General features: G+C 36.2%; 1 protein-coding gene across 1 annotated transcript; it reads left to right on the top strand.

The window, feature by feature from the left end:
* The first annotated feature begins 25,581 nt into the window (after positions 1-25,581).
* HHIP (hedgehog interacting protein) lies at positions 25,582-107,368 on the top strand. The gene is made up of 13 exons (XM_034442743.3): positions 25,582-26,582; positions 42,279-42,471; positions 52,983-53,139; positions 55,690-55,891; positions 84,976-85,127; positions 86,574-86,747; positions 87,824-87,967; positions 90,259-90,380; positions 91,688-91,811; positions 94,034-94,164; positions 96,461-96,542; positions 104,528-104,676; positions 105,657-107,368. The coding sequence occupies exons 1-13, from the start codon at positions 26,310-26,312 to the stop codon at positions 105,848-105,850; spliced, it is 2,097 nt and encodes a 698-aa protein (XP_034298634.2). The 5' UTR covers positions 25,582-26,309; the 3' UTR covers positions 105,851-107,368.
* Positions 107,369-144,179: the final 36,811 nt, after the last annotated feature.

Raw genomic sequence — 144,179 nt, 5'->3', positions numbered from 1 at the left:
ACACAGTTATGACCCCTTTTCTTTCATGTCTACTCCCTTTGCAGTATTACCTTTCAGTGAAGAATTTACCAATACCTCTTTCAGTTCTGTGCCAGGAGTTCATTCACCACACTGTGATTGCAATGAGATGGTGGTCTTGCCACAACATTAATAATATATAACATATGCCACTCAGAGCAATCCCAAAGTGCTTGACAGTTGAAGGATAAATTTTATAACTAGGGAATACTCCACCCATAAATGAAATGCGACCACCTCTGGGGTGAAATGTGGCAAATGCTTTCAATAATCATCTGCTTGAGTAGCATGGTTTTTTAATGGCAGGAAATAAGCAGTGCCAGATCCATCTGAGAATGGAAAAGGAGATACGTTGAAAATGGAGATTTCTATTCCTGTTGGCTGCTACAAGAATCTGTTGCAAAGCCAGTCCTGGGAAACATATTTCACTATTCAAGCCACACTCCATTCTAAAAAACCCTTTTGTTACAGGCTGCCATTCTCTTATAATAAACTGTGACATCAAATTGAATAATTGGTCTGTCTAGTTCAGTATTGTCCATTAAGTGGCATTTGCTCTTTAGGCTTTTAGGCAAACACCCAGACATAGACAGAAGAAAGCAAAACCAAGGGGAAAATAGGCAAGGTTTCATATGCTGTAATACGTTTACTTAATAACCCCAGTGATTTTCAGCCAGAGAATCACGACCTTAGGGACTATAAAAATCTCTGAAAGAGTACATTCCTGTCCTTTTTTTTTTTCCATGCTTCGGTAATGTTTTGGAGATTTTATGGTCCTGTTACAAACTTGTGTTTTGTGAACTTGAAACTTTAAAACAGGAATATTTCAGCCAACTCTGGAAGAACTATATGCAAAGCAAGTGCTGCCAAACTAAAGCACTTTATCTTATATAGAGGAATGAAGTAACTAATCAGAAATACACATGATGACTGATAGGGGTGTGTATTGTCTGCCTAGCTATAGGAAAGCAGTGCAATCATGTTTGTTATACAAAAGCATGTCTTATTTCCCCAGCAGTGCAATCATGTTTGTAAAATAAAAATATGTGTGGTTTCCCCAGCACAGGATGCTAATGGGAGTTTTGAAGCAGAATATAAAATAGCCATTATTGACACTCTCCTGATTTTCACTCCTGAAACTCCTATTTCTATCCAATTCATATTAAATGGTAGAACTGTATAATTTGCTCTCCCTGGTCTCTTGCTTAGTGTTTACTACAGTAACTGGCGACTAATATGAAAGTGGAAAGCTTCTTTCATTCCCATTTGAATGTATCTATATTCATATAAAATATATGAAACATTTGGATATATAGTAAATTCCTCTAGCTCCTCTAGCTACAGGTCCTTTTTGTTCATGGATGAAAGCACCTATACCAAAGGTGGGTTGCCCCCGGTTCAGACCGGTTCTATAGAACCGGTAGTAAAACCGGTGGGAGGCTCTGCCCACTGACCTAAACTTCATCAGAAGCGATTGTGAAGAGCGTGTGCGCGCGGGCATGATGCGAACCCGTAGTAAAGGTAAGTAGAACCAGGGGTGGGTTCTACTTACCTTTACTACTGATTCGCAATGGGGCCGCGCACATGCGCAGAAGCATTTTGATGATGTCGGGGTCAGTGGGCGGAGCCTCCCGCTGGTTTTACTACCGGTTCTATAGAACCGGTGCGAACCGGGGACAACCCACCACTGAGTAGGACCCATCCCTGACCTATACCCTTCCCACAGCTTTCAGCATTTCAGCAACAGTTGAAAGCTACATGTTACTAACCATATGCTCCAGTTGTAAATTGCCCCTAGCACCTGAGAGTAGCCTTCTAGACATTCAGGTAAAAGTTTTTCTTATCCTGTCCTTTGGATCAATCCCTCTGCATGTGTCTACTTTTGAGCACTGTCCTTTTACACTTTTGATGTAATGACCTGGGAAGACTTGACATATGAAACTATTGCTGCGATTTCTTAGGTGCTCTTGTGAGGTCTTGTGCTCACATACTTAACTGACAGAACTTATGAAGATGGGATATTCTTTCCTTTCTTGGAATGTGCAGTGGGTTGGCAATTGGAAAAAAGGTCCCGGAGGCAGCTGCTTATAGTACATCATAAATACAGCTGCAAATGCTAACCACTGTTTTATGGAAAATATGTTGAGGAAATTTTCTTTGCTCTATTCCTCTGAAGCAATTTGTTCTTGTACTCAGTGTTCTACAAACTTAATTTCTTCATCACTCACTTAGGAAGGTGATACTAGAGATTCTGCAGTTTGTGATCTCCCAAATCATCATGTTTCTTAACTCTTATAAATCCTTCCAAATAACTTGCATTTTTAATGTATACATTTATTTTTTTCCACATTTTTAGTGATAACATAAAACACTATTAAATAAAAAATGTAAAAAAAATAATAATTCAACCTAGCAACAAGTCCATTAACATATGATAACTGCTCAAGTTCATTCTTCAAAACCGATCACATTGCAGAATGACTGTCTGAAATGACATAATGTTGTATATTTTCTTGGATTAAATTCCACATTCAATTTATGGAAATACATAAGGAAACATAAAAATGGCCACATTTTGGTCAATTTTCTTCCCTCATAATTTCTTAGAGGATTTAAAATTAAAATAATGAAATATGACCAGGCATGGTTTAAGATCAGTGAGGAAGGCTCTCACAGATTCCTTACTCTGGCCCTTCTTGCTTCCTGCCTCTTCTTATGGAACAAATTCAACCCTCACTTACCATATTAGAGCAACTGCAACCATTTCAGAATTAGCAAGGCTGTTAAGCAGTGGCTCTTCCTGGAAGCCTTGAGGACTGAACTGGATATATCTCCCTGTGGTTTGTTGAGAGAATAAACATTCTCTGTGCAGTTTAGATTATTTTAACTCTTGTTCCAGTTATGCAATGTATACTCAGTGGAAGAAGTTCAGTTAACTTCACATGTGTTTTGTGGTAATAATCCACAGCCATTTGAACTGGATGCATTTTTAATGTGGACAGAATCACTAGACATTATACCTGACAAGATCTAATTGAGGTAAATATTTAAAGCAGCTCTTCAACTTTTTGTGCTGTTTGGCACATTCAAAACTTTGGGATCCCTGTGGGTCATCTTAAAAAAAAGCTACTACAGGTCCACTGTTATTAACAAGATGCTTAGTTGTAAACACTGGTGCCATAGTAAATAATAGATTTACAAAAACCTAAATAGCTCAAGTCAACTGAGAAGGGTTTTTTCTCCCTTTCATTCCATTTAGGTTTCAGGATCTTTCCTATCACTGTTCCAATTGAGCATTTGTCTTTTTTCTGGGGAATTAGTAGACTTCCACTTTTGTTTAGTAACGATAGCTGAATGTTTTGCTCTGAAGTATACTAGTTTAAGGATAATTTAAAAATCTTAGAAATCTAGAGAGCTGGGAAGCTTGATGGCATCTGAGAGTATAGTGGTGCCTATGACATTATGCTAAGATCCAGGATCTAAACAGACTCATAATTAAAGTAAACAGTGGTATTATGTGGTAAAAGAATAACAATGCAGTATACACGTGTACAGTAAAAACAATAGAACAACAAGAAAAATCCAAATTACCAAGATAGAGCAGACCAGGGACCAAGGTTCAGTCCCAAGTTATAGGACTAAAAATACTCTGCCTGAAACAGAAGAGGACTGAGGACAAGTACAGCAGACGAACTAATGGACCAACAGTCTAATTTGCTGTAATGTAGATCACAGTTTCCCCAAAACAACAACAAAATCTTTTTTTCTTTTTAAGTGTTTGGAGGATGTATTTGAGACATGCAATTGATGTACATTTTTCAGATATATCCAAACATTCTTAAGAGAATAGCATTTTTTGACTTTGTAGTAATACTTCTTTTACTTAATTGCTGTTTTTATATCTTCTAATTCATATCTTCTATTTCAAAGCAGATGGCAAATGGATTTTCCAACAGTAGAATATGGTGAAATTAAAATCAATAGCATGTTATAAACAAACTGAATTGCTTTATAATTAGAATTTTCTAAGATTGTAGCTCACTAGCATTAATCAAAGATTTGTATGTCTATTCATTGCCTAGATTTGAGTAATTTAAAGTAGACTACACAGTCCATTGAGACAAATATAAATATTTGTAATTGTTTTGGTATATCATTTTTAATTTATTAATTTGTCCTGTATATCATTTTTAATTTATTTAATTTATTGTCAACAAGGCCCTAGTACAACCATGCCATTTTATCAGAATTACAAGGGTACCGGTTTCCTCTTATTTCTGTCTAGACCCCAAAAAGTAAAATTACTACTAAGCCTGAACTACAGAGCTTCAGTTCAATGAATCTAAAGCAGTCTTTATTGTTAATAAAATTATCATAATGTGGTTTGCTGTTTAAATATCTTGCCATTAACTTAAAACAAGGCACATTATTATAACATATACGGTGGCTGCTTCTCCCAAAGCAGATGGCAAATGGATTTTCCAACAGTAGAATACGGTGGAATTAAAATCAAAAGCATGTTATAAACAAACTGAATTGCTTTATAATTAGAATTTTCCAAGATTGTAGCTTCCAGGGAAAGCAGTATATTAAAGACATTGAAATAATTAATTTGGGGTTTTTCCGTTTATTTACTGTCCAGCAAGATAACAAGAAACAGAATGTTTAAAAAAAAAGATGCAGCTGAAAAATATTACTCTTTTATACTTTCTAAAACCAAGATTCTAATTAAGTATTTTATTTTACTTTTTTGTTGTTAAAAAACAATGGAAAATGAAAATTGGTGCATTAGCAATATGAAAGCTGATCTTTTGCTCAGTCATGGTGGTAGTGGAAACTGCTCTTGCTGCAACTAATGTTCTTGTGTTGTTGTTTTTTCCTATGCAAGTTCAAACATACACCCTAGTGTCTCCTTGAAAAGAATGTCAACTTCTTTCTTAACAGGAAGCTATATCATCCAATTAAGAAGTGAGATGGAGACCTTTTTTGTCATGATACTAGAATACATTCCCTAAAGAAGTCCTGCCAGTTGATGCCAACATGATAATATTTTTGGCTCCAGGTCAAGATGCTTTTATTTTTCCAGGCATTTTAATGGATTTTCTTTTGCTTGGGCTTTGCTTTATTGCTTGTTGTGTCTCCATTTTATTTTTTGCATTGATTATTTGGTTTGGTTTGAAAAGAATTCTATTTGTACTTTTTGAACATTTTATGTTCAGTGCCTTGGGATCTATTCAGGGGTGAAATGCAATCACGCAGCCCAGCTGATTGTCATAGCTGATCGTTGGAATCTTTTTGTTACTTTTTGTTAGCATTTTTTGACTACCTATTACCCGAACCGGTAGTAAAAAAAATGCTTTAAAAAGTAAAAAAAAAAGTTCTGACAATTGCGCGGCACAGCCGATCATTGGAACTTTTTTTTAAGCATTTTTTTATTACCGGTTCGGGCAATAGGTAAAAAATGCTTTTAAAAAGTTTTTTAAAAGGTTCCGATGATCAGCTGAGATAATCAGCTGTGCCACGCGACCGTCAGAACCTTTTTTTACTTTTTAAAGCATTTTTTTACTACCTATTGCCCGAAACGGTATTTTTGTGTAAAGTGTGATAGTTTGTTTTTGAGCTCTCTGTGACTCTGTGAGGTTCCTTCTTGTTGCAGGGGCCATTTTGTGTGAAGTCCAGCTGCTTTTGCATTGTGTATGAGTCAGTTGTTAGCTTTTGTGTTATTTTTGTGTAAAGTGTGATAGTTTGTTTTCCCGGTCACATGACCACCAAGCCAGTCATATGATCATTGAGCCATGCCCACCAAGCCATGCCCACAAGCCATGCCCACAGAACCGGTAGGGAACATTTTTGAATTTCACCACTGGATCTATTTAGTGCAGACATCTCAAAAATTAAATATATACTTTAAAATATGCTGAGCTTTTAATGAGCATTGATCTTCTTAATCATGAAAAATACACGATCAACAGGATCTATGGCACATTTTTGGAAACAAAAACTAGCAGTCTGATCTACAATCCTTGGCTGTTGATTGAATTGCAGAGCAGAACATTAAGCAGGAATCTGCATAGCAGTAGGTACAATATTATCCCTAAGATCACCAGTGTGCCTGGAGTTCCCAAAGTGCCCATGGACACCTCCCTACGGTAGATACCTTTATACGCCTTGCTCATTTGACTTCTTATATTTTGAAAAATAATAAAAATATGCTCTACTTGAACACCATTGGAGTTGATAGAATCACTCAATTGAAAAAGGCAGCTTTATTTGAAACAGCTTTTATCCTGAGGCAATACCTTTAACACCTTTAACACAATAACATCTGCATATCCCAGGTATTAGGTAAGATCTCAATAGATGGATAAAAATGTCAAATCCAGTGTAAACATCTGGCTGACTGTGCAGCCAACTATAGTAATAAATTAATTAAAACGCAGCTCCAAAAATGCCTGTGATATTCCTATTCAATGGAAGTCATGTGTTTTCTATAAATGGAAAAGGGTAGATGGTATTGTTTGGAGATGTGCCAACTTACCAGAAAAAAAAAATCAACAAAAATCAACAAAAATAGTGATGGAAGGGAGAAAATAAGAATATTCTGCAGGAAGGTAGATGGTTAGCAGTCGATAGAACCATTGTCTGAGAATGCCCACTGGATATTCTCAGGTAAAAAAAGTAATTATCATTAATATCAGTGGCTTACTTCCATCTTTCTAAAAGTACTGTGCAATGACAGTAAGTATATATAAATGTACACTCCTATTGCTTTTTTATCTTCCACACATCATGAACTTTAATTGCCTCTTTTTCCATGAAGAGATCAAGTATAACAAATGCGGTTATATGGTTCTATCTTAGTATTTATTACCAGGATTCTGATGAAGTCATCATCAGTGAGAAACAACAATGTCAAAAACCCCAATATCTTTCTAGACATTTTGTGTTCATCTTCAGTTAACCAATGAAGTGTGTGTGTAGTGCAGTTATGCCAGTTGTATATATTACAACTAAGAAGCAATGCTCTTTATGACTTGCCCTGACATAGCTGTGATGCTATACAGTTCTACATTCTAAGATCTACAATTTTATAAACCACCTTATTTGCATTATGCTGGCTGCATTGACATTTCTGACACCAGCTAAACTGTTTTGATAAGACAAAACCATTAAATAGTTGCAGCCAAGATTCTACGAGGCAAATCTATCTGGATTGCACAAACATTTTAGGACAAACCTAGAGGTAATTAAGAATGCTGGAGAAGTGGGGAAAGTGCAGAAGGGAATGCAGTAGATGTAATGGACTTAAAAAGATGCATTTGCCAGGAAATAGATGAAAAAGGAGATTCAAGTAAGAGTAGACAATATTCTTTCAGATTTTGGCAGAATTCTACCAAATACATTTCTTATTTTGAGGTTTTTCTACTTTTATAGACTATTTTCCCTTCAATAAATAATAGCAATCTGAAACAATTGGCATAGGAAGAAAGGTAGAACATAATAATAAACATACCTCTGTATTCTGAAGTTCCTGAGACATTGTTTACCTGTAGTTTTAAGTTATTTGTCCCTTTTATTACTAACCTTTTCCTTCTTTCCTTTCCTTTCCTTTCCTTTCCTTTCCTTTCCTTTCCTTTCCTTTCCTTTCCTTTCCTTTCCTTTCCTTTCCTTTCCTTTCTTCTCCCTCCCCCTTCCCTTTCCCCTTTTCCTTCCCCTTCCTTAGTCTCACTCATATCTCTGGGTTACCAAATCTTCGTTAATTCATTTTTTCTTAGTTATTTTTCATGTCTTTAAAGCAATGTGTCTTTATCTTTCTATAATTTTTGTACAGCTACTGTATAGTTATGGCCATAGCAATAAACTGTTATGTTTATAAACTGTGCATTAACATGAGATAGTAGTGTGATGCCCTCAAATTTTCTGTATTTGATAATTGTCAATATATCATTAGATAAAAGACTACATTAATTCAAGAAAGCAGAAGAAAAATTGGAAAACTGAACAATTTCATTGTTTCTGTTCTACTCTGTACATTTAAGTCTCTCATCAACTATTTCACTAAACAGAATCAGCAATCATTTCAGGCCATATATGGATGCAGATAACAACTTTTCATCTATTATGTAGAATTATTTCCTCTTATTCCCTATAGATTTGTTATTGCTAGATTTAAAACACTTATTCTGTGGTCAAGTAATGTGTTTTGGTACAATGATCAGTCCTAATTTAATTTGCATATTTTGTTATGTCTAGTTAGCTACTAACTTATAAACTAAATGATAAATATAGAGTCTTCGGGATGTGATTCAATTAAGTTATTCTTCAGGGTGGTCTTGATATTAGACAAAAGTGGAAAAATAATGCTATTCTTGATTCCAAGAACACTTAATCTGAATGTAAGTAATTTATTCCACAACACTCTGAGTTTTATTACTATGTATCCATAATATGCTTCAGTTTTTATTAGATGTTTACATATTTTATGCATAGAATTATCAGTCATCATTGGTAATAGCTGTGAGATTTAAATAAATGGGACAATGTATTTAATTAGTAGTTAAATTAGAAAGACTCCCGTCCTAATTTTGCCCACAATGTACTCTCCAGAAGCATCTGACTTCAAATGCCATAATGGCAATATTTGCTAGAGAATTATAGCCATTTGTCCAATACATGAAACTGGGTAATGTTCCAATAAATCAGAGTTATCTAACTTTCTGCTGACATTTTCATTAATAAGTATAAATGAAACCAATCATACATTAAAACATTGCTAGTTATGATTGAAATAACATTCTTTTCATTCCTATTTTTATAACCATTTCAAAATTAATTCCACATTCTGATTAATTTTAATTTTGAGTAGCCATAGGCTATTGCATGTAGCGTTATCAGTGGCAAGATACACAAATACAAAGCATGAAGGAGTTGGTTATGACTAAATAATGTATAAGCCATCTTCTGTCTAGGGTAATGGTTGTATGACTGAGTTTATCCAATAAAGGTTCAAGGTAGAATATAGGGTGTTCTTTTGTTTGCTGCTAGTCCCAGGCCCAACCTGAGCTGAAGGACAAGTTAACAGCTCATCCTTCTTACTTCCTTCAAACTACTGAAGCTGATGGAACTGAAATTTTATTTCAGTCCTAGCATGTGATGGCATCCTTAATCATATCTTAATGCAAGAGTGCCAGCAAGTATTATGAGAGCAGAACAATGCATGTGCTAACCGCCTAATCTAATCTTAGAATAACTTTATTGTCACTTTGAATGAACATTAATTGGCATACATTAAAATGAAATTTTGTTTCATACAGCTCAAAGGGTCTCCACATCTAATATACACTACATAAACATGACTAAATAAATAAATATATATATATTATGAATATGCCCACTTATATTATATGACGCAGAGAAACAACATAGTCTAGTTCGGAAGTATAGATGTATATGGCAAGATAAACGAATCTTGTGAGTTTCTCTCACCAATAGCTCACCTGCAAGAACAGGTGGCTCAAGATGCCTGTTGCATTTGTCTTGATCAGGAATATTTCCCAGCAGTGTGTTCTATGAAGTATTACAGAAGGCAGCTATGTGTTTAAATGCAGCAGTAAGAAACATTTCTAAAATTGAATTAATCAGTTTTTCTTGCTTCATTTTCAGTTTGAATATACGTCAATGACTAATTTAAATCATATGTTTATCTTTATTTACAGCTAGCAATACGTTTTTGATAATTGTGGTGTAATGTTAAGATATTGAACAAGGACTAAAACTGGGGACTCACTGAGTGATTCTTAGCTGTTGGTTTACTCTATTGTAAGGATTGTTATTGTAGAGAACAGATGGGAGATATCTCAACACTCAAACTGAGTGATGTTGCTATCAGCATGCATTTTTATCAATATGGATCAAAGAAGTTATTAACTAAATTCATAAAATAAGTGAAATGGAAATTTGGCCAATAAGATACTTAAGGCATAGGTTGGTTTTGATTTTTGTGTGTGTTTGTTTTGCCTTCAAGTCAATTTATGACTCCTGATGATTGTCTGGACAAGTCCCTGATGTTTTTTTGGCAAGGTTTTTTAAAAGTGGTTTCGCATAGCTTGCTTCCCAGGGCTGATAGAGCAAGATTGACCCCAAGTCACCCACCTGATTTCTTGCCTAAGGCAGGAGTAGAATTTCCTGCTTTGTAGCCTGATGCCTTAATCACTACACCAAATTGGCTCTTATAAGACCTATGTACTTACACCATAATATATTTAATTAAAACTATGCTTCCTGGAATAGATACCCTTTAAATATAACTAGGAACAAATACATTATTCCAACTGGTTTCTCTTTATGCATATAAACCTTTGATCCTAAAATATTACCTAAACAGAATTTGGAACATAGGCCTGGTGTGAGTGACTTAGAGAAAGTCTGGTTTTGAAGAATGAGATACAAATGTTAAAAATAAATCATTAAAAAAGTTTAACAGATACTTTATTCTAAAAAGAAAAAGCAGATACAATGTTTAACAAAGACTTTAATACAAATATAATGAATAGTGTATCCAGAAAATATTATAGAACAAAGATATAGATTAGTATTTTTCAGTATTTTTCTTAATGCCCAGTCCCTACAGTACTTACAGAAATTATTTTATTGCTTTAAATCCAAATATCTATTTTTAAATCTTCATCTTAGAATAGTAGGTTTAATAAGCCTGGAAAATTTCCTATAGAATATGACCTGCTGCAATTAATAGCCCCCAAGGGGGCCTTGACTCAATTTCTCTTAAACAACCATTGATCTCAAAGAAATACCTCTCCATTTCAATTGTTATTGCAGATCTCCATAGGAAAAGTAAAGATTTTTACAATCAAAATTTAAATGCCGTTGTGAATTTCTCTATTCTATTAGCTTCTATTAGCAGAAACGTATCTACCACAATAAATTAAATAGTTGACAAAGTCATTTGCTTCAATCTTTTTATGATCATTTGTACAAATCTATGGGAGTGGCATTTGAATCTTATTCTCCCAGTTCTACCCTGATTTTGTTTCAATCTGAAGAATGGACAGATAATTATGCTCTAGTCTATAACATTCCATCTTATCTATTTCATATCCTGTTTTCTGTCATTTTCTAAGGAATTATTTGACTGATTTTATAACTGTCAAAGCTGTGATTTACAAGCTTAATATATTCTCGGAAGAACTTTCATTTAAAACTTTGATATCATACAGAAGATAAGGAGACAATCCTTTATCTATCTTCAGTCAAAGTCATGAAAGTCATTGGAAATGAGCCATGGAAATTAAGTGTAAGACATCAGTTCATGATGAATGAACATATTCAGCCTCAAAGCTATATTTTAGGGGGAAACTGCAATTTTTCAACTATCCATAATATACAACGTTTTAAGTAGTTTGATATAAAAGTTGCTATGGATCACTAAGGTCAAACTATCTCATTACAGGCAGTCACAAAGAAGTGCTAGTGATATTCATATTTCTTCATGGGCTGCTTAACTGTTGTTCATATATATATATTATATTCATCCATTTACATTAAATGAAAGAGCTAATTTGAGGGAAGGAGCATGTATAAAACTTAACAAAGTCAACTTTGAAGCTGTGGTGAAGTGGTTAGAAGGCAGTATTGCAGGTCAATTCTGCTCATTGCCAGGAGTTCGATACTGACTGGGTCAAGGTTGACTCAGCCTTCCATCCTTCAGAAGTTGGTAAAATAAGGACCCAGATTATTGGGGGCAACATGCTGATGGTAAATCGCTTAGGAAGTGCGGTAAAACACTATGAAATGGTATATAAGTCTAAGTGCTATTGCTATTGCTATTATCTTTTTTTAATGAAACATTATCTGAGCCCACAAGATTTAAGAAATTACAAACCAGTGTAAGAATTTTTTCTATTGTTACAAATTTAAAATTATTTTAGCTGATTTTTACATTTACTAATTTTTGCTATTCCTGAGTAAGAAATTAAATATTTACAACAGGAGTTCAAAATCTGAAATTTGTCAATAGAATCTGGCTTTGGTTTTATCAAACACGTAACTATGTAAGGTAGTATAAACTAAATGCTATAAAACATCCTTCCTCTGGTCTAAAATTCTCCAGATATTTGGCTTCACTTCTAACTATGGACTGGGAGGTCCAAAATATCCAAAATATATGTAATTCAGTATATGTTACAATAGTAAGAAATTTGTTAATGTATATACAAATTAATGTGTTGCAGATTCTTTAAAAACTATACACTCTATCCATAGACTTGCCTCTTGATATCTAATAATAATGCAGTTTAGGAAAACCAGCTGAACTATTTTTTAAAAAAATAGAGAATGACATATTCAAAGGATCTTCTATGTCAAAAACTTCCTACATTTGCACAGCTCTATTTGGAGAAAGGAGTCCATGATTCTAACATTTTTCATATCAAATTAGTATTGTACGACCAGAAAGCCATCTGTTATCCTTAAGGATTTTTTTGGTTTAAGTGTATCCACATATCTCATATTACTGAGATAAATGCTAACCACATAATAAACCTGTTTAGAATAGGCATACATATTTCCAACTACTTCAGATTGTGTAGTAGGGATGCTTAACATTATTTTTGTTCCATGAACCATTCAAAGTGAATTGACCTAAACTAGATTTTCAAGATTAATGAACAAATTGGAACAAAGCTACTCCAGTTTCTTATTTTAAAAAATAACCAAAGTGAACCTAAACCTGCATACTTGAGGTTAAGGGCTGTATGGATATGCTGGTTTGAGGAGAAAATGCATTCAGATATATTATTTATGAAGAAATCAAAATGGGGGGGGGGAGGTGTTTCTGAAATGCAGCTAAATATACTATTTGTGATTTCTAGTCAAGATGGCTCTGTTTTTATTACTCAAAAACTACTTAATTTATTTTATTGGAACCAGAAACAAGTGATTATCTTTTATTTTGTTATTGGAGGGGGTCTGGGTTATTTTAATTATTTTGATGGCTTCCAAGGAAGCTTGCCATTAACTACTCATGTACTACCCCCTCTCCCACCTCGGGTAATAACCATAAAAATTGAGAAAAGATTCCCACAAAAGTTGAGAAATGTTAGCAATCAGAGACATACAAAATATATTAAGAGTATACTACTCTGAAAATTGTAGAGATTGGAAGGGGCTGAGAAGTATATATCTTAACTGAAAGAAGGAAATAGTCACTCCAGTATTCTGCCAAAAAAACCAAATAGATAAACACAATCAGGAGTCTATTAACAAGATAAACCCTTCATATTGGAAAAGAGTCAATGTGCTACTTGGAAAGACCAGAGTCAAGCACAAGTAGCATTAGTGTTTATGGTATGGCTAGATCAAAGACAAAGGGATATGCAGCTGTTCCTGCACTCATAGGCAAAATGTGCATTAATGGCAGAACATGAAGCAGAAAAATGATTCAAAGCTTGGAAAGGAATGGGTCAAGGCTGTATCCTGGCACCTTGCTCGTTAATCTATATGCAGAAAATATTATAAGAAATGCAGGGACCAGAAGAAATAGAAATTGGAATTAAAATGTATGTAATACTGATGACATCATTGCGATATCTAGAAACAAGGAAGGCTTAATAAACTTTTCTTGAAGTTGAAAGCCAGGAGTGCAAAAGCCAAACTGTTGCTCAACTTTTAAATAAATTAAGACTATGTCAACAGATAATACTAACCAAATGCTTAAAGGCAGATAAATTTAAGTAGTTACAAACATTATCTTCCTACGCTCAGCATTTCCATGAAATAAAGATGTCTGCCATGTGAGGAAACGATTATGACAGATCTAGGCAAAATATTGAAAGCACAGAAACATCTCAATGACAACAAAGGGATATATTATCAAGGTTGTGGTTTTCTGAATTACAAGATAAGGCTATGAAAGCTGGAACATCAGAATGAAAAGGAATGAATTAAAAATGGATGTGAGTGAGAGACTAAATTGTAAATAATAATTTGGGACTACAAGAAAAACCAGTAATTCAATACTAGATGAAGTAAAATCAGACTATGTACTGAAACATTAATAATGACACTTTGTAAAATGATATTCGTGAGTTCATAACGAATCAGAAGTCACTGAATGATTGAACAACAATGGCAACTACTCTTGCAATGCTATATGAACCCTGCTGAAGAATAACAACTTGATATTGAGAAGACAAGTCATATTGTGGCCTCTTTTTTCAGACAGTTAATAAAGTCCTTTTAATGATGAACTTTTTCATACTTGATGAGAGAGTTGAAATCTTAAGATACAACTACTATGTTGGTATCATTCAACAGACAAGAATACATTTCATATTATATTCCTCCCAGATTATAAAGAGGACCAACAGTGCAGGAAGGTATTTAGTCTAGATCTATTGCTCATGATAGGAATTTTCAATTTTTAGTATATGTCTAGCCTTTTTTTTGCAGATAATTGGATGAAGATCGGGCTTTTGCAATTTCTTCGAAATGTCTTTAGTAGTCTAAATGCTTTCTATGCTTTAATTCCCCTATTTTTAACTTCAGGCTACTAAACTATTTATTTTTAGCTTGTATGTAGGTTTTCACTTTTAAATTTTATCTTGGATGGAAACAATGTTATGACAAACCACAATCCTTTTTTAGCTATAAAATGTCCCAATAGTTGTCTAATAGCATAAAAGTGAAAGTGGGCCTTCTTGTCTAGTTCCTCTAAATAAAAGGAAAGTAGCAGAAAACAAACCATTAATCTTTACTTTAGATGTAGAGAACTCATATAATATCTTGATCCATTTGATGAATTTCAAAGGAAATCCAAACCTGGTTAATGCAACAACAAACAATGTACTGTTTATATATTTTGTCTATGTATTTTACATCTATATAGAAAAGGGCTGCCTACAATAGCACTTTTGTTGAGTATACCAGTACTCCTTGATTTACAACCACAATTTCTGTTGTTAAGTGAGATATTTGTTAAGTGTATTTTACCCAATTTTATTACCTTTCTTGCCCAGTTAAGTGAATCACTGCAATTGTTAAGTTAGTGGTACAGCTGTTAAATGAATCTGGTTTCCCCATTGACTTTGCTTATCAAAAAGTTGCAAAAGGTGATCACATGACCCCAGGACACTGCAACCTCATAAATATAACCTCATATAAGGCTATAAAATATAGCCTGAAATTTGATCACATGACCTCAGGGATTCTACAATGGTCGTAAGTGTGAAAAATGGTCATAAGCCAGTTTTCAATGCTTTGAGCGGTCACTAAATGAACTGTTGTAAGTCGAAAACCACCTGTAGTTTTCCTTTTACTAACTGGATCTGTGTGATTAAGATGAATTTTATTCCAAACTAGATTTATTTTAAGAGGTTTTCCTATTTTTATTCCTTCACGCTATTTCAAGCAAATTTATAGGATATTAAATGATTTCTCTGGCAAGAACATGCTGGGAAGATTTCACTGTGCAAATTAAAATTACCTAAATTTGAATGACCTTCCAGGATGTTTTTCAACTTCCCAGTCTACCCTTCAGACCTGGGATTCCCTGGCAGCCTTGTCTGCTTAGCTTTTTAAGAACAGCCAAGGTTGACCACGTTAGTTGGAACTCAACAGAAGCATTTTCCATTTTCATTTAATTAGTCTATGACTGATTAAATGAAGGTTTCTGTATGTTTTGGCTTACCTCATAGTTGAAGTTACTTCTTATATTTAACCTAACATACCCACATTAAGATTATACTTTGAATTGTATTATTTGTCAATCTGAAAGAGCCATAGATCTCACAAGAAAGGCAATGAGAACTTAAAATATCTATCTGTGAATGTCTTGTGTAATAATGCATTACTTATCCGCGACTAACTTCAGAGAAAGTGTTGCAGACTGTAATCCTCACTCTTAAGTGCATACCAAATGTCCAAATGTCTACCCACAAAATATGTCTCTCCATTAATCCTGTAAAGCAATTCCACCATTTATATGCAACCACACGCATTCAGGTTTGAGGAAAATTCTAGTCTCACAAAAATGTTGGTATTTGTCAAATTGGTCTTGTTGTTCCTCCCCTCCCCCGCCTCCCATCATTTTTACTGCAATCCAAATGTCTCAAGACTAGGAAAATCTATTTCACATGCTCCACATCAATTCCAAGCTTCGTCTGCAAGAAACCTTACTGAATTGAGGAAAGGTCAATGCTGCATTCCTTTTTTAAATGGCTCAAAAAAGATGCCACACAGGAGAATGGGTGTAGCCAACATAAACCATTTTCTAAACACAGGGCATAAGGGTTTAATTATAATAAAATTACACCAATAACTTTTCTTGCTAATGAACAAAATGCTTCCATAACCTCAAGAGAGACACATAAACTCCATATACATATTATTAGTCAAATAATTGTGTAATTTAGTAAAATTTATGTAATGTAAAGAGGGAAGTAATTTACACGTTTATATGCATTTGTGTGGGATGTGGTGGCTCAGTGGCTAAGACACTGAGCTTGTCGATCAGAAAGGTTGGAAGTTCGGCGGTTCGAATCCCTAATGCCACGTAATGGGGTGAGCTCCCGATACTTGTCCCAGCTTCTGCCAACCTAGCAGTTCGAAAGCATGTAAAAATGCAAGTAGAAAAATAGGGACCACCTTTGGTGGGAAGGTAACAGCGTTCCGTGCGCTTTCAGCGTTTAATCATGCCGGCCACATGACCACAGTGACATCTTCGGACAGTGCTGGCTCTTTGGCTTTGAATCGGAGATGAGCATTGCCCCCTAGAGTCGGGAATGACTAGCACATACGTGCAAGAGGAACCTTTACCTTACCTTATGCATTTGTGGCACACTCCAGAAATGGTTTTTAATTGGGATTTTAAATTTTATGGATTTGGGGTTTTAAATTGGGTAGCCAGTGATTTAATTCTTTTAATTATCTTAACTTTTGCATTTGTATGTTTTTTTAATTTTGGCTATTCACCGCCCTGAGTCCCTTCTGGGAGAAGGGCGGTATACAAATTAAAAAAAAAAAAAAGTTAGGTGACTGAATTCATCTTGTTTTTTATTTTTAACCATGTTTTATACATGCCTATGTCAATATATAACACTAGTTTTCTTTGATTTTGCTGGAGTGTCAATCTTGCTTTTTTCCCTCTTTTTCTTTCCAACCTTTATTATTTTGTATTGTGTGTATGTTCTTTGCTTGATAGCGAGAGCTTTCAGTGACACATGAAAGCATTTCTGGGAGACCATTTGACAAAGGCATGTAGTAAAAAGTAATAGGCAATAAATAATATTTTTTTAGCCAATTAACTACTAAAAGTTTCTCAACTAAAGGTGAAATTAAGAAACATTAATTTCTAAGTGTATTTCTTGCACTCCAGCTAATCTTCATATCAACATTCTGTATTGCATTTTGAAGGCCTTCCATTTGTATGTAGAAGAAAAAGGTTGAATAAGTTATAAAATATCTGATTCCTAAATCATTAATAATAAAGATAGAAGGTAATCATTCTTATCATTGTACTACATTTTCAAGGTTGAAAGGTGGGAATTTTTAATTCTCTCAGTCCACCAAAGATAGCATGGCTTGTAGGTCACAAGCTAACCAAATTCAGCACAGCATAAACTTTAGCTGGTTCTCAACTTGGGCATTCATGGTTCCCACAGATGGAAAAGAATAGATGGAAATTATGGCTAGGAAGACTTTCATGCAGTTTTTGCTGGTTCATTAGTCATGGCCTTTCTGGAATAGAACTCTGGTAAGAGTCACTCATGACTTTGCCATGACATGGTCAGAGTATACTCTACCTTGATTTATATGGGCTGTCCTCGGAAATTACCCAACCAACTGGTGCAAAATGCAGCCCACTTGTTAATGGAAAATAGGAGGAGGAAGGTGTTTTGGATATGTTTGCTGCCTTGAGTTATTTGTATAAATAATAAAGGTGGGATACAAACAAACAAACAAACAAACAAATAAATGAGAACAATCAATATTGTCAAAGTACATTTGTGCTAATGGAAAAGAATAGTTTAGGATCTGAGAGGCCATCTCAACTAGAGTTTGCCTGCTCAGGGCATCTTGACAGAGAATGAATGTTGAATGTTAAAAAAATATATTAAAAAAAAGAAAATTCCCATTCCCTGTGAAGCATGGCATTCATTCTCTGCTGGAATAATTCACCCTGTGTAAATAATATCAGCACTCGCAATTTAGATGGTCAAGAATCTAGTTAGGATCTGGCTTTTCCAGACAGCATTTAACAGCATTTCAATTTGAGAATTGAATAGACAGATGTATCTGGTATCTGGCATTGTAATAGTAACGTTTGTTTTTGCAAACTTAGATTTAAGTGACTGAAATGGCATAGACACCACTGTAATAAATAAATAAAATAAATTTCAGTTGCAAACAGTCTCAAGTGTGTTAGGCAGTGCTGTGGATTCAGGAATGGTACAGATCTCAATCAGGATGTGCACAAATCTGTTATAAAGAAATTTTTATCTGTCACCTTTTTATACAGTTTTCCTTTTTTGCCTTCTGACTTAGTCTCTTTCTAGGAACAAAGCATATCACTACTGAATTTTCTGTTTCAGGAAACTTACCATATTTGAACTTCAACACTCACTTGACCATTGCCTCTTTTCCCATGTTAGGGTAGATCTGCTGCAGCTATGTTCCTCTGGAATTTTCTCCACTCCACTTTAAATATCCTTCTCTCCTTTCATTTTTCTGCAGAGCAATTGTTTAGCAGGCATGCATACATTTTCTTACACCTGCTATAAAGCTACAGATCCTTTGGCTTTCTTTCTTCCTTTCCTAGTATTTAGTTTCACTCAGTCATTCCACACTGCTTGTTTCTGTTCTGCTGGGTTATGTTTCTTAAGCCAGGTTTAGAAATATCAGTTCAGATTGCAATGGGTTAGTAATGGAACTGGGCTGGGGCTTACTCTGGACTATGGCCACTGTAAGATCTGACTAATCATTCCTCTCCCCTTTCTATCCATTCTTGGAAGGCAAGTTTATTGCCTACAGTAGATACTGTGAGGATCACTCTACATTTGTTTTAGGGATTCTTCCATTCTCACTTGTTCTTGTGACTTTCCTTTGCTTTCCTAGATGTTTGTACATATGGTCTATAGGGCCATGGAAACGTTGTAGCCGGGAAGAACTGATGCTTTAGCTTCATAAAAGCTAAATGAATGTACCCATGTACATGTGATGTACCCATGATTTTACCTTGCAACTTAAAAGATATTAAAAACACACAGGGAAGGGAAGGAAATGGGAGGGGATGGGAGGGAAGGGAATATATCTATGAGAGAAGGAAAAAGAAATTGCATGTTGCATTTCAAGTCAGATGAGTTTAACTTGATTTAAATTCAGATGTCCTCGTTCTGCAATTCTTTGGGAATCTGATGCATGTTAATTAGCCATTGTGTTTTCACTATGATTTGCTGGGATATTCGTAAATAAATATTTTTAAATAAATATTTAAATATAAATATTTGTAAATAAAACAATTGCCAAGTAGAATTCCCCTGTAAAACTGGCCCCGTTACAGTGCCCTCCACATTCAAGGAAGCAGAAATGCTTTTTTCTTCCATTTCCTTTTAAAGGTGAAGCTTCCTGTGAATCAAATTACTTTCTGTGAACAGTTATCCAGAAGCAGGAAATGGAAAATGGAATAGTGATTACAATTAAGGCTGTATCGAATATTTTTTTGCCAATATTCCTTCTAAAAATACTGTACTGCATATGTGAGAAGTGATGAGTATACACTATATTGTGTATGTGAGTTAAACAAACACAATATATTAGCAATATTTTATTATTTGTTTAAAATATTGATCTGCTGCATTATTTTTTTAAAAAATTCAAAGCAGTTTGAACTAATTTAAATACTCATAATAAACAGGCATAGTGGCATCGCCAATAACATCAATACCATTATCCTTTAAAAAAAATATTGACACCATTTTGTTTCACTGGGCTGCTACTGCTTTTTCCCCTTGTTTTTAGCCCTCTAATTTATGGACCATATTTATTTCATGCCTTGTTATTTAATCTGTCTGTGCAAACTCAAAATATTTTGTTTTCATGTGCCTTTGATGTTACCATATGAAACTGGATGGCTAATCTTTCAATGTTTTGAGACATATTTGTATTATTGGTGGGAGAACCAGCCAACAGCTGCAATAAGTGGAGTAATCCACTCATGGAAGTGACAGTATATGTTTTGGGAGAATTCAGTTTTCCATGTGAGTATGTGTCAGTGTGTGCATGCATGCATACATATTTTGAAATAGTTGGGTTTTTTGTCACTTTGATGTGAAGCCTAAAAAAAGACTGATGCGTCTTATTTTTCTTTCCACCATAAAATGGCAGGAAATCATGTTTGTCTTTCTTGGTATTTGGCCATTTAATTTTTACTGTGCAAGGACTTTGGCACCTGCAAGCAACCAACGTGACACGTATTGCTCATATACCAAATGTAATGCATAACAGTGTATTATCATCTATGAAATAATGACTGGAAATTGAATAATCAGTGAAGGAAGAAGAGGTATCATAAATGGGAAACTCCCATGATCTAAATTGTCTTTTACTCTCCAAAGTGGGAACACCACTTAGGAGAAACAAGTCCAAATTAACTCTAAGCTTAAATTACTTTTCCAAAATGGAATAGTATGCTGAGGGATGTGTGAAAAATAACAATTCCGATTATTACTAGTATTGTAGTCTTGTGTGGAAAACAAGGACTGTGGGTATTTTTTTATCCTCACATATTAAAACACTACTGTATAGATGCAGTGGTTCCAGTTCATCACTATTTAAATTTTTAGAAGTCTAAAACTCAATAGATGAGCCGATAAAATATGACATATACTGTATATTAAACTTTGTATTCAATAATTTGGAAAGAGTTGTTTGATGGATCTGTCATGATATAAATTGTATATTTTGAATTCAATGACAAGGTATAAAAGATCCTGAGGATAATTATGCTGACTATTAAAAACGAACTACAGGTAGGAATACAGCCTAGAAAAGGCCTATTAACAAATGGTGACATTAATGATATATATTTATTTATTTATTTTATTTTTCATATTTGTATACCGCCCTACTCCCGAAGGACTCAGGGCGGTGAACAGCCATAATAAATACAAATACATATAGAAGTTAAAAACTATTAAGAAACAGATTAAGTAATTTAGGCTCAAAGATTAAAAACATCCAAATTTATCTAAAGAGGTTTAAAACCCAATTTAAAAGCCAGTTTAAAAGCCAATTAAAAAGAGAGAGTTAGGCCAGACCAGCTTGTTGGAATAGAAATGTTTTCAGGGCACGGCGGAATATGCGTAAGTCTTGGATGTTTCGTAACTCCGGGGGAAGCCCGTTCCAGATGGTAGGTGCCCCCACAGAAAAGGCTCTCCCCCTGGGGGCCGTCAGTCAACATTGTTTGGCCGACGGCACCCTGAGGAGTCCCTCTCTATGGGAGTGAACTGGTCGGTGAGAGGCTATTGGTGGCAGGAGGCGGTCTCGTAAGTACCCTGGTCCTGAGCCATGGAGCGCTTTAAAGATAGTAACCAAAACCTTGAAGCGCACCCGGAAGACCACTGGGAGCCAGTGAAGCTCGCGCAGGAGGGGGGTTACATGAGAGCGCCACATTGCTCCCATCACCACCCGCGCGGCCGCATTCTGGACCAGTTGGAGCCTTCGGGTGCTTCTCAAGGGGAGCCCCATGTAGAGAGCATTACAATAATCCAGGCGTGAGGTGACAAGGGCGTGAGTGACCGTGCGTAACGAGTCCCGATCCAGAAAGAGATGCAACTGGCGAATCAGGCGAACCTGATAAAAAGTCCTCCTGGCTACGGCCGTCATATGCTCTTCAAAAGACAGCCGTGAGTCCAGGAGGATGCCCAAGTTGCGAACCCCATCTGTGGGGGCCAACGACTCGCCCCCAATAGTCAGAGATGGCTTGGATGGGTTGAGTCTGAGTTTGTTCCTCCCCATCCAGATCCGTACGGCCTCCAGGCACCGGGACGTCACCTCGAGGGCATCATTGGGGTGGTCTGGGGTGGAGATGTACAGCTGGGTGTCATCAACGTACTGATGGTACTTCACCCCAAAACCACGGATGATCTCACCCAGCGGCTTCACATAAATGTTGAATAGAAGGGGCAAGAGGACCGATCCTTGTGGCACCCCACATATAAGGGGCCTCGGGGTCGACCTCTGCCCCCCTGTCAACACAGACTGCGACCGGTCAGAGAGAAAGGAGGAGAACCACTGTAGAACAGTGCCCCCCACCCCCAACCCTTCCAACCGGTGCAGCATGATATCATGATCGATGGTATCAAAAGCCGCTGAGAGGTCTAGTAGGACCAGGACAGAGGAAATATATACTAAATATATTTCTATATATATATTTCTATGATGTATTCATATTAAAAAGAAACATATAAGGATTCTGCTTTTTTAAAATCAGCAATTAATCTTTGGGAAGGGAGGGAGGGAGGACTGTATTTTTATATTTCATAAATTAGTCTGTCAATCACTATTAACCAATGGTTGTAATAGTAAATACAAGAAATTGTGGATTAGAGAAGAGGGTGAAAATTATTGCTCCAGTTAAGTATAAAATTGATCTCCATACTAAAGTAAATGAGATGCATCATACATAGGTGTAGTATTACATTACATTAGGGAGCTAAATTTAATGTCTTTGGTCATTGTTAAGCTTATTCAATGTATCTAGTGTCTCATTCAAAAGGGCAAATTGCATTATGTTGCGCATAAGCTTATTATAATGAATTTTATGTACATGTGTTTTAGTAAAATTTGTAAAAAAAAACAGTCACTGGCTCCCCAGTGCTACTTCCTGTTTTCATCCTGCAATAATTTGATTCTGGTGATTAACAATGATTCATTATTTTTATGCTGAAAAATAGAAGCCAGACATTTTTGGTTTAATTTTTTAAACTTTACCCAACTTTCAACCTTTCAACATATTTTAGAAGCATTTTATTTCTGACTAATATCCTGTCCCTTCATTATTTCTGCCATGTTTTAGTGGGCTTTATTTCTCTTGTACATGTCCATTTTTAAGTGAGCAATAAAATATATTTTTTTAATATCCCACTGACCTTGGAGTCAGCGGCATGATTTATTTGTTAAAAGACTCTGTAATTTCATTTTTCTCTATGACTTATTATCTTCTACAGAAACGCTAATATCAAACATCACTCTGTGGTCAATTACTAATGTTCAAATTGCCTGACAGAGGTACTGTATCTGAGTGGCCATCAAAAACTCGACCGTGACTTAAATTATACATACATACATGCATGCATGCACGCACATGCACATATGGCTGAGGTGGGAGTTGTGCAAGTGATGACTATAAGAATTGCTAGTTCTACAGTGTTGATTGTAGCATATAATGGACTGAAAAACATTAGCTTTTTTTATTTCCTGTATTGGAAACCAGTACTAAAGAGATTTGTGGCAACCGTGGTCTGTCTATCTGTTTATATCTGTTTTTGGTCTTTGACCAAAAGTAAATAGATTAAATATTTCCATTTAAGTTCATTTTTTAAAAAAAACTTTATTTGAATGCACATCCACGTGTATGAATTAAGCTTATTGATTTAGATAATAAACTCTGATGCAATTACAGTATTTTCAGCTCAATGGTGCAAATACTATAATGATTTAAACAAGTACTTATATGAGTGGCAATAACTCCAGTCTGTTCATTACGCCTGCAGGGGGAATAGGGATTGAGGCAAAACTCCAAGGAACTACTTAAATATGTATGGATTTGTGTTTTTTTCTATCTATTTTTTCCTTTTCCAATACATTCACCTGAGTTTATAGACTATATTAAAGCATGTCTTCTCCAAATATTTTAACTGAAATGGATGTAATACCTTAATTGTATCATTTCACATGATAATTTTAAAAATAATTAATTTGAATGCCAAAGGATGAATAACTTGGCAAAACCTGATAAACCTTAACACTTCATGATACAACTTTTCTCTTCCTCTGTCTCCACTACAACAAACTATGTATTACTTGCTAACTATCTCAAGACTAAGAAATCAGAAAATGCTTGAAATTAAATGTATTTGTCAAGTCAATCCCTGAGCCTATAAAAAAAACCCACAATTATAAGTCAGACAGAAATAATGTCAAGGACTGTTTTGCATATAACTAAAATGCATTTTCTTAAAAAGAATATGCCACATGTCATCTTTAATGTGGATTAACATATGATTTATATTTTTATTGAGGTTTTTTCCAAGAAATTCAATGCAGTGCACATAGTATGTCATACTTTCTCTGCCCCCAATTTTTCCTTCACAAAAGTAGATTAGGCAGAGATGATCACTGATCATATCTGAGCAGGGACTTGACCTTGATCTCTTTAATCTTAGTCTTCTAAGAAAACACTCTCCATCATGTTTGGAAGCTTTTCTCACAGTTCTCCAAACATCTAAGACACAACCCTTCACATTTTTGGAGTGATTCCCAGATTTCCCAGTTCAGGGGAAATAACTGATATAACTGGGAAGTAACCAAAGACAGGACTTTTTTAGTGGTGGCTTTCTTTTAAAAAAAATCCAATATTTCAGAATTCTAGTTTTCATTTTGCCTTATACAGAAAAACAAAAAATATCTTTAAAAGACACACAGAAAAGAAAGCAAATGTCTATTTTTAAAAAATCTCATTTTTTAAACAAAATATTAAACCTTGATCCCACAGAAAAAATAGTGATCAATCTTTCCACGATTTGTACTATAAATCCAAGACTGTAAATATAGTGGATAATGCATTGTAGTACAGGTAGTCCTCGACTTACGACCACAACCGAGCCCAAAATTTCTGTTAAGTGAAACCTTTATTGAGTTTTGCCCCATTTTACAATCTTCCTTGCCACAGTTGTTAAGTGAATCACTGCAGTTGGTAAATTAGCAAGCTGGTTGTTAAGTGAATCTGGCTTTCCCATTGACTTTGCTTGTGAGGTTGCAAAAGGTGACATGTCATAAATGACTATTTATGACAGCAACGGTCATAAATATGAACCAGCTGCGGAGCAACTGAATTTTGATCACACCATCATGGAGATCACACAATCATGGGGATGCTGCAAAGGTCGTAACTGTGAAAAATGGCCATAAACAATAAAGGAGAACTCTTTGTTGCTCAGGGTTGAAATGAGGGGTCCTTGGTGCTCTCTGAGCTTGCTTGTTTTCTTGCAGGCATTTCATTACCTCATCAGCGCTGATGAGGTTACCTAGTTTGGGTAATGAAATGCCTGCAAGAAAACAAGCAAGCTCAGAGAGCAACAAATGGTCACATTTTTCAGTTGTAACTTTGAACGGCCGTGGTGACTTTGAACGGTCACTAGACGAACTTTTTAAAGTCGAAGACTACCCGCACTCTGGCAAGTCAGGCCGAACCTACCCTCTCCCTCCCAAACCCCGACCCCCAAGTCCCCCTCTCTCTTTCGGCTCTCTTCAGCTCGCTCGCGCACGCGCTGTCTTTTCCCGCGGCGGCGGTTGGCGGCGGCGGCGGCGGCGACTCCATGCAGCGCCTTCGCCTTCTTCGCGCCCTCTCGCGCCCGCCGCGCGTGCTCGAACGCCCCTCTCCGTCCTCATCCCCGCGAATCGCTTCCTCGGTGACGTGTAGGGGCGCGCGGTGGCAGCACCTCCCCGCGCGCTGCTTAAAAAGAAGAAGAAAAGAGGGAGCGAAACATGAGAGCCCTAGTGAGCTCCAGCTCCCGCCGGCAGCAGCAGAGGAGGCATCACGCCCGGCAGCCGGTCCCCCTTAGAACGGCAGCGTCGTTTATATGGAACACCGCAAAGGGACTTGCGGCTGCCATCTCTACCGTCGCCTCCTTCGCTTCGGCCGCCAGCGCAGAGAACCTTCAGCCCGGGGAAGTTTACGCTGCGCGCTTGGGCACCTCGGCAGCGCCTGTTAAACCTGCGGCCGCTCTTGTCAAGTGGCGCAAACGTCCCGCGCCGAAGCTCAGCATCTTCTTCCCTTGGCTCAGCTGGGGCGTGCGCCTGTCTGTCTGGTGGCCCGCCGGGTTTTGTTCGCTGCCCGTCCCTCAGCTGTCGCGCCTCTCTCCTTCGTTCGCCTTGGAAAGCGACCTCCCGTATAAAAACACAAACTCCGAGAGGTTTCCAAAAGGGAAGCCTTGCATCATTGGATTGCCTTGGGATTTGCTCACCTCAGCCGGCGCTTGGAAGTGTTCCCAAGCGGCATGGTGGGGCTAAAGATGCTTCCATTGAAGCTGCTCTTGGTGGCCCTGGTCCTCTGCTTCTTTGAAGGGGAAACCAAGTTTGGAGAGACCACTGCCAAGAGGAGAAGGTGCATGAATGGCAGCCCCCCCAGACGCCTCAAAAAGCGAGATAGGAAGCTGATGGTCCTGGAGCCCCCCAACAGAGGGGAGCTGCTGTGCCAGGGATTCTACCCTCGCCTGTCCTGCTGCTCCAGGGCTGAGAGGCAAGGATTGCTCCAGATAGAGAGCAACAAGGTAGGCTCCAGTTGGGTTGGATAAGGTTGGGTGAGAGACTGAAGGGGCATGCAAAAGTTTATCGGAAACGAGTCTCTAAATCTAGGGTTCTAGTGATTTGGGAGAGGAAGGACAATCAGCAAGAGGTGGAACTCACAAGCATCACTTAAAGGTGCTTGGAGAGGTGTTTCGGGGGATAGAAGAAGGTAATAAATCATCTTTGCTAGGTCCTGAGTTTTGCTGGATTCGAAGGCCACTTCATTGGCTGTAGGAAGTTGTGGGTTGAGAAGTGTTCCTTGTGGTCCCTCCTTGGATTACAGTGGCACTATTTCTAAATACCCTTGTCATGCTGACTGAGAATTGTTGGAGCTATTATCTACTACCTATGAAAGATTGAGGAAAAGCTGACTGAACAATGGACTTCCTTGAACATAGTGAAACAGTATGGGGAAATGCTGTTCTTTCTAGATGCTGAACTTTTGGCATTGGTTTAGTCCAAATGGGGTTAATTTTAAATGTTTCTTTGTGTTGAATCTAACTGCAGCATCCTGTATCTTTGTTCTATCTGGGAAAACTATTTCAAGTGGGTGAGGAGGAGGAGGAGGAGGAGTTATTACTGACCTTCAAAATTAGAAGGAGGATGCATTCTAAATGCTGAAGAATGATTAGGCAACAGAATAAATCCTGCATACAGGAAACAGTCTATTTCACCTCTGCCATTACTAGCCAGGTGCTCAGGGAATTCAAAACATCCATGGAAGAGGAGGAGGAAAGCAATATGTTATGAAGAGAGCAGGGTTTATGTATTTATTTTAGAAGACAGATTTTAAGATAAGGAACTAGCAAAGGAAAGGAATAGAAACTTCCTCCTTCTAAGAATTCCAGTTATCAAATAGGAACAAATGCAAAAATTAGTTCATGAATAAAGTAGAAACAAATAGAATCTGGACTATAGCTGAAAAGGAGATGATGCTGATAGAGGAATCTGCCAAGAAGGATTAGTGGATTTTCTTGGACTCGTTTGGCATGCCATGATAGTGATGAATTGTAAATTAAGGTGGTGGTGATAGTTATTTTTTTTCCTGACGCGAGAAAAGTGTGCACAGTTTGTCCACATGTTTGGGCAGGAAACTTCAGATAGCAGATGGTGACTGGGAGAGCAGATGATGCCAGGATACTGCAAAACTTTTATGATGTCTTCAGGTCTTCCAGCAATTAACTCAGGCTCCTCTGGAGAGAAGCTGAGAGGACAGGATGAGTGAATTCCATGAATTTGTTCACAGCAAATTGATATAGGATAACATCATATGTGCTGACATTAGTTTCATAAAGAGAGAATGCCTAGTACATTGTCTCTTATACTTCAGAACCTTCTATCTATAAACATTTCACTGACTTGAGAAAAGAGCATTAATATGTACCAGTAAAATGTGGTGAGAAATGACAATCTAGCTATTTTAGAATAGTAAAGCTGTTGATGGGGCTGCAATTCACTGCCTTCCAGCCATGTGGATGTTATAAGTTTTGCAGCCTATTGTTTTGATCAGGAGTGCAACGTGCAAAACTGAAGCTAGGGAGGGAAATGGGATGAATAAATGTCATTGAGAATCACTGCACGTGAAACAAACAATCAGGTGTCTTTCTCATTGCCCTCCCACTCTTCCCCCCCCCCACTCCAGCATTTAGTTTAATTAAGAATTCCTCTGTTACAACACTCCAGTTGTCAAGGTCTGAGAGTGGCTTGGAAAACTTGTGCTTCAGTCTTTCTGGCCCAGGCACAATTAAAAAAAAAATACCCAGGCTGAATCGAATTTTTATGCTCAGTTCACGGTAGATTTCACCCCATTCTCATGTAAACAGCTTCTACGAATCAACATATGTGTCTGGGTGGTATCTCTCACTTTGTTTTGTAACAAAAAGCCATATTGCATCATTTAATTTGCTCAAGTCATGCAAATAGGGAAAAAAATCAATAGGACAAAAAGGGGTCGACTTATCCTCCTCCCCACTAAACTGCTGCCCACACACAGAGTCCTGTTGCTTATGGCAAAAGAATAACAACAACACCATTGTGTTTGTTGGTTGGTTCACTAATGGGTGAAACTGGAGAACATCATTCTCCTTCAGTCCCCAGCTCTGTCCAAATGTTCATGCCTTTTGAGGGAGCATTTGTCCTATTGCCTCCTCTCCCAGATGGGTGAGAGCTGCCTTTGCTGCAGGGTTTCAGCGAATCAAACTCTATTCTTACCAGATGCAACGGGAGCTTGGATGGATATTTTCTCCTCATGTTTGGCCAGAGGTAGTGTCAGCAAGCTCCTGTGTGGTAATCACATTAACTGCACACTAACTGCATTCAGATAATTTTCTAAAGGTTCTAACTGAAACCCACAAATGCCCAAGCCAAGCTGGGAAGGAAAAATGTCCTTAATGTGTCCAGTTAGCATCATCGACAGTTAGCCACTGCAGCAGTAGCATAGCATCTGCTATATGAACTCACTGGAGAAATTTGTAATAATAAGTTGTATTTATGTGATGAATTAAGAATGATTTTAAATAATTCCTGAGTTTCTAGGAGTTATTATTAATTTGTGACAGTTATGAAACTTGATCTCTAAGTCTTATTTGTATTCAGCATTTTTCACATTTGTGTCATTTTAACGATGTACTTAATTGGAAGACATAAACTTTGTCATAGAGGAGAGAGAGAATGCACCAAATAATTTCAATTGTATTTTTCTTAAAAAACTGCTTATTTTCACAAACAGAAAAAAAGTACATACTTTACATTTCAGTGATAGTAAGCACACATACAATGCAATCCTGTTCATACTTAATTCATACTTAATTCATTCTGATAGCAATAGGGTTTAAGATTAGTTAGGTATGCAGAGGGTTAGGGTTAGGGTTTGGAGTTCGATAGAAGTAGCTCCCAGATAAAGTTTTGTAATAGATGCATGTGGGATTTGTTTGGATTTTATATCTTGTGCATTAGACATCTGAGGCACGACTTTTCAATCAAAATGCATCTAATACATTTAAAGACAGCAAACCCTATCTGTAATCTGGAAGGAATCCAAAAACTACATTAACATGTTGTGAAGTAACACAGCATATATGTGTTTGGTATATTGGTGAAGGTACTAGGATGGACAGTGGAAGATGATGAGTTCCAGTGCCCCTTTAACAATGAAAGCCAGCTGAGTGACTTGGGGCCAGTCACTCTTTCTCAGCCCAACCCACCTCACAGGGTTGTTGTGGGAAAAAGAGAAGGAAATGTGTTGGATATGTTTGTCACCTTGAGTTATTTGCAAAAATAATAAAGATGAGATACAAACAAATAAACAAGCAAATAAATGTTCTAGGGAAGAGGTGTTTCGGCAGAGTTAAAGTAAGACAACATGTTCAGCAGTTGCTTTAATTACAAAGAACCTCCAAAATTAAGATTACATTGGTCAGCCCTTTGGTAATTTTATGATCAAAATTAATGATTGTTAAGAGAAACATAGCCAGTCTCTTAAGAATCACAAAGTTGAAACAGAGATAAAATGACAACCTTCTCTTGTGTAATTGTATCATTGACATTTTATTCTTTGATTAATTCATTAATCTCATCAGCAAATAATACGTTCTAATATTTTGTGTGTGATTTAAAGGTTTGCTTGCAAACTGTCAAGCATAGTGGTTTTTCTCTACCTTAGATGGTTTCACAACTGAGGTTCTTGTGGAATGAATGAAAAGTAATTTTTTTTAAGTGTGCCCTTTTAAGATCATTTGTTTTGTCTAATTCTTTTTTAAACAAAAGCTATTGTTGAACACATCAAACTAAACAAATAACCCTTTAACAGCTGCCTTGGTAAAATGATCTATTTATTATTGTCCTAAAAATGAAACTGAAGTTCTTAATGACATAATCTAACACTATAGTCCTGATAAAGTTTATGTTCAAACTGGCAGATGAATAAGCTTGCAGTTAAAAGAAATTAGTTTCAAGTTTCAAATACTGATTAATGTTAAAGCTTGAAGTAAAAGATTTGAACTTTTCTCTTCCCCCAATCTCAAACATCACTTCCCTACTGCATATGAAACCCAGGTTTCATATGCAGAAATTACATCAATCTGTGTTCATTGTGTTTTTTGTTATTAACTTATTGCCAGGACAAATCTTTCAATAACTGCCATTTCTTTATCTGAATTGTGTAAAAGTTAATAAATAAATAAAGAGATGTCATAAATTAGTCAGCAGTAGACAGAATAATTAGAATAGATGTTGCAAAAGTGTAATTCAATATGATTTTATGGTTTTACATATTAGTTTTGAAAACAGAAAACAATTAGCACAATTTTTTAGCTTCAAGACATGCTTACTATTAAAATAAATTTGAATTTATTGGTACTTTTGAAGCAATTAATCCATTTATTCGTGTCCAGTACATTTTTTTTTGCCAGTTAGTAAAGCCAAGAACTGAATGTTATGTACTGCATATGAGCAAACATTTTCCAAAGCTCAGGTTGAGTAACTGTCATCTTCATTTTAAAATAGCTCAGTTAACATATCCATATTGTAAGAATAATCGAGAATAGACCTTTGTGTGCAAAATTGCTAGGTTCGGTACCTGATATGTTCTATCATCATCCCTGAAGAACTCAACACCATTATTTAAAAATTAGGTTAAGACTGGATATGCTGTGTCCGAAGATGACTGATCAGACCAATTTGGGCACTGAATGTTCTTACACATGTTAGACAGACATGTGTAGCCACTGCAGTTGTTGGCTTATGTGGTGTTTCAGCAGTGTGCATTACTCCTTAAGCTTGACAGCCCTAATTGATAAGGCCACACCAGGTAGTGAGGTTTTTTTTTACAGCATTTCATAGTAACCTCAGGGAAGCCTTTAATGGCTCTTTGTACCATTTCTTTTATTCTCCATATAAGCATCTTCCAGCAGAAGGAACTTTTTGGGTATGTGCTTTTCCAACATATGGATGACATGTCCTGCCCATAGATTTCTACTCTCATCAGCCCTGTTTGGACTGATCGTAGACCTGATGGTAGTAAAGTATGTTTGAAAAGTCATTGGAAAATTTACTTCTTTCAGCTACAGTAGATAATGGTGAGTTGGCTAGTCTGATGTCTTGGAAGGTAGCCATATGAGCACCTGAGCTCACATAAATAATTCTGTAATGTGACCATAATGTTCATATGACACCTAGATTTAAAATATAGAATAGAATTAGAATAGAATAGAATAGAATAGAACAGAACAGAACAGAACAGAACAGAACAGAACAGAATTCTTTATTAGCCAAATGTGATTGGACACAAGGAATTTTTCTTGGTGCATACGTTCTCAGTGTACATAAAAGAAAAGATACATTCGTCAAGAATCATAAAGTACAACACTTAATGTTAATCTAGCAGAAATGTTTCCAAATTTCAGGAAGACATACCTAGCACACATTTGATTTTCCTTTCTCAAAGTATTCAGAGCCTCGGGCAGCCTGTAGAATCTCACATTTGTTTGACTATGCAGCAGGGCACAATATGGGAGATTTTGTGGAATTTCTAAGGATGCAGTTTTATTGGGGGTAGTACAGTAGTCTGCCCAGATGAGAAATATTTCCCTGTGTCTGTTCTTAAAATGTTTTCTCATGACCAGCCCAACTATATAGGTCAGTGTTTCACAACTGTGGCACTTTAAAGAAGTGTGGACCTATTCCCAGAATTCCTCAGACAGCATGCTGACTGAGGAATTCTGTGAGTTGAAATTCACACATCTTAAAGTTGCCAAGGTTGAGAAACGTTGTTATAGGCCAGGGGTGGGCAACTGTGACCCTTTTACAACCTGTGGACTTCAACTCACAGAATTCCTGATACAGTCACAGGTTGTAAAAGGGCCACCTCTGCTGTAGGCGAACAAGGCAAATCTAGGATGCCAGAAATAGTTGCCTCTGATATTTAGATAAGAACATAAAAAAGTGAATAAACCAAATAATCATGTAGCCACCTCTGTCTTTGGGAAGTCCTTAAGGGAACCCAAAGGCAACAATAGAATTTCTTGGCCCCAGTGTCAAGAACAAATGTTTCTTGTGTTAAAAATAAAATGGAATTGCCATCACCAGTAGCTACTGTAAGACCAATCTACCTAAGTCCTGTTGAAATTTTCAAAGTTAATAGGCATAATTACATGCTGTATGAACAAATATCATAGTTTCCAGACAGGTCAAACAACCCCAAATATTGAAGTTTGGAGGTTTCTCCAAACTTCAATATTTCAACTTAATTGCTTTTATAAAAACACCTTCTTTACCTAGAAGATTTCTGAATCTTCTATTATTTAGCATTTTTTTGATTATGACCCTCAATGATAATTTTCTGAGAGAGTGAGAAAAACTTATCTCTTTTCACTTGCACTAATTGGATGTAATTTTATAAATATGCTGTACGTTCTATTTGCTCACTCTTTTTTCTAAGCTAGAAATATATCAAACAGTGTAAATTCATCATAGGGAGGTACCACAATAATTTTGATTGCCCTATTGCCCCTCTTCTTTGTGTCAGCCCCTCAAATATTGAAATACTGCTATCATATCATCCCTAGTTCTTCTTTTCTCTAGACTAGCCAAACCTAAATCCTGCAACCATTCTTCACAACCGTTTTAGTTTCCAGGCCTTTGATCATCTTAGCTGCTCTTCTCTGAACATTTTTCAAGATCTCAACAACATCTTTTTTGTAGTGTGGTGACCAAAACTGGTTGCAGTATTCCAGGTGTGGTCTTACTAAGACTGAACAACAACTTGCTTGCGATATTCTGCATGGAGAAGAACATTAGAATAAATGGACTAAACTTTCCTTACAATTTCAAGACAGGAATAAGGAAATAATTGTGTATTCCTAAAATAGAATCTCTTTCTAAGAAAGCCAGCAAAATTATCCCTAAGTGCTCTCTTCCAATACATACCTATTCAGAGGACAGTAAACCAAATTGGATGTCTGGCTTTGCATCATAACAGTCCAATCAGAAGCTATCATCAGGAGTACTTTGTGTTAAGGAAGAAGACAAAAACTTCATATTTCTTTTCTACCTTGGATCATTTCTGTGTTTATTCTTCATTTATCTTTTCTGTCTATTCTAATGTGGACTTGGCAAACTCTGGTTAGGACACTCTTACACTTTGTAAGACTTTAAAGGTAAAACTCATCACATCTGCTAGAAAAAGATTTCCATTATTAAAGCAATGCAGCCTTGCCAATGCTAAAATCAGACACTACAATGTCTTCTCAAGAGAGTGTGTGATATTTTGCTTAAAATAGAAATACTTGATCATTCCTAAAGTAAATTAACTTGGCTCTAAAATATGTCAAAAACAAAGGCTGGTAGATAACATTAACTGCTATTCAAGATATGTGATATTAATGCCTATTCAATGCTTGGATAAAAGCCATTTCAGAAGGGATGTAGGAGGTGGGCTAGTTTTTAGGGCAGAATTCCTTGGCCACCCTTTAAGCTATATGAGCTTATCATATGATTCTGTCAGTTTTCACATGCTTCGTATTCAGGGCTGAAAATTGTAGCAAAGATTGTAGCAAAACCACTCATTTTCAGACTTGCAGTTTCAGTCTATGATGCTGAAGCAAAAGTTCAGAAAGCAGCCCATCGTGTGTGTGTGTGTGTGTGTGTGTGTGTGTGTGTGTGTGTGCCATTTTAAAGTGTAAAATGACTTTAATGATGACCCATTATACCAAAGCTTGTTTACAGATTACCAATCTAGGTGATATTCCTATTGCCACAGTTGAAATTAAATCTGCTAAATTTTCAATACTTTAAGCACTATTCTGTTTATTTTACCCATTATTTTTGAACTTGTTACTCGAGTTGCTCAGTATTAGTTCGGCTACAGAAAACATGTGATGCAGTCAAAGAAAAATGTGATATAATTGTTTGAAGGTATAGTAGTTTACAAGTATGGAATATAAAGAGGAATGCCTAATAATTAAATTGATATTCCAATGTCAAGGCAGTCATAATACCTTCAATACCGTGATGGCGAACCTATGGCACGCGTGCCACAGATGGCACGCAGCGCCCTCTCTGTGGGCACACGAGCCGTCGCCCAGTTCAGCTCTGCCGTGCATGCGCACGTGCCTCCTGCTGGCCAACTGGTCATTGGATCTCTGCCACACATGTGCAGGGTGCATGCGTGGGGGACACATATGCATTGCATTTTGGGGGTTTGGGCACATACTTTGGGCACTCGGTCCAGAAAAGGTTAGCCATCACTGCCATTTCATTAGCTTAAATGTATTAAAATCACAAATTAATTACATAATACAATTAAATCACCCTCTGATCTACTTTGATGATAAGTTTTATATGATTACCATCAAACCAATAAAACATGATGGTCAATATATGTTGTAGAATTGCAGTATCTCAGAAGATGCAGGAAACTGTACATATAAATTACAAAAGAAATAACTGAATTAACAATGAATTTGCCAAACTGAATTGGCAAAGAAAGCAATTGATTGAGCAGAATGAGTGGAGTATATAGCAAAAAAAAAGTATACTTTTGCCAGAACTATTCATTAATAATTACAAATCTAAGTCATAACACATATTCCATGGTCTCAGTAAAGTTAATAGGTGTTGAATATCAAATTAATTCTTGGTTACAACATTTATTAGAAGGCAGAAAACAGCTGGAATGCTATCCATTATTTTTTGGAAGGAAAAGTATAATTAGTATAAGTATGCATGCATAAATCAATTATTGTGAAACATCTTGTGCAAATTCCCAAATGAAGTTTATAACATAAAAAATAAGGAGCTGTTTCCTTTTTTACTAGAAGACTACTATACTCCTTTAGTGTTGCGTAAAGCTCGTTAAAACTAGTCAATGAACAGTTTTAAGTTTTCAAAAACTCTCCTCTAATAGAAAAATGGACATTTCATCCTGTTTTAAATAATACAAAATCCAAAATATGTTGTAAGTATACAGATAGGATAAATAAATAAAATATCAATAAAGGAGAATACTTGTAGTTCAAGGTTGAAATGAGGTGTCCTTGGTATTCTGATATTGGTTGTTTTCTTGCTCAGAGACCAAGTTCAGAGAGCAGTGCCAAGGACCCTTCAAATGATATATACATATATATTGAATTACACTGTATATTATTCAGATATTGAATAAAATATAATGTATATGCAAAGTAATTTTTTTTAAAGAAACTCAGTTTTAAAACTGATGCTTTAGTAGGGTTTCTAATTTTTTTCAGAAGCTATATTACCTTTCAAGAAAATGTGGTTGTTTTTAGCAGTAAGTGTTTCACAATTATGGAATACATCAAAATTCAAAGTGAGTTAATTTACTTTTTCACTTTAACTCAATTGTTTTTCTTTCTGTCTCTACCTCTCTCAGACTCAAACTATTACACATATATTTTAGAGAAATATATTGGGTGCAAGTCTTTCAAAAATCACAAGACAATAATTAAATAATGAAAATAAATAAAATATTTCAAACAAGTGACTGGTTGGCTAATAATTAGAAACCAGCACAAACCACCTCGACTTATGATCACAGTTGAATCCCAAATTTCTGTTGCTAGGGATGAAGTTGTACCCCAATATGACCTTTATTGCCACAAATGTTAAATGAATCAGTACAGTTGTTAAGCGATTCATAAGGCTTTACACGAATCTTGCTTCCCCCATTGGCTTTTCTTATTGGAAATCAGCGGGGAAGGTTACAAAAGATGATCACATGACTCCAGGACACTGCAACCGTCATAAATACATGCCAATTGTCAAGCATCTGAATTTTGATCATGTGACCATGGGATGCTGTAGTGGTTTTAAATGTGAAAACTGTTCACTGTTTTCAGTGCCATTGTAACTTTTAAAGGTCACTAAACAAATGGTTGTAAGTCGATGACTATCTGTATACAGTTATCAGTGAGGTAAAAATAGCAACAACTGCCAATGTAAGCACCTCACAGATTCCCAGTGACACTCCAACCCTACACAATTTTATGTCACATCCAGCTTGTCTGAAAAAGTCACATACAGAAAGAAAAAGTATGTAGCCAACAATCAATAGAAACCTGGAGGAATACTTACATTTTCATTCATTCAAGTTGTCTTAGCTAGATCAAGGCTCATGGCCCAACTATTAAGGTAACTACTATAGAGGCAGTCCTTGACTTACAACCATTTGTTTTGCAACTGTCTGAAGTTACGATAGTGTTGAAGAAAGTGACTTGCTTAAAGATCTTCACACTTACAACTATTGCAGCTTCCGTATGGTCACATGATTGCAGTCAACTAGCCCATACTTACAACAGTTGCATGCAATCATGTGATTATCATTTGCAATTTTCCCAGCTGGCTTTTGACAAACAAAGTCAATGGGGCAACAGGGCAAGGAATGTCACAAGTGACGATTATTTGATATCTTGCTTTAAAAAAGCATTTTAAAAAATGTGTGCAATCACATGATGCTTTGCTCACCTTTTAATGAGAAATTTTCTGATCCCTATTATAATCATAGTTTGTGAATTACCTGTAACTTATTGGTTCAGCATAGAAGTACTTGACTCAAGTATCTGGTGATGGATATCTGTCAACTTAGCTATACAGAGATCAAACAGAAAGTTCCAGATGTCTTCTCAATCTTTAATCCACAGAGCCCATGATGACAGGCTCAATCATTAACATTGCAGAGTCAGTGTTTTCTGAACAAAAGAGAGGTTGTAGCAAAAATTACAGTAGTTATCTAGTTTTGACAGTAGTTTTCTTTGAAAAGCAACATGAAAACTGGGAAAAAATCTATATCTTCATGTACAAAACGATTGTTTAAAGTAGGATTGGGGTGAAAGAAAACAATTCCATTTACTTGCTTAACAGTGATGTGATGTTCTCTAATCAGGTTGGTTTCTAAGAACACCATCCAATTGGAGATGAATAGAGCAAGCCCTAAATATGTTTCAGCTGCAATCCTTTTGTTGTAGGCAATGGCTGCTAACATAATTTCCACCTCTATTTTGATTGCTGCTGTGTCAGATCTCAATTTTCTCCTCCTCCTCCCCCCCTTTTTTTTTCTTATAGTAAACATCACTGTTGAATGGGAATGGGCTTCTCTGTGGTGGGTGGCAGTGCCGGTTACTCCTGTTCTTTCTCCCACAGCCTTTTTCAAATGTTGATACCATCCAAAGTTCCAGCTGCCACTGTCAGCTCTTTATGTCACAGCTGCCTTTTTCCTTTGGGCAGCCCAGCCATGCAGCTGTAGGAAGCACAAAAACTATTGCAGCTACTGCTGTCCAGTTTCCACTACATTCTCCATCAGGGAAGTATTGTGGCATACACACGTCTTCTAGCTCAGCTCAGGCACTTTGGAAACACTGAGTCAGGAATCAAGCCAGCTGTTGCTTAATTTACATAACACCTATGCTGCAGCGGGAAATTAATACTGAGATAAAGTTTTAGTCGCTAATACTTTGTAAGGCTAATAATTTCTTTTCCACTTTGTGGTTCTTTAAACTGCAAGAGATGTTCTATCTTACTTTAAAGAATGGAGATTGGAGATTGTATGCCCAGCCCATCTTCTCCCACCCATTTAGGGCCCACTTACTATACAGGTAGTCCTTGACTTACAACAGTTCATTTAATGACTGTTCAAAGTAATGTCACTGAAAAAAGTAACTTATGATCGTTTTTCACACTTATGGCCATTGCAGCATTCCCATGGTCACATGGTCAAAATTCCGATGTTTGGCAATTGACTCATTTATGACGGTTGCAGTATCCCGGAGTCATGTAACCAACTTTTGCAACCATCTCACAAGCAAAGTCAATGGGGAAACCAGTTTCACTTAACAGCTGTGTTAATAATTTATCAACTGCAGTGATTCACTTAACAACTGTGGCAAGAAGAATCATAAAATGGGGCAAAACTCACTCAACAAATGTTTCACTTAGCAACAGAAAGTTTGGGCTCAATTGTCATCATAAATTGAGGACTACCTGTATTTCAGAATAATGTCTATGCTTATTAATTGAATATGTAATGGCCTAGTTTATGTATCATTTTTGCTTGCCAGTTATCAAAAGTAGGATACTCCATTGATTTGAATTGATGGTAAGACAGATGTGTACAAAACCAGATTATTATTAAATATCTACACCAGTGTTTCTTAAAGTGTAGTCCTAGGACTTCTAGGGATCCATCAAGGTCCTGCCAGAGGTCTGTGAAATCAAAATTATTTCCCAGCGATGTTGAAAAATAATGCAATATTAAAATAATATCAAACAGTTGTGTGAAATAATGGTTGGCAGCAAATGAATCAATTTTAATTTTTAATACAATAAATATTGATTTAAAAATGCTTCTTTGTGGTCTTCTTTAATTTTTAAAAGTGGGAAAGGGTCCTGAGAGAATAAAGTTTAAGAAAAACTGATGTAGACTATTTTATACTTTAGGTGTCTTCCCTCTATGCAAAGAGCACAATGGTTTGACTGTCTGAATTTCTTTGTGGACATTGTGCTTATTAATAAGGAGAAGTTAGTTAATTATGTGCTATCAGATTGTTATCAATTCCTATGGACACATGGATAGATTTCCTCCATGATAATCCCTGACCTGCTTTTTCAAATCTTCCAACAGTGCACTCATCGCCACTGTGATTGAGTCAATCCATCTGGCTGCTGATTGTGCTCTTCTTTTCTTTCTTTCCAACATTTTTAGCACTGGAGCCTTCATTTTTAGCTCTGTTGAGAAATCTGGGTTGATTTGTTTGATGATCTGTTTGTGTTCTTGGCTATCCACAATATTCTCAGGAAACATCTCCAATACCAAAGTTCCAAAACATCAATGCTCTTTTCATTCTATTTGTTCAAAACCAACTTTTGCTTTTAAAAGATGATTTACTTAACAATTGTATTACTTAGCAACCAAAATTCAAGTACCAATCATGGTCCTAAGTGGCACCTGTATTACAAGATCCATAAATATTCTTTGCTACCTTCATCCTCAGTTACCTTTTCAAAAATGTTCTGCAGATATACTGTAAATCAGTTAAATGTTTTGATGGATCTTGTTGCTCATGACCCTCAACATACTTTTAAATTAGTTTTTCAAACTAATATTAGTTATACACAAACTTTCAATCATTTATGGTCAATGAACCACATAATAAATACATTATTTAACATTCCAGTTTATAATGTAAAGTCAGTGGGAGGAATAGAAATATGAACAATTTGTGATATTTGCCAGTTTGGATAAAAATCCAAGCTGGACGAATTTACAGGTAGTCCTCAATTTACAGCCCTATTTGAGCCCCAAATTTCTGTGTTGTTAAGTGAAACATTTGTTAAGTGAATTTTGCCCCATTTCATGATCTTTCTTGCCACAGTTGTTAAGTGAATCACTGCAGTTGATAAGTTAGTAACCCAGTTGTTAAGTGAATCTGACTTCCCCATTGACTTTGCTTGTGAGAAGGTTGCAAAAGGTGATTACATGACCTTAGGACACAGCCACGGTCATAAATATGAATCAAGTGTCAAGTATCTGAATTTTGATCACATGATCATGGGGATGCTAGAAAGGTTGTAACTGTGAAAAATGGTCATAATAATTTTTCAGTGCCATTGTAACTTTGAACTGTCACTAAACGAACTATTGTAAGTTAAGGACTACCTGTATAGATATGGGGTCATAACGGTAACACCATATTTGAAATGCAGTTTTCTTCCAGGATAAAAAATGCAAGTTTTCTGACATCATAAAAAGAAACAGTTTAACATATAATCTGTTTTGTATGCCTAAGAGCTCATAATTATTGTAGTAGTTTCCACTTCCAATATATTTTCAGGATGGTTTTCTACTGCAGCTTCAACTTACCGTTATTCTAAACTTCACACCACCTAGAACTGATATCAGATTAGTTTTCCGTTAACTTGATCTTTTTCAGAATGTTATTTTTCTCTACTGAATATTGGCTGCATAGCTGAGGATTTTTTGTTGTTGTTAAATCAATTTCCATATTTGTACTCTAAAGTTAATATGCACATAAACAAGTTCATAAAGCATGTTCTCCTTATATTCTGTGTATATGATGGTGTATATAAACTCAATATAATTTGCTTCCACCCATACAAAATGCTATATCATATCTATTGGTTGCTATTTCATGTGTCTCTAGTATGTGCTTGTGTCAGACCTAAGGAAGGCAAGACGACATCCAAATAGAGTAAATGGCTAGATAAGTGGGCTTTTTATTTTTTCTTGATTAAAGAAATATCTTAGAGAAGCTTTGATTTCATATATACTTTAGCAACTCTAATAAACAATTATTAGAACCACAAAATAACATAAAGTTAAACAAAATAAACTGTCCATAAATTTACACATTATAATATAGTTATATGATCTTACAAGTATATCAGAACTTGCCTTGTATAGACGTTAATTTCACCATCTCTACATATGACTACTTTTATCCATTGTGTAACTTGACCTTGTGAACTTTAAATTGATTAATTATATAAGTGTAATAATGGTATACTGTTTATTGTAGTTCTATTAGAATAATGCAGTAAATTTGCATTATCTTTAAAAGAGATATATTTCCATTAATACAAAAAAATATAAAGGAAAATTATATGACTATATATATTGTGTGTCTGTCAGTCTACAGTATCTTTAAAAAGATAAGAAAAGTATTTTTGTCAAGATCTAGGTGTAAAATAATAGCTAAATTTTAGCTTACAGTTAAAAATACTGTCTTGGAATGTATTTGGGCATGCATAATACAGTATACTACATTATTATATTAAATGTAATTACTTTTCGGTATTACAGTAATTAGTAGCATAAATGGGAATTATCCTTTTATTGTTTGTGGTGTTTTCTTCAATTAACTTGAATTGGTAGGATGTAATTTTCACACATTTACAGTACCTTTATTTCAGTGAAAACAACACATACATTATGGAATTATAACCCAACAATTTAGTCAGACATAAACAGTGACAGCACTTTTTGTTGTATTGCTAAATGCTAGTAGAAAAAGATATGCACACCGCAGCTTCAATATTGCGTTCTGTTTACACACAAAGAATTAAGAGAAGGGAAGCCAGAGCTTTGTTACTTATTACATGAATAATTTAGCTTCATTATTCTGGGTATTCCTTTGTACTAATGCTAGAGTTGCATCAGCACCTTTTCACAACCTGGTCTTCATCTACTAAAGCTCTCTAGTTCTTATGTTAACAGTTTCACTCTGTCATGGGAGTGAGTGAAACCATGTGTAACAGGTATGCATATCAAATAGCCATGCTCAGGAAGAGGCAACCTATGTAATATGGGGTAGATCAACTTGGAATCATATGCAAACTATTATGCTTCAAATCGAGTTTCACAGAACCAAATATGAGCTAGACGAGAGAAATTACTTGCATAGGATATTATTGAATGTTTAAACATAATCTATATTTTAAGCTATATTTTAATACCTGTGTGATAACATGTATGATTATATTTTTATTATTTGAGCACCAGAATTGCAATAATTACTATTTTTTTTACATATAATAGGTATAATAGGTTTAACCAATAACAATCTTGGTTAAATTGGCATAGCTTTTTATATTAGATTGCAGTGTGCTTTGCAGGAAACAAAAAAGCTTATATGTTTCTGGTTTGTGGCTTACAGATCTTTTCTGTTACCAACAACACAGAATGTGTGAAGCTGCTGCAGGAAATCAGATGCGCTCACTGTTCACCGAATGCTCAGAATCTGTTCCACTCAACTGTGAAGGAAGCATTGGAAAGAGAACTAGCCCTTCCTTTCCTGTGCAAGGATTATTGCAAAGAATTCTATTACACTTGCAGAGGTCACATCCCAGGTAAAATATTGCAAAGAATAATAAATTGAGGTGATATATACCTACGTGACCACATGTCCTTTATTATAAAGGACAGTCTTTTACTTCAGAAAGTTCTACTTTAAATGTATTTATTTTTCTAAAACTATTTTTTTCCTTTATTTTGATATTTAACTTTCACTGTACAAACGGTACCACTTAATGCAGTCTTTCACATTCATGTGAAAAATATGGTAATTGGATTATTTTAAAATGAACTGTTTGATTTTAGATATTTTTATTAGAATATGTGAATCTGTAGTTTTTCTTAATTCTGCTGTTTATAAAGCCAAGTTATCAACATAACCCTTTTTTTTTCATTTTTACAAGGCTCTTGAAGATTTGCCCCTTTTTCAGATTTGTCCTTTATATTTTCCAAGAAAAAATGGTCACTTATGTTTACTTAAATTTCTTACACGTTGTAAAAAACTATTGATGTAATACTCATTTTCTCTATCAGGAAAGTACTGATTGTGATTATAGAATGTTACCTAGATATGTGCTTTTGAACCAAGGATGCATATACTTTGGTTGGTACAAAAGCAGTTTAATGAAACATAAAGCATTAGACCAGTTTATTTGAGAGAGTATCTATTTCCCATGGTTTCTGCCTAACTGGTATTGGGTGGGCCAAGAGAATTGGCATGGTTGCTTTAAATAGTGTCACCTCTGAGGACCCATGAAATGTGCCATCTCTGTCAAGGCAGCTGTCCTTAGAAAGTGAACCCTCCTGAGAGCCATGTAGCTTATTTATGGCATTCTAGAGGATCTTAAAAGACTTGGTTGTTCTCTCAGGTCTTGTGGGTGGGTGGGTGGAGCCACTTCTGGATGGATTTTGTAGATGTTTTCCTGTTTGAAGTTCCCTGCTTACATTCTTATGGGCCAGTATTTCTACTGAAATAATTAATATCTTGGTCATTAGTCCACCACTAAGATTTGTTATGTTATCAGTCTGATGATATTTCTTCTGGATGATTCCAGATGGCTGCCTTCAATTATTATTATTTTTTTAACTTAAACATTTTGGAGAGTTTCTAACCGACATAATTTTGTTATATAAGCAATTTTTAATCTGAGTATTGCATTTATATTTTAAGGTTGGTTTTGACTTGGCCTTTATACTCATTTTCAGATTTGTTTAGAAATGATGTGTCACCACTGATTTTTTTATACTGAAATTAAAATATTGCTTAAGAGAAAGTTTAGATCTTAGATAATGTTTTGAAAGAAGAAATAGAAGAACTGAGGTAGCAGAAAAAAAAAGAGAAGTGAACATGAAACAGAAGGGGAAAAAGATTGTTTAGTTCAAACATTGATCAGAGGAACAATAAGCAAAGTCTATTCCAAAAGATTAAATTATAATGTTACAAGAACCTGGATGCAACAACCTGGAACTTTTAGTATTATGAATCATAATACTAAATGGCTTGTAAACTTATTTCAGAAGTTTATCCCTATAAAAGAGATGATTTGGTAGTGATGCAAGAAGGCTAAATCAAACTTTCAACTGATTTATAGTTCTTGGAGAAATTCCATGGTATTGTTAAACACATCAGGTAAACAGAGGCTTTCGATAAATACAAAAGACCACAACATTGTAAATGAGATTCTTCATGCGCTATAAAACAGAAACATCCAAATCTATGTTGATCACACAGGACCATAATCCAGGGGAATTTAGGACAGTTAATTTTTCCAACCTCAGTGGATTTTAGGCGGGGTAGGTTCTACTTACCTTTACAACCGGTTCACAACGGAATCACGCATGTGCGCTTGCTTTGCTCTTGCGCGTGCCTTGCTTCTGCGCATGCGCAGATTGCTTCTGATAACGTCAGGGTCAGTGGGCAGAGCCTCCTGCCGGTTTAACTACCGGCTCTATAGAACCGGTCCGAACGTGGGGCAACCCACCACTGGTTTTAGGAGTACTCTATCCCTTTCTGTTGGCTGAGAATTCTAGGAACTATTGTTTAGGATATTGAAAGCTGGAAGATGAAACTACAAAAATTAATAATTTGCTAATAATGTTTGGAAGGAATTGAGGAACCCATAATTAAGACTGTGATGATTGTATGGGTCCTAGGGTATCCTGTGATACACATCAGCCTATTTCCAAAGCTCTGCAATTGAAACAATACTATTATTGAGCCTGCATGCAACAGAGCACTATGATTTTCAATAAACAGGAAATCCTCCTCAATTTTATGCAAACAATTCTATCTTTGATTTACTATTACATCTGACCATAGTCTACACAGCATGAATAGTGACTGTTGTATTGTTTTATCACATTTTAAACTAAACAGTAACCATTTATGAAATAAATGCAGCCTTTTAAAAAAAACAAAAAAGTTTAAAAGGGGAGCAGTCTAGTAAGAAATAAATTAAGAAACGCTTTTAAGAAACACTCTATACTTTTATTTCTTAGAAGTCCCATGGATGCATAACTTTGACCTGGGGGGTAGTCTTCTCTGATTAACATAAGGAAACATTTTGAAAAAGATGCCTTTAGTGTGGTTTAGCATGTATCTAAACTCATTAAAATATGAAAATATTATTATTGTCTTTCTAAACTACAGAGAAATTTCTTAGGCTTTCTCAAACCAGCTGTTCCTTACTCTTTATTGCATTCTCCAGGGCAAAGCAGAATACATCACAGTTGCCAAGACTGCCTGTTGAGCAGCGATAACAGATTAGATTAAATATTTGGCTCATGCTGCAGGCCTCCAAGAGAGGTTATTATTAATAATAATAACAATCCCCTGCATAAGTATAATATTAATTAGCATATATATATATATATATATATAGAGAGAGAGAGAGAGAGAGAGAGAGAGAGAGAGAGAGAGAGAGAGAGAGAGAGAGAGAGAGAGAGAGATCTGCTAAATTGCAATATACAAAAGTCATTATTCTTAGGGAAAATTTGCTTTTGCAGAATAAAAGAATAAAATACTGAAACAACGGGGAGAGAGGCATCTGAGCTGCACAGGAGCTGGAGTCGAAAGCGCCTCACTCCCCAGATCAACATATGTGGTGACAAATGACAAATTTATTTTCCTACAGAGTTTGTGTATATGTAAAACTGCTGAAGTGCATCAAGATGTCAAGTGGTTTTTGTGACCACCCAGGTTGCCTTGAAAGGGAACCAGATGAAAATATCGCTTTAAGCACTGGACAGAGCACTGAACTTTGCATGCTACACTATCAACCAGAATTGGGTTTTCCATATCAATAAGACCTCAATAACAATTCTATCTATTCTAAGAGTGGATAAGAGAATTATCTACCATAAACGGAATCCCCCAAATCATCATACCCATGACCAATCAAATTAAGTGTTCTCTTTGGTAGAGTGATATGTTTATTAATCAAAGTACTATTCTGAGATTTGATTACTATTTCTGGAACTAAAAATGGCTGGATTGTAAAATATAATCACTTTAAAAATATTTGTCTTAAGAGTAGAACTTCGCTCTAAGAAAGCATATATAGTGTTACAGTTTATTTCACTTCTATCGTGTTTTAAAGATTTAGCCATTTACAGAAGTGTAGACAGGTCTGTTTGTTGTAGTAAGCTTGTTCAAAACTAACAATTATTTTATAGCACAATCTTATGGATGAGGATCTCAAATCCATAAGAAACTCCCTAATGCCCGGTATACATATTCATCATTAAAATAGCAGGGCCCTTGTTGTTTTTTTCTAAGAGCTGAATACTCATTTTGATGGAATTAGCAACTTTCATAATTTTCATTACTGAGAAAGAAGCTTCAATAGCTGGCTTATTCAACAGAGAGATTGACTGTCTTTCTGAGAAGTTAACACAAATGTGTAGTATAACTATTTAATTATACTAATCAGAAAATAAAGGCATCTTAAGTTGAGCTTGACAGATATGTTTGTGCAGTATTCTTGGCAAAAGAGTAGAAGTGATTTGCCACCGGCTTGGTTTTGTTTTTTTCTAGTCTAACTTAACAGCCATGGAATTTCCTGGTGGTCTCCTTTATAAGACCTAAAGCAGCCATGATCTTGCTTGGCTTCATTTCAATAGCTGTGCCCAACTTCCAATATCTACTTAGTGGAATAGTTTTGTCGGCTGATGTATTTGTTTTTATTATGGTGTGGAATTGATAGCATGCATTTTAGTGTAATGAATAAAATATTCCATTTCCTGACATTACTATTAGAATAACTTATATGACATGAGTATCACGTTTCACCTCTCTAAATATTTGGATAGCCATATGAATAAGCCAAACCTATGTATTTATAATATATTGGTGATAGTTGAAGTTGTTAATGAATTCTTGGTGAACTCTCAATTGATCTGCATTCTATATAGCCTCCATAGTGCTTTAGAGCACTCTCTGAAGGGTTTATAGAATCACCATATTTCCCCCAAAAATCTGGCTCCTCATTTTACTGGCCTTTGAAGGATGAAAGGCTGAATCAACCTTGAGCCAGTCAGGATCTAACTCCTGGCTGTGAGCAGAGTTAGCCTGCAATACTGCATTCTAACCACTGTGCCACCACGACTCAGTAACAATGTAACTGAGGGTTCAAGAAATAAAATTTGATGTAGTGCAAGGGCAACTTACATTTTCTGTTCAAATTCATGGGACACAAAGCCCAATTTCAAAAGCTTTCCATAATCAATGAGATCAGTCCTTCGGCAAGAATAGTTTTACCTTCTTCTAAAAGGAGGGGCAGGGGAAAAAAGAATAGGAATAACAGAATGAGACAGAGAAAACCAGGAAGGGACAAATGGGTTGCAGGCATATGTATTTTTGTCATAAATGCTATATGGCTGGAAGACAAATGTTCCTTCAGCCTATGTATTTGTAGTTATTTGATATTATTAAGTGGCTTTCACACTATTTATTTTACAAAGACATTTTTTGTTTTATTTTATTTCAGATTCTCCCATTAATTCATTATGTAGAATTATCCATGAATATTGTTTATTGGTAAATAAATAATTGCATTATTTATCTAAAATTATAGTTCCTCATACATTCATTTGGGCAATGTAGAGTTGATTGAATATATTAGATAGATTGATAGACATGTTGTATACTGTGAAATTTTACTGAGTATTCAAAGCATAAGACTGAGGACCTCCATGAATGATTTAGTTTTAGGCTGATTATTTTTCTGTGGACAAAAGATAAATCATTTGATCACATACTGTATTTTAGAGAAATATGTATGTAATTTGTATCAATATAATTCACAGAAACACAACAATTTTTCATACAGATTGTCTAAAGTATAATATGCTTGTATGAAAAATATATTTGTTACTTTTACAAATCAGAGAATCAGTTCCCAAATCATTTTTATGGAAATTGATGGTCTTCAGAATACATTTGTAAAACTAATGCAATTACAACTTTGGAACATGTTTAAAAATAAACTCCAGCATAAACGTAGTTAAAGAATTTTCAGAATGTAGCTTAATTTTCAAGGCCATTTTGTCCTTATTTTTGATTTTGATAACCTAAATACATTGTGATGTAAGAAAGTTGTAAATTCAGCAAAGTGGAAAGATAGATGGCTTCATTCCATCTGGTCAGTTGTTCTTCAGGACCACACGGACTGCGTCTTTATGAATATTTCTGTTGATGGTTGTCTGGAAAACATGTATAAATAATAAGAACTGTAGAATGTTTGATTGCTGCTCCTAAATCTGAGAGTTTGGCATGATTTCTAATCAGTTTTATTATTGATCTATGACGTGATCTTTATATAATATTATTAAATTCATCCAGAATAAAAAACAATGTGTAACAAATAATATATCTAAATATTTGGCAGGCTTTTATTTTTTAATTAAAGGTACCTATTTTTGCTTCGAAACATTTTAGAATTTTTAGGGTGACATGCATGCTGTGAATTAAGTAAAAACAACTAAACAAAAGTTGGAACTATATCTATGTCCAACATGTTATACCACAACTTTTTCTCTACATGCCTAAATTTTTTACTTTGTGTTCTGAAAAACACATATACTCACATTAGGCTCATTCTAGAATTTATAGAAGAGTCAGTGAAATAGGACAAATGTAATTTTTTATTTTATTTATACTTCAGATTTCAAGGCTATCCAACTTCAGAGACACTGAGTGACTAATATATAAAAAGGATAGAACAGTAAAAGTAAAATTTTAAAATATAATCATTTGAAGGAAATAATTGATTCTTCTCACAAGTGATAGACAAATGGCTACACCAATCACCCTAACACAAGACTGGGAAACAGCCATGTTTTTAATGCCCTGTTAAAGACCAGTAAGGTGATCTGCAATTAATTTAATTTAATTTAATTTAATTTAATTTATCGCATTTCTATGCCGCCCAACTCCCGAGGGACTCTGGGCGGCTTACAGCAAAAATAATGCGAACATAGAAAAATTGTTTAAAAACATTGTAAAAACATTTTAAAACATTAAAAGCCCATGCACACCATTCATGGCCGGATCTCACAAGATTGCAACAGCGAGATCAATGGCCCCAGGCCCCAGGCCTGCTGGAATTACTGTAAAAGATCCTAAGATCCTAAGAAATAAATATTCTTCCAATAGAATAACTTAAGAGACCCGATGGAGAAGATTTATGTTGTTACTTAGTCTTTACAGATGTTTGGGTTTATGAGTTATTTTCGGCGTTCATGCATCATGAAGATTTGAATGCTATTTCTAGGCTCTGTGTATAGGTAGACTGGAATTCCAGTCACTAAACATGGTAGTCATTAAACATGTAGTTGTTAAGTGAATAACATGCTCATTAAGTGAAAGACACAATTGTTAAGTAAATCTGGTTTCCCCAATTGACTTTGCCTGTCAGAAGCTGGCTGGGAAGATCACAAATCATATTTCTGACACCATTCCAACCATCGTGAAGGCAAGCCAGTTGCCAGATACCCAAATTGCAGTCACATGACCATTAGGGTGGTACTGTAACGCTCTCTACATGGGGCTCCCCTTGACGAACACCCGGAGGCTCCAACTGGTCCAGAATGCGGCCGCACGGGTGATTATGGGAGCGACTTGGCGCTCCCATGTAACACCTCTCCTGTGCGAGCTGCACTGGCTCCCAGTGGTCTTCCGGGTGCGCTTCAAGGTATTGATTCTCACCTTTAAAGTGCTCCATGGCTTAGGGCCAGGGTATTTACGAGACTGCCTTCTGCAACCGATAACCTCCCACCGGCCAACACGCTCTCACAGAGAGGGCCTCCTCAGGGTGCCGTCGGTCAAGCAATGTTGGCTGGCGGCCCCCAGGGGGAGAGCTTTCTCTGTGGGGGTACTCGCCCTCTGGAATGAGCTCCCTCCCGGAATACGAATGATCCCGGACCTCCGTACTTTCCGTAAGGCCCTGAAGACTTTTTTATTCCACCATGCCAGCCTAGCCTAAAAGGTCTTATGGGTTAGTTTTTTAAATTGTATAGATGTGGGGTTTTAAATTGGGAGGCCGATCGATTTAATTTATTTTAGTTATTTTTAACTTTTTAACTTTTTATATTATATGTTTAGGTTTAGGTTTTATTTGATTTGTATACCGCCCTACTCCCGAAGGACTCAGGGCGGTGAACAGCCAACAATAAAATACATAAATACACAAAATTTAAAAACCCGATAAAATCAAATTAAACTTTTTGGCCCAGACAAATTAAAATACCCCAATAATTTAAAAACAGATTAAAATTTACGTATTTTAAAAAGGGAAGAGATCAGGCCAAGCCCGCTTGATGGAATAAAAAGGTCTTCACAGCACGGCGGAAGGAATGCAGATCCGGGATCCTCCGTATCTCCGGGGGGAGCTCATTCCAGATGGTAGGTGCCCCCACAGAGAAGGCTCTCCCCCTAGGGGCCGCCAGTTGACACTGTTTGGCTGACGGCACCCGGAGGAGTCCCTCTCTATGAGAGCGTACTGGCCGGTGGGAGGCTATTGGTGGTAGTAGGCGGTCCCGTAAATAACCAGGCCCTAAGCCATGGAGCGCTTTAAAGGTGGTAACCAAAACCTTGAAGCGCACCCGGAAGACCACCGGGAGCCAGTGCAGCTCGCGCAGGAGAGGTGTTACATGGGAGCGCCATGTCGCTCCCATTACCACCCGCGCGGCTGCACTCTGCGCCAGTTGGAGCCTCCGGGTGCTCCTCAAGGGGAGCCCCATGTAGAGAGCATTACAATAGTCCAGGCGGGAGGTGACGAGGGCATGAGTGACCGTGCGTAACGAGTCCCGATCCAGAAAGGGACGCAACTGGCGAATCAGGCGGACCTGATAAAAAATCCTCCCGGTCACGGCCGTCAAGTGCTCTTCTAAAGACAGCCGTGAATCCAGGAGGACGCCCAAGTTGCGAGCCCTCTCCGTGGGGGCCAATGATTCGCCCCCAATAGTCAGTGATGGCGTCAACTGGCTATATCGGGACGTCGGAAACCACAGCCACTCGGTCTTGGATGGGTTGAGCCTGAGCCTGTTCCTCCCCATCCAGATCCGTACGGCCTCCAGGCACCGGGACATCACTTCAAGGGCATCGTTGGGGTGATCCGGGGTGGAGATGTACAGCTGGGTGTCATCAGTGTACTGATGGTACTCCACCCCGAAACCACGGATGAACAGGAGAGGTGAGAGGACCGACCCTTGCGGCACCCCACATATGAGGGGCCTCAGGGTCGACCTCTGTCCCCCTGTCAACACGGACTGCGACTGGTCAGAGAGAAAGGAGGAGAACCACCGCAACACGGTGCCTCCCACCCCTAACTCTTCCAACCGGTGCAGCATGATACCATGGTCGATGGTATCAAAAGCCGCTGAGAGATCTAACAGGACCAGGACAGAGGAGCACCCCCTGTCCCGAGCCCTCCAGAGATCATCAACCAACGCGACCAATGCCGTTTCCGTGCTGTACCCGGGCCTGAAGCCCGACTGGAACGGATCCAGATACGTCGTTTCATCCAGGTGCTGGGGAAGCTGTTGCGCAACCACACTCTCAACAACCTTTGCCACAAAACGAAGGTTGGAGACCGGACGATAATTTACCAACATTGCCGGGTCCAGGGAAGGCTTCTTGAGGAGAGGCCTCACCACCGCCTCTTTCAAGGCGGCAGGAAAGACACCCTCACCCAGCGAAGCATTTATAATCCCCTGGAACCAGCCTCGTGTCACCTCCCGAGAAGCCAGCACTAACCAGGAGGGACACGGGTCCAATAAACAAGTGGTCGCGTTCAGTCTACCCAGAATCCTGTCCACGTCCTCAGGGGTCACAGGATCAAACTCATCCCAGATAACATTCTCAAGACCTGCCCCAGTCCCTCCCCCTGAGACTATCCAGTCGGAGTCCAGATCTTCCCGAATCTGAGCGATTTTGTCATACAGATACTGAACAAAATCCTCGGCTCTACCCTCCAAGGGGTCCTCCCGCGCTTCCTGGTGGAGCAGGGAGCGGGTCACCCTAAACAGGGCTTAGTATCTTAATTCCAGCTGTCCACTGCACTGCACTGCACTGAGTCCTTTGGGAGAAGGGCAGTATATAACTTAAATAAATAAATAAATAAATAAATAAATAAATAAATAAATAAATAAATGAATGAATGAATGAATGAATGAATGAATGAATGAATGAATGAATGAATGATGATGATGGTTGTAACTTCAATGATGGGTTATAATTCTGAGATTACTGTAATTTTAAATCATTGTTAAACAAACACTCATAAAATGAAGACTACCTGTATATTGATGAAAAATATTCATGAAAAATTCCTTTATGAAACAATTGTAGGATACAAAAATGAACAGAAATCTGTATTAGTTAATGTAGCAGTTATAAATATGATGTATATATTCAATATTGTTTAAAGCTTCTGGTCCATGGATTCTGATATTAATGGTACTTGTCAGACAGGAACTTTTTGATAATTGCTATTTCTCAAGACTTCTTTTATATATATATATAAATTCTGCTGCAGAGATTCAAATGCTAATAAACCTTTTCTTGGTCTTATTTGCCTATATTGTTTTTCTTCTATAATATAAAGAGTTTGCCTATGTACATTCTTGGGAAGAACATTTGTATTTTAAGAAATAACCTTCTCTAAATTAATCAGTGGCCTAATTCATACATAATATACCTATTGAAGAGAATATATGTAACTCAGGGTTGAACTGTGGAGTCCTTGGTTATCTCTAAGCTTGGTTGTTTTCTGCAATGTCTTCAAGAAAACAACTAAGCTCAGAGAGCACCAAAGACTTCACACATAATGCTAAATTACAATTCCTTTTAACTTGTGCAAGTAGGGTTCCATTCTGCCACACATAATGTATGGATTTTCATATCATATTAACTTATCATACTGATTTGGTTAACATTATGGTTCAGCAGTATGTGTGAACCAGAATGGTATCTAGTAAAATGTTTCAATGCATTCCTTTGTAGAAAAGTCTAAATAGAAAATAACACAAACTAAGTTGCTAAGCATTTCCTCTTTCCTTTTCAAAGGTTTGCTCCAAATTACTGCTGATGACTTTTGTTTCTACTATGCAAGAAAAGATGATGGTTTCTGCTTTCCAGATTTTCCAAGAAAACAAGTTCGAGGACCATCTTCTAACTATTTGGATCAAATAGAAGAATATGGCAAAGGAGAAGATTTAAGCAGGTTTCTAAAGATAAATATTTTTTAATTCACAAAGCCTGACATTATAGCTTGATAATGTGTTGAGTCAGTTTCTGCTTATGGTCCCTAGCTATGTCATCCAGATGTTGATTATTCCAGCTTTGGCTAAGAAACTGGTCTTTAAAGTACTGAATTCTTGCGTAATGCATACTTTACTAATCAGTCATAAAATTGTTAGATCAAATATATTGCAGATGTCTTATCTGAAATCTTATCAAAGTTACACGTTAATATAGCTCTTGCTTTCCTACTTATTCTTTTTACTCAATATTTTTATATTTTTAATTTCCATATTTTATTTACATAATTTATAATCTTCCTGATTTCACAAATTCCAAAAGGCAGTACAATCATTTATTATTAAAAATGGAATTATAGCATTTAAATGTAGTGCAATTAAAAAAAGATGTTTCTTAAATGTTTGATAATCATTGGAAATTAATGAGAAATTCAAGCATTGTTTTTAGCAATGAGAGTTTATGCTTATCATGAGAATGAGGTTACAAAATATCCAACAGTGGTGCAGTTAAAATGTCTGACTGTGAATGAAAGTAATTTCATTCAATTCAAATTTTAAAAAAAGAGGTTTTGCCAGGACCAATTCCTGCTTTTTAAGGGAGCCTAGGTCAGAAGACCTGTGTGAATTTTAATTTGGATCTTGCACTTCTTATAAACTGTATAAAGTGATGGTTAGTGACATAAGAAAGATCCTATAACAACCCTAGGAGATAGGTTGGGTTGAGACCACTGGGCAAAGTCACCCCATGAACGTCTGTGATGATTGTTTCCAACACCTTAACCACTTCCTATGTAATAAACAAGGTTTCCGTGTAAATAAATGTCAGTCGAGAAAGAGAGCTAGTGTGATATAGTGAGTAAGGTGATGGATTAGAATCATGGACACCTACTTGGATCAGTGATCATATGTAGTTAGTCTAATTTATCAGGATTATTCTTTATGACGGAAGGATTTCTGTGTATGTACCGACCAAAGCCCTTAAAGAAAATTAGGAATGCATAGAAACAAGTAAATAAATTAGTAGTTTTTGCCACAATCTGTTTTTTTTAAATATTTCTGTAAAGTTTTTTATATTTTGTAACATTTTTCTAATCATTGCACATCTTTTCATGTCCCTTAACATGAATTTCAAATAAACTATATGATAATCCAAATAACTAATTTGGATTCTAAAATCAGTTAGAGTACTTATGCAAACTATTGCTCATTTCTTTTTGGAGGGTTAGCAAATATTCTTGAACAATGTGGGATGAGACATATGGAGAATAGGGAATTAACATTCCACACTATTCATCCCAACCTTTCTGAGTGACTTTTGCTGGAGTGCATCTAGTTCCAGAAGAGAAGAGCAGACAGGAAACCATATTTATTCTTTAAGTAAAATTATCATAGGAACAAACTCTTTTTATGCAGAATAAATATGTTCATTTTTTCCTAATTTATAGTAATGTGTTTCTAACTTCTGTACTATCAGAAAATTTCTGGACAGAAAGTTTAGGAAGTAAATACACAAACAAAAGTCAATGGAAGCAAAGACACTTTTTTTAAGCAGATAGTATATTCTCGTGGTAGAGTCATATTGCCACTTTCTCAAGTCATTATCTCCAGGTCCACCTAATTTTTCTCCAAACTCTCAATATTATGTCCCCTTTTTATCTATGTTAAGTGCTCTCTCTTTCTACCTCCTCTTCTGTAGTCTTGTTCATTGTTTCTTTATGTGGAAAAAACAGGCTCTGAAAGTAACTAGTTAATCTCCAAACAATTAATATTTATTATTAATTTGTCAAATTTATAAGGCCACCCAACATCATCAAAATTCTGGGAAACATATGACAGAGCAAGAAACAATATAACAAAGAAAATAACAATGCATGTCTAGAAAATAAAAAAACATATTCAGATGAATATGTCCAAGCATGCAAAAGGCTTGCATCTCACTCCAACTCAATTGTTGGGGAAAACCCAAGTTTTAAAGACCTTTTTAATATAGTCACAGTACGGGCTGTACGATTCTTTGGGTTGATGATGTTCCAGGAGCAGGCACCATGACAGAGAAGGTCTACTTCCTGAATCCAATCAGATGATATTATTTCCATGTCTCGGTGTAAATTCCCATGGATAAAACATCAATGAATATTGTACACCAGCGGTCTCCCAACTTTTCTGGCTTGGTGGCCCAGTTGAGGAGTGGGCAGAGGTGAAGGTTCTGTGTGAGTGGAAGTTTCATTTGTGAGCACCCACCACTCACACAGCCCGGTTCTGAATGAGCCAAGGGCCAGTAGTGGACCGCAGCCTAGGGATTGGGGACTCCTGTTATAGACAGTTAACAAAAAACCTAGCTTATAAAAGAATGGCCAATCATCAGTTTAAAAAGCCATTTTTTAAAAGTGAAAGTTACTTTATCTTCAAATTGAAATATATCATGCTAAATAAATGCCAGCAATATATCACATTTTGTATTTTTTGCTATTAAAGATGAAAATTAAAATAATGTTCTTATTTGTTTCTTTTAGGAAACATAAACACAATTGCTTTTGCCTCCATGAAGTTGTAAGTGGTTTCAGACAACCTGTTGGAGCAGTACATTCTGGGGATGGATCACACCGTCTTTTCATCCTTGAAAAGGAAGGATACGTGAAAATATTAACACCCGAAGGAGATATAGTCAAAGAACCATTTCTGGACATACACAAAGTTGTTCAAAGTGGAATAAAGGTTGGAATTCCTTTTATTTACCATTGGGGACTTCCTTTCTTTTAAGTGTTACATTTTGCGTTACATTTTGTACTATTTCCAAATTTGCTTAATTTTAACTTTAGAAAGTAAATAATAAAACAGAAGTATTTTAAAATGACTTAAGTTAGTAGAAAGATAAAAGGCTTCAGTCTAATGTGCATTAATCATGATTAACATCCAACCACGTTTTGAACTCAGCTACTCAATCAGTCAACAGTTACTGTGCAAACTTTCCAAGTAAAGTATTCAATTTTCTTTGAGCATACAGCTATAAATAGTTGTATATAGTTATGCAGTTTAGAATTAAATAATTGTCCATCTCAATTAAAATGGCAGCTCTTTAGAAATTATTTCTATGATATAGATTCACCCTGTTTGTTATCAAATGCTGTTATATACAGAAGGGGGAGCTCTCACTGCATCAGCTATTTAAAAGGATAAGTCTTTTGCTTATATTAAAATCAAATTCTCCACTATAATTTACTTATTGAAAAAGTCATTTTCCTCCTTCATTTTGATTGTATGTGTCACAACATATTCCTTTTGAAAAACTATTTTGTTTGCAAAATTAAGTTAAACCTATGAAATTGGAAACTTTCATTAAAATAAATGGAATGGTTTTTATTAAATGATATTAACTGAAAACAGAATAGCTAAATGAAGCTGTTATACTTTAGTAAATGTATTAACAACTGAATAGTTTAGTGACTAAAGAAAATTCATGAAAAGGCATGTGCTATGTTAGGATTATCATAAAGCAATAGTATATTTTCTAATTCTAGGATTATTTTACATGATTGCATCAAAAAGGTATTTACCTGAAAGTACTATCACATATATTAGTGGTTTAAACTCTAGATCTATTTACAATAGCATGACGTTTAAATATTGAGATTAAAATTTAGATAAAAATCTATATTCAAATTAGTAACTGCAGTCTGATCTTATTTATATTCCTCTTTATTAATCTGAGTCAAGAGCTGGCATTTTAGTATATTATAAACTGTATGTTCCTTAAACTTGATTTCCTGACTTTTTAAAATAAGTTTTATGTTTTATGAATGGGGTTGTTTTGAATGATCATCATTAGGTTTTTGTGATTAAACCTGATATGTCATTTCATTGTAGGCTGCTTTGCTAAAAGTAATTATGAAAGAATATAGAAGTTGATAAGATGTGTGAAAACAATTTGCTGTAAGACTAGTTAACCTTTCCTCCTTAGGAAGTTTGAATAGTCAGATACTGAAGAAAACACATGCCATGGAAACTGACAAAGTGATTGTATAAAAATTATATTGTCACATGACCCAATAAATTATCCTCCAGATGCATTGGATTACAACTCTCCTAATTTCCAGGTAGTATTGCTACTGACAAGCCATGCTACTTAGAAATTATGGGGAAATAATCATAACTTTCTCCCACATGGTTGGAGGAAGCTATGATATTGTATTGAAATCAACCATTTAAAAATGATAATAGCATTTTAATCATAAATCATATAGAAACATAATGAAAGCATAAATCATCCAAGGAGAATGAGAGAACCTCCATGAAAGGGAAAACATATGTCAGGGAAGTGAGTGATACTGGAGAGAGACTGTTAAGAATATATGGGCTAGACTCCTTGACCTCAGCCACCTTATGCACCCCTCCAAGCTATGAATTGTTTTTACATGTCACAATGGCTTAAATTTTAATAGAAAGTTTCCCTAAATCTTGAACTACATCTGCTTCTTTGTTTCTTTCTACAACTGAATGCCACAGTGAAGTCAGTTACACAAAGTGACTTCTACCTTTTTTAACAAGCCAGTACAATATTTCTGTATAACTCCTTGTGTAATCTGAATAGTTTGCCACAATTTATTTATTGTAATTTATTGATAAAAGCAAAGATTATATATATATATATATATGTATATATATATATATATATATATATATATGTGTGTGTGTGTGTGTGTGTGTGTGTGTGTGTGTGTGTGTGTGTGTGTGTGTATATGTATATGTATATGTATATGTATATGTATATGTATATGTATATGTATATGAAAGTTTTTTCTCATTGTCCTTCTAAATTACATATACCTATACATTGGGTATATGTACTTTTCCAGATCATGTCAATAAAATATGTTTATTAAAATGCCAATACTGCACTTCAATAAATATATTTTATAAAGGAAATGTAAATATTATTTTTATTTTCATTTATTCACATTTCATATATACAACTCTCTCTCATTTTTATTGCTGCCTAAATGAATATAGTAATAATTAGACAAGATACTAGCTATGTAATCTCTCAAACATCCCATATAATGGGCTTCTCTCAGGTATCATTGTTAGGTCCTCTCATGTGTGCACATTCTATTACAAGTTTAAAAGGTGCATCTGCCCTTCAACTATCTATGTATTTGTCACATGGTCATGCACTAAGTATTTATGAATGGATCCCAAAAAAAAACAATTATCATGCCTGAAATGGAAATATGCAATAAAAAATGAATAGAAAGTCAATCCTTTCTTCCTTTCTAGGTCATAATGAAAGCCCTTTCTCCTTTCCAGTGATGGCTTTCAATAATGTAATAACATAGCTACTTATTATCTCCAATAGAAACTTCCTACATGCTTCTTGAATGGAAGATCATGTATGCAGAGACCATGGTTAATTTGTGTCATATCTCTGCTTCTCTCTTAAGATTTTGGTATCAGATCATTCGAAGATAATCAAAACTTCCTAAGAACAACTCCATAGCTATCATTTAGTACAATGCTAAGTGTGATTCACCTTATTGAAACAGAAGACATTGAATACACAAGTGACTTTCTAAAGTCACATTTCCTATAAATTCTAAAAGTAATTAAAATTGTTTATGGAACCAACGGCAGTTAAAAATATGAAACTTCACAATGTTATAAGTATTTTAGTTTATTATTTTAAAGGCGCCCCTTGAAATACTTGAATTATTCATTTTTAACAATGTAGGAATTTGTGACTCTTTTATATTTTAAAATAAAGGGATGCATTGCCATCTTCTCTAATTGATTGTCTAGGATCTTGAGACAACAGGCTTAAGCACTGGTGAATATTTGTAACTTACATGGTATGCATTAAAAAAAATTATGGAAAAATCGAATCCCAGACAGGACAAACTATTGTGTCAGTAGTTTTCTTTTCACTAACGCAGAGTTTACTGCATTTCCATACTATACACATAATCCAAAACTGATCTATTCAGAGAACAATGCAAAATATAGCCTAGATTCTAATGTTTTTAAGATTCATAAATAGTCTCATCTAAACTATAATTCAAATAGCAATTACAAAAAAATAGAATTGCAGGTATACTTTAAGCTACTTACTTGTTGAGCATTTCATCCCTTAAATTTGATAAAATTCATATTCTGTTCAAAAATACTATGATTGCTGAAAGAACGTGCATATGCAAAATAAGATGTAACATCTATCAAGTTATGTCTATTCTCTGAGTTCAGTTATCAGTATGACATATATATATTGCATTGTTCCTTTCTTATCAACTTTTAGAAAATAACTGAATATTTTAATCACCCATTTTCTTAAAGATCAGAAATAAGTTTTTATTTATTTATTTTATTTATTTATTTATTAATAAATTTATATATTCACCTATCTAACCAACAGCTACAATGGGCTGCACAAGAATCGCGTAAAAAAACCAGCAAATGTAAAAACAACAGATGTAAAATATAAAAAGACATATAAAAAGTACATGTCATAAAGTTCATAAACTAGATTTGAATAAGCTAAAGACATAATACTTTTAGCTGTCAATAATACATCTTGAGATTTATAGACATCTATAAATCTGAACAAGATCACTCTAATGAATGCTACTGTATGTAGAACACTTTGATGACATGTGGGCAGTATGTTTATGCTAAAGATTATAGAATGTTGATTTTGGGCCCAGTGTCTTAGACTAGAAGAATGTCCAGGAAGAATGATGATAATTCTTTATCATTTTACATGCACATGTGTAGGTTTAATGTCCTGTGTTTCCTCAAGGAGAATCCCCTGGTGCCAATGAACTGAGCTTAGTCCAAAACAAGTCTCTGTTTGGAAAGTGTAGTTTTCATTGTGGGTGTTCTTGAAATTGTATGCTTTATAACCTGTTATTATGGAGATGTGTGTAGTATGATCAAGACTGCCAGTTTCTTTTCTGTGCACTGTATGAATTAGAGCTGCATCCCACACACAGTGTTAGATAATCTATGTTTCTGTTTTGTTATATGTACAACTCAATTTTGACATTCAGCTATTTAAGAACTGTTCAGAATATCTTCTTATGATATGTAATTTGTTGTAGGCAGAGGAATTTTTTAGTCAGAAAAACCAGGTAAATGACATGTCATTTAAAATATGTATAATTAAAGAAAGAGTAAGAAAGTGGGAAAGAGGACAGAAGACAAATCTAATAGCCATATCATGGCATCCACTAGCAGGAGTAACCACCAACAATTTAAATCCAAAATATTGGGATTATGAGTCTTAACCACAGCATTTCCTCAATGTATTTAACAACTTCCTCTTTAAAAAATGTGACTCTCATCCAACCCACTGGAGATCCTGCACAATACTAGTAGACACAAATTGCTATAAGATATCTAAAATACCTTATGGTCTCTTTTACTATAATCTTTTCTTTCTTCATTTTGAACATATACTATAGAAAGTAGAAATATGTAGCTTTATTTCATATGATACTTTTATTGTTTTTATTTATATAATCATCATGGCAATTTTAAGAACACTTACTAGGGAGTATGAATTATTGACTTCAACTAGTTTTATTCTTAAGTAAACAGTGAAATTACAGTAAATCAGTATTTTTCAAACATATTTTTATTTTAATATGTCTTTGGCCCTTTTAAATCTGGACGTGCTCATCCTACTTATTAACCCTATGCTAATTTCTTTCACTTTAGAACAATTAAAAGACTTCCGTAGAAAAGGAGAGACAGAATTTTCCATTTTTCTTGTCAAGATGGTAAAGAGTACTCTATTTCCCCAAAAATAAGACATCCCCTGATAATAAGCCAAATCGGGCTTTTGAGCGCATGGCCAAGTGCTTATTTCAGGGTTCAAAAAAATATAAGACAGGGTCTTATATTCGGGAAAACACGGTAGTAAAGAGTGTATTGTGGTACTTAGTATCCTATTTGTGTGATTCTTTGCTTGTATGAATCCTGGAAAAAGCTGGATGTGGCTAACAGTATGTGGGGTTATTTCCACTAGTCATCATTTAGATGGGATATGGGTCAGCAGCTGCTATGGATACACAAGAAGATGAATAGACAAACATAAAGATATAGGCTCATCATAGTGAAGTACAACTTCTGATGATAAGATGAGAATCCATATAGTTTTCACAGAAATAGTATAGGTTTTTTTCTCTATTGCTTTATTCTTGTTACTTTTTGGTTTAGTTTACCTTCAGGCTTACAATGAAAAAAATAGGGAAAAAATAGAAAAATGTACCGTGTTTTCCTGAAAATAAGACCCTGTCTTATATTTTTTTGAACCCCAAAATAAGTGCTTGGTCTTATTTTCAGGAATGTCTTATTACTTTGGGGCACGTGGAGCAAGACGGGGCTCCTCTTGCCGTCTTACCTGATTTCCAGCTCTGTCTCCTTCACCCTAACCAGAGGAAATGGCAGGGACCGGCTGCTCATGCGTTTAAGTATTTTCGGGGAAGGCTTATTTTCTGGGAGGACTTATTTTCAGGGGGGGCTTATTTTAGCACATGCGCTCAAAAGCCTGCTTGGGCTTATTATCAGGGGATGTCTTATTTTAGGGGAAACGGTATGAGAAAACAAACCAATAAATTCAGACATTTCTAGTGATATAAAATGCAGATGCCAACATCATCCTTCATTTGGTAGAAGGAGGTAATATCTCAAGCAGCAGATCTTAAGGCACATTGGGGCAGTGAGGTATGAAGAAAACAGTACTTTGTCTGCTGTATGGTTTGCTTTTTCACTTCTCTGACTATTCAGCAGCCTGTCCTATCAGCTTTGGAACATGATTTGAAGGATGGCTATCAACTCTGACTCAGGAAGCAAAATGTTTTGGAGTACTTCAGGCTGTAACTCTGCAGTCATTTTTTTTTTTAATTTCTTTTTAGAACAGGTAGGAGGAATGGAAATACCTCCCCTTGAAGAGTCCAAAATTTCTGTCCCACATAGCTAACAGAATAGCCTGGCTTCTTGTTTTTTATTCTATTAGAGCCTGGTAGCACAGCTCTAATGGAAGGTTATGATGAAGCGAATGGTGTTTCTGCTTCTAATGTTTATGCGGATTGCTTAACTTGACAGGATAAATAATAGAAAGTTGATAAAGTCAGAAACAGCAGACTTTTTCTATTCTTCAAACCAAACACAAACTTTCAGTGATTAAATTAATACAGACATTTTGTAGTTCTAACACCAGGGAGGTCTGTTATGACATTGCAGAGGTTTATCTAATCTAGGAAGATCAGGTCTCTGAATTTACTTTCTTAAGGTATTTATAACGTGCTAGCCATCATAGTGCTTAGCACAGATGTGTTTGCTTTTCCTTGTATGGCTGTTCATACTTGATATAATCATAGGGAAATCTTTCTCCTTCATGAACATGATGTGCATTCTGGCATATTTTCAATTGGCGGAGTTTCAGCTAAGACCCACAATAGCTTTCCAAAACAAATAACTTTGGCCCAAATTTGCAACTTCTGACCAAAATGCAGTGCAGCTAGAATATTTCCCTGTTGTTTTATTTGTGCAAAGAATGCAAAAGCCACTATACGACCAAAAGTTTGCATATAGATAATCATGACAAATCTGGAAGCAAAGAGAGTTTAAAAAATAGTTTAAAAAAATATTTTTAAGATATTAAAAATCTGTCTTCAAAAAAAATGTTTTACTCCATATGGCAGGCTAATTACGTTCCCCAAATCTGATATTGTTAGGTTAGGAGTTTCCAGAATTCTTAACTATCATGGCCACAGATTAGGAAAAGCTGTAGTGCATCCCTATTCAGACAAATTTAAAACAACCCTTACCCATTGGCTTTAGCTAAATCAGCAATTTCGGTGAGGTAGATTTTTCACAGACTGTAAAGAACTTTAGAATTAGTCCCAGTGCATAGTCTGAGCATATATTATGTTGCCATATTACTAGAGCTAAGTAGATTTGAATCGACCTATATTTGGAGGAGAGGCAACTTATAAATCTAATGAATACAATCTTGCTTTCCATAATGAAGGGGCAATTGTATGAAAAGAAATGCAAACTGGGATCTAGGGCTCCTCTAAGAGTCTTACTCTAAAGGTAGTGTGGTTGACAGCTCAAGGTCATGGAAATTGTGTGCTGTCATATTGTGAGCTCATGTACGAAAGAGTAATTGATAACAAGTGAGCTCCATCCTCAACAAGTGCTACAAGAGAATGGCATTGCTGGCAGTCAGTTTCCATGGCCAGCATCTCCTGGAAGAAGCCTGTGAAATAGGCAAGTTGGCAGAGTAATAGGCAAAATGGTGCTGCCACTTCACCAAAGTAACAACTTCAGTAAGAATTGCAGCCGTGGAAAACTTTATCAATAGAAGCAGCAGAAAACCTGTAATGTGCTCATTGATGACAGAATTGGCAACACACAGTTGACATAACCTGGCTATTTTTCTGAGCTTCCCTTCAGCCTTTAAAAACAGCACTAAATTCTTATTTGAAAACTGGCAGTGCCATTTTAAAACATGCTAAACTTCTCTACATAAGAAATATTTATGGAAGCCAAGTATCTCTTTCTGCTGCAATCTACACCAATATAGCCCTGAAAGTATAGCCAGTAGGATGTGGCTGATATCAATTATTGACCATTATCAACCATATTAAGTATATTGTGTTCATCACAAAGATTGTGTCAGCAGACAAAGGAAAGCATTATTTTAAAACTGAAATAGCTGAAGACAACTTTAACCCCTTTCAGCTGACATGAAATGAATGCAACCATGAAGACGTGGCATCAAAATCTTGTTACCAGGGCATGTTTGTATTATGATTAGGGAACCATGAGACTGAGCCATATTGACAGCTGATAGTCAATTTTATTAACAATAACTTGCCATAGAGAAAATTAATAATCTTGTATTCAGTACACTATCTGTCTTCTTGTGACAAAGTACATCTATTCATAGAAAACCTCCCAAATTTAAACCCTGTCATCTTCATACCCATCTCTGAAACCCTGGAAGTCTGTCTACTTCTAAAACGGATCTGCAATAGGCATTCAGAGAAGCAATTACTGTAACTTCAGTTTTTAGCAGCTGTTTTACCATAAACTTAAGCTGTTTTCTAAAGTGTGTGTAAACAAGTTTTAAACTTCAAATGCGAACCACCCAAGAGATTATACAAAGCATAAAAGACTGTTAACAAGTTGCTGTGAAAATACACTAAATTAGGCCCAACAGAAAAACATATTTAAGGACTTTTTCATAGTCTGGAAAAAGGGACAGAAGGACTGGTGTTTGAAGTAAAAACACTCTATTAGAACGTTCAGCATTGCACCAGTTTAATTTCATTTGGTCTTATATAAATGTTGATTATATTTTATGTAGCCAATTTTTTTATGCCAAACCAAATTTCCAGATGGTTATCATATTATTTCCATCTTATTTGCCCATCAACTATCCTCACTGGCTCTGATGATCAGAAACCACAACAGAACTGAATGCATTCTTAAGTAATATGGAGTAAATATTAAGTATTAAGTAAATATTAAGTAATATTTTCAAGTTACAGACAATTGTGCAGCACTTTCTGTCTGCATATAGTTGAAGGCTGCAAAATTTCTGGACTGATCAAAGCTAATGATATAATTTGAAAGTTCACACCATCTTATATATGATTGTATAGAGATTTCATTGGAATTAGCTTGGAAGCTGCAGCTATTCAGAACATACTGTTAATACTTGAGAGGAAAGTGGACAGAAACATATAAAATGAAATTTAACATGGGGAAATGTAACATCATGCATCTAGGTAAGAAAACAAACATTTACAGGATGGGGAAACTCTGGCTAGGTGGCTCAGTGGCTAAGACACTGAGCTTGTCTATCAGAAAGGTCAGCAGTTCAGTGGTTCGAATCCCTAGTATAGGTCTCCTGTGTTAGCAAGGGGTTGGACTAGATGACCTCCAAGGTCCCTTCCAACTCTGTTACTGTTACCTTGGCTCAAGAACAGCACATGTGAGAAGGACATATGTGTACTAGTGGATCACAGTCTCAACATATCCCAACAGTGTCATTGAGCTGCAAAGGCCAATTACATATTGAAGAGCAAATCAAGAGAATGATAGAATCCAAATCACAGGAAATAATTATACCACTCTACTCTACTTTAGTAGGCTGCAAAGGAGTGTTACATTCAGGTATGTGCACCCCAGTTTAAAAATACACTGATAGACAAGCAAGCCTAGACAAGCAAATCTAAACAAAGCTACCAAAATGGTGAAAGCATTAGAAACCATGTCCTACAAGGAATAGTTAAAAGAGTTAGGTTTGTTTAGCTTGGAGAAGGTTGAGGGGAGATATGATAGCTGGGGTGTAGATACAGGTCACAACTTGGAATTTATAATCTCTCAGGTCCCTTTCGACACCATGATTTTCTGATTTCTATAGAGATAAATCAATTGGAAACATTACTCTTTATTTCTATTACTCTACATATTACTTTATTATGTTTCTATTCTGAAGAAGCTGCACTGACTGCCAGCTTTTCAGGTTTATCTTGAAATATAAGGCACTATATATTTTAAGATATATCTGACAAAGTCCATTCTTACAGATTTTTCTGGGCATAAAGATCCAATGAGGGAAATCTTGATAAAAATGACCCAATTCTGGAATTCCCTATGAAAAGTCACAAATAGTGTTGAAGCTTTATCTATTAATCTAGGCACTTTGTTGAATATGTGCTGTTGTTCTGTTAGGCTACTGATGGCCGGTGTTAAGTGTGTTTCATGATCCTTACACTGAATACTATTTATGTTCTATTTATAATTCAATTAAAATATGAAAAATATATTTTATTGATACAATATAATTTGTTATATTCTTGGAAAAAATAAAATATAGCTAGTTATTATGCTAGAATGAAAGAGATTTACCTTTTAATGTTGGCCATCTTGTATAAAACTTTAGCAATCCATAAAGAATCTCCTTGTAATCCAGATTTACTATCTGACTTTCCAGCTTTAGGTCATATAAATATAATTCTATATAAATAACAGCCTTATAAAATGAAATGAAATGCCTTTTTAATGTGAGTTATTTGAACATATACAGATGCATTAAGCTAAATGAACTTGCGGTGTGGAACCTAAACATATAGTAATAGTATTCTGATATATATAGCATTTCTAGTAATCTAATAAAAATGACCATCTATATTGTGATCCTATCTTTATCTTTTAATTGTGAACTATGAAAAAATATAATTTATTTTAATATATTGAAAGTGATTTTATACAATATGGCTAATTTGATTAACAACTGGAAGCTACTATATAGACAGAATAACTCTAGTTCCCATCAAATGAAAATTATGTTGCATGCCACAATTAACTCTACACCATTCTCCTTAAAGAAAATTCATATTCGAAGAAAAAGATAAAATGATAGGCTTATTTCCTATACTAAAGTATTGCAATACTTTAAAAAATAATCAGATCAGGGGACCTTGTGTTTTCCACAAAGAAAATATGATTGATACTTCAACATGTTTCTACCACTACTTATCACTACAGTTCCTTTCCTCATGGATATTCAGCAATCTGATATTCCATCTTGTATGAAAACTGTATTTAAGAGTAAAATATTTATGTAGATGAGTTCATGGACATGGAAGCCAAAACACGGATATGAAGAATTTTGTGCCTCTTGGCTATCTGCCATTCTGGTCACTCAGATCAATATCCCATGACTTACTTTTATAGCAATTAAGGTAGATATCTTTTAAACATATGAAACTATACTCTCAATTCATAGTGTATTGTGTAGCTGAATGTATATAGTTCGGGTGGAATATAATTGGGGTGCAAAATTTTAAGTCAAAGTATTGATTTTTTCAAATTCTTTGCTATGTATTTACTTGCTTTCTATTAGTATCATTATCATTACGTTATGTGCAGAACACATTGAGTAGCGAATGTTTTCCACTGGTTTTGATCATTTGCAGCATCTTTGGCATCATCCCAAGGAACATTAATAATCTTAAGGTCTTCCATACGTGATTGGCACCAAGTTTTCCAAGATTGATTTCGTTTTCTCTTTCCTCTAGAAAGTATCCAATATATTGCAATTCTTGGATGCTGGTGTTTAGGCATATATAAGATATGGCCAACAAGCCACATTCGATGTTCATTCACATCTATTAGTATAGTTGCCTTCAAATGCTGTTTACTAGTTTATATGTACTATGCAATAGCAATAATTATATAGAGAAAGGTTTATACAGTATCTTTTCAGGAATATTTCCTGGATATTCAAAATACAGTAATTTATCGTGCTGTATTAATTATTAGTATCAATATATGTTAAAGGATTATATGGTTCTGTAATGTAGAATAGGTAAGCATTGGCAAACACTGCTTTGGATATATACATTGCCTGTTTTAGGTGCTTTCACAAAATGTCTATTCATAAAATAGCTGTCTCAGTTGTGGACAATCAAAAAACATTTTCTAGAAAGCAAATTAGCAGTGTTGCTTTCCATCAAATCCTCAACCATCTTCCCTGAACACTTTTTACCAATCCAGATTGTCTTAGTACTTTGGAAGGCAGGCAATTTCACTTCCAAATAAAACTCTGGGTTGTAACCACCTAGCATTTTATTCTCTAAGAATATAAAGCCTATATTCGTTCCAAGGACCAAGGGTATGTGTAGGTAGACATCTCATAGTATATGTTTGGATTTGTTAGATGCTCAAATTATCTTTGCTCACAGCTTAGCTGGAAACAGATCCTTCTATAGCCCATTATAAAGTCCCATCTTTCTCTTCTGGAGAAAACAAGCAGCAACACTTTGCAGGAACACATGTTTCCCACTTATTTTTCTTCTGCCTCCAACAACTATTCTTTTTCTTTCCCAAGAATGCCAATAATTATTTTAAAATTGACTTCTTATTTTCTCACTTTGTGTACAACTGGTTGGGGCAGAGTAGGGTCATGGATATTTGCTACATTTTCTGACAATCACTGCTAATATCTGGCTCTACGCACAGGGGGGGAAACACACTGGACCTGGTTTTTGTCTCTGGACAGTGGTTGAGTGATCTTGAGATAGGGGACATAGTCACTGAGCCCTTGTCATGGTCGGATCACTCTCTCCTTCGCCTTGACCTTCGAACCGCGGTACCCCGCCGCAGGGAGGCGGAACCGGTAAGATGGTACCGCCCCAGGCGCCTGATGGAACCTGATAGGTTCCAAAGGGAGCTTGGGCCAATCCCCGAGGATCTTGCACACGCCTCGACTGGAGACCTAGTGGCCGCTTGGGATAGAGCGGCCGCTGGAGCTCTGGATCGAGTCGTGCCTTTGCGGCCTCTGACCTGGCACCGTACTCACCTGGCTCCTTGGTTTACTGAGGAGCTGAGGGAGATGAAGCACCGGAAAAGACGCCTAGAGAGTAGTTGGAGGGCTAGTCTTTCTGAATCGGACCGGACACTGGTAAGATCTCATATTAAGAATTACCTAGTGGCGATAAAAGCAGCAAAATGTACTCATTGTGCTGCTCTTATTGCGTCATCAGATAATTGCCCGGCCGCCCTGTTTAGGGTGACCCGCTCCCTGCTCCACCAGGAAGCGTGGGAGGACCCCTTGGAGGGAAGAGCCGAGGATTTTGTACAATATCTGCATGACAAAATCACTCAGATTCGGGAAGGTCTGGACTCCGACTGGGTAGGTCCAGCGAGGGTGACGGGGGCAGGTCTTGAGAAGGTTATCTGGGACGAGTTTGATCCTGTGACCCCAGATGACGTGGACAAGATTCTGGGTAGACTGAATGCAACCACATGTTTGTTGGACCCGTGTCCCTCCTGGTTAGTACTGGCTTCCCGGGAGGTGACGCGAGGCTGGCTCCAGGGGATTATAAATGCTTCGTTGGGTGAGGGTGCCTTTCCCGCCGTCTTGAAGGAGGCGGTGGTGAGGCCTCTCCTCAAGAAGCCTTCCCTGGACCCGGCAGTATTGGCTAATTATCGTCCAGTCTCCAACCTTCGCTTCATTGCGAAGGTTGTCGAGAGTGTGGTTGCACGACAGTTTCCCCAGTACCTGGATGAAACGTCGTATCTAGATCTGTTCCAGTCAGGCTTCAGGCCTGGGTACAGCACGGAAACGGCATTGGTCGCGTTGGTTGATGATCTCTGGAGGGCTCGGGACAGGGGTTGCTCTTCTGTCTTGGTCCTGTTAGATCTCTCAGCGGCTTTTGATACCATCGACCATGGTATCATGCTGCACCGGTTGGAAGAGTTGGGGGTGGGAGGCACCTTTTTACGGTGGTTCTCCTCCTTTCTCTCCGACCGGTTGCAGTCTGTGTTGACAGGGGGGCAGAGATCGACCCCGAGGCCCCTCATATGTGGGGTGCCGCAGGGATCGGTTCTCTCGCCCCTTTTGTTCGACATTTATGTAAAGCCGCTGGGCGAGATCATCCGTGGCTTCGGGGTGAAGTACCACCAGTACGCTGACGACACTCAGCTGTACATCTCCACCCCGGACCACCCCAATGATGCCCTTGAAGTGATGTCCCGGTGCCTGGAGGCCGTACGGATCTGGATGGGGAGGAACAGGCTCAGGCTCAACCCATCCAAGACTGAGTGGCTGTGGTTTCCGACGTCCCGATATAGTCAGCTGGCACCATCGCTGACTATTGGGGGCGAATCATTGGCCCACACGGAAAGGGCTCGCAACTTGGGCGTCCTCCTGGATTCACGGCTGTCTCTAGAAGAGCACTTGACGGCTCTGACCGGGAGGATTTTTCATCAGGTTCGCCTGATTCGCCAGTTGCGTCCCTTTCTAGATCGGGACTCCCTACACATGGTCACTCATGCCCTTGTCACCTCTCGTCTGGACTATTGTAACGCTCTCTACATGGGGCTCCCCTTGAGGTGCACTCGGAGGCTCCAACTGGCGCAGAGTGCGGCCGCGCGGGTGGTTATGGGAGCAACGTGGAGCTCCCATGTAACACCTCTCCTGCGCGAGCTGCACTGGCTCCCGGTGGTCTTCCGAGTGCGCTTCAAGGTTCTGGTTACCACCTTTAAAGCGCTCCATGGCTTAGGACCTGGTTATTTACGGGACCGCCTGCTACCACCAATAGCCTCCCACCGACCAGTACGCTCCCATAGAGAGGGGCTCCTCCGGGTGCCGTCGGCCAAACAATGTCGACTGGCGGCCCCCAGGGGGAGAGCCTTCTCTGTGGGGGCACCTACAATCTGGAACGAGCTCCCCCCGGAGATACGGAGGATCCCGGATCTGCGCACCTTCCGCCGCGCGCTTAAAACGTTTTTATTTCATCAAGTTGGCCTGGCCTAAATCTTCTCCCTTTTAAAATTTTAAAATTTAAATTTTAAATACTAATTTTAATTTGTTTAATTATGGGATATTTTTAAAATTGAGCCAAATTGTTTAATCTGTTTTAATCTATTTTAAATTTTGAATTCCTGTGTTTTATCCTTTGGCTGTTCACCGCCCTGAGTCCTTCGGGAGAAGGGCGGTATAGAAATCTAATAAATAAATAAATAAATAAATAAAAATAAATATGATTGCTAATTTAAAAACTTTTATCTTTGTTTCTAAGGCAGTTTATATAATTGCACTATCTTGTATCTTTTACTGATAACACAGCAAGAATTTTTCTTCCGGCTGTGGGTTGAAAGCATATTGGGCTACATGCAAGAGCCATCAAAACAATTCTCTGTGTGATATATTCAACATTTAGTTTGTTTTGTTGCAAAAAATAATATTTGCTTGAATAAATTAGCTCTAAGTTATTAGTTTCTCAATAATATTATGGCTTTCTCAGTTTGTAATATATTTATTGACAATTGTTTTCCTTCAGAATACATGTGAGAAGCATAATTTACCCTATCACTCTTTTTTAGGATTAAAAAGGTTCTTGACAAATTATGAACATTCTAAAATACTCAATTTGAATTGAGGAAATAAATGTAAGTTTTGAAAGGACCATTCAAAATTGATGATTTTTTTCCTGGGAGTCATAGCACCAGCTAATAATTTCATTGTAAATTTCATTTTTAATAAAAGGTAGCCAGAAGTAGCCTAAGGGGGAAAATTAGGAAATTAAAATCTATATGAATAGCACACATGATTAAACATACTATTATGTATGGAAAATATGAATTAAAAACTGTACAAAGTAAGCAAAGTTGTATATGCACTTCCAGATATTATACAATGCAGAAATGAGACTGTAAATTTAAAGTTAAGTATGTTACACCATATTAATCTGACCTGCAATATTAAGAGTATAATACATAATGAAATACTGAGTGCAGTCTTATACCTGTTTACCCAGATACAGAACCTATTTAGTCAAATGAAAATTTCTTCCAAGTAGATTGCTGTCAAATTTCAGCTTCATGTTTTTAAGTATTTATATGAAGAAAGGCTATTAAAAATGAAACCTCAGGAACAAGCAATTCTCTGAATAAACCAAGAATTTACAATACATCTGTTGTAATAGTCTGTGGTACAGTAACTTGAATATTGTATCAACATTTAGAACCTGAGACTCAAATTCATAGTGAGGGTGGGGCAAGTTGTGCAGTGTATACCTCTGTTAGAAGCCACAGTGTTTTCATGCATCATACCATGAACACAAATATCCTTAACATATTCAGGAAATCCACTTCCTCTCTAATGAAGTTTTTTACAAGTACACTCTATTATATTTTTAAACTCTTTAAGTGGTTATATCTTCAGTTCTATTTTCGTCTAGGAAAACCTGGCCAATTAGATTTTAAAATCTGAAACATCACTGAAAGCAAATATAGTTAATTCAGTAAAGGGCTCTGTTTATTAACAATGCATTATTATTATTATTATTTGTCTTCTATGACATTACTGTAGGACAGAACAGGGTGTGCTGCTAGGTAGGGTTACTGGGCAACAAGCTATTTTTCATAGAAAATAAATGATGGTGAAGCAACAGTGTGGGCTGCAAGCAGCAATAACTCAGCACGAAATAATGTCTTTTGTAGGGATTTAGAAAAGAGTTCAGCTTTTCTCAAAATTCCCTGGAATATAACGGTCTCAGATCCAATAGATAAATATGCAATTTAAATTAACTTGGATGTCTTATAGTCAGAACTATAGAAATCAAATAATAATAACTTTAATCAAACTTTTGTTTAATGCTTCTAAATCTCCCCCTTTCCCATATTACAGAAAGAACCCATATTTTTGGACCAATCTTTGATGGGTGCTCCAGGGTTTATAAATGCACTCCTAGTCATTTGTACCTTTTCAGCTCTTGGCATAAAGAAAATGGTTTTGGCCTAAAATGGGGTTTCATTATATTTGATGTTTGCAGATGAAAAAGTAAAGGAAAAATGAGGAAAGGAAAAAAGAAAAGAAAATGGAGATGGAAAACACAAAAACCAAATAACATTAATAAGCATTATAAGAAAATATTGAACTTTAGAGTAGTTAACTTAATAATAAAATCGTACAATTTATCATTGGAAACACAGATATTATTACTGGAAAGTAGCCAAAGTTTTACACAGGCTTTGAAAGGTACTAAAGATTATTGGGAGAACTTGAGCAGTTAGACTCATAAAAGAGTAACTCTGAAACTCATTTACAATTATTAAAAAAATGAAGCAACTAAACTCGCAAAGCTGCTTAATATAGTGAAATTATTTTCATGTTACTTATTTGTATTTCACCTTTATTATTTTTACAAATAAGGCAGCAAACATATCCAGCAAACCATTTTTAATGCAATATTTGCCTGAAAACATGCGGTATGTACATTTTTGAAAGTAGTATGTTATACTAAAATTAGAGGGCTGTTATTATGAATAAACATTTATGATCCATATGATTAATGAAATAAAAATATTAGCATACAATTTATCTTCAAAAAATCAAGGCAGTTATACTATTCAAACAGTAAGCAAAAATATATAATCTACATGAGCAGGAATCAGCCCTAGACATAGAAAAGTGAAACATAAACAGTTTTTAAAACCAAAATTAAAACCAGGAAAGCAGAATCACCATGATTTTGAAAGAATACAGAAGCAAAGTAAGAATAAATAAGATTGATTGATTATTTGATTATTATAAATAGAAGGAATCATGAGATTTAAGGGTTGGAAGGGATCTTTGATATAATCTAGTTCAACCTTCCCCTTACCCCAGGACTACAACATCCCCAACAAACCACCACCTAGCCTCTGTTTACAAATCTTCAATGGAAAGTCACCTCCCCCTACAAGTCTCTTTCACTGATAAACAGCTCTTACCATTTGGATTTTTTTCTGATATTCAACCAAATCAGCTTTCTTGTAAATTAAACCCATTGTTTCTTTTCCTGCCTTCCACAAATCTTCTATGTAACATCCCTTTAGGTATCTGTCATATCTCCTTTCCTTCTTTGTCCAAGCTAAACATACTCATTACTTCCAACTATTCCTCATTACTCTCTCCTTTCATACCTCTTAGTATGCTAAAACCTATGCAGTTTTTCAAGTTTGTCAATGTTCTCCCTAAACCAAAAGGCCCAGAACTGGTCACAGTATTCTAGGTGTAGTCTATGTAGAGCAAAATAGGAGTAAAAATATTATTTATCTTGATTTTGACAGCATATTTCTATTGATACGATCTATAATGGGATTTGCTTTTCTGCATCTACATCATAATTTTGACTTTAGACATATGTCTAGCTTGTGATCCATTTAATCTTTTTCTGCATGCACTGCTCCCCAATGGGATCCAACCCATTTTATACTTGTACTTTTAATATTTCCTACCACATGTGGGATTTTGCATTTGTTTCCACTGAAATTCATCGTGCTAGTTTCTACCCAGCATCCAGCTTGTCAAGATACTCCCGAATCATGGTGCTTTCTTCTAAGATGATTATTACTCACATTGTACACAAATATATTAATGTGTTGAATAGTGCAGGATCTAAAAAAGAGTTCTGTAATACGTCATTTGACACTTCCTTCCATCTTGAAATCCGTAATGGAAAATAAACTGTTTATCCCCCACCTGAAAGATTTGCACATTTTAAAACATCATAAGTATTTATGTACTTGCACCAGGCGTCTTAGAGTTGATCCTGTTAAACTTTATGAGCAAATTCCAAACATTTATTTTTATATTTATTTAGGTCCACACAAGAAGGGTTTTGTTTTAGCTTCTAAACTATTACATTTTATTTTGTATAGAAAAACTTCTCCTAAGCCACCTTAACTCCTCCCTTCCTTCCTTCCTTCCTTCCTTCCTTCCTTCCTTCCTTCCTTCCTTCCTTCCTTCCTTCCTTCCTTCCTTCTTAGTAGTCTTTCAACTTTAAGTGGCCACTAAATATGATAAACAGTCATTGAGATTTTGCAGGAGGGAAAATTATTTTCAGCCTGAAGCCTTTTCCTTAAAGACATTTTACACTTTTGCAAACTTGTTGGTTCTTTCAGGCTCTGACATTTTCTTGTTCTATGTTGACTGCAATTGTTTTGTTTCAAAAGGATAATACAGAAGAATTCTTAATATATTTATATAAAGACTGAATGCAAAAAATGGTATTTTCTGAAAAGCAATATCACTTTTATCAGTCATATGATATACAGTACAACTGTTATAATATATTATGAGCATCAAAAGGACCTTGTATACTTCACAGTTACAAGTAAAAGCATAGCTTTTCGTCCAAAATTGAGCTGTATGCTCTTCTGAATATATGTATGAAGTAGTTTAGTAAGTTTTTTCAAACTCATGTTATTTATATTTAGCACAAAATTTTCTGCTACTTCACCACAGTTCATCACATGAACACTTTCTTACACAATTTGAATAAAACTTAATTTCATTTCATTTCCATATATATATTTAAAGTAAATTGTACATACAGGCAAAATTGTTCTTACTGATTTGGCTCACTCCCAATCTCCATCCTTAAAATAACATTGTGGAATAAAGTCAGAGATAGTGAAAGGCTCAAGGTGACAATAATCATCGCAACTTATCAGGGGCTGGAACAATAAGAGCAATGATAGCAGTTTGGCCACACAGAATTAAGGTGTTGTGACCCCTACTTGCAGCATTTACTGAGGCAAAAGGAGAAAGGACCAGCTGAGTCAGTTAAGTGGAATGGAGTCTTTGATTTATAAGTCATTATCACTTTCCATGAATTGCCACCCTGGATCTGTATCAATTCTAGCCTGATGTGTCCATGTGTATTTCAGCAAAGATGGTTTAATATACAGCAGATTTTGTTAATGGAGCAGATGCCATGCAGAAGGTATTCTTTACAGCAAACAGGAAATATGTCTAAATATAACATAAAGTTTGAAAAATGGAAGGATTATATTAATGATGTCACACATTACAAATATTATTTGTACTTGCTAGGTTATTTCAAGGGAAACTATAACAATGACATCATAATGATGGCTGACTTTTATTAGTGTTTTCCCTGTCCCTTTTTTTGAAATTCTAGACTGTTATAAAAGAAAACAACATTCAAAATGTTGCCTCCGCTCTTGTAATTGGCTTTAACTTACCACAGTTTTAACAGGAAACTGTGTTCCGTTTCATTTTTCAAAAAGGATAAAACTGAACTGAAGGACTAATAAATTGCAGTGAGGAAGAGGAAGAAACAATCTTTTCAAAGTTTGGTTTCATTGCTAAAGTTCAATTTGGGAATAAGAACACTGTATCTGAGTCTTTTATGGAAGCAGTTTTCGATTTTTTTAAATCCAAATATCTCCTTGTTTTATCACTCTTGGGGAAAATATAGTTTATGTCAGCGTTCCAGAAAAACCCCAACTCCAAGTAAAGACTCTGAAGCAAGCATTTTTCAAAGTTCTATTTACTAGAATTGGTAAACTGGCACATCTGGGAAAACCCGAATCTGAGACGTCCGGGTTTTCCGTCAGTAAATCAAAACCTCCCAAACCATCCCTTCATTCCTCAGTCGATCACATGCTCCAATCAACAGCCGTCCCATATCGAGACATCACTCCGACCACTCCTTCTCCAGATGCAGGATCACCCTGACCTTGACCGACACGAAGAATGCTATTATGTCTACAGACAACCCCTCTACTAAATCCCCCCTCCTACTTTCCCACACACAAGAAGGTGGCAGCATGGAAGCTTCTGGCCTAATATGGCTTCCAAAGCTGACAGTTTAAATTTAAATCTCTGGAATGAAAAGACGAATAAAATAAGCAAGCAAACAGTATCATTATTTAAATCACACTCAAGCAAACAAATAATAAATGGCAGAGGATGTCTGCATCTGCTTTTGTTTTTGCCTGAAAATGAAAGGATTACAGCCCTGGTTTTGGGCAAGCCTATTGAGAAGAATTCTGCAACTGGATCAGCCCTAACTGAAAAGGCCTCTGATGTAACTGAATAGTATTCTTAGAAGAATGTTCCACTAAAGAACTTAAAACAGGATTGAATAACCAAGGCCCTGGACTACAGATAGCCCCTGGATATTTGTGTATGTGTCTGTGTGTCACATGGAAGTTGTCTTTCATTACATAATTATATGCTGTCAAAAACAAGTCCAATTTGTGATAGGCTTCTTTACACTTGTTATGACTGATGCATTCTCTGTTGCCCTCACCTTCCCAAACTATTGCATGGATCACAGCTACAAAATTACCATTTCTCCATATTAAGGCAAAGACAACATTTTTGACTCAAAGTCCCAAATGTTTTTTCTAAAAGGCAACTGGACTTTCTTGATTTTTTTTTTCTTTCAAAACATTTCACTTGTCATCCAGTTCAGAACTGAAGAAGCTTCTTGGATGAAAAGCAAAATGTTTTCAAAGAAAATTTGTTGTCCTTATTCTTCAGAAAGGAAAATGAATTATATTACAACTAATACTGCTCAAAGTCAATGTAGTAGAATAGTACAATTATTCGGATAAAGGGCTTAGGCAAATTATTGAATATGTTCACAGAGTTATGTGAGTCGTACTGTTCCACAGAACTTGAGAAATATACCATACAATATGGTAGAAACTTTGTATTCTAAATGAAACAAAATGCTGAAAATAATATTGCAAAACAAGTATATGAAGATACAAATTAAATATCTAGCATATTGATTGTCCCAGGGAAAAATGTTAACAAAACCCTTATTTATTTTGGTATGAAGCTAGTAAACAAGACTATGCAAGTTACACAGTTTCAGGTGTTGAGCTGGCAAATACAGTTGACATCAGAATCACACAATTTTCAACATTTATTTATTTATTTATTTATTTATTTATTTATTTATTTATTTATTTATTTATTTGTTCAATTTATATGCTGCCCTTCTCTGAAGACTCAGGGCGGCTTACAATGCACTTATAGCAATAGCCTTCATTCTTTTGTATATACCTGCTTAGTAGGGCTTTTGACCCGCCCCTAAGCGGTGTTCTTTTTTATAAAAAGTCAGCTTATTGCCCCCACAATCGGGGTCCTCATTTTACCTACCTCAGAAGGATGGAAGGCTGAGTCAACCTTGAGCCTGGTGAGATTTGAATTTATAGTAATTGCAGGCAGCTGGCAGCTAAGTGCTACTTAACAGCACTTTAGTCCGCTGCACCACCAAGGCTCTTGATAATTTTATTAATAGTATAGTCTGAATGTTAAATGAAGAAAAGAAAGCCAGTTTAGAACAAATGGTGTCTGCATCAATTTATTTTATTTTATGTTATATTTTTGTCATTTTGTTGTTGATTGTTTACTTTATTCTGTGTTTTAATTCCATATTAGCCAGTCAGAGTAAGGCAGTCAAATAAATAAATAAGGATATAAGCATTTCCATAATATTAAATGATTGAAGTTATGGAACTAAACTATTTTTGTCTCCATTAAAGCAACTGTGAATTACATAATTCTCCATTGGTCTAGCATTCAACATTTTAGCAAGAGAGTAAAGCAAACTCAATTTGATGTATTAGTAACATATCTTGTTTAATTGTTGATATGATCATTGTAAAAATAGAAACTTTATAAATCTCCTTTAAAAGTGTCATTTTTAAAAAGTTTGACCCTTATGTCAAAACAAGCTGTTGCATAATTGGTAAGGAAAATCACATGGTCAAAACTTAATTTTTAAAAAATTTATGATTGTTTCTTGGTGGTCCAAACCACTAAGTTCCACTTCATAATAATATTACTAACTTGTTTAAATGTTTGTTGTATTAAAGGTCAGGGCAAGTTCTTATTTAGACTTACAATGGGAACTATATACTATAATACCAGATAGCAGTAAAACCTTAAGCAATGAAGTCAGGCACTTCAGTGTTATATTTCATTCTAATGATTTGAAGATAATCTCTTCAGCTGCATGACCACTATATTAGCTACAGTCCATTAAAAAACTTTATGGAAACAGGGAGTCAGAAATTATATTGTGTTATTCTATTTGTCATTAGTAATATTTTGATTGGTCAAAGCCCCTAACTGTTTCATTATTATCTTTCTACTTTTGTGTTTATTTGCAGCAAAAGATGACAAAGAGCATCCTGCTTTTTGATCATAAATTAAATAAAATATCTACGACTAGAATATGTGCCATGAGGACCTTCTATTAGAGGAACTATAGAAACTATTATTTCTAACACAATTTAAGGAACATAAACTTAGATTTCCACTATGATATTTTTTTTTCCAAACACGGTAGACAATGTAATTCAGGTAGTCCTTGACTTACAATCGCAATTGGAACATTGCTAAGTGATGCATTCATTAAGTGGGCTAGGCCCAACTTTATGACCTTTTTTGCTGCAGTCATTAAGCAAATTGTTTTCCCCCATTGACTTTGCTTATTGAAAACCCATTGGGGAGGTTGCAAATGGCGACCTCGGGATCTTGCAACATTTGTCACTAGATGCCGACTGCCAAGCATACACGTTTTGTGACCACCCAGATACTGTGACAGTTGTAAGTGTGAGGACCAGTTATAAGTCACTTTTTCACACAATTGTAACTTTAAATAGCCATTAAATAAATAGTCATAATTCAAAGACCTGTACAATGTGGCACTAATGTGAAATGACCCTGTGACCAACCTCTTTCATGTTTTCTAGTGCAGCACCAATTAAAGCCTTTGCAATAGAAGGTCAAACCCAAATTCTCACTCACCTATAAAGTTCACTGATCTTTTATTAACTTCTCTCATCTAACCTAATCTGACCATAAATTATTTTCTTTTCTCATTACCACAATTGATCTTTATTGCACAGTGATTTTAACAACTATATTGTAGCACAATAATAGAACATCCCAACCCCAAATTATTGTAATTTCTATTTTATGTATGGAAGCAAAATTTCATAATTCTATTGCCATCAGATTACTATAGCTAATCATTATAGTGCATGACACATAATTATATTATTAACAGTTTATCCTCAACAGTTTTCAAGGACAGAGTTAAGAAGACTTATTTTGACAGAGATTTTTGCCTTGAAATGATGGAGTGTCTGAATATCTGGCCCACATTTTATTATGTTATAATGTCTCTAGAGATTTGTACAACCAGGTAACAATGCCTCCTATCAATTTTTTTACTGGATAATCTGACAAATTTTATTAATGCCATTTTTGTTCAACCAATTATTTAATGTATCATTTACTGTAGCCAAATTATCCATGCCAGCAAAGAGAATTTTCCATCTAACTTTTGAAAGTTTTTTCCCTGTTCTTTCTCATTCCTATATATTCCAGAAAATTATATTTTTTGTATCAGAATAATTTCAGTTTAAAAAGCCAAATTGACTTGTCATTTATGTCTTACTATCTGACACCAATATGCCTGTGTATAATTAATACTTATAATCATAAGAATTGCAAGACTGAAAGAACTTAGAATGGTGACCACATCAAAACTGCATTGGTGCAGTATGTAGCAGTGCATCTTGAAGAGGAGTTAGAGACTTATTCCTGATTTCATAGGCCTATATATTGCAATAAACCAAGGAATAAATTATAACACCACTGTACCACTGTAAACTCAGTCATATGTATGCCATACTCCATGGTTGCATCTGTACATAAAACTAATATCTAAAAACACCAAATGAAAGCCAAGGGAAGCAAGAGGTGGGTATTGCCTCCTAAAGACTATGTTGATTGTCCATCCTTGGTTCGGGGGGGGAGAGAAATTGTCCCCCTCAGAACGGGCTCACAATTTGGGTGTCCTCCTAGACTCATAGCTAAGATTAGAGCAACATCTGACAGCTGTGGCTAGGGGGACCTTTGCACAGGTTCGCCTGGTGCACCAATTGCGACCCTACTTGGATCAGGAGGCTCTCCTCACAGTCACTATGGGCCAAATTTAATTATTTTAAATCTATTTTTAATCGTATTTATGTATAAATGTTTTTATTTTGGCTGTTCACCGCCCTGAGTCCGAAAGGAGAAGGGCGGTATAGAAATTTGAATAATGAATAAATAAATAAATAAACTCATGCCCTTGTCACCTCACGGTTAGATTATTGCAACGCGCTCAAGGGCTACCCTTGAAAAAGTGTTCGGAGACTACAGTTGGTCCAGAACGCAGCCGCGCGAGCTGTCGTGGGTGCACCTAGGTACACCCACATTACACCAATTCTCCGCGAGCTGCACTGGCTCCCTATTGGTCTCCGGTCATAATTCAAGGTGTTGGTTATTACCTTTAAAGCCCTACATGGCTCAGGGCCATGTTATCTTCGAGACCGCCTTCTGCCACATAGCTCCCAGCGATTGGTAAGACCCCACAGAGTTGGTCTCCTCCAGGTCCCGTCAGCTAAACAATGCTGGCTGGCGGGCCCGCAGGGGAGGGCCTTTTCTGTGGCTGCCCCAGCTCTCTGGAACCAGGTACCTCCTGAGCAACCGGACCATCCCCACCCTATTGGCCTTCTGAAAAGTGGTGAAGACCTGGCTTTTCCGGCAGGCCTGGGGCCGTTGATCTCGCTCTTGTGATCTGGCAAGATCCGGCCATGAATGGCGTGAATGAGTTTTCAATGTTTTTAATGTTTTTAATTTTTAAATGTTTTTTATAATGATTTTTTAAAATTATTGTGAACTGCCCTGAGTCTGGAGAGGGGCGGCATATAAATTGAATTAATTAAATTAAATTAATTAAATTAAATCTCCATATACTCAGCTACTAGGTCAAGTTAGGCATTGTTAGGAGAAGTATATGCCAATCAGCACATCTGTACTAAATTATTAGCTAGATTTTAATCTTTTGCAAGCAGATTGTACTTCTGTAGAATTTTAGTACCTGAAAAATAGTAAGCAGCATTCTGCTTTGCAAGGTAGATGGGTGATACTACTGAAGAGCAGGTCTCCAAGGGTGACATATATTTTTAATGTGAACTGGACCTTTGAAGCCTTTCTGTACACAGTGTAGAAGCCTTACACTGCGTATACTGTATGTGGAGACCAGCTTTTCGATATCGTATTCAGCATGACATGGAAAGAGGAGATGTTGCTTATCAGTGCTCATATGCTGAATAACATTATATAGTAATTTTTTAAAAAAGAATCTTAGGTGTTTTGTCCCTGAAATGCCAAGATGTGCATTATCCATACAATTACAAGGAAAAGGAAGAAGAAAAGGAGGAAAATTGAAAGTGAAAACACTTTAAAGCTCAAACATTATTTCTTCGAAATTTATTACTTTTCATATCCTGATAATAAGTTGATTGATTTGAGGAATTTTAATTCATTGTGTTAAAAGAATAGAAATGTACAGGTAGTCCTTGACTTATAACCACAATTGAGCTCAAAATATCTGTTGCTAACTGAGACATTTATTGGAGTTTACTTTACTGATTAGCCCTTGGGCCAAACATTCTTTGAGTTTTGCCACATTTTACAACATTTCTTGTCACAGTTGTTAAGTGAATCACTGCAGTTGTTAATAACATGGTTGTTAAATGAATCTGGCTTCCCTGTTGACTTTGCTCGTCAGAAGGTTACAAAAGATGATCACATAATCGTGGGATAGTGCAATCGTCATAAATATGAGTCCGTTGCCAAGCATTTGAATTTTGACCACCTGACCATGGGGATGCCACATCGGACACAAGTATAAAAAATGGTCATAAGTCACTTTTTTCAGTGCTGTTGTAACTTTGAATGGTCACTAAATGAACTGTTGTAAGTCGAGGACTACCTGTATTATTTTCTTGTCAGGTTAATGGGAAGGACAAATGGGTAGCTTCTAGATACATCTGATTTGAATAAGACTGTTTTTAGAATCATAGATGAGTGTCCAGCCAAAGCTTCTTGCACTTTTATATTTCTTAAGTAAAGCACATAGTGATTAAGCCATGAATTTCATTTCAGTTTTTTCATAACCTAATACAGAATTATCTCAATATGTCCAGTGTTCTTCTGAATCAAATGTCAAACCTGTTATTAATGTTCTCATAAATTTTCATATAACATGGTTCTATAGAAGCAAACAGTACATCCATAATAAGATGATCCATTTCATATAAATACACATTTATATGGAATGGCATAGTTTCCTGTCAAATACTAATTTTCAACTTTCTCCCTAAAGAAAGGTAGAGGTTTTAATACAAAATGGATTTCAAAATCATTCAGACTGTATATTTTCATAAATGTGGGTTTATTATTTTTAACAGATTCAGCTTATCACTGCACTGTAGTCAGTGCTTCTTGTTTTTAAAAAAAGGAATTTAATTTTTAAATGTTGATGGTATCCCAACACATGCCATTAATTTGGAAAAGGTGCCAATAATTATAGCAGTATTTTCTACATTACTCAAAAACTTATAATACAAAAGGACTTGCTAGAATTTCATTTCTGTTAAAAGAGTACATCAGTTAAATGTAAATTAGATCTTTGAATTTCAACAGCTGTTTTCAGAAATTTTCAGGATGCTTTTCCTGGAAGCAACATGAACATAAGTTTACGGCAAAAAAAATGAAGAGTCAGTGAAGTGTATATAAATCATATGAAAAGTTATTCAAGTGAAAGACAATTAAATTAAGAATAATTAGAGTTCAGATTGTTATTGTTCCATTATGTTCTTTAGAGGAAAACTGGCATCAGAATGTCCAAGTAACTTCGAAGCTGCTCTGCAATAGTTTCGTTTATGAATTTTAAAAGAAGGGATTGATGGTTTTGCAAAGCTTTCATCCTACATGTTGCTAATTGGAGAAGTACTTATCAGGCTATTGAAAATGCTGTCTAGTGAACTCTGGCTAGGATCCAAAGAGCAGTGAAACTCTGAGAATGGACCTACATGCTGCCATACAAGCCTCACCTAAAATTCAATGGAAATTTGGGAATGGTCTCTGATGGTGGCCTCTAATATAGCATAACAAGGGGGAATTGGAAGGGGGAGAACAGAAGAAAATAGTGGACAGACCTGCATGTGCCTAAGTATCCTTCTGTATTTTGATCCTTTCAGCTAAGCAGCTTAACTTTATAGGATGGTTCTTCAGCAATATTATATAATGTGTTCCAATATAATATTTCCATCTTTTATTAAATAAATTCTGGAATTCTATTGGACACAGAGAAAAGGAAACTGGATTTATTTCTCTTGTTATAAAGCAGAAAAGAAGAAAGAGAGCACAGAGACTTTACTCAATCTCCTTTCTTTCCATATCCATAGTATTAAAACATTAGTTAGTCTCATGTATAATTTTTACATCCAAAGTTTGATCCAGAGTTACATAGAATAAACCCATTAAAATCACAGTGCATAAATTACTTATAACTGAATTAACTCCCACTGGGTGTGCAGTAGTTTAATTAATATGACTGGAACTGGACCATAATCTTTCTATCATTATGGGAACACATTTATATCATCAGTACATTTTCTAATACTGCAAGAATACTTGTACGCTGTTTGAAGGAGAGTTTCAAAGGAGAGGAGGAGAGGAGAGTTTCTGATTATTGTAATTCCTAATTCTGATCTAACCCTTCCTGCCTTTTCTCCCTTTTTTATTTTTTATTTAGGGAGAATTGTCTTTCTGTATTCTGTTGCTGACATTTGTATTGTCACAGTATGTGAAACTGATGCTAAACATGTAACTATACTAATCTGTGTGGCATACATAAATAATGAAAGAAAGATGTTTGGGCATTTTCTTTCTTTCTTTCTTTCTTTTTGAAATAATAAAAAGCTGTACTCTATAGGCCCCCATACAAAGTGATGCTTTTATGCAAAGAGACTGGAGTCTGCTTATTACCTACAGTATGCTTGCTAGCCCTGATGAACAGACCACCATAGTTGTGACAAGTGATGTAGCTGCCTCCAGGGTAAAACAAAGCTTTAGATATTACACAAGCAATTTAACTGTTTTCTAAACAGATTGCCAAGACAGTGGGAGTTGGCACTGTATTTTAAAGCTTGGATACTTGAAGTGACTGCTGATTATAGACCTTTTGATTTGCCTTCTGCATACAACAGGCAACCAAGTAATCCAGTAAAGAATGCTCACAAGCACTTAAACTTGTCTTCATGGCTTCCCATAGATTACACTCAAAACTCACTCCATAAAAGTGGAGGTAAAGAGGCCTGTGTACTGATAACAAAACAGTTGCCTTATTCCAACTCTCAAGAAGCATCCCTGCCCCCATCACCCAATCCAGAAGAATTGTTTTATAATCCTTTTCCTCATAAATAGAAAAGGAAGAAAGAAGCCTGGCAAAGACTCCTCACAAGAAAGAAAGAAACTGGCGGAGGGGGGGAGGGGTGGTGGTTCTGAAACACAATAAGGAACATAATTAACTTCACAATTCTTTGTGTTTTTCATTTGACTACAGGGTGGAGATGAAAGAGGGCTCCTAAGTCTTGCATTCCATCCCAATTACAAAAAAAATGGGAAGCTGTATCTGTCCTATACCACCAACCAAGAACGATGGGCTATCGGGCCTCATGACCATATTCTTCGGATAGTAGAATACACTGTGTCCAGGTATGAATAGTATATTCAATCTCTACAGTATTTCCTAGGGTGTAGAATGCTTTAAAGTATTTGTGTCACTTGTCTGCTCTCTTAAATCCTACAACTTTTGTATTTTTTACTTTCAAAGATGAAACTCTGATTGATGAAAGGTACATATAGATATTATACAGTGCTATGATTTGCTATGCTATATATAATATATACTATATTGTGTATTATAATACAATCCAAACTATATTTCAGGCAAATAATGTTGAGACTAGAAGTAATTACATTTACTTTTCTCCCTTCTATATTCATTCTATTATTCGTATGTTATATATTCTGATTACTAGATCATTCAGTGTATAATATAAAAATCCGATATCCCACTGTATTTGGAGTTAAGTGATTTCTTATATATTGAGAAATAAACAACAAACTAATTGGGAGGCATATGTGCACAGGATAAATAATATATTACATTCTTTTTCAGGATAATAAATAACATGTAGGTAACATGTAGTAAAAGTAATCTTGGACCTTATGATGGTTTCGGAAGTTCTATTCAGGGTACCCTGCTCATTCTCACATTCTCAGAATGTTTTCCTTACGCTAAGATTATACCCATATTGATTGGTTCCTAATGTTCTTCAAGTTGTTATCTGTTATAATATGGTCTTTCATAGATGTCAGATCCCCAAAACCAAGAAGGATGCCCAGAGTTATTTCAGAGCAGTTTCCTGTATTGATCCTCATTCCTAGACATAAATCTTGCCAAACTAAAGGAACCACTTACATCATTAAAGATATACTTTGAGAAGTTGTAGGGAGGAACTATTTATTCTTGACCCTCTTTCTCCAACCAAACTATCTATACCTTGCTATTTCTTGGTCCTCTGGAATGCAGCCCTTCCCTTTTGGGAATCCACCATATTCCACCAAAATACGTTCCTTCTAGAAAGTGTTTTTGTTGTTTATCCTTCTAAGCAATCATTAGAGACAATCTAAAATTAATTCCTCTCTGTATACAACTCTATGTATTTTAGATCCTGACTTGCCTTCCAAGAACTTTAGGTAGCACTTGCTGTATATCCTGTCTCATACCCCAGCACTATTTTACATTCATAACAACTCTGCAACATGTCATCTGAGAGGGCAACCTAGTATTGTGCCATAATATGGGCTTCATGAGCTGCCTGAAAATGTGAACTTGAATTACTCCGATGTTAGTTAGAATCTACTCCTTCATCTACTACACTTCCTAAACATTCAAATTCATTCATGCTGCAAACTCTTGCAAAAAGGAAGGCAAAGCAACAAAAACCGTGTATTCATTTGTTTTATGGCAAGCAACTTTTTATATTGCTGTCAGTCATTATTTAAAAATATTTTACAGGATGAAAACAAAAATGATATACCTACTTCAAAGTTAAATATATTATTGGAATTCATTTCTTCCCTCACTTATTGCAGGAAGAATCCACACCAAGTTGATATGAGGACTGCAAGACCTTTCCTAGAAGTTGCAGAACTACATAGAAAACATCTTGGAGGACAGCTGTTCTTTGGTGCTGATGGGTTTTTATACATAATCCTTGGTGATGGAATGATCACAATAGATGATATGGAGGAGATGGATGGTCTGAGGTATAAGAATTTCCAGTAGACAAAAACCTTTTTATCTTTTTATCTTTAAAATTTCCACCCTAATTCTGCTCTTGAAATATAAGTAATTACCATTCTATACTTACATAATTTCTTATCACTTTACTGAATGAATGAGGAATTAAAATTTGTCCCTATGACAAATAGTTGGAAATAATTCATGATAAATGATTTAATTGTTAAAGCTGTGTTATTTATTATCTATTACTCATTTTCAGAAGAGAATATGATTTAAAATAAACAAAAACATGACCAGTAAAAATTAAAGATCAGTCACATTGACTTTCTTAATTTTTCAGAAACAAACATTGCTTTAAATCAGGTTTTCCAAACTGTGAGGGGTATCTCTTTGGGGAGGGGAAGACAGGGTCCAGAGGAAGCATGAATAACCTGAATACATACACTTTTCCTAAAGTTTCATTGTATTGAATTCATTGTTCATTGGTGCTCATTTTGATGTTAAGATTTTTAGAGGAGGTATGCATATTACGATTACACTAAGGGAAGGTCTGATGACAAAAAGTTGACGAACCCCTTAAATTCTATGTGTCATTTCCAAGTTGGATTAAAGCAAAGATACAGAAAGAGATTAATGTCTGTGGATAGACATTTATATGTATCTCGTAATATCCATACAGATAGTATTTTAAATATGTTTGACATCGATCAAATTTGACACAAAGCCCAGAAACATACAGTGGATTGAACTATATATTATTTGAATGACTAGCAAAACTGAAATGTAATCAAAAAGTAAAAAAAATATGGTTATTCTACTTTGATTCTAAATTTTTGAATATTCTATTCTTAACAACATCACTGGCTTTTGTTACTCTGACAAAATGCAAGCCTCAACAATTTTGGGCTACATGTAATATCTCAGTGTACATAGAAAATGGCACAATGCTGTTTGCATCACTTTGACTTCCCTTGCCCCACCCCTTGTCATGTTTCTTCTAAAAGATTCTCTAACAAGTAAGTACTGTTCAGAACAGACAGTAGAAGTTAAAATGCTGCTGCCTTTTAAAAATAAATTATCTTGTCTCCAACTTTCTCAGTGATTTTACAGGTTCAGTACTGCGCTTGGATGTAGACACTGATTTCTGCCATGTGCCTTATTCCATACCACAGTCTAACCCACATTTTAACAGCACTAATCAGCCTCCTGAAATTTTTGCCCATGGACTCCATAATCCAGGCAGGTATGTAAAATACTTTTTCTTTTGAAGAATGGAAAAGGATACCAACACAGTTTATAAAACTTAATCAAAGGAATATGAAAAATAATATAGGAAATAAAGAAGTTAAATAAATATAGCATAAAGTAACTCTTCATGAAAGTATTTGGAATCTTGTTTTGCTACTGAGAAAAAGAAGTTATAAATGTGTAGAATTAGAACAATCAGTTTGTGGCGTCCTCGCTGCTTTCTGAACTTGGCTGTTTTCTTGCAGGTGTTTCACGAGCAAACTAGGTGACACCATCAGTACTCATAGGGAATGGAGTTTGCTCTCATTTTATATTTTAGTGGCTTACCTGTTTCTGTTGGTGTAAGTGGTCTTGGTGATTCCTTGATTGGGTTATTGTTTACTGTAGTTGTTTGGCAGTTCCTTGATTGGGATATTGTTTGCTTTTTTATTGTTCGAATGTTAATCTTGGTGTTAATTCTCTGCTCATGTCGGTGTTGATTGCTGGTAAGGAGTTACTTTGGTCTTTTTGTTTCCTTTTTGACTTTTTGATTGTCTCTTTTGAATGGCATGTAGATGTTGTTTATGTCTTTGTGCCTGTTAATGTCTGATTTGACTGAGTGCCTGGTTTCCAGAAATTATCTACTGTTTTTGGACTGGGCCTGGTCTAGCATGCTTCACAGTTTCACAGTTGAAAATATGGTTAAGTCTGTCCATGTATTGTGAAATATCTTCTGACTGTTAATTGGTGTTCATGGATGCACTCTGCTAGACTTCTGTCTGTTTGTCCTACATAGTGGTTGTTGCAGTCCTTACACTGTATGTTGTAGATGATTTCTGTTTTTTCTTTTGGGGCTGCTGGGTCTTTTGGTTTACTTAGGATGTTTTGGAGATTTTTAGTTGGTTTGTATGCTATGATGATGCCATGTGTGGCTGTAATAGTTTGTTGGTGATTTCTGTGATGTTTTTGATTTATGGCAATGTTATCCTTTTCACAGCTTGTATTGGTTGTGCTGCATTGGTTTGAATGGTTATTTTTTGAGTAAGTGGCATGGCTATCCATCTTATTGGAAGATATTATATATTATGATCTGTTTCCTTTTTCTGATGTTCAGAGTTACTACAGTGAGTTTTGTGCTTATATAAATAATGTTCTTACATAGCTTCCCTTGTGGGAGATTTTGTTGTTGCTTTGGTAATTGAGCACCAGAGCAACAACCAAGGTGTGAAGTGTGAGTGGTTTTATGATACACTTGTGTTTCTAATTTGCCATCACTGCCCCTGCTCAGGAGAATACCCAGGAAGGGGAGCATGTAGTTGTTTTCTTCTTCCCAGTGAATTTTATTCATTTGAAGATGTTGTTGATAGTTTGGTATGTGTTCTCTTGTTACTATAACAAAGGTTTCATCTATGTACAGTGTTCATACTTTGGATTATATGTACGGAAGTGCTATCAATTCCAAGAGTTCCATTACAGTCTTTGCTATGAGTCCTGAAAGTGGTGATCCCATGGGTGTTTCTTTGATTTATTGATATATTTGTTCATCAAACTGAAAGTATGTAGTTATGCAAAGGTTGATAAGATCCATGACTGTGGCTATTTCAATCTTGGTGTATTTGTTTGATTGGATGTGCTGTCATGGATTCTTTGGATAATTCTGGGTCTAAGGATACGAAAAGTTTTGTGATTTCAAATGAGGCCATGATTTCATCTTCATCTGTTATCACATCTTGTGATAACTAGTGGTGAGTTGATAGAGTATTTGCTTCCTGCTGTGAAGTGTTCAAGCTTTTTTGTCAATTCTTTAGAGTTGTTGTAGGTTGGGATCCTTGGTAATGATGCAGTTGGACAGAGATATATGTCTGGCTTGTGTGTTTTGAGGCATCCACAGAACCATGATAGACTGGTTTCACTACATTTCATCCACTATTGGTCTTCTTTGGTGATTTCATCTTTCTTCACTGAAACTTCCCTTGATCTGGTTGTCTAATTTTTGTATTGGGTTGGTATTCACTGGGATGTAAGTTTCTTTGTGTTCTAGTAATTCTTTTACTTTTTGTATTCCTGGAAGCCTGGCATTCAAACATATTTGCTCTTTTCTGAGTGAGTTGCCTAAGAATTTATATTTTCTAATCTGAATTATCCTATTTCTCAGTTTGATTATGTTTGTTATTTAATGCTCCATTTAAGAATGGACACTTTAACATCAGTGATTAGAAATAAAATGGTGATATAGAAATAGAAATCATATACTATAGCAAACAAATGAATTAGTTCATGTCATCACAAAACAATGTCCTTGAACAGGTGTGCAGTGGATCGCCATCCAACAGATGTAAATATTAATTTAACGATACTTTGTTCAGACTCGAATGAGAAGAACAGATCATCAGTAAGGATCCTTCAGATAATAAAAGGAAAAGATTATGGTAAGTTCTGGATCCTGGAACATTTAATATTCATATTCCCTTCATAGAATGGATAGAAAATTTAATATAGCAATAGTATAGTGCCCAGATGTTAGGAATACAGTTGGCATCTTTTTTCCCTTATGATGGATATTTTTCTATATTATAATTGTATTAGGCATTAATTTATACAAATAAAAACTAATAGAAACTACAAAAAAATAACAAAAAGAAAAGTGTAAAGTTTGTAAAATTTATTTATAAAATAATAAACATAGGATATAAATAATTGCCATATAAAACACTAAATAAAAAATAATGTGAAGGAAGAAAAAAATGTAAGTGTGGCAGAGAAAAGAAAAAAGAGGAAAAAAATAAAGTAACTTGCCCCTGGATCACACCAAATGTAATTTTTTCTAATAATTGACTTTCTATTAAAAAAACAACAAAGTATCTCTTCATCCCATATCTCATCTCTTTATTTATAAACAAGTCTTAAATTCTTGTTATTCTAATCAGCAAAAGTCATTAAGGGATAGCAGAAACAACAACATATCTATTTTAAATGAAATCCCAGAATCAACTTTTTAATTCTTTCTCTTCCTTCTATATAATCCTTATGTGTGTATGTGTGTGTATCCAGATCAATGGGGTAAGCTTTCAGAACAGTGATGAAAATCAGCACTGGCTATAGCTTTCCTAAGTGATAAAAGGACTATGTTAGATAAATGATTATTTGCCATTAATCTTTCAATATCAAAATTTAGTACCCACTGTTGTTTCTTTTTTCCCCCAGTTAAAACTATAGGCAGTAGTACTATTCTTGTCTATTTATTTACTTCTGGAAGCACAAGTATATTCCAGTTTTTCGTATTATATTTGGAGATACAGCAAGAGTATTCTCATATCTTTAAAAAAGATGTGAGTGGAATTAGCATGTTCTAACATAGGGAAAATTTATAGATGGTTCCCTTTGATACCAAAAAACACTTTTTCCCCCCCTATGGTACTTTTATTTTATGAGATGTAAAATATCAACCTTATTTTGTTTTTAAAAAGAAGTTCATGTTACAGTGAAGGCCAAGAAATAATGGTCATAGATGGTAGCTATTTTTAGCAGCTGTATTTGAAGTTCCTTGAATATTATTTGGGTATTAAGTCATGTTAAATATTGAGAAACTTAATTGTGAATAAGTTCAATATAAACCTAATTGTTCAATATAAACCTAATTCTGAAATAATTTATTTTAAATGTCATATTTCCCAATTCTTAACACATGCTTTTATAAACTTTAATTTAATCTAACACTATGGTAGTTCTTTTCCAGAAAGCGAACCTTCACTTTTAGAATTTAAGCCATTCAGTTCTGGACCACTGGTTGGTGGATTTATATACAGAGGCTGCCAATCTGAAAGACTTCATGGAAGTTACATATTTGCAGACCGCAATGGGTAAATTACTTACAATTCTCATAGAAAAAGTGATATATTATTTCTAATTTAAAAATGAAAGTGCATTATATATGATAGTTTGCTAGTAATATGTATTGTAGGATGGATTTCAGAAATCTAATTTTAAAATGTTATAATGGTTCCAGCCCTTAATGGAAGGACTTTTACCCCATTGCTTTAGAATTTCATTTTCTCTCCCATGTTCAGCCTTTATTTGAAACCATGAAAACTCAACTAAATTTGATCTAAAATGTTATTGATATATGGATGACATATAGCTTTACCTTACTTTACTATTAGTCACAACAAAATAGTAGAAAAACTGAACATGTATCTGATGGCAGTTGGGGATTAAGAAGATAAATAGCTATAATTACTGGTAATCATGGACTGGTAAATCTTCATCTTTGATCTTGAAGATCAATTTTGGAACTTCTGGTTAATTCGGGTCTGAGTTCTTCCAATGCAGAGAGCAGAATTATTGTGTTTTTTACCAATAAAAATAACTGCCAGTTCTCTCGGAAAAACTACAACATTGCTTTGCATTTAGACAGAGCCATTATAATGAGCTCTACATGAAATTGCATTTGAAGGTGTTCCTGAAAGTTCAGTTTCTACACAATGCAGATGTTTCTATACCAGTAGAGGCTAAGTATTTGGAGCATATAACAATGTATTGTACTAATGTATTGTGATAGGACTCTAACAGAACTGAAATCATAATACCTAGATTGTGTGGTCTAGGTAAGGATATCATGAAAATACCATCACCCAGTAAACTATGGGTTTAGTTAGTTAGTTTTAGTCCCAATGCTCAAGATATTTACTTTGACTTCAATCAGCAGTATAAGATTAGTTTCTTGTTGGTGCTGTCACTCTAAATCAAACTTAGAGTGAAAAAATAGTGCTGTTCTAGAAATTTCCTCTCAAAATTTATTTAATTTTTTCTGGCCACATGAGGGAATGAAACATGGAAAGAAAGGAGAAAAGTAGATAAGCAACCATCCTCATTCACGCTACCAGGAATGTTTTAATTTTCCCCAAAAATGACAGAAATTGACAGCTTTTGGGATCCCTTTATGGAGAAGATATATTCTCCCTATTTCACCACAACATTCACATTTATATTCTACTAGGGAAGTGATGGCGAACTTTTAGGCATGGAGTGCCCAAACTGGAAGGCACGCATGCATATGCACGCATACGCACGCCAGAGTACCAGAAACCCGACGACCACCTAGCCAGCACATATGTGCTCCTTGGAAACCCAACGACCAGCTGACTGAGCTGGGGCAACGGCGCACATGCCCACAGAGAGGTTCTGCGTGCCACCTCTGGCACGCTTGCCATAGGTTCGCCACCACAGTACTAGGGCATATATACGAGCATTGACTGTGCAGTATAGATTTGCACAGTTGAATATAGGTCTAGAGTATGACATACCCTTAAGGCAAACAAATAATGAGTTCTCAGTAATACTTTTATGTATTGTGCAAACATTTCAATAGTATTCTAAATGACATTAAATGTCCATGTTAAAATTATAAGCATTGCTTCAACACACACTGTCATCCTATTTATGCTTAAAAGATACAGATTCTCTTGAATCAAGTGATTACATGGACACACCCACAATTTTCTCAGCAATTTTTCTTTTCTATTAATTCTTTGTTTTTCTACCCTACATACCTGGGATTTCCTTGTTGTCTCTGAACCAAATACTAACCATATCTATCCTGCCTAACTTTTATCAGGATTAGTTGAGAATTTCTAAATCTCGTATGGAATCTCCTATAGAATATTCATGCTTATGTTAGTCTGTTGACATAATGGGACTTGCTTTAAAAGAAACATATATGCAATTGTGCTGTTATCATGCCTTAAGAACAAATCTTTGAGCAACTCTCGTTATATGACATCAATCTATTATAGGCTTATCAGTTGTAACTGGAGTAGAAACTTCAAAATAACTTTTAAGTATCTACCAAAATGAACATTGAATCCTAAGCTTTATAGCTCAGACTTTAAATGCAACCTTCTCAAATGTGGGGCCTTCAAGAAGTGAAGGGATTACAACTGCTAGCAAACCCAATCTATAATGCCAAAGAATTCAGAGAAATATGGACTCCAATTTAGATATTATTTAATATTTAGTTTCTGCATTGACCTCAGTAAAGTTAATGGAAGCATTGTGTAACCCTTCTCCTTTTATCTGTTTTTAGGAATTTTTTAACACTACAACAGAGTCCTATTACAAGACAGTGGCAAGAAAAACCATTATGCCTGGGCAACAGTGGTTCATGTCAGGGTTTCTTTGCTGGACACATTTTAGGATTTGGTGAAGATGAATTGGGTAAGACAAAAAGCAATTTATTATTGTTTTATAATATATTAATTGGAGTTTAGGCAAGAACTATCTTATGATTATTTAATACATTTTTATAAAATAAACTGAAACATAATTCCAGGAAGAGCCATTTAGTTCATTGTGTGAGGTACACATTAATAACCAGCCTCCACTTGGACAAATCCAGTAAAGAAGAGCCAAATCATTCATATTATTAAAACAGAAAAATAACAATATAATAAAATGGTAGGAGGCTGATGTAGCCAATTATAAAAACTCTAATTTTGCAAATAATAAGGTCATCTGGCAACAGAAAATTAACATTTGTATAGATTTGCCCATTAACAGGGCTATATATGAAGAATATCCTTTCTCTTCTAATTGTCCTACTTCAGAGAATAGGGTAACTCTATTTTTAATTCACCAATGTTTTACCTCAGAGCTTCTAAAATGTGAGGACTGAATTCCCTTTGATTATCCAGTATGTAGTATACTTTCCAGGTATGTTAAGATTACAAACATATCACCAGCAAGAGTTATGGATGTTAAGGCCAAAATATCTGGAGAACATCAAGTTTGAAAAAACTACTATAGATAAATATTTTGAACTGTGCTCAAAAATAGCTAAATTGTATAGGCAATGGAGCTATAGAAGTGTGAAGGAAGCATATTCCTAAAAGTCCCAATAGGCATATGTTGTATTATCTACAAGCAATATTTAAAGGGAATATTATAAACAATAATTTGGAATAGTCTGGATGAGAAGCAGGACGCAATGGCTCAGCAGGTACACACACTGAGCTTGTCTGCTGGAAAGCTGACAGCCCAGGTTTAAGACCCAAGCGCCATGTGAAAAAATTTTTGTTTTTTTCTTAGTGGAAAAGAAACATGTGTCATATATTGATATCTTGAAGAGTATGTGAGCACGAAAAGATTTTAACCGATCGAAACACTGTCTGTAATTGTTTGAAAGGATGATGCTTTTATGTTATTTTTTGTTTGAAAAATAAAAAAAAACTTTGGGAAAAAAAAAGACCCAAGCACCATGCGAAGGGATGAGCTCCCGTTACTTGCCCCAGTGCCTGCCCACCTAGCAGTTCGAAAGCATGCAAATGCAAGTGGATAAATAGGTATCATTGGTAGGAAGGTAACTGTTTCATGTACTTCGGCGTACAGTCATGCTAGCCACATGGCCATGGAAATGTCTTCGGACAATGTTGGCTCCCTCAGCGAAGATACAGAGATGAGCACCGTGCCCTAGAGTCAGACACGACTGAAAAGGGTTTCCTTTACTTTTACCTTTAGATAAGAAACATATAAAAACTATTCCACTAATTATAACTCCCTGTTCAGTGCAGGAATCCAGATAAAACCATTTTATCAGATCTATTCAGTACAGAATCCACTAAAAATTTGATCTACCATCAGATTGAAAAGTACTTGAAAACTGGGATTCTAGACTAAAATGTTTTGAGAACTAACATATAGTATAAAACAGACCATTGTACTAAACCCAAATATGTAATCACAGCAATTACATTTTATTAATCTGGATTTAGGGTTTTGTAAATGGCATAAATACAAAGAATGTTATGATGGTCTTCTCTCACTCTTCTTGAATACCTACATAAATCTTTTAAAGAAACTGTGATTATTGTATTTCTAAAAGGCAGCAATATACTAATAGAGTACAGTATGTTACAGAATATCTGCTGAACATTTTTTTTTATTTCTAAAAAAAATCCTATGAATAAATTTGGTTCTCCAACCACTAAATTCCTTGTTTAAATTATTAAATAATCTGTGGAAAAAATGGTAAAGAAATATGAAGCATACTTCATAATTCAGGTTACCAAATATTTTAGGAAAAATGCAAGCAACAGCATGCACCACAATATTTCAGAAACTCAAGAACAAATTTGACTAAAGAACTGCAGAATCCAACTATTTTGTCAAAATGACTAAATGAGTTTCACGACAGCACTTCTCCACATAAGTCTAAGTGCCTCAGTTTGCAGCACTATAAAATGCTTACTTCAACATTTTTGTTATCTTCAGCCCTTTTTCCCTACAGATCCCTCTGCCCCAGACACATTTTCTACTCTTACTTCATCAAGTTATTTTATCTCAGCGTCTATTTGCAGTTTTAAAAATGAGGATATACATTGATGCAATGGTCAATTTATTTAATTCCTTCTACATAATAATATCCATAACATTGTACTTTTCATCATAATGCATATGTTGCTTGATATTTTTAGTGAAGGCCAATATTTATTTATTTATTGTGCTTTATTGACAGGTGAGATTTACATCTTAGCAAGCAGTAAAAGCATGACACAATCACATAATGGAAAACTCTATAAAATCATTGATCCCAAAAGGTAAGAACTGAATATGATAAGACATAAATCTAACAAATAAATAATAAAACTGAGAGCCAGTTTGTTACAGTGGTTAAGGCATCAGGCTAGAAACCAGGAGACTGTGAGTTCTAGTCCCGCACAAGGCATGAAAGCCAACTGGGTGACCTTGGGCTAGTTACTCTCTTTCAGCCCAACCCATCTCATAGAGTTGTTGTGAGAAAATTAGGAGGCAGGAGCAAGCATTGGGTATATTTGGCACCTTGAGATATTTATAAAATGATAAAGATGGGATAAAAATAAATTAAAAAGTGGGATTTTTGTTCTACATCAGCAGGTTGCAATATGAAATTTTGCATATAGAGCAGGTGATTTTTTTAAAAAAAATTAATGGAAAAAAGGAGCTCCTAATGGTTCCCATGATCAGATAGACAGGGTGAACCCTGGCACCAGTTTGTCTTACATGGCAGAGATATTCCTTCTGTGTTTCTCTGAGCAGGTTAGCACTACTAAGGAGTGGCCCAGTTCCAGGGCCCTTAGGAGGGCTGCCCAGGCTAATTGATTAATGAAAATACACTTTGACTGGCTACAGGCCGGAGCAGTAATTGCTGGAAGTAACTGTGAGGACAATTAACCACTGGAACCGCTTGCCTTCAGAGGTTGTAGGTACTTCATCACTGGAGGTTTTAAGAAAAAGCTGGGCAGCTACCTGTCTGAAATAGAATAGGGTTGGACTAGAAAACCTCCAAGGTACCTTCCAGCCAAGGGTGAAATGTAAAATCTGTTACTACCGGATCTGTGGGCGTGGCTTGTGGGGGGGGGTAATGTGACTAGGTGGGTGTGGCCAACTTTTTTTTTTTTTTAAACTTTTCAAAGCATTTTTTCTCAGCTGGGATCCTCAGAGAGGCTTTTTAAAAAATGCCTCTCTGCCGATCAGGGAACTCAGCTGGGATCGTCAGAGACTTTTCAAAGCATTTTTTAAACTACCTCTTCGGCCAAGAAAATAATGCAGAAAAAAATGCAGAAAAAAATGCTTTGAAAAGCCTCTGATGATCCCAGCTGAGCCACACGATCATCAGAGGTTTTTTTACTTTTAAAAGCATTTTTTCATCAGAAGAGGTTGTAGAAAAAATGCTTTTAAAAGTAAAAAAAAATAGATGCTTCTACATATAAATGTTTTAAATATGTGTTTAAGTTTTTCATGAAAGTATTCATGAAAAGTTTCTCTTTTTAAGAAAATTGGACAGAATCTAGTACGAAAGATTGAAAATAAATTTATAGAAATATATATTGTAAGATCTGCAAGAATTGACAGAGATATAAGGAAGGTGATCCTGGAGCATTTGCTTGTGGTAGAGGAGAAATAAAAAGCTTTTAAACTATAAATTAAATAACATTGCATGCCACAGAAAAAGTTCTAATGATTTGTCATGGATCTGTCATTGAAACAACATGTTATTAATTAAGAAGCAGATGTTACTGCCAATCATGCTCTTCTATTTGTTTTGTTTATTAAAGATTTCTAGTGAAAGTATTTTTATAAAACAAATACTACTCCATTTCACTGAGATTGTTTAGTCTGTTGGTGTGTGGATTTAGGTGAATTTTACACCTTTAATCCACTTTTAGTTTCTGATTACAAAGAGGCTGTTTGTTTGACCTTGGATTTGTGCTCTTGTTACCCCACCATTTAAAGTGGCTTGAAATTGGCATATCTTGAAGGCCAGACCTCTCAAAGCAAAACTCTCTGTTCGCTGTTTAATGTGTGGCCTATCTGTCTGGAATAAGACCAGTAGCGGACAATGCAGTAACATAAGGACAGCAAATACTTTGAAATACATATGAAATGAAACTGATGAGAAAAGGACGTTTTATAGGGTTACCATTTTTGATATGTTTACATGAGCATAAAATAACACTTAAAGCAGGGATGAAATTCAGCAGGTTCTGACAGATTCTGGAGAATTGGTAGTGGAAATTTTGAATAGTTTGGAGAACCAGCAAATACTACCTCTGGCTGGCCCCAGAGTGGGATGGGAATGGAGATTTTGCAGTATCCTTCCCCTGGAGTGGGGTGGGAATGGAGATTTTGCAGTATCCTTCCCCTGCCATGCCCACCAAGCCACGCCCACAGAATCGGTAGGGAAAAATTTTGAATTTCACCTCTGACTTAAAGCTTTATTAATATTCTCAATGCAACTTTCAAGTGATTAGTCTCAAAATAATAATAATAATAATAATAATAATAATAATAATAATAATAATAATAATAATAATAATAATATAGTTAGAGCAGCCCCCTTTTTCCTCCACACATCCCAAGTTCTATTTTCTCATGAAAATGCAAGCTTCTGAATCTATGGAAATATATTCCTGGATTTTCTTGACAGTTTGCATGAATTGCATGTTTGCAGCAGAATCTCATGGCAATTGTTGAGAATAAAAACTTGAATGATGGAACTTTTCTTGTCTGATGGTGGTGGTAGGATTTCAAGACTAATGCATGTAAAACCAAACCTTTCTGTATACCAAACATTAAAATGTGGTATGAAAAGGAATTATTACACTGAATTAAAACATTTTCCAATATCATAGAAATATACCAAGTATTGATTTCTCGAACCAGTACAATAAACATTCTGATTAGCTAATAATTTTTTCTAGGATAGCATTGAATTATCCTAGGGAATTTGGTATAATAAGGTGTTGGAGGAATATAATGATTTTGGGGGAAGATAATTAATAATAGTGATGGCATTCATTGATAAAATCAATGATGGTTTAATTACTGGTGGTAATATTTTTCTAGATGAATGAAAACAGGATTGATTTTTTTAAATGGTTTCCAAAGGAATATTCATTAGATCAGTTTTTAAAAAATTATTATCAAAAATTTGATTTTAAATGTTAAAATTTAAATTTTAAATATATATACTGCTCAAAAAAATAAAGGGAACACAAGCAGAAGACATCCGAGATCTGAATGAATGAAATAGCCTTATTAAATACTTTGTTCGTTACATACAGTAGTTTTGTGTTCCCTTTAGTTGTTTGAGCAGTGTATAAACTACTGTATGTAAAGAACAAAATATTTAATAAGACTATTTCATTCATTCCCATCTCGGATGTCTTCTGCTTGTGTTCCCTTTATTTTTTTGAGCAGTATAGTATATTCAGGTAGAAGACTACCTGTGGACAAGTCAAACCCAATTTGGGGAGTATATTTTGGCACCTAAAATTGTGAGCTTATCTGCAAGTATATATATATGCTAAACTTGAAGAAGCATTTGAGAGTTCCAGGCTTTCCCAGTTAATTTGAGGAATGAATGGTGCCCTGTAAAATAATCATTTGTTATCCCAAAGCAGCCTTTCCCAACTGGAATTTTCCAAATATTTTAAAGTATAACTCCCCAAATTCTTAGCCAGCATGCCCATCTGAAAAGCATGGCCCACACCTTTAAAGCAGTAGAATAACATACATTTCAGGTACCTGGTAATAGCAGAGATTTTCCCTTATTTAGTGTTCATACCTGCATGTACTGTAGTCTATAGATAGCAGGCAAATTAATATTGTTAGGCTACCTAAAATAAAAAGATGTTTCTTAAATTAAGAAGGCCACTGGTATAAGGATATATTAGCTTTATTTTTATGTGTAGACGGATTTTTGAAGTATTTTAAGAAAGCTGCCAACTCTAACTAAGATGTAGGGAACCTACCGCTTTCCAATTGCTATAATTTCCAGCATTCCAAAAAACATAAACACCACACATTCCACACCCTGCCTTTACTTTTCCCTCCTCTCTCCCTACTTTTATTTAAAGCTTTATTTGCTCTTTCATTCCTTTCCTCTTAAGAAGGCACGTTTCCTGCTTAAATTTTTTAAATAATATTTGGTTAGGTATTAACTATATTTTGTCCATTTCATTTAGTAATATTTCTTCAGGGATAGCACAAACTGGATGTTATAATCCTTCAAAATTATTTAAAAGTTCCTTTTTTTTGGAGGGTGTTTTTTTTAGGTTGTCCTAATAAATATAATTATTCAGATTTGTTTAAATTTACCAACAAACACCTGGCTTGTCTCGCCAAGAGAAGGTTAAAGAAAGGCAGAAGAATATCAGTTATCCTTGACTTAATACTGATTATTAACGTGAAAGGTCTCATTGAGACTAGCAGAAATATTGGCTGAAATGACCATGTAATGCTGAAGTTATTGTTTTTAAATTAAACTAAAACAGAACATGTATCTTTGATTTTTGAAAAAGTGAATCTTAATATATTCATAGCAAGGGTAAGTAAGATTCTATAGCAGAGAAAGTTAGTGGGAGAAATTTCTCAGTTCATGTAAATAATTCCAATGAGGAAAAAAAGCAAGAAAGCAACAGAAGGCGCCAATATAGCTGTTTAAATCTTAGTAAAGATCTGAAAACAAAAAAGGAAATATGCACGGAATGGAAAAATTGCCAAGTCTCAAAGGAAAAACATAAACAGTAATTTAAAACTCTAGAGTTGGTGTCAGAAAGCAAAAGCTCAGAATGATCTGATGTTAATAAACCTTCTTAAGAGATGTTCAAAGAAAAAGACAAGATATTATATTCAGTGAAGAAGGCAAAACAGTAAAGGTAACAAAGGAAAGAGAACAATCCAACTTCTTTGTTAAAGAAGGCAAGAAAGCATGCATTGCTTCAGGAAACTGTCATGGGAAGGATGAAAGAGCAGAACTGAAGTTGAAGATTGATAGAAATACGGTTTTGGAATAGAAAGTAAAGTTTAAATCTCTAAGGCCAAATGAATTTTTTCTAGTAAACAGAAGTGGCTAATGGGCTGGCAGAACGTTTAAATATTATGGCTAGGAAATGCTGGAGAACAAATTAAATGTTAAATGATTAGAGGACAAAAAATGCCCCTATCTTTATAACCTCAGACCAATAACTCTTAGAGTGGTTAGAATTCCAGAGCAAACCATAAAGAGACTTGGAACTTAGGTTGACTGCAAACTGAAGTCACCAGTGTGATACAGGTGGGGGGAAATCAAACACAATTTTAAACTACACTAAGGGAATATGATTTCCAAATCATTGGATGTAATTGTTCCACTTTATTTTGCATTAGTCAGATTCCATTTCAACTATTGTGCCCAGATCTGGCCACTCTATTTTATGAAGGATACATATAAACTGGAACTGATTGTTCAGAACAAGTTTGGTTCTATTAAAAGAAAGTTTTGAGCAGGCTAAACAGAAGATGGGGTAGATTAGGAAACCTTTTTTCCAAAACTTGAAAGGATGTCACAAAGAAGGTCAAGAGTTGTCCACCATCATTTAAGAGTGCAAGACACAAAATTCATTTAAGTTATAGTTATACAGATTCTGATTTAATATTAGAAAAAAAATCCTAGCAATAAAATTAATATGACAATAAAAACAATAACCCAAGAGTGGTTTCTTGAATTTGTTCAAGTAAAGACGAGACAGCCATCTCTCATGGACACTTTAAACTTGATTATTACAGCTATCAAAGGATTTGACTTGACCTGTAGCCAGTGGTGGGATTCAAGTAATTAAACAACCGGTTCTCTGCCCTAATGATTTCTTCCAACAACCAGTTTGCCAAACTGCTCAGAAAGTTAACAACCGGTTCTCCCGAAGTGGTGCGAACTGGCTGAATCCCACCACTGCCTGTAGCCCAGTTCAAATCTATGAACATATAGTTTGTTAATAAATAAGATAAAATATTAAGATATATTAAAATATATGTTAATCTTTTATTTTACTTATTAGAGAATCATATATTCATAAATTAATGCAAAAGCTATTCACAAAGAGCAATTTAAAAAATAAACCCGTCCAGGTGGATTAGGTGATTCCCTTCAACAAAAATATAAATAAACCTTGAAGTCAGCTGCAATTCTTCAGTATACTTTAGCTTTAATGAAATGATAATTGATTGGCATGCTTGCCTAATTATTTGCACTGAAATTTTTTCACAATAAATCTCCTGGAATATGTAACCTCAAAATCAGCTTCAGAGCAGCAGTCCATTTCCATCCCTCCTCCCCTGCATGTCCCATTCTTCTTGCATAGACTGCTCTGTGGCCTTCCCTTTATAAGGCAAAAATACCTATCTGTTTATATCTTCCTATTTTCTGATGTGTGCAAGGAAATCCTGTGTCTGCTGTCATAAAGTAAGTAATACATAATTGAGCAACTTTAGCTCAGTCTTTAGCTCAGCCAGTTCTTTCCTGATTCATCCGTCAAAGTGCAATGCAAGTGGCCCCCTAAATTGATAAATTCCCACAGTGCCTGTTGACCCAGCTGCCAAGGCCTCATCCAGCAGGTGTTGTTTTTATGACCACCCTGACAGTAATACAAACTGTTTAGCAGTTGCATTGACCTCACAGCTATTAACACTGATACAGACTTCATCTGTATAGCTAGTTTTCAAATATGACAGAATTGCTTAAAGACTAGAGGTCATGAACAAGTATACCATATAAGAATAAATTTGATATGCTGCTAAGCTTTAAAAAAAAAATCCAAAAGCTGGAAAGGTTCTTTTCCTTACTTCCCACTTCATTCCCTTGCAGTAAATCAAGTAATGAGCACTTGGCAAACTTCCCAGTAAGAAAGCAAATGTACTGAAAAATACCTGAAAGAGGGCTGTATTTATTCTGAGAAAAGTAGATGTTTTTTTTATGTTCCGCTGGTGATTCTCTACCATAACATATTCCCATTGTTATAATTTGAAGATGGAAAATTTTTCTTCTCGCCACCAGGATAACTAGGATCATGATCATTTTAATGAAGTTGCTTCTGATAAGGGACAGATGAAATTGGATATAAAGCAGTCTTGTTCTAATAAATGCCCTTCAAATATGCTGGCATTACATATATCTGTTGCCAGAGATCCAGGAATTTGTAGTTCTAGCACAGGGGTGTCAAACCCGTGGCATCACGGCGGCATCACGTGATGTATCAGGACTTCTCCCCCCTTCGCTAAACTGGATGTGGGTGTGGCCAGCATATGACACATCTGGCCCGCAGGCTGTGAGTTTGACAGCCCTGTTCTAGCATAATAAATGCCCATAAAGTGTTTTAGCTAACTCTTCATGCAATAATTATGTGGTCTCCAATATTTTTGGCTCAGTGTTGACTCAGCCTTCCATCCTTCCGAGGTTGGTACAATGAGGACCCAGATTGTTGGGGGCAATATGCTGACTCTGTAAACTGTTTAGAGAGGGCAGTAAAGCACCGTGAAGTGGTATATAAGTCTTAAGTGCTATTGCTATTTTGTATCTATAATATTCAACTATGTATCTATAATATTCAACTATAAAAGTTTCTTTTTAACTCTGGCTACATAGAGTTACCTAACATTCCAAATCTAGATTATACCATTGAGAAGCACATTTGAAAGGCATTCATGAAGACTAAGACAGATGCTCACTTATGAGCTAATCAAATTTTTGATAGTTTATGGTTCAGTGTATCAAGTGAACATTGAGGACTGAGAATGAATTAAAGCACAATTAAAAGCATGCATGAGTAAAGTGTGCCATGTGAATACAATCACATAAGTGTTCTTTTGTGAACTTCCTGTATGTGATTGTCAATATGAATTTGGAATATATATGTGTACCATTTTTATAATAATTATTGCTGTTTTACATACAGTTTAAAAGGTGCCACATTGGCTTAACTAATATTTAGAGGACTCCTAATTTTGAACAGTCTTTGTTGACAAAATAAGTTTTTTAGCATTTTAAAAAATATTTTGGCTGGCTATAGTAGCAATGTTTGTTAAATAGCACACTGGATTATCATAATGAAAATTAAAATATCCATTTCTGGCGTTTTCCAAAAATGCTGTTTCATGGTCCATTTTAAACAGCTTTAGTTTTGGAGAATAAAAATGAAGACTGCAAAAATGAAGATACTGTATATATAAATTGTTTATCTTTGATCCTGACATTTAATAGGTTCATTGCCTGTATTTTTTTCTATAGACCTTTAGTTCCAGAAGAATGTAAAAGAACAGCATTTCCTGCCCAGATATTGACATCTGAATGCTCAAGGCATTGCCAAAATGGGCATTGTACTCCAACTGGAAAATGTTGTTGTAATCAAGGCTGGGAAGGTGAATTTTGCCGAACCGGTGGGTATTCTATTCATAGTAATTGCTGAACATAGCAAGCTAATAACAATTTCTGACATTCTTTTTTTTTAAATATTTATAATGAATAGTAAGAAAATGTCTAGAGGAAGAGACTAGAAAACCTGATTTATGAATTCAGAATTCATTTAGTAACATTCATAGATGTAGTGCGACCACAAGGCAAATATTGTGCTCAAGATTTCACCCTAACAAGATGTTCAAAAATGAGATTCTTAGATAATTCAACCCAGTTTTAAATCCAAAATGTCTACTCAGAAATGTTCCATTCGACTCAACAGGGCTGACTCCCCATGAGTACCTATAAGTCTGTAGCCTAAATTCCAAAATTTTGTGCCTTGCACTTTCCATACTGGCTGAAATCCTGGGAGCTGCAGTCTTGTTTTATCTGGAAGGCACCAGATTATAAATGTTGAAGTATGGGGATACATTCATCAATCTCTGAACAGACATGTATAATGTTCACTCACGAGAGTTTCTGTGAGTACTAATCCTCTGTAAAGAACTTAAAGCCCATATTGAAACAAAGTTAAACACCTTGTTTAAATATTTAATTGCCATTTTAAAAATTTATTTTAGAATGAATAAATGATCATAATTGAAGTTTCTTCCAGATCAAGACATTTTCTGCACAGAAAAATGAAATTGAATTGTATATGTGTCATGACTTCAGATAAGCAGAACATATAGAATTAGATTTAAACATTAAGATATATTTTTCATTGTAACCAAATTTGTGTGTTGTTCAAAATATTTCTTAAATAACTTCATACCACCCCTATGATACTGACATTGTTGCCTTTGCATGTTTTGCTTCAAATACTAACAGAGGCAGTGGTGGGATTCAATTTTTTTACTACTGGTTCTGTGGGCGTGACTTGGTAGGCGTGGCAGGCGAAGGATACTGCAAAATCCCCATTCTCTCCCCAGAGGATTTCAACACTTAACATTTTTTTTTACAGCAAAGTGTGATCCAGTCTGTCGACATGGTGGTGTCTGCATACGACCAAATAAATGCTTGTGTAAAAAAGGATACCTTGGTTCTCAATGTGAACAAATGGACAGAAACATCCGAAGAGTGACAAGGGCAGGTATTTTTGATCAGATCATAGACATGACATCTTATTTGCTGGATCTAACCAGCTACATTGTATAGTTTCTGGGACTATTTAGAGACACTACGTTTTCAATGGGCATTTATTTTTGAATCTTCTCTTTCCTTTTATTTGTAAAGACTGTTTTCCTGCTTTGAAACTCCAGTGATTCCTTTGGATTTGTAAATCTGTCTTTATTTTCAGAAATGTACCCATTCACTTACAGATATCTGATTGCATAATTAGTGGAACATTCACATTACATTTTTCAGGTGGAATAATTTACATGGAAATTCCACTGGAAGCTACAGAAAATATCACTGATGTCACTATGAATTATTTGATGTTCTACCAATGTTAAGTCTATAATTATTTTATTATTGCAATCAGAAAGGAGTTCTGAAATTTTGGACATAATTAGAAAAAAAGAAAAATGACAAAAAATGATGAATAGATTCAGATGACCACTTTTCATCTAATATGAATATTATGAATAATATGGCCATTTTTTCTCCCATTAAAAGCTTTTTTTTAAATGTAAGAGCTACAGGTAGTCCTTGCTTAACAACCACAACTGGGGCCAGCAACTTAGTCGTTAAGCAAAGCAGTCACTAAGCAAACCCATGACTATGCTTCAAAGTTTTTATTTGCTTTATTGACCTGTGAAGGTCATAAAAATGAGGATTGGTTGTAAATTACTTTTTTTTCACCATTGTAACTGCAAGTGGTAGCTAAATAAGATAATTGTTAAACAAGGACTGTATTGCAATTGTCCAAATGACTAGAAAAATCACAGTTACTTTGTGAAAAACATGGCCATATGAATCTACTTTTCCCACTCTAGCTCTATTTCACAACTCCTTCATGCATTCTTATATAGGCAGTTCATTATAAGTTTGTAATCTTCACCTCTATCATTGTAACAGAATGTTATGCACTTAACTGCTTTACCTAACATAGATGCAAGTCTGACTGTCACAGCTTGATTTCCACACTGTTTTAATTTTTTTAACAATTAAATTATATCCATATATTTTAAAAACAATAATTCTAAAAGGTCTGCTTTTTATTGAATATCTTATTTAATAATGGGCACTGGGTTTGTTTTACATATTTATATGATTTTATTTTATTTTTTATAATATAGATATCACCTAGATGAACAGCATTGTAAAATACTAAAGTTATATGTTCCTTCACCTTAATTGGAGAGTACAAGAGCAAGCACACTCTTTAATGTATTGTGGACTAATATAGATCTATATTATGAAGTCATTCTTTGTTTATAATCCACAAAGTAGTAGTACCAACTAATTGGTCATTTTAAATACTGATAAAATACTTGCCACTATATCAGGACTGGCCCTCTACATATGTTATTACAAAATTCACACTAAATAAAACCTTGCCAATGACTGGTCACTTTAACTAAAAAAAAATGTTTGTGTAAGAGAACATGTATAGAAACATCAAAAATATTATTGCCAAATATGGTTTAAAATGTAAATGCTTCTTGGAGAATGAACAGATTATTGTTTCATTTTTGTAAATGTATCAATAAACTTGGTGTACATGCTGTATTCATAATTGTTAATGTTTTGATTAATATTTTCTCAGATGTTTAAATATTATCTCTGTGATACTTGGGACAAGTCAGGATAGTTCATTCCTGCAGCAGATATGAATTTTTCTTTGTGCTATTGTTTTTACAGAGAAGTCTTCTCACACTGAGAAAAGGAATGAATAAGTGTGTTCTTTATACCACAATTCATAAAACACCTGTTCCTATTCCAGTAGTATCCAAAGATGTTAAGCAATATATTGCTTGAATGTAGCTTCAATAGACAAGGAGAAGGCCTACAGGCTGAAATAAAAATATTTATTATATTTTAATAATAAATTTGTACACAGAGTGCATAAGGTAGATTAAATGAGAATGGAAACTAAATTACTCTTACTCAGAAAAGAGCATTTTTTTCCAATCATACAAGCATCTTATTGGCTAGGTAGTGTGACAGATCTTGTGATGAACCTCGCAAGTGCTTGCATCTGTACCGTGTTTCTCCAAAAAGACGACCCACCTTGAAAAGAAGCCCTATCATGTTTTTGAGCACATGCAATTAAATTAAGCCCCACCTGCAAAATTAGCCCTAATTAAGACCCCACTCACCCTGGGGTGCAGGGGCTGGGGCGAGGCACACAGGTAAAAAGAGCTATGCTGGAGATGGGGGGTGGAATTGCCATACTTACCAGGCCTTACACACCCTGACACCTGCCTCTCCTGCATCCACTTGCCACCACTCGCACACATCGCCCTGGCCTCCATTGTGCCTTTAGATGCCTGCTGGAAGGCATCTGCATCCAATAACAGGATCGATCCAGAGCTCTATTATCAGCTGAAGATGCCTTCTGGAAGGCATCTAAAGACGAAACAGAGGCTGGGGCAATGTTTGCGAGTGGCAGCAAGCGGCCAAAGAAGTGGGCCAGCAGCGGGGTCCTGGGTAGGGCTGTCGATGCCACCGCCATGAGGTGAGTCAATAATTAGAACCCTCCAAAAAGAAGGCCTAGCTGTTTTTTCCGGGGGTCAAAAGAAAATAAGACCTGGCGTTCTTTTTGGAGAAACACGGGTAGTTTGATAGCGACTCTTTATCTCCATTGCTTTTTCTTTTCTTTTCTTTTTATTGAATTGCATCATGAAAAGTTTTACCATTAAAAACATGCTCCAGGAACAATATGTGTACATCAGGCTTTATTATCCAATCTTCCTTTGTTCAATATGGCATTGATAGTAACAGAATCTGAGCTTCTAGGGCCGTGATTGCGAACCTATGGCACGCATGCCAGACATGGCATGCAGAGCCCTCTCTGTCGGCACGCGCACAGTCACCTCAGCCCAGCTCCAATCATATTTCTCCATCATGTTTCACTCAATCAATTCCAACTTCTCACAAAAGAAAAAGATCTTGCGAAGTTGGAATTGATGAGTGAACTTTTTCAGTTGCACGCTTCACAATGGGGGAGACAGGGTCCCCTTCTCCTGAAACCCATGATGACATCACCCCAAAGGAGTCTTTAAGGGCTGAACGCCGAGAGGCACAGATTTCCTCTGTCTTCTGCATTCCCATCCTGCGCTGAAGCGAACCAAATGGGCTGGGGTTTCCAAGCTAAGCAGCCCCGCCGAGCCCGTTTGCAAACTACTCCAAGTGCAGCTCCAAACATTCGGCTTGCATGTCCCGGCCAGCATCAGTTCCACAGAAGCGGCGGGGAAGGTGCGTGCCCTGCCTGCTCTGCTGTCGCTGGCCAGAGGTGGGGCTCCACGCTACCGCCTCCCAGCCAGAGCTCCACGTTTGTTTGCTTGCTGGTCACCTCTGAGGAAGGAGCTACACTTAGGCTGCCCAGGTCCCCGCTGCGGGGGGGAGAGAGGAAGAGGGAAGGGGGGGTTCTCCCTGACAGGAGCCAGGGTTGAGTTGCCTTATTTTGTGTGGATCTCTAATGCTTGGCTTTGCCTACCAGCCTTCACTCCCCCTCCACAGCCCAAGTGGTTGGATTCACATGACACGTGAAGCTGGACAGGAGGGGATAGATAGATAGATAGATAGATAGATAGATAGATAGATAGATAGATAGATAGATAGAATGTTGAGACAGAGAGAGAAAGAGAGGGAGGGAAAGAGAGAAAGAAAGAGAGATAGAGAGGGAGGGAGGGAGGGAAAGAAAGAGGGAGGGAGGGAAAGAGAAATGATATTACAAAAGTTTTTCTTTTTTATGGTGGCTAAATGTAATATTTCAAAAGCAGAAAAAAGTGAAGGGGCATAGAAGTGCATTTATCACATTTTTTTAGATCAATTAGCTGAACTCTGCGTTGTTTATCATTATTTTAGGTAGTAAAACCTCATTATTCAAGTTAAATTGTCGTGCTGGCACTTTGCGATAAATAAGTGGGTTTTGGGTTGCAGTTTAGCCACTCAGTTGCTAAAAGGTTTGCCATCACTGTTCTAGAGAAAGAGGCAGCTGCCTAGTTCTGTCAATTCTGGCAGTTTCTATACATGCGCTTTGTAGCCTTACCAGAATAAAAATTAGAATTTAGAATTTTAAGTAATTGAGTCCTTGTGGAGAACGAAAGGAGAGTTATTTCTAAGTTTACACAATTTCATCCATTTTAAGAAAATAATTTTTGTTGTTACACTACTAAAACAGTTTAAAAAATGAAAAGTTTATTGCAGTAATGATCTACCCAGAAATCATTGCTTGAAGATTAAAATATTGAAACAAGTAAAAATATAGTATCAAGGTCCACCTAGGACAGTGATGGCTAATCTATTTGCCGTCGCGTGCCAAAAGTGGGGGGAGCGGGGGGGCCGCGCATGCGCAGGCCCACAGCCATAATTCAATGTGCCCTGCCCCCCCACATTCTCTCTGTTTTTGGTATGTGATGTCATGGTGGACCCGGTAGGCTTGTTGTTCGCCCTCCCAGGCTCCAGAGGCTTTCTTGGAGCCTGGGGAGGGCAAAAATGGCCTCCCCGCCCCCCGAAGGCCGGTCACAGCCCATTTCCTGACTTCCGGTGAGATCGAAAGTCAGGAAACAAGCTGTTTCCATCCTCTGGAGGGCCTCTGGGGGGGAGGTCGTTTTTGCCCTCCCTAGGCTCCTAGAAAGCCTCTGGAGCCTGGGGAGAGCAAAAAACGGCCCTCCTCCCCTGAGGCCCTCCGGAGGATGGAAACAGCCTGTTTCCCAACTTCCAGTGGGCCCGGAAGGCCTGAAAATCAGCTGGCCGGCGCACACATGCTTGCGTGTCCACTGATATGGCTCCACATGCCACCTGTGATATGTGTGCCATAGGTTTGTCATCACGGACCTAGGAACTCAAAAACATAGAATAAGCAAAATCAGTAATTTCCAATGGTCGTAAAATATAATAAATATCTAGTTGTACTGCTTGTATGGTAATAGTATGTCTATTTTGTGACACCAAACTGGTGTAACAATTAGTAAAATGTACAATTGGGATAAAGACACTGAATCTGAATGTCTAAGTAGGCATTCTATCTAATGAAAAGAGATCTTCGTCTGCTAGGTTCCTAGGAATATATAGTTTACTGTGCAATCTCATTCATCTATAGCAATTGGAGATTTGAGTCAAAATGATGAAATGAGTATAATCTGTGACAAGCTCTGCCCTTATGTGCTTGTATGCAAACCACAACATGCAGAAGGAGACAGAATTTATATTATAACCTGATGTATATTTCATAATTTGTCTCTCATTTCTGCACATTTTAAAAAGAAAAGATAGAAAGATCATTACAACATGCATTTTATTTATTTATGATTATTCAGAATAAAAAACTACAGTACTTCGTTCTTACTGAACAGCCTTCTGCATGCCGATCTAATAGGAATATAGTTTTCAGAATTTTTTATTAGCCTTGTTAAAATTGCAACATATCTAGAAACAATAGCTTGTGAAAGGATGTTGTTCAGATATTAATAGATCACATATTTCAGTTGCCTAAGCTGATAATGATGGAATGATGTAGATGATTTCATAAGAATGGCTTGTGGAAAAAACATAGAATTAAATTAAATGTTACCTCCCCCTTCTTTTACTCACTAAAATAGGGTGAAGCAATTGTTTACAGGATGGATTTCATGATTTTATTTTTATTTTTTTGCACAAAGATTGTATTGGGCACATTGGAAAGGTCAATCTTACAAGGGTAGTGGATTTGGGGATAATTTTTAAGTTTACGGATATTTAATGATGCAACCTATGACATAATAAATTTGCAAATAAAGAAAAAGTAGCCACCAAATATAATCTCTGGGTCACAGCTGTCTAAACTTTCCTGCTTGCCCTATATTTATTATGCAATAATAAATTTGGCTAAAGCCTTCAATCAAGTTATAAATTGAGCTGACTTGTAAAAGTAATTTACCATTCTTCTGGCAATTTACTAGGCAGGATGGAAAGAGAAAAATAGTGGTGGCTCATTCTCTTTTGTTTCTGGCCTAGCCTGTTGCCATTGGCAAGTCCCTTTCAACACATTATCCCAGAGGGTGACCCATCCAGATGAACAGCCCTCAACAGAAAATAAAACATTTTCCACTTCTGCTGACGGTACACAAAAAACAATTGTCCTACAGCTTATCATAAATTAGAAAATATCACTAATGTTCATTGTTGCTTGAAAATGGTTACTACTATCTTTGTCAAATAAAAAAGAAGGAAATGTGCAGCGAAAACAAGTAACAAAATCCAATTTCTCTCAGTGATCATATTTCTTGATTTTTTGATAGAAATTAAGCGGAAGTACATAATAACTTTTGTCAAAATAGTATTATATTAATCTTTTAAGACACTTCTGATCAAGGACTATAATCAAGAACTAGGAAGAAACCCCATGATACCTGAGACATCATAATATTCCTTGCTTTGTTTACATTTTAAAAGCTCATTACAGAAAGGAGAAGGTGTAGACTCCACACAAAGTGGTATATGATGTATATGAACACTAATTTAATGTGACTAATGAAAGAAGTAATCAGATACTCATTTCTACTGAGTGGAATAACAAACAGTGATACTGAAAAATCATCCAGGTACCAAGTATTAATCTTTACTGAAGAAAACTTGCAATCTTGAAAGCTATCAATATCCAAAATCTAAAGGCAAAAAGAGAAGATTTTAATGGCCTTTTATTATTTAAAAAACTACCAATGAAACAAGATCTAGCAGTTATTTCTGACCACACATTTGTAGAAATCCTTATTCTCTACATAGCACCTTATTATTCAACTGCTGATATATGTACATTATAAAATTACAAACCAAAAAATAATGCTGATTTTTTTTCAACAAAGAAGTGTAATGTGTGGCTTCTCTTTTGATACTCTATTTTAAGAATTCTATATTGTTAATTAATGTTGCTTAGCATATTTGTACTTCTTCCACAACTTGTCATGCATTGCTTTCTTGCTTCACAATAAAATATACTACTTTTTAATCTTTTTAATAATGTTGCTGTATCACTCATCACTCCCATTCAAAAATATATTTGGATTTTTTTTTTTAAGGACTATCATGAAGGCGAAAAATATGTTTCTACTATGTCCTGGATAAGTGAGAAAACAAAATAGATATTGTTCAGTGCTTTAATGCCATTCAGTATCCCTTATTTCAGCCACTAACATGGTTTATACATTACAGTAAATCACAAATCATAGCCATAATTTGTTGAATAAGCCACATGTAATAAATCCTAAATAACGTTTTACAATCGCAATGTCTAGCTTCAAACTATATGCCAATCTAATAGCAAACATTATGGTTTATTACAATGTGTTAAGCCAAACACTCTTGTCATAAACAGCTGTGACAGCATTTAAAATTTTGGTAGTCCTTCAATTTATTAGACCATCCTGTTGATGGTATATTATGCACTCTGTAGTAAACTATGATTAATAGGGTGGTAATAGTATTAGACAGCCTCAGCTAGCCTGATAAAATTTGTTGGACTACAATACCCAGAATTTTAATCAATGTAGTTATTATAATCTGAATTGTATTCAGTTTAGGCAAGGTTAAGTGAAGGGTGCTCCTCAGCAACCAAGGCGGATAACTTGTACACATTTATTTGAGAGCAATACATTTTGCATCCTCTCTTGGCTTTTTGGGAACGTCTAGAGACCTGGCTCTGCCATCTTCTTGGGGCTTATAGAGGAGCATGCAGTCATGGAGCTGGTTAGTGCTCTGAAGGCCCTCTCCTGTCTTTTACTTAACTTTTAATGTTGATTTTTTAAAACTATCTTTGCCCCTTAAATACAGTGTATATATAGTTTTTATGTTTAATATTTTGCTTGTACACCACCCAGAGTCCCTCTGTGAAGGAGATGGGCAGTTTCTAAATTACATAAACAAACAAACAAACATTACGCCATATAAAAATGTGTGACTTCTATGAAAGAAATACAATGAGATACTTTGGTCATGCAGATTGATAAAAGACAACCTGCAAAACAATTGAAGAAAGGCTTTTATGCCAAGGGAAGACTAGAACACAATGTCTCCTGGTTTCTAGGCCAGAACCTTAACCACTACACTAATCTGGTTGTAACAGTTGTAGGGTGTTAAAAATCTATTGGGTCTGAGATATTCTGAGACATGCTGGCTGGGGAATTCTGGGTGTTGAAGTCTATCCATCTTAAAGTTGCCAAGGGCAAGAAACACTGCTTTAGTGTAAAACCTCAAAGAAGGAAAGTGGACACCACTCCTAAATTGTTCTTAGGATGGACAAAAGTCATCGTAAATGGGTTGGAGCCATACCTGTAAAAATGGTGATGAAAGGCCACTTGGAATGTCTTAAGATGGAAGTGGTAAGGAGTACACAAGCAACTGCTACTAATCCACAGATATATTTTATTTATTTATTTATTTTATTTCATTTTATTAGATTTTTATACCGCCCTTCTCCCACTGGACTCAGGGTGGTGAACAGCCAAGAATAAAAACATCACATACAAAATTTAATTTTTTTTAAAAAAAATTAAACAATTTTTGGCCCAATAAATTTAAAACACCCCAGCTAAAATCAATTAACAATTAAAAATATCTTGGGGTGGGGGGTTAAGCCAGCCCGGTTTGATGAAATAAAAAAGTTTTAAGGGCATGGCGAAAAGCACAAAGATCTGGGATATAATATGATTGATATAAACAAAAGTATTTATGGGGATAAAAGGTGGACAAATGCTGAAAATTCTAAGCAAGAATATCATGTCTTCATATTGTGCAATAGACTAAGATGCTATGTTTTAAATCCATCTGAGTGCATTGTAGGCAAAACTAATCTTAAAGAACTATAAAATAAGTTTTCCTCACACACCACTATATTCTCTATCTCTCTTTGAACAATGAAGACCCTTTGTTCTATATTATTTCAATCTCTCCACCTTTCCAGAAAAGATTAATTGGGGAAAAAAATCTTTCTGATTATCTTATTCGTTCACTATACAAGGAATTCAATCATACAATTCAGTAAATTATAACACTGAAGTATTGTTCCCAGACACACTGCAACAGCCAAGACTTTCTTATCCAGTTCCAAACTATGTAGAAAATACTTTCTTTCCTAAATATAATGTTTAAAAACGTCCTCCCCTCCTTAAAAACACTTCCATTTGCCGCTACAAATGTAGCTGAGTATAATTTAGCAGGAAAGATGTGAGATTATAATTTTACTGTTAGATTTATGGTTCACATAGTAGTAGTGTCTTTATCTAATTTTGTGCTGAAATTTGTATATTCTCTACTGAGAAGTTTTCATATCCTGCAAAAATAGTGGTTTCGTTTCTCCCAATTGTTAGGGTCCTTGAAAATCAAGAAATTTTCTGAGTTCCTTGTAGTGGTATTTCTGAGCTGACATTATGCCTTATAATAGTTTTCCATCACTCTAGAGTATTGTTTCTCAGCTAGGCTGGCAGACACTAGCCAGAGGGTCCAAAGATGACTCAAAGAGTAGGCAGGCTTCAGGATCCTTTTATCCCCCAAACTCCTTTGTTCTGATACTCATTGGTGAGACTTGGGAAGGGCCTTTTCATGTGCTCAGGTCCAATTTCTTTTGTCTGATTCAGATGACATTTTTTTCCTTTATGATTTGGTTCCTTCTTAATTACTTTCCCTTGTGGAAGAAATATCCATCTGGTTCCGTTCCAAGTTGGGAGAAAGACACTGGAAACATGGAGGCTGATAGGAAAGGTTTAATGATGAAGCAGAACTACGTGGTGACTCTGGGCAGCTGACCACATGGAATTGGCAGTGAGGGATTTTTATACCTTCACATGGGTTTGCACTTGAGCTTCCTGTTCCTGTGCAACAACATGTATTCTATTGGCTGTTGTCAGACACCCATGGGGCCATGTAGGGGTTATGTAGGGATCATAGCTGGATATATAGGCAAAGTAGAAATCTCAGGTGTTTGTCTGAGCTCCCAGGTATGGTTGCTGTTTGCTGGGGGACGGTTCAACTGAGATGATGCAATAAAGGTGCTTGTGTTCTGAATGGATGTTGGGCAATTCCTATTATGGCTTAATGGCTTTGTCCTGGTTTGGATCTTGAGTAAGGGTATTTGCTTATGAATAGAGCTATCTCTATTTTCAATAAGCTCTTTATCTCTTAAGTGCTGACATCTGCTGAGGGCTATTAAGAAAGGTGGGGGCAGGCTTCCGGTTTGCTCTTCGTAGCCACCAGACGGTCTCTCGGGACCGCCAGCCCCTTCGCCTGTAAAGAGCCGCCTGTACAGCGCAAAGGCGGCTCGAAAAACCCAATTTCCAGGAGGAAATGTGGGATAGAGCAGGTGAGTGTAGGTAGAGCTCTCCGTAGCCCCCAGGGTTTTTTTTTTTTACTCTTGGGGGCGGGCGGAGGAAGCTCCCTATAGCACTCGCCGCCCGCTCCGGGCGTTGGGAGACTTCTGCCTTTTTGCAGAACAAGGCTACGAAGACAAGCTTTTTAAGATATTTAACAGATTAACTAAAGATGATGAGATTTGGATCTGGACCTGTGACCCTAAATTGCAAGTATTAATACTTATTTCACAAAGGATATTCAACAAAGTAAAAAAGACCTTTTAAAATGGCGATTGCCGAAACTGGAGCAGGGAAGCTGAAAAGAGAAAGTCCTTCCGTTTCTTATTAAGTTACAAAGTAGCAGAATAAATGCTCCTGGCTACATTTGAAGGGATATGAGCTGGACCTGTGACCCTGAATTGCAAGTATCTCATTTATTTTATAACAATTATTGAAGAAGGAAAAGGAAAAGGAAAAAAGAATCTTTAAAAAGGGCGATTGCCGAGGCTTGAGAAGGGGCTGAAAGGGAGAGTCCTTCTGTTTCCTATTGAGATACAAAGTAGCTGAATAAATATTTTTGGCTACACTTGAAAATAAAGCTCTACTTTTGTGTTTTTTCTCTTCCTGGAGATTTGATATTGATCTTGGTTGGAAAGAAGTTTTTTTTTCTCTGCTGCCTCTCTTTTCTTTTTTTTTTTTTAAAAAAAATAGTTTGTCTGTGTTGAAATATGGCATTAAAGCCGGACAAACAAGCAATGGGGGGGGGATTCCCCCATTAACAAATTACGTGACCAAGTTTTAAAGCTCCAGTCTCAGAAAACTGATTTTAATATAATTGAATTTCTTTTGGAGGAGATTGTAAGAAGGGATGAGATTGTGAATCAGAACTTTGAAAAATTTAAGCAGGAAATTAAAGAATTAGTGCAATTAAAGTTTGATATTCTGGATCGAAAGATTATAAAAATGGCTAATGGCTTTGTAGAATTTATGATTAAGTTGGATGAAAATACTAACTTATTAGAGTCTAAAGTGGAAGAAATTGAGGACAATTTGGATAATAAAATACAAAAAATTGAAAATGATTTGACAAATAGCTCAGAAGAAAAACCTAAAATGGAGGTTGAACAAAAGTCTTGTAATGCAGAAAATTTACAACAACGGATTGAAAGAGAGGTCCTAATGGTGCATTACAATTTTACAGAATATGCGATCAGACTCAGAGGTTTGCAGGAAAATAACAGAGATGATTTAAGGAAAATATCTTCTGAAATTCTGGCTGGGATTTTAAAGGTTCAACCTGAGGAAGTGTTTTGTAGGATTGACAGAGTGTTCAGAATAAACTCCTGGATTGCAAAGCAAAGGCAATTGCCTAGAGATGTGGTGATTTATTTTACAGATAAAGAAATTAGGAATAATGTTGTGCAAAATTCCTTCAATTCTACTTTGCAATTGTATGGAAGAAAGATATGGATCTACAAAGAGCTCCCCCCCAAGATGTTAACGGAAAGGAAGAAATTTGGTTTTCTGGTGACTGAGTTAAAATACAGAAATATTCCATTTAGGTGGGATGCCCCAGTTGGCATAATATTGAGATATCAAGGAGAAAGATACCAATTAGATACTGTTGAAAAAGCGGAAGAATTTTATCAAAAAATTTTGAAAATGAACTTAACATCTATAGGCACAATACAGGATAAGCAGAAGGAGTTGGAAATAAAGGGAAAACATCGAATTACAGAGGTTGCGGTAGACAAATTGCCTTTGGATTCTCTCGATACCCCAGCTGGATTATCTACAAATATGAGAGAAGCGGCATCTGATTTCAACGTGATGATTCACCAAGTTAAAGACAAGTATGGAAATCAATTAGCTGATATACAATTGGCAAAAAAGAAATATGAGATACAAAAACAAAACCAACAAGATCAACTTATAAAGCAGAATGAAAACCGATCAGTTGATATACAACTTGTAGAAAGGAAAACAGGATGGAAATTAAACCCACAAAAAGAAAAGAAAAAAAGAAATAGGTCTCATAAAAACAGAAATTTCTAAATTAAGCAATGGTGAAGCCAGTGATTTTAAAAAAATGAATGAATATGTGAAAAGATAGTGGAGGCGAAGTATTGGTTAATATCATCCTGAGGACAGTGACAGACCTCTGCAATGCCGTAATTTTGGGATGTGAAAAGAGCCTTAAACTGTTGGATTTGAATTATCTATTTTGGATTTCTTTCTTGTATTGATAAATATATTATAACTATTCTGAGCTACAAGGCAAGAGAGCTACGTTGGGGCATGCAGAAGATCTGGTTGTTACCCACTAGGATGATGGGAATTAATAATCCTGATGAAAGCCACAATTACAACTATATGGAATATAATCATAATGTCACTCGGATGGTTGTTTTTATTTTTATATATATATGAGGATATTCATTACTGATGGGGGCAGATGATGACTGAAGACTTTGAACAAACTGTTGCACCAGTCTGCTACGTTACCCAATTATGGATGAGGGACTCAACAATCCAGTGGAAAGACATCAAAGAAGATATTATATGGATTATAAATTTAAAGTTATTGTCTTTTCTTTTTTTAAATAACGGAATATATACATATATATATATATATTTTAGCAGAGTGGGCAGTGGATTAAAGATATTAAAAATTGTTGTGCATGGTAATTTTGTAGGAAAGTGGGTGGAAATATGTTAGTCTACTGATGGATTAGCTTAAGAAAAGGGATGTTTAAGTGATATATTTAGGGCAGTGGAGGAAATGGATAGAGTTGAATAAATGTTAAATTAGGATTTATGGGGAAGGCTGCTTTGAAATGTTATATTAATATACACAAAGAATAAATGTTAAAGTAGGATCTATTATATAGTCTTAAAGTGGAAGGTTGCTTTGAAATGTTGTAATAATATATAGATATAAGTTTTGGGGAGGACAAAAAGGGCAGATTATTGCTAAATTGGGAGTTATAATAATATTATGCTAAACTAGAAGTTATCATACAATGTTATAGCAGACTGCTTTTTTTTTGAAATGTATGGTAAAAGGGGCAAGTAACAATATTAATAATATTTTTAGTAAGTAAGGGTCAGTATATAGAGGAGGGAGTAAGGCGATGTTAAAATATTATGTAATCTGTTATGAATTAGGTTTTTGGTGTGAAGAAGTCACGGGAGAATGGGTGGCGAGGGGGGGTTAGGGAGGAGGGGGGGAAGGAAAAAAGGGGGAAAAATTTGTATTTGAAAACTTTTTCAATAAAAAAAAAAAAAGAAAGGTGGGGGCTGTTTTCTGTCTCCAAGAGCATGTTTCTCCATCCCTCCTTTAGGAAAATATAATATTCTGCCTTTTTAAATATTCCTCAAAATAATTTGTTCTTCGTGCTTCCCACATTCTTGAGCTTTTCCTGGCTTTTATCCACCCTGTTTCTATGCCATCATCATTTTTAGGTATGGCACCTTCAGCGTAGTCTTATGTATTTATTCCTCCCCTTGGCATAGAGTTAAACAGGAGATGCCACAAAATGGAGCTAAGAGCATTACAGGTTTTTGTATGTATTCTTACCAGTGGTGGGTTGCTCCTGGTTCGGTCCGGTAGTAGTAAAACCGGCAGGAGGCTCCACTGACCATGACATCATAATGGGTGATCTGCGCATGCACAGAAGCTTCTACGCATGTGCAGAAGCACACACACACACACTCCCATTGCAAACCGGTAGTAAAAGTAAGTAGAACCCACCCCTGATTCTTACCAATAGTTTGCTATTTAAAAGCTATGGAGGAACAATATTTTAAGAAACACATTGAAAGATTGAGGAAATTTTAATACAAAGACAAATAATACAAACAGAAAAAAATTGAACAATTTTCCTTCCCCAGGATCCCAAATTAGGTAACCAAGATGTGAGCCAAGACCACTTCCATCCCTCCAGATCTTGGGAAGTATGAGAGGCTGGAGTTTTAAGCTTAAGGAGTGGAGGCTGAATGTAACTATGCTTTTCCAGATTGCTTCTTTCAAGAGCTCCCATTGTGATTTTTATTATTATACTTAACTAATTTAGTCTGCATACTGTGAGCTGCAGTTTTCATTTACAGTCCCTAGAGGTCTCTATCTATCACATTTTGAATCTGACAGTTCAACACCAAACCAAATTTTGAAGCCCTTTATTTCAATCCCACAATAAATAAATGCAGAACTACCTATAACTTTTTAAAATCTTTAATTATTATTGTTATAACTAACTTTTGCTATCATCTTATCATTTATGATTATGACGGGTAAGGATGAGGACAATGATAAACACTGTAAATCTTTTAGGGGTGGGGGTCTTCCTTTTCATCTTGTTCAGTTGAAGATCTGGAGTTCTCCATCCAAATTAGTAATATCACTGGAAAGAGAAAACAATGCCAGCCTCAGAAAACTTGCCACCAAACACTTAAGGAAGATCTTAAGATTATTTTAATGTTATCACCAATAATCAACATTATTTTAGTGTATATAGGACAATGCTGTCAAATTTCGAAAGACGTCATCATGTTCTCGGTGGCTGGTCAGGTGAAACCACCAGGAGGTCCCACGCCGAGATAATCCAGGCTAGAAGACCGCAGCAAACCGGGTCATCATTATTGCCGAAGAAGCAACACGAAACAGGTGTAGGCAGGAAGGAGATTTCATACTGCCCGTGAAAGGCCGAATTCAAGAGAACCGACTTGTGGACAATCTGGTGCGTCCTAATAATCGCAGACAGGACACTCGGGTGCAGTTTCACAATGCATGACCCGGGCGTCGGAGACGACGAAGCCTGGCAGGGCGCACCTTAACGGCGCAAATAGTCCCATCCTTTCCCTCAGCCCGACTCAGAACGGGTTATCCTCCCACTCAGCGGCTCCGCCCATCCCTGAGCGCGCATCTCTCTCTCTCTCTCTCTCATTCTCTCCTCTCCTCTCCCCCGCCCCTCTTTCGATCCAGCCAATCCGAGGAAGAGGATCAATATCCCGCGCTCCCCGTAAAACGTTGGATTGGTCTCCGGCTACAACTCCATGGGATGAAAAACGGGAGAGGACAGAGCCAAGGGAATGATTAGCGTAAGGATCAGCCAATCCTAGCGGCCTTCTGCACGTGGCGGAGGGCGGGAGAAAAGGAAGGTGAACACCCACCGGCCAATCATTCTCCGCTCCGATAGAAGGAAGCCAATAGGAAGTCAGGCTTTTCCCCCAGATTTTTGAGGCGAAGGAGACTTTGTTGTAGAATATGGAAAAAGGGGAGTGTTGGGTTTCTTGCGCGTCGAGTGGTGACGCACGTGTCTGTGGGAGCCTGTTAACTCGCGTCAAACAAAACACATCTGAATCCGGAACCAGGCATTACCCGGATATCTTTACGTGATGGGAAGAACTGTTTTTGTTGTGGTTTTTTTGCTCCGTCCCGCTCAGCTCACAATTTTTCCACCGGCAGAGCTAAAAAAATAAAACGGGGTTTCAGAAAATGCTGTTTCCTGGGAGAGGTCCGGCGCCCACTGGAGATCGTTCCTTGAGCATTCAGATTAAAAGATCTGCACCGCGGCTGCACTATATCGTCTCTCTAGCCGTGGGAGCCTTTTCTGGCTTGAGCAAAAAACCTGAATGAATGTCAGCCAAGTGCATTAAAGGAGTTTATTGCAGGTTATATGAAAGGAACGATGAGAAAAGACGAAAACGGAAGAGGAAAAGGGAGAGAGATGGTCAAAAATCTGAACCTGGCCTGGCTGCATGTTCTTTGGTCCAAGTGGCAGCCTCTTGGCTGCACCTAATCTCATCTGCCCTGATGATGTTGGCTCCTCAAATCCTGTATTTTCCTCCTCTCCTCAGGATATATATATAATTATGTAGTCATCAGAGCCTCAGCCGTTTCCTCATTTTCCCATCGCTTTGCCACAAAGTGGCAACCCCCTAAAAAGTAAATAAACCCCAAACCTTAGTTTCCAGTAGGATGCTGGATCATTCATCAATCTAACAGGCCAATGCTCCTTTTAACTGAACTCAACAATTGACATGTGGTTTTCTTGGCAAATTATTATTGGATTTTTATTCTGCCTTTATATTTGATCAACTCAAACTAGCAAATGTACTTAATACCCATCTTTATATTTAGTCAAGTTAAGGCTAAGGCAGGCTAAGTTCCAAAAGATAGGCTCAAGATACAGAAGGATCTTGGCAGACTTGAATACTATTTAACAAAATGTCCTATTTAACAAAATGAAATTCAGTGGTGAGAAAAGTAAGGTTCTTCATTTAGGCAAGAATAACCAAATGCATAGGTATAGAATAGGTCAGTGATGGCTAACCTTTTTGTCATTGAGTACCAAAAGTGGGGGGAGCATGTGTGTGTGCCCACACCCATAATTCTATGTGCCCCGCCCCTGTGCATGTCTGTGTGACACACACACCCTGTGCTTCCCCCGTTTTTGAAAAAAACAGCCTTCCCCACCCCCCGGAGGCCCTCTGGAGGCCAGAAGTGACCTGTTTGCCGACTTCCAGTGGGCCCAGAAGGCCCAAAAATCAACTGGCCGGCATGCGCATGTGCGCCGGAGCTGAGCTCACATGCCCACCAATATGGCTCCGCATGCCACCTGTGGCACGTGTGCCATAGGTTTGCCATCACGGGAATAGGTGGTACCTGGCTCAATAGTAGTAACTATTGAGAGGGACTTGGAGTCCTAGTTCTAGCCCTCTTAATACAACCTAGGACTGTGTTGGCTTTTTTGGCAGCTGCAGCACACTTAAAATACCAGACAGCAGTGTGCCACAGCTGGCAAAAAAGCCAAAACAGTCCTAGGTTGCATTAACGGATAGAATCAGGATCACATGAATACCACTTCCCTTGGTAAGATCACACTTGGAATATTGCATCCAGTTTTGATCACCATGATATAAAAAAGATGTTGAAAATCTAGAAAGAGTGCACAAAAGAGCAACAAACATGGTTAGGGGACTTGAGGCTAAAACACACGAAGAACCGTTGCAGGAATAGGGAATATCTAGTTTAATGGGAAGAAAGATTAGGGATGCCTGCCATGAGCCTGAGCATGAATTACCATGAGCAAGAGCCTGGTGGCGCAGCAGACTAATAGCCTGTTATTAACATTCAGCTGCCTGCAATTACTGCAAGTTCGAATCTCCCCAGGCTCAAGGTTGACTCAGCCTTCCATCCTTTCTAAGGTAGGTAAAATGAGGACCCAGATTATGGGGGCAATAAAATGACTTTGTATAAATATACAAAAGTATGAAGGCTATTGCTTAACGCATTGTAAACTGCCCTGAGTCTCCAGAGAAGGGCAGCATATAAATCAAAAAAAAAAAAAAAAATGGAAGCTACCATAATAGATAACCATCCTGGGACCATTGACCAGGAGAGCAAGGTATGTTGAGAATCTTGTGAAATTGAATAGGCCAACTATTACTATTCAACCTTTCCAGTTTTGAGTTTTCCAAATAATCAAAAATATCAGTGCATTTGGATACCTTGCCGGGGGGGGGGGGGGGGGGGGTTGATTCAGAAAGAAAATACTTTAGTTTAGGATTCTCCAGTGTGATCTTACTGCTGCGAAAAAGATCTGAACTCATTGCTTAGTATCCTTAAATGGAATAAGTGAAGGCTTGCCAAGAGGGGGGGAAGCTCAGAGATCACCATTAATGGCTTTCCAAGTGTTTATTGAAAATATCACAAAAATCCATTGGCCATAAACTTTTTTTAAAATAAATTTTGAATACATAACTCAATATACCAATATGCTACAAAAAAGAATTAGAATTTTTTTTAAAAAAATTATAAAATTATCTCAACCAATAAACAAACACATATTATTAGGATTGTGTGAATCACAATATAATAGTCCTAAAGCTATTAGAGAATATTTCTATGAGGCAGATGGGCAGTTTCTAAATGTGATAGGTAAATAGATGATAGATAGATAGATAGATAGATAGATAGATAGATAGATAGATAGATAGATAGACAGACAGACAGACAGACAGACAGACAGACAGACAAATTGAAGTTATACCAGGGATTGACAAATTCAGTACTATTGGCACCAAATTCTAGCAATAATAATATGGAATGTAACAGAAATCAATAAATTATTTGCTTTAGAATCTGTTAATATGTACACTACATGATACCCTACAGATAAGCCATGGTAAATGTATACTTTCACTTTTTCAAAGGTAAAATATATTTTAACAAGTTTTTCAAACTTTATAAATTATGAATTGAACAAGCAGAGATACCTGTGCACCGAGCCGTGACATGCCATAAACTAGTCGGTGCAAACAAGCGAAGCCCAATCTGTGGGTGCAGACAGCACAGAAAACCACGCCCCCTCATGTCCATGGAAAAACTTCCATGGAACTTGTCCCTGGTGCCCAAAAGATTGGGAGCTGCTGTGCTAGGGGACTAAAGCTATTGATTTTTTCACATATCCTACGTGGATAGGTGAAAGACTATACTCTCTCTTTGTTATTAAGACTGACAACCTACTTCTTAGTATCAGTGCTAGAATAAGTTTGCAAAGTAAACAATGAGTGGGGTGTTATTTTAGAAATTCTAGATGCTGCTGAAGCATGTTAATTAAGATTAGGTTAATTAACAGTTCTGCTTAAGTGGTGTAATTTGGTATAAATTGTCTCTACTACTGTGTCATATTTTTAAACCATCTTATTTGTGATATATTGTTTGGTTAATGATTTCAGCTCTGCTTAGTCTATATGGAATCCAAGAAGGAGAAGGAAAAGGACACCCAGTGTTGTTTTTTTTAAAGAGTAAAAGTAGCAACTAGGCACACTATTTCTCAGTTGTTTCTTTCTTAGAAGTTTCATGCAAATCCTTAACGTATAGCCCACCACTCAGGGAATTTTTTTATTACATCATCAATGTAAACTAAAGCATGCTAATCTGTTAAACTTGACAAAATGCTGTTCATTAATCTTTGAAATAGCACCAGAGGTCTTCCAAGCAGAGAAAATTTAACACAGTATCCATTGGCGAAGCTATATGGAAGGTTCCCTTCTCTTACCTCATTCAGTGCTGTCTGGGTGGAAAATTAACATCACTGCAGAAATATTTGGTTGAAGGGGAAGGGTAGAGCAACTAATGGTCTTATATGTCTTTCAGTTCATTCCATTCCCTTTCATTCCCATTAAACCACTCACTCTAGTTGACAGACAACGGTACCTCATACCAGCTTTGACTTGGGTTAGCAAATTTCTCCATCTCAGGTCCTCATCCATACAAGGGAGATTACCACTGATGCATGATACATTAAATATATATATTTATTTTTATTTAATCTCTCTCTGGAAAATTGTATTATGAACTTGGTAAACTGAAAACATCAGCTTATATGCTGAATTTAACTACCGGTAGGGAAGGTGGGATAATATCTCTAATGGCCTCATAATGACACAATGCATGTTACCCATGAAACAATACCATATAATGGGGCCCAGGAAAAGCCCAGTGCTGTTCTGTTGTGGTGCCTATCCTTTATAACAGCATACCCCTTGAAATTTGGGTGGTTCCCAACTTTGCTTGCCTTTAGTAAGGCTTTAAAAACTTGATCTCCCTCTCCAGTCAAAAAAGTGTTGGCAGGATATTGGATAATCCTATCTGGAAAATTAGTTGACATTTTTAATATGTGTTTGGACTATTTTATGTTTTAGTTCTTTTATCTTCATTGGTTATCTTGTTTCATTTTGAATCCTGTTGGCTGCTCAGAGCTAGTTGGGTAGAGCAAGAATTGATCCATTTGGAACCTTAATTGATATATTATTCCTAATAAACATATTGCAAATTCAGAAAAAAAGTAATCAGATACCTAGAATCCTCAGGCATGTCCAAAATAAAAAAGCATTAACAAGATAAGTAGAAGTGTTAACTCCAGGAATGTAAACTAGATCCCTTCATTTATAATAAGAACTGTTAAGTGCTGCGAACCAAGGATGATAACTGTTAGCCTAAAATAACAATTCAGTTAGAATTCTAAAACCTACTGTTTGGATTAAAGGGTATATCCAAGACCTCGGTGCCTTCCGCCGTGCCCTTAAAACTTTCCTTTTCCAGCAAACTGGGCTGGTTTAAAATTTCTTTTAATGTTTTTAATTGGTTTGTCACTTTTTAAATTATGGGGCCAAATAGATATATATTCTTTTAATTGTTTTTAATGTTTGTATTTTATGTTTCTTATTTGTGGCTGTACACTACCCTGAGTCCTCCGGGAGAAGGGCGGTATATAAATTTGAAATAAATAAATAAATAAATAAATAAATAAATAAATAAATAAATAAATAAATAAATAAATAAATAAATAAATAAATAAATTATATATATATATGTAGGTCTTTGGTTATTCGGGTCTTCTCCCACGTAAAATTGGAAGTGTCTTGGCGACGTTTCGACGAAGTCTCATTCGTCATCTTCAGGCTGGTGTTCTCGGCTTCGTGCTTCCAGGAGCAATGTGAGATCGCAGCTGTCTCTTCCTTTTAACTGCTAGTGGGGGTGTGAGCTGATTGGGTGGGAACTTGGCTGTGTTCTGATTGGGTGGAGGTGTGTTCTGATTGGTTACGGGCTTGGCTGTGCTCTGATTGGATGGGGGGTTGGTTGTGCTCTGATTGGCTGGGGGTGTGTTCTGTTTGGGTGGGGGCTTGGTTGTGCTCAGCTTAGTCTGAGTTGCAGGGGGATTTGAGCTGGTGAGCTGCGTTGTTGTTGTTTGGCTTCGTGTTTGTGGCCGTGCGAGCTCTTCATGGTGGGTGTCAGTCTGCTTCATGTATGGATTGGAGGGGTTTAAAGTACAACATATATATATTGTATAGGGAAAGTTGACTGCATGAATCTCCTTCTTTGTCACTAATGTAATAGGCATATGGATTTATCAGTAAAATTAACCTTATCACATCAGTAAAAGTAACCTTAACACATATGACAAATTATATTGTTATTAATTAATTGTGGTTTTAATGAAGCCAATGAAATGAAGGTGCACAAATCTATGAAGAGAACTTGTATTGTAATTCCATTATTCTTTGGAGATTCTTGCCTCCTGGCTGCTAGTAAGATGCTTGTTAATAAATCAATTTGTGTTTGACTACAATTGTGTCCTGGTCTCTAGTTTAGACATACCAATCAGGAAAATATTTTTCTTCTTCTGGCAGCCATACTAATAGTTTAAATAAATACATTTCTAACAAATCCAGATTCACTCTAACTTGCCAAAATCCATAAAAAGGTTAATCCCATTGATTTTAATGGGTCTGTTTTAAGTCTGGTTTCAGTTCAGTTTCTAAGAATTAGAATCCTTTTTTTCCTCCAATACACATATTTACAAATCTGATTCTGTTTATCACTACTGAGTAAAAGAAGAATATTTGACTGAACATTTATTTAAAAAATTACCAACTTTGAAAACATTGTCATATAATAGTATTTAAAAAATGAAAAAACATACATCATCTGATGCATATTGTTTAGGACCATTGCTATAAACACAAAATTATTATGAGAAGAAAATGCAACTATTTAAAAACTGATCATTTGCATAGATTAAGCATAATTAATTGTTAAATCTAAATGAAATATCACTACAATTATGTAAGGAATATATCACATACACCAAATTATGGAGAAGCAGACCAAAACACTGATTTATCAGTTCAGATTATTAGTTGAATACGTAAGGAACCCATTTTTTAAAAAGGTAAAGGTTTTCCCTGTCCTGTGGTTTCCAACTCTAGGGGATGATGATCATCTCCTTTTCATAGCTGAGGGAGCCAGCATTGTCTGGAGACGCTTCCGTGGTCATGTGGCCACCATGACTATATGCTGAGGTGCATGGAATGCTGTTACTTTCCCACCAAAGTGGCACCTATTTATTTACTAGGTTGGCAGGAGAAGAAATAAAATACAAAATTCAAATATCTAAATTGGAGAATATTGTTAATGTAATACATTTCTGAATAAGCTCTTTGAACTGAATTCAAATGAACACCAATCATCAGCATAGCCTTATTTAGTGTATAATGCTTTATGAACTATTAAAAAATAAAATGAAGATAAAGAACTAACCTACCAAACTTCCCTAATTTAACAAACAAAACTGCCATGTAAAGGAAAAAACAACAACTAATAATTATAAGTGTAAAAAGGAAGTCTGCCTTTTGCCAAGAGAATTTTTTCTCTCTGGAATTTTGTGTGTGTGTGTGTGTGTCCTGTCTAAATATGGATCACATAATCAGGGGTAGGGCGTTCTCTATGGGTGCTCCCACCCTCTGGAATGAATTACCTACGGAGCTCCGGATGGCTCCTGATCTCCGCTCCTTCCGTCGGGACTTGAAGACTTGGCTTTTCAAACAAATAGGCTGAGACTGATTCCGGGCTTTATTATTTACTACTAATTAATTATTTGGATTAAATTATGATTTTATTGTACTTGTTTCTTAACTTGTGTTCGCCGCCCTGAGTCCTTCGGGAGAATGGCGGCATATAAATACATGTAATAAATAAATAAATAAATAAATAAATAAATAAATAAATAAATAATTATTTTAATAAATTAAGTAATTATTGTAATCAAACTAAGGTAGAGAAAGCATGCAAGTGGATGGTTTCTGGATTTCTTTCCAATCTCTTAAGAATAGCTCCATTCTGGGTCTTGTAATTAGAAGAGGAGGAGGGAGTAGTTTCTGTTCCTACTCTCATAGGGAAGCAGTGAGAGAATTTTTCTGGATTGTTTTCCTCCACAGCCTGATATGGACAACATTGAACTCAATCTTTATTTTGTCATTTCTCCCCCTATACCAAAGTTAAACCCATCATGTTGAGTTTCTAGACAGGTATCCTGCTGTCAGACCAATCCAATCCAAAAATAGCTAAAGACTTTTTTGGAAAATTGGTATTTTATGACTGACCACGCTCACCATAATGTATTACCATATTTAATGGCTCCCCCTTCCTCACACCATGTGGCACCCAGAAAATCTCAAACTTCCAAATGTGCCTGCCAGACTCAGAAGGTTGCTTATCCCAGAATTAAGCATTAGTGGGATGGGATGCTATAGAGTTTTGGAAGTTTAATGGGTTACCATTTCTTCTTCTGTGGATTCAATGTGCAGTGATGGAATGAACAGTAAATTGATTTGTTTCTCCCTTGGAAAACCCAGGCAGCCTCGACCAAAAGAAAGAATGCTAGTAGTGAAAAAGAAATCAGCCCTCTCAAAAGGGATGCCTACGGAGAGCCTCTTGTATCCATTTATTGCTTCATCTTCATACCTTCCCATGGACTAAAATAGCCTAAGAAATAGCAATGTGACAAAAGATGATTCCAGTACCAGCTTTCTGACAACCATATTTCCCCAAATACTTATGAAGAATGAAAAAAGAGGTGAGGTATCCCGAAGTTCTAAAATCAAACAAAAAGTAATCACCCACATAAATCGAACTAGCATCTTCTGGTGGATTATGTTATTCAATATAATATTCCATCTTTAATATTTTTCAATTCTTCATTTTTCATAAGAGATTATTTCTTGATGCATTGTGCTTCAGTCCTTTATTATGTCGCATCAAATCAAAGGCAAAACTCCAGGTGAACCAAATACTTTTTCGAGCAGCTGTGAAAGGTTGTCATATCACCGCCCACAAACTATTTCTGTTTAGAAAGCCAAATGCTGTCATGTTTTTGAAAAAATTGGTCTCTACTGAAACTGAATCCTTGTCTAAATAAAGAGGTTAACCATATTTTCTTCTCTCTGTAGCCCTTTGCTTTGATTTTTATCTCAAATATTAATTTTTCTAAAGACCACCCATTCACCTAATACATTCCTTTAAGGTAATATAACCCTAAGATCTCTCATCAGCATTTGTATCTACAGACAAGTTCAACTTCCCAAGTAGATTGATAGCACATTTCACTGATTTGTGTTTTTTCCATCTGTTGAATCTTTTCATCTGACTGCTAAATATTCTCTAGCTCAAAGCTATTATTTGTAGTTCATGGTGTGCACGTAAGACAAATACACTCTGTGTAACTTGTTGCTGCATATTCGTAATGAATCCATAGTCACTGCTGAAAATCATTAAGATATTATTGTTAACCCATATTTTCTTCTTTGTGTTTTAAACTTTCAGTATCAGGAATTGGCCTGGCATGGCCTAATATTAAATTTTAAATGTGAATTGGGGGTTGATGCTGAAGTCTCACTCCACATATATTAAGGCAGTTCACCACTCAATTTTGAGGGACTCAATCTGGTTTTCTGATGGAAAAAAAAAGAGATGATTCTGAAACGCTAGTCATTAGCTTCACTTGCCAACATTTCACTATTCTGTAGTATATTAATAATCGAATATCACTTCCAGTGCTCTATAAAGGGCTACTTGATAACCAGCAGCAAGTTGGATGGATTCAGTTACTGTAGTGATAAGTGCTCCATTTGAAGACCTGAAAAACCAGGTTAGACACAACTCATCATGGAGAAGGTTTATCTACACTGATTTGATAGAACATAATCAAAATCAACCTTTCTCAGATCATGGAGCAGGACAAACATTAAGACAAACAATCCTGAATCCTGAATTTATTACAAAAGGACTTAATAATCTATATCAAACTCCAGCTTCTTGGACAATGACTTCACATGATGTTAAGCAGCATGAAAGAGAGAATAAAAATAAAAGATAACAGCTATGGTTAAATTTGCATATTCTAGGATTCATCCTCTTGAAGTAATACATGACTTCTTTCACATGTGGTGGACGTGCCCGGAAACGAAAGGATATTGGAGTAAGATCAGGAGATGGTTACAAGAAATAATTGGGGAAGATATTGAATTAACACCGGAAATATTTCTCCTGGGAATAGTAAAGAAGCCATATGGAAAGGAAAGGATTCATTTAATGATACACATAGCCACCAGATTGGCTTATGCACAATATTGGAAGGAGAAAACCCAGCCACCAGAAGAGCTTATAATTAGGAAAATACTGGAGTGCGCAGAGATGGCTAAATTAACTCATGATGATGAGAATAAATGATGATGAAAATTTAGAATACTATACTGTGTGGGGAAGGTGATATGAATGGATGTATGATAAAATGAAAGGAAGAGAAAAAGGTGTGTTAAATAAAAGAAAAAAGTAATTTGAAATGTCACCAGAAATATATTCTGTATATAGTTAAAACAACTGCACATCTGATATTAATGGAAATGTTAATATATTTATGTCTTTTTAAACTCAATAAAGTTTTCTAAAAAAAAAATACATGACTTTAATATTGTCTCTTAAAGGTCTATACTCGAAAGACTGGTTATCACGCTTGATGTTCATCTAGGCAGCCAAACATGTAATTTAAGTTCTAAAGTATTATCATAAAATTAGACAATACAAAGGATGCCATGTAGGAATCACCACATTCTTCTCACTGACTACTCTTCCTACAACAAAATTTAGAAAGCAGAGCCCTTCAGAGACTTGCAGGAAAACGTTGCACATTTTCACCCCACTCATCTGAAGCATAAGCATTCCTTTTTTGTTCCAACTAGGCAGCCAAAATCTTCTACTCCTGATACCTGTCAAGCTTTCTATGTTTTAAATTAATGGTAAGCATGCACACATACATACACATTTTGTTCTGGAGCAAAACAACCAGGAGCCACTTTTATAATTGCAGCCTTTTAAATCCTATGATATTGAAGAGTTTTGAAGAAACAGATGTTCTAGCTCAAAATATTTAAATTTGTAGTATATTTGAATTCCCTTTCTGTTTTAGGTGTATATCTTTATATGCTACACCTTTTTGTATACCTATAAAGTAATATCAACTAGTGTGAACTAAAACAAAAACATGTTTGTATTATTTTTATTAACAAAAATAACCATAAAGTTTTCATTTGTAATACACATTATCTTAAAAACATGCCATCTAGTGGTCTTGTTGGTTAAATGCCTTTGTACTGTACATTATTATCGGGCACATTAATTTTAATATGGTTCTCATTTTGTAATGAAAGTTTTTGAGTGCTCTTGAGAAGTTGCCTTTTGAAAGGAAAGGTTCATCCTGATCGTACCAATACTTAGAAAATAATGAGAGGTCTTCTTTAAAATGAATAAAATTTGCAAGTTCCTTTGCTAACATTTTTTTTAAAAAAAATATTGATATGCCTATTTTTCTCCAGGAGTTCAAGACAACATAGGTTTGGTTTTATCTTCACAATAACAATTTGTGAGATAGGTTGGCTGAAAGAGAATGTCTGTCCCAAAATCATCCAGTGTATTTCCATGGCTGAAAGTGATTTGAATTTGGTCTTATTTTTATTTGTTCATCATATTTGTCTCAGTCCATCAACTTAACCACTACATGCAGTAATTCTGTCATAAAATGTTGGGTTACACAGCAGAGAGGACACTACTTATCAGTGCATTATAAAACTGTGTATACTTCATTATAAAGACAGGAGGGAATAACATATGGCCCTCCAGATGTTGCTGAACTGCAACTCTCGACTTGTCCAGGCTAGCTTGATCTGTCTTGAAAGATCTGAGAAGACTAATTAAAAGACATTTCTCCTTTAAAAGTTATTTTGTGACTGGCCAAAACTTTCTCACTTTCAGAAGAGTTCTATGCTATGTGCAATTCCCTTTTTTTACTGGTCCCTGATTTTAGCTAAATCCAACGTATCTTTAGTCTGTGAATACATCAGAGCACTTTTTAAATTTACATTGATCAAGTACGCAGTGGCTAGTCACAATAAAATGATCTGCTTTGTTAATCAGGCAGCATCTGGAAGCAGGAACAACAGATGGCTATGGACATCTCAATGTGCTACCCTCTAGATCAGAGTCTTCAAACTTGGCAGCTTTAAGACTTGTGGACTTCAACTCCCAGAATTCTCCAGCCAGCATAGCTGGGAATTCTGGGAGTTGAAGTCCACAAATCTTAAAGCTGCCATGTTTGGTGACCCCTGCTCTAGATGTTCTGGAACTGTGACTAGTCAGGTATTGTGGATGATGTTAAGGTGGGGAAAATACCATAATAAAGATTCATATAAAGCCTTACAGGTCTTACAAAACCATCTAGTTAATACTGGTGGTCCTTGATTTACAACCATTGATTTAGGGACCATTAAAAGTTACAACAGCACTAAAAAAGGGACCTATGACCATTTTTCATACTTATGACCATTGCAGCATCCCCATGGTCATGTGATCAAAATTCAGACAATTGCAGTGTCCTGGGGTCATATTATCATCTTTTGCGACTTTCTGACAAGCAAAGTCAATGAAAAAGCCAGATTCACTTAACAACCATGTTACTAACTTAACAACTGCAGTGATTCACTTAACAACTGTGGCAAGAAAGGTTGTAAAATGGGGGCAAACTCACTTAACCACTGTTTTGCTTAGCATTGGAAATTGTGATTGTTAAGCCGAGGGCTACCTTTATAACATGCTTGATATAGACAATTTTTAATCAAAATTTCATTTTTTGCCAGCCTTCTTTAATTTTAATCCTATTGGAAATTTCATTATAAATACAAGTTTCCTCCCCATATGGATTGAGCAATCTTTTTTTCATTCAGCATATTACTATGTGCAATTCTTATATTCATTTTTTTTCAAATGTTTCTTCCTTCACTTATCCCCAAATACTAAATACATCATAAACTAAGCTATACCAAATCATATCATTCATTGTCCAACATATTGTTATAATAGATCTTAAAAATGATACACAGATATGCAGTGTATATTCTCATATGCTTGCTATAGGATTGGAAAAAGTGGAGAGAAACAGATAGTGACCAATTATTATTTTTGGAACTGAGACAGAGTAGCACACTTGTATTGCAGTATTTATTTATTTGTTTGTTTGCAGTGGAGGTTACTATAGTGGAAAATTATAAATAAATATTAAGTGTGCTATTTTATATTTATTGAATTGCAAATAACCTAGAACTCCGTCTGATATTCTTAAAAGAGTATTTATTTTGAAGACTGCGCCCAGATAATGGGCTCCTGATTAATCATAAAGCATCATGAAGCTTTAACTTCTTTGCTTGTTCTGTAAAAACTAAAATAATAGAAATTCAATAAAGTTAAAAATAGAAGACAATGATGCCTGGACCACCTATACAGAATATGTGAATAAACGATATAGTATAAACAATAAACGATAATGTTCAGAAGCATCCTTAATTCTGCCAATGTATGTAACTCTAATGAATCAGCAAATCAGTTGTTACATTAGTAGAAAAAAATCAATTTAAGATGCTATATATTAGGTCTACAATACCAATGGAAAATAAATGGGAAAGAGGGGGAAATGAAAAAGGCGGCAGACAGGAATTTACAGTGAAATTACTAAATACTACAGTAGATATTCAAGGTTTGTTGAATCTGTATTGCATAGTACTGCGTTGTATTATATTATATTCCTGGTTATTTATTGTACTTTCAACATGAAGGCTCTTGGAAAATCATTGGATCCTCACCCAGGCTAGATATCTCCAGAACAGAAAAGGGGCTATTTGTTGAAACAGCAAAGTCTGATTCTGCTTTTAATCTTAGGGGTTCAAGGATTGCTTTGTATTATGTACATTGCCTTTCCATGAAATGGATAGTGGCAGTTATGATTGGCTCCATGTGACTGGAAAAGGTGTTGATAACATGATTTATGAGCAGCTAAGCCCTGTAGCATATATATCCCATTAGGGCACATCAGAGAAGGTAGCAGTATGGTCTCTACTTAGATGATTGTAAGCCCATGAGCCTATTTTATTGTTTAGTTGGAGGGAAAAAAACCTATGGATCTTAATATGATCTTTGAGGGCAGAGGAATATAGACCTACTATTTCAAAAACATATACTGCCCGCTTAGATAGATCTGTTGGAGCCTGGATATCAAGCTGGGGGGAAAGCTGCAAAGATTTCAGGGGGCAGTGAATTCACAATGTGGCTTTTCAAAGAAAAAGAAATAATTATATTTGTTTTACATAGCATGCTCTTTCAGCCACAAATATTTTTCAAGGATACTTTTGATCTTTGGTAATTGGTTGCAATCTACATTTTGTTTTCTCTTACCAGTTTCACTTTTGGTTTTTGTTCTCTCCAGATGTGGTTAGTTATTCTCTATCCCTCTAGTGCACTTTATCCTTTCCTCAACTCCATGATTTACTTCTTTGCATTCCCAATTTTTAATTACAGACTAACTCAAGTTCCTGAAAACGTTTACATTATTTAATTGACAAAATTTCCCTCCAATTACCTTTCACTTTTTATGATAGCAATTTTGATTCTATCAAATGAGCTATCAAGTGTTCATTATACTATTTTTACCTTTTCCCAGACACATTCTGGGTAACCTACTTGCAATACGTACACTATTTCTCATCCACCTACCCAGTTTTGTTTTGTTTTTTTTACAAAATATAAATGTAATGTGAATAAATGTCTCAGACAAACCCTTCCCTAGTTCACCCAAAGATAAAGGGAGGATGGAAGCAAATTCAGATTTGCAAGATTATGTTATAATGGCTTTACAATAACAGTAGTATTAAACCTACATGATGGAAGTTTCTTCGTCTGATTTACCTTGAAGGGCTGATAATAGCATGTAAGGTGCCCTAATTTTCTATGATAAAACGACATCTAACCATCTTATGTTCACCTGAGAATATGGAGGAGTCATGTGCGGTACAAAGCAATATCCCACAGATTTGTAGAGTTGGAAAGGGCCATTTAGGCCCGGGGTGGGCTTCAAAAATTTTAGCAAGGGGTTCTCTGCCCAGTTACTGGGTGGACGCGGCCATGGTGGGTGTGGCCTAGTCAGCATCCTGCACCATGGTGGGGGGACATTTTTTCCCTCTCCTGGCTCTGGAGGCTTTCCTCGAGCCTCTGGAAGAGTGAAAATGGCCCTCCAGGCTCCGGAAGCCCGTTTCCGGCCTTTCCAAACTTCTGGTAGGCCCATTTTTCATCGTCCCCAAGCCTCCATATGCACCCTGAACTTACCTGCATCCAAAACGGACCATGTAGGGACTCCTGGGAGGGGAGGGCCATCCAGGAGTGGGATTTGGGGGTTCTCCAAACTGCCCAGAATCTTAGCTAGAGGGAACCCCCAGCTGCCCACCCCTATTTAGGCCATTATTACAGACAGCTCTCAACTTGCACTTAAACTTTAAAGAAAATTAGATAGCATATCAAATCCTAAGGTATTTGAAAACTGCTATCTTCAAAAAGTCAATATTTTACAGAGTAGACATACTAGTTTTGTCCTTAATTTCATACATTTCATACTTCTCTCTAGTTTAATGAGGAAACAACTTCCATGTCAGTTATGTATCCACTTAATTGTCATACCAGCTCCAGCTTTGCTTAACTAGCTTGCTAATCAATATGACACGGGATATTCTGTCAAATATTTTGTGAACTGAAGATATGTCCCACAATCTATTAAGGAACTTTCCCAATTAAAACATTAGATAAGATTAATTTGGCAAGATTTGTTCTTGTCAAATCCATGATAATTTTTGGTAATTCTGGTAATATATTGAGTTCTTTATGATCTGCTGCAGAAATTTACAGGTTATTAGTGTCTGTTTGATTTTTAATTCCCAGGATCCTTCATTCCCTTTCTGAAAATAAAAAACATGTTCACTTCTGTCTCCCAGATTTCTCCAAAACATAAAGATTTAGCCAGAATGTCAACTTTTTAAAGTTCCCTAGAACATAATGCTTCTGAACCTGTAAATTAAAACTCATTCTAAGTAAACTGATATTCCCTAACTATTGTGTCAATCTGTCTCAAGCTTCAATCCTGCTCCTTCATGCTGCTCTTCACAATGCACATCAAACAACTGAAGAAATTTCCACATGTACACATTCTACTCCATCCTTGGTCTTCGTTGACAACACTATGTCTCCAACTTGGAAGTTCTGGATTGTTTGGAGTCCAAGACAATGACTGGTAAACTTATGGTTCTGAAAGTTTTGTGTTTTGTTGTATTGTTAAAAAAAAATGATAACGAAAATAAAGCTCCAAAGTGATTAAAAAGACGATTTGGTCAAAACTTGAATCAGTGAATGTGTACATTTATGGCTCAAGAGTATGATGGAACCTGCAACTCCCAGTTGATCACAAGTAGCTGTAGAAGTATTGGTTCATGGGAAAAAATGCTGTATATATGCACTGGTAAACTCCAGTTCTATTTTTGTTCCAAAGAAAATTTCAGCAGTCTGAATATTGCATCCAGCTGCCCATTTGGCCATAATGTCCCCTGTAATCCATGGAGCAGAAAAAATGAAATGTTAAGAAGCACAATTTTTTACACCTGTTGTGATGAAGTAACTCTTTTATATAATTCTTTTCTTTTTGTTTTATTTTTTCTTGTCTTTTTCTTCCTTTTTCTTTTCCCCCACTATATTTTCCCATTGTCTTCTCTTTAAGTTTAAATTGTAGCTTTTACTATTGTACCTAAAAAAATTAATAAAAAATATATTTAAAAAGTTAAGTGGGGTTCCTATATGGCCCCCCAGCTTGTGCATCTTGATTGGAAGATATCCTTTGAAATACTTTGCTCATATCTTCATATCTTCATATCTTGCTCTCGGTGTCTAGCATCAATTCACCAATCCCAAGATCTCTGTCCAGACCCAGGTTATACTTGAAATATATTGGTTAACTGTATTTATTAGAATCAGTAATGCAACATGCTTTCACATTAAACTTTGGCCAACATAATAATTCTGCTTTGGAAGTTTGCTCTGTCATAGACCATTAGCAAAACAAAATAAATGTAAAGTAAGTAGTGAAGCCAAGTAGAAACTGCAAATCAGGAAGGCCACTCGTGCAAATTATTTGCCAAAGCCTAATGTACTACATAATGGAAAGATAATAAGAGTCCAGATTTTGGTTCTTCATATAAATGCCAACAGGAAAGACTGATCTTTAAATAAATATCTGATGCATTATCTATCTCCCTTTCTCCCCATTACATTTTCATGACAGTAATATGTCATCTACTACTTTTTTAAGATGAAGTTTTCCATTTTAGAGATGAATGGTTTTGAACCTTCTTGAAAACTTCAAAAATGTCAAGCTGTACTCCACTGACATAATACTTTGGATATGTCACACATGAAATGAGGGCCATGTAAGTTATGAAGTAATAGATCAGAAGATTAAAAATCTACCCTTATTCCTCTCTAAATTGACAAGTTGTTGCTGTTTTGTTTTTAAAAAAGTTAAATCCAAGCTTATCTCAGGAGAAGGAGTCAAGATAGCAACCTATCAACAACTTCTGAAACAAACTCTTGGCTTATGACAAATCCTTACCAATTCTGGCTTAACATAATACCCTCAAAATGTCACCCAAGGGTAAAAGAAGAACCCTGAGCAGGCCCAGCAACAATATTAGGACCGATAAATCTTATAAAGCAGAAAAAGAAATTAGAATCGACTCTTCTCTCCACCTGAGGCAACCAAAAATGTGAGTAATGGATCTGGTGCCTTTCACCTCCAAAGATTATAACAATGCAGATAACACAGCCATAACACAGATCACCTCCTCAGCCCTTCAAGACTCTGCCCAAATCATCCCCTGGAGCAGAGAGATAACCTTCTGGAAAAAACTCCAATAACTTTATCACTAAATCTTTCCAGGAGGATTGCCTTCTCTCTGCAGAAACATTGGTTTTTATATTGCAATGATTAAATGAAATTGCAGCCAAGGTGAACAGCTTCCAACACATCCTGGATCTGCAAATCCCCCATGGCAATCAGGGCTTAAATGACAGCAGAGACCAGCCAACTCAGCACTTTGGTAGCTGGTGTCTTCAGGCATCCACCACTGTGTGCTCCAGAAACTCTTCCTGGAAATCCATTGGAATGGCCACAGATGGATGGAACCTTACCTGGTGCGGGACAGGGCGGGGATATTTAAATTTAGTAGCTAAATTATTTAAATTTAGTAGCTGGGGCAGGGGGGTTGTGCACTGAGACAGAACACACAGTTATGGTTTGAATGTTGGAAGATTGTTGGCTCATGCATAAGGCAATCTGTGCTGTGACTGGTTGCTATGGTGTGGAGGGGGAGTTTCCCTTTTTAACAAAAAAGTAGCATAATTGGAAGCAAGAAGCAATATGGTATAAACCTGTGGCAAAGGCAATGAGATTTAGGGAAAGAAAACATGTCTGTGTCAATAAAACCCATGATTTGAAATGCTTTCAGATAGCACACATGACAAAAACCTCATTTATGTGGTTGTTATATGATGCTATTCAAGTGCAAAGAAAATTAGGAACTTTTTATCAGGTTCACCTGATTCGCCAGTTGCGTCCCTTTCTGGATTGGGACTCGTTACGCACGGTCACTCACGCCCTTGTCACCTCACGCCTGGATTATTGCAATGATCTATACATGGGGCTCCCCTTGAGGAGCACCCGGAGGCTCCAATTGGTCCAGAATGCGGCCGCGCGGGTGGTGACGGGAGCAATGTGGTGCTCCCATGTGACCCCCCTCCTGCGCAAGCTGCACTGGCTCCCAGTGGTCTTCCGGGTGTGCTTCAAGGTTTTGGTTATCACCTTTAGAGCGCTCCATGGCTCAGGACCAGGGTACTTACGAGACCGCCTTCTGCCACCAGTAGCCTCTCACCGACCAGTTCGCTCCCATAGAGAGGGGCTCCTCAGGGTGCCGTCGGCCAAACAATGTCGACTGGCGGCCCCCAGGGGGAGAGCCTTCTCTGTGGGGGCACCTGCCATCTGGAACGAGCTCCCCCCAGAGATACGGAGGATCCAAGACTTACGCATCTTCCGCTGCGCCCTGTTTTTATTCCAACAGGCTGGTCTGGCCTAACTCTCCCTTTTAAATTGGCTTTTAAATTGGCTTTTAAATGTTTTTTAGATAAATTGGATGCTTTTAATTTTTTGAGCCTAAATTATTTAATCTGTTTTTAATAGTTTTTAACTTTTGTATGTCTCTGTATTTTATTTTGGCTGTTCACCGCCCTGAGTCCTTCGGGAGTAGGGCGGTATACAAATATGATAAATAAATAAATAAATAAATAAATAAATAAATGAATGAATGAATGAATGAATAAATAAATAAATAAATAAATAAATAAATAAACAAACAAACAAACTTTCACGTGGTTTTCAGGTCTTGCTGAGTTCAATTCCTGCAGTTTCATGATACCATCTGATTAATCTTCAGGTAACATTTGAATTTGAAGCCTTTGATACCTTCTTTTAAGGTGTGAACACCAGATTTTATTTTTATTTTCCTCACCAAAAAAATTTAAAGCGCTGTATGAAAAAGGGTATATTTAGGAGTACAACTTTAGTCACATTTTAGATCTGTTAAATAGGAAATATTAGTCATGACTCAAGGAAAGCTAATGAAAGTGTTGAATGTTTACCAACATTTACCCTATATTTTTTGCAACATCAATCTTCTATCCTTATGAAGGGTGTGAGCTTAAGAATGATGTAATTATTATATGTATTTATTCTGAAACTCAAGATAGATATTTCATTTTCAAAGATGGACTGTTAGAAACTTCAAGCGGGTATTCCTCTTGGGTGGCCCATTACTGGTGTGAGATATTGATCTTTAAAGTCAGTTAGTCAAAATAAGTTATGTAAGGTATTCTTTATGGACAAGTTTAAGCCTTTATGAAATATACTTTCATAATATGGGGACCGCCATAATACTGGCGGCCCCCAGGGGGAGAGCCTTCTCTGTGGGGGCACCTGCCCTTTGGAACAAGCTCCCCCCAGAGATACGGAGGATCCCGGATTTGTACACTTTCCGCCGTGCCCTCAAGACCTTTTTATTCCAGCAAGCGGGGCTGGCCTAACCCTTTTTAATTGTTTAATTTTAATTCGAATCTGTTCTTAAAATTAGGGGTGTTTTAATTAATGGGCCAAATCTATTTAATATGTTTTTAACTGTTTTTAAATTTTATATATTATATTTGTTTTATTTATGGCTGTTCACCGCCCTGAGTCCTTCGGGAGTAGGGTGGTATATAAATCTAATAAAAGATTTATGAAAAGAAAAAGAATATAGTATTTATATTAGAGCATACAGTGGGGCAAAAAAGTATTTAGTCAGCCACCAATTGTGCAAGTTCTCCCACTTAAAAAGATGAGAGAGGCCTGTAATTGACATCATAGGTAGACCTCAACTATGAGAGACAAAATGAGAAAACAAATCCAGACAATCACATTGTCTGATTTGGAAAGAATTTATTTGCAAATGATGGTGGAAAATAAGTATTTGGTCAATATCAAAAGTTCATCTCAATACTTTGTTATATATCCTTTGTTGGCAATGACAGAGGTCAAACGTTTTCTGTAAGTCTTCACAAGATTGGCACACACTGTTGCTGGCATGTTGGCCCATTCCTCCATGCAGATCTCCTCTAGAGCAGTGATGTTTTAGGGCTGTCGCTGGGCAACACGGACTTTCAACTCCCTCCAAAGGTTTTCTATGGGGTTGAGATCTGGAGACTGGCTAGGCCACTCCAGGACCTTGAAATGCTTCTTACGAAGCCACTCCTTTGTTGCCCGGGTGGTGTGTTTGGGATCATTGTCATGCTGAAAGACCCAGCCACGTTTCATCTTCAATGCCCTTGCTGATGGAAGGAGATTTGCACTCAAAATCTCACGATACATGGTCCCATTCATTCTTTCCTGTACACGGATCAGTCGTCCTGGTCCCTTTGCAGAGAAACAGCCCCAAAGCATGATGTTGCCACCCCCATGCTTCACAGTAGGATGGTGTTCTTTGGATGCAACTCAGCATTCTCTCTCCTCCAAACATGACGAGTTGTGTTTCTACCAAACAGTTCTACTTTGGTTTCATCTGACCATATGACATTCTCCCAATCCTCTTCTGGATCATCCAAATGCTCTCTAGCAAACTTCAGACGGGCCCGGACATGTACTGGCTTAAGCAGGGGGACACGTCTGGTACTGCAGGATCTGAGTCCCTGGCGGCGTAGTGTGTTACTGATGGTAGCCTTTGTTACGTTGGTCCCAGCTCTCTGCAGGTCATTCACTAGGTCCCCCCATGTGGTTCTGGGATTTTTGCTCACCGTTCTTGTGATCATTTTGACCCCACAGGGTGAGATCTTGCGTGAAGCCCCAGATCGAGGGAGATTATCAGTGGTCTTGTATGTCTTCCATTTTCTAATTATTGCTCCCACAGTTGATTTCTTCACATCAAGCTGCTTGCCTATTGCAGATTCAGTCTTCCCAGCCTGGTGCAGGTCTACAATTTTGTTTCTGGTGTCCTTCGACAGCTCTTTGGTCTTCACCATAGTGGAGTTTGGAGTGTGACTGTTTCAGATTGTGGACAGGTGTCTTTTATACTGATAACAAGTTCAAACAGGTGCCATTAATACAGGTAATGAGTGGAGGACAGAGGAGCCTCTTAAAGAAGAAGTTACAGGTCTGTGAGAGCCTGAAATCTTGCTTGTTTGTAGGTGACCAAATACTTATTTTCCACCATCATTTGCAAATAAATTCTTTCCAAATCAGACAATGTGATTGTCTGAATTTGTTTTCTCATTTTGTCTCTCATAGTTGAGATCTACCTATGATGTCAATTACAGGCCTCTCTCATCTTTTTAAGTGGGAGAACTTGCACAATTGGTGGCTGACTAAATACTTTTTTGTCCCACTGTATCTTCTTTTATAGCAATTATATTTTAAGCAAGATAAGCATTTTTCTAGCAGTTATTTTATTATTTAGGATAGAAGGAATCAAATAGATAATCTTTCAGATATTTCTGGACAATAAATCCCATAATTCCTATTAGTCATGTTGGCTAGTCTAGTTAGAAATGTAGTTCAACATCTGGATGGCCACATTTTGCCCATTCTAGGAAGAGGTTCCCTTAAGTAAAATAAATATGGAAATTGTATTAAAAAATTGAGATTCCTATCCTACAGTGAACTAGAATCTTAGAAAGAAACAAATATGTAAATTATATTCAAAAACCTGCAATTAGTCTACATATAAACGACTTTAATTTGCTTGACCTTAGCTGAAAAGAAGTCCAGTGCTCCGGGAAACCACTAATGTATCAGGTATCAAAGAATGGTTCAGTGAAACCTCTCTGTGTTTGAATTGATTCTTATCTAGAAAGGGAATCTCAAAGGAAAGAATGATCAACCCAATTCTATCACTCCATTCATTCATTCATTCACAACAAATGTTTTATTTTTTTCACTTTGTAGTTTTTTAAACAGTAAAATATTTTAAAGGTAGATCTCTTGATACTGGCAGAGATGCCTAGCACACTCACATCCTAGTAATATATAGTGTGGGTCACCTTATCAGAAAATCACAATACTAATGAACATCTGCAAGAAGAGTAACAATTGTGTGCTTCCTTGCTATCCAAAGTACTTTTTGAAAAAGCGGGATTCAAGACATTTTCCAGCAGTCAGAAAAAAAACCATTTAAAATATTCATGCATGTGCATCTGCTTTTCCTCCCTACTGATGCTAATATTGAGACAGAATTAAGCAGTTTATGGCATAATACGATGTATGGCTATTCTAAGGTACAATACGCTGTTGAAGAGACCTCAGTTTAATAGACTTTGGATATAGCAGTCAAACGCTCCATTCAAACTTAACTCCTCTTTAACAGACTTATCATCATAAAATCAAAGGTTAGTCTGTTAAATTTTTACAATAAATGATCTCATTTGCATAAATTATAGTTATAGAAATGACCTAAATTGGTACAAATTACACAGATTGACATAAATTCAGATTTATTGGTGATACCTTACCTCCAAATAATCCATTAAATTGAAGTTTTACTGTAATACCACTGTGTTTAATCAAGGTTTAGTCCATTGCTCATCAATCAATAGTTTATCAGTGACACTTTATGGACTTCAGTTAAATTCAGTCATGTCAACCTAGTTTGCTCTTTCAGGTCATCCTACAATAGCCTGTAGATTCTTTTCTCCGGGACTTTCTCAAATTTCTTAGCTT

The sequence above is a fragment of the Pantherophis guttatus genome, chromosome 8 (genome assembly GCF_059756535.1).
Source record: "Pantherophis guttatus breed Tessera chromosome 8, ASM5975653v1, whole genome shotgun sequence".
NCBI classification, from domain to species: domain Eukaryota; kingdom Metazoa; phylum Chordata; class Lepidosauria; order Squamata; family Colubridae; genus Pantherophis; species Pantherophis guttatus.
This window is presented reverse-complemented; position numbering and strand designations above follow the sequence as displayed.

Excerpts from the sequence above, each read along its gene's own strand:
- HHIP (XM_034442743.3), top strand. The coding sequence starts at position 26,310 with ATGGTGGGGCTAAAGATGCTTCCATTGAAGCTGCTCTTGGTGGCCCTG. Across the intron at positions 86,748-87,823 it reads GAGGAGATGGATGGTCTGAG|TGATTTTACAGGTTCAGTAC; the intron begins GTATAAGAATTT and ends CAACTTTCTCAG. Across the intron at positions 87,968-90,258 it reads GGACTCCATAATCCAGGCAG|GTGTGCAGTGGATCGCCATC; the intron begins GTATGTAAAATA and ends GTCCTTGAACAG.